The 139671-nt window shown below is 41.6% G+C and overlaps 2 protein-coding genes across 11 annotated transcripts; one reads left to right on the top strand and one right to left on the bottom strand.

The window, feature by feature from the left end:
• Positions 1 to 20659: 20659 nt before the first annotated feature.
• Positions 20660 to 100304, bottom strand: FAM114A1 (family with sequence similarity 114 member A1). 7 transcript variants are annotated; one of them, XM_010365806.2, is made up of 15 exons: positions 100210 to 100278; positions 99500 to 99651; positions 89605 to 89960; positions 77038 to 77125; positions 63329 to 63442; positions 63103 to 63209; positions 60296 to 60430; positions 53573 to 53725; positions 45502 to 45625; positions 37807 to 37898; positions 35352 to 35513; positions 34146 to 34285; positions 30583 to 30655; positions 25388 to 25441; positions 20660 to 22958 (listed from the first exon to the last, which is right to left on the bottom strand). In XM_010365806.2, exons 3-15 carry the CDS (start codon positions 89950 to 89952, stop codon positions 22857 to 22859), a joined length of 1692 nt encoding a protein of 563 aa, XP_010364108.1. In that variant the 5' UTR covers positions 89953 to 89960; positions 99500 to 99651; positions 100210 to 100278; the 3' UTR covers positions 20660 to 22856. The 7 variants fall into 7 exon arrangements, with proteins under 7 accessions (XP_010364108.1, XP_010364107.1, XP_030779010.1 ...); XM_010365805.2 differs by lacking the exon at positions 99500 to 99651 and having other exon boundaries at positions 100210 to 100304; XM_030923150.1 differs by lacking the exon at positions 100210 to 100278 and having other exon boundaries at positions 99500 to 99878.
• Positions 100305 to 110841: 10537 nt separating this feature from the next.
• On the top strand, positions 110842 to 134632 carry TLR6 (toll like receptor 6). Of its 4 annotated transcripts, XM_030921435.1 has the most exons (3): positions 111859 to 111881; positions 114876 to 114920; positions 131064 to 134632. In XM_030921435.1, the coding sequence occupies exon 3, from the start codon at positions 131128 to 131130 to the stop codon at positions 133579 to 133581; it is 2454 nt and encodes an 817-aa protein (XP_030777295.1). In that variant the 5' UTR covers positions 111859 to 111881; positions 114876 to 114920; positions 131064 to 131127; the 3' UTR covers positions 133582 to 134632. The 4 variants fall into 4 exon arrangements, with proteins under 4 accessions (XP_010364110.1, XP_010364111.1, XP_030777295.1 ...); XM_010365808.2 differs by lacking the exons at positions 111859 to 111881; positions 114876 to 114920 and adding an exon at positions 110842 to 110944; XM_010365809.2 differs by lacking the exon at positions 114876 to 114920 and having other exon boundaries at positions 111750 to 111881.
• The last annotated feature ends 5039 nt before the right edge of the window (positions 134633 to 139671 follow it).

Raw genomic sequence — 139671 nt, 5'->3', positions numbered from 1 at the left:
CACACAGAGGAGAATCTGAACAAATGGGCCCTGCTAAGTTTCCCTCCATTTATTCCTATTAGATCTAGTACTCCTTTTGCCTGATCATATTTCTCCAAGTCTCTCTCCATTCTTCATCAAACCTACTACTAAAAACACTCAAGTGTAACTGTTTCCTCTGATCTTCATTTCCTAGAGATAGCCTTTGTGTTATGTAGAATTTATTTAAATAAATCACTATGTTTGTCTCTGGTTAATCTTTTGTTATAGAGGATTCAGCTCCGAATTTAAAAGGGTAGAAGGAAAAGATATTTTTCCCTTCCTACATAAGCAATCTAACAGGCATGAATATTCCAGAGTTTTTTGTTTTTTTTTTTTTTCTGGTATTCGATTATTTTTTTCTATAGATCACAAATTGAGATTCTAATTGTAAAATTTAGAGATTGAAGATTTGGCAAACGGAATTATAGTAGTCTCGCTTTTTCTTGTCTGTGTATTCCTAAATAATAGGTGAGTCAAACTCAGGTCTGGGATTTTTCAGCAGGCGTGTAGGGGTGTTACACCCTATGAGATATGGATATTATGCAACTTCTCAGAAGCAAAATTATTGTTTCCCTACACACTACCTCTTATGTTCTGACAAATGACTTAGAAATCAATGAGAACTTGGCTTGCAAAAAGCATATATTAAGCTTCGAGTCCAGTTAAATTGTGGCAGCTTTCAGGAAGCCAATTTCACCTATTCATTAAAATAATTGACTTTTAACAGATACTGTGAAGCACATAAAGGTGTAGATGGCCTACACTGCCTACAGAGAATTTACACTCCGGCAGAGGAGACAGGATGTGTACGCCTCTGGTGAAAATACTAGACACAATATGGTAAGCTAAGTGTCAATTGCAGGATGCAGGCTTCCTGCTGAGAATTTACAAGCCAATAGGATCATTTCCAGTTGGGAGGAATTAGGGCAGGCTTTTGAGCAGGGTTTTGAAGATGGCTTTTCCCGATTTCTCAGAATCACCAAACCTCTCAAATATACACACGTTCTTAGCCCCCATAACCCTTTTCATACCTATTACTTTGTCATTATTTTTGTGGTTACGAATTAATGTCTGGCTTCCTTTCTAGACTGGAAGCTGCATGAGGACACGGATCATGTCTGGTTCTGCTCACCATAGTATCCCCAGCAGCTGGTAGGGTGTTTGACTCACAGAAGGTCCTTTGTAAATATTTGTTGGGTAAAGAACTAGTCCGGGTGCAGTGGCTCACACCTGTAATCCCAGCACTTTGAGAGGCAAAGGCAGAAGGATCGTTTGAGGCCAGGAGTGTGAGGCTGCAGTGAGCTATGGTTGTACCACTGCACTCCAACCTAGGCAACAGAGTGAGACCCTGTCTCCGAAAAATAAAGACCTATTTATCAAGCCTTCACTCTACATCTGGCATGGGCCTTGTGTACTCTCATTTCTTCCTCACAATGATGCCTTGAAACAGGTGTCATTCTCTCTGAGGAAGCTGAGGCTAAGAGAAGCTCACCAATCCTATTGATTGATATGCTTCAATCTTAGGTTGGTCAGGCTGCAAAGCCTGTGCAGCTTCTACAATCTGCCCTGTGGGGTAGAGACAGGGCAAAGAGAGCAAAATGGATGGGAGGGCGTGCCCGAGAAGTGGCTGTGGCTGAGAGTACTGTCAAAGATCTCTTCAAGGAGCTCAAGGAGGCTGGGTGAACTGGGCCCTGGAAGAAGACATCTCACTGGAGTTGCTATGTGGTCACTGGTCCTGTGTGTCTCCCCTAGCCTGGCAGTTCTGTCCCCCTCTCCATACAACTGGCCCCATTAACAACCAACCTGTGGTCCTTGGTGCCTCGTATGATTGATGGCTTCCCATTGACACCACTAGCTTTTTGTGTACCCTGCTTTCCAGTTGGTTCCAAACTTGACCTTGACCCACCCACACCCCCTCCCTATGACTTGTGGCTTAGTCCTGAGTTCGTGGCTCTCACTGCAGGCTTTCCTCCCCAGCTGTAAGCCACAGTCATCTCCTTGACCTCTGCATCCTGTTGAGCAGCCAGGTCCCTAACCTTCCATTCAAAGAATTCAGGTGTAGATTGAAGAGTGAGACAGGAAACATGGCACCATGCGGGAGTCTTTTAGTCATTAAGCACGCAGTGGAATTGGAGTGGCAGAAAGAAGAAGAGAAAGAAGAGAGGGTATGGATGGAGAATTGGTGGTGTTTGATAAGTGATTTGATGCAGGGGTGATAGGATAGGCAGAGAAAGGAGAGATGAGACACACGTGAAAATCTTCTAGACTCCTGTGTGCAGAAAATAAATATTGCCCAAACTTATAACTACTAGATTTTAGTTTCTAGAAGAATTTTTATTTTCCAGAGGATTTCTGCCAAACTCTGTACTTTCATCCTAGCCTGAAGTTGTACTCTTCCCTCTCCTATACTCAGTCATCCCTGTATGGAACAGTCATTCAGACCACGTTCTCTTCCCTGCCTTTTTAATGATTGTTACATTTGCCCTTTCCTTTCATCCTTATAAATCCTTTTCATCAAAGGCAGATAGACCACCTTGTTCATGAAGTTTCCCCTGCTCACCCCAGATGGCACAATATCTGGTTCTTTTTCTGCATTTTTCTAGGATTTAGTCCTCTTATCATGGTACTTCTCACATCTTGCCTTGTACCACAGCTAGTTGTATTCATTTCTCTTTCCCTACCAGACTGTGAGTGAGAGCGGGAACCATATCATCTCCAGCTTCTGAGTCTCTGATGATAGGTACTCACTTCTCTCCAACCTGCTTCTCCCAAGCAATAATCATCTGGGTTAATGGAGTTAGCCAGATGTTGGCTGTAGATTCGGGTTATCTGTAAGGGGATGGAATTGGAGGCCCACACATCAGGGCCTTCTAGCACAATGATAATGTCCTTTCATAAACTTGGTGGCAGGTGTATGAGAGTTCATTGGGTCATGATTCTATATAGCTTACATAAATTTTAAAATGAACTTTAGTACCTACTTAATATTTAGTAAAATAAAATTTAAAAATAGACAAACATTGTACTGAATTGCATCCATCCTTACTTTCTCCCTCTGTCAGTAGATAACTTCTGTCTGTTTATCTCTCTCTGAACTATCTTCCTTTCCCTTTCTGTCAGACATTGTGGAATAAAGACTTGAACTCAATTTTCTGACACAGTTTATTCTCATAATTTGACTCTGTTTACTTCCTTCTCTGTCTCCTTGTCTATTTTACTTCTTTTTCTGTCTACATATTTCTTCATCTCCGACTATTTTTACTACTCTGATGGTTGGCAATCTTAGGATAATGAGTGGAAAAGAGTTCTTAAATCTTGAAAATTTAAGTAAGGCGTATTACCAGATTAACCTAGAGTCATGAAAACTAAAATATACATTTAAAAAATCTTCTGTGAACTGGAAATTATATACTTTGGTAAAGGTTCTGAGTAGACTTTTTTTTTTTGAAAAGAGGACATAAAAACAGAAAAGTAATGAAAAAATGTTCAACATCACCAATCATTAGGGAAATACAAATCAAAACCATACTGGGGTATCATCTCACTCCAAGTCAAATGGCCATCCTCAAAAAGACAAAAAATAACATAAATGCTGGAGAGGATGCAGAGAAGAGGAAACTCCTGTACATTATTGGTGAGAATGTAAATTAATATAGCCATTACGAAAAATAGTATGAAGGTTTCTTAAAAAACTAAAAATAGAACTACCACATGATCCAGCAATGCTACTACTGGGTATTTATCCAAAGGAAAGGAAATCAATGTATCAAAGAATTACCTGCACCCCAGTGTTTATTACAGCACTATTCAAAGTAGCCCAAATATGAAACCAACCTACAGATCCATCAACGGATGAACGAATAAAGAGAATGTGGTGCGTATATGCATTAGTCCATTTTCACACTGCTAATAAAGACATACCCAAGACTGGGTAGTTTATAAGGAAAAAGAAGTTTAAAGTACTCATAGTTTCACATGGCTGGGGAGGCCTCATAATCATGGCAGAAGGTAAAAGGCATATCTTACATGGCAGCAGGCAAGAGAGAATAAGAGCCAAGCAAAATGGGTTTCCCCATATAAAACCATCAGATCTCATGAGACTTACTTACTACCACGACAACAGTATGGGGGAAATTGCCCTCCTGATTCAATTATCTTCCACTGGGTCCCTCCCCACAATGGAAGCTACAATTCAAGATGAGATTTGGGTGGGGACACAGCCAAACCATATCAATATACACAATGGAATACAATTCAGACACACACACACACACACACAAATAAAATTCTGTCATTCACAGCAACGTGGATGAGCCCAGAGGCCATCGTGTTAAGGGAAATAAGCCGGATATAGAAAGATAAATATCAAATGTTCTCACTCATGCAAAAGTTAGAAAAAATAGTTGAGCTCGTAGAAGTAGAAAGTAGAATTGTGGTTATTAGAAGCTGGGAAGGGTAGAGAGATGGAAGGATAGGGAGAGATTGGTTAATGGTTAAAAAATTCCAGGTAGGAAGTCACTGTATAGTCACTACATGGTGGCAATAGTTAACAAAATGGTATTGAACATTTCAAAATAGGTAGAAAAGAGGATTGTGAAGGTGCCCAATACAAATAAATGATAAATGTTTGAGGTGATGGACATGCTGATTACCCTGATTTGATCATTACATATGTATCAAAATATTACTCTATATCCCACAAATATGTGCAATTATTACATGTCAACTAAAGAAAAGATACTTCATCTGCAAATAGTAGAAGGTCCAAGTGAAAGTAATTTAAATGATGAGAAGATTTATTATGTTATCTAATGGGAAATTCTAATGGAGTGCTTCCAGGGTTGGTTAATTCAAGACTCATATCATCAAGCACTCAAGTTCTCTCTTCTCTTTCCTCTCTGCCATCTTCAGATTGTTGGTGTTTGTGTTGAGGCTTCCCCTCTCATGGTTTCAATGAAAGATTATATTAAATGATGGGGCCATAGCACCAACAATCATCACATCCTTTTTATCTTTTTTTTTTTTTTTTTTTGAGACGGAATCTCGCTCTGTTGTCCAGGCTGGAGTGCAGGGGCGTGATCTCAGCTCACTGCAACCTCTACCTCTTGAGTTCAAGCAATTCTCCTGCCTCAGCCTCTCAAGTAGTTGGGATTACCCACCACCACATCTGGCTAATTTTTGCATTTTTAGTAGAGATTTGGTTTCGCCATGTTGGCCAGGCTGGTCTTGAACTCCTGACCTCGTGATCCACCTGCCTTGGCCTCCCGAAGTGCTAGGATTATAGGCGTGAGCCACCGCACCCAGCCCAATCATCATATCTTTACACCATGATTTTTCTTTTTTAGTTACCTAGGCTGGTCATGGACTCCTGGGCTCAAACATACTCCTGCCTCAGCGTCCTAAGGAGCTGGGATTACAGGCATGAGCCACCACTATAACCTATAGCCACAATGTCCTTTATACAAGTGAAGAAACCTTTACGAGAAGTCTCCTCCACCACCAGCAGATTTATTCTCATGTCAGAGCATCTAGAACAAGGTCACAGAGCCACCCTTAAACCACCCAATGGCAGGGGGTATGGGACCATCATGACTAATTCCAACCAATCAAGATTAACTTGATTCTCAAGTTGGGGAGGAGAATTGACCATCAGAACAAAACCAGGGCTCTGCAAACATGGAAGAAGAGGAAAGTGACTCTTGGGTGCCTCTATGAATGTTCTTTCTCACATCCAAGGGGATGTGCAAAGAGAGAAACATTTATTTTTATTTTTATTTCTTTCTGAGATGGAGTCATGCTCTGTTGCCCAGAGTTGGAGTGCAGTGGTGTGATCTCGACTCACTGCAACCTCTGCCTCCAGAGTTCAAGAGATTCTCCTGCCTAAGCCTCCCAAGTAGCTGGGATTACAGGTGAGCGCCACCACACCCAGCTAATTTTTGTATTTTTGGTAGAGATGGGATTTCACCATGTTGGCCAGGCTGGTCTCAAACTCCCGCCCTTGTGATCCACCTGCCTTGGCCTCCCAAAGTGCTGGGATTACAGATGTGAGCCACCGTGCCCAGCCAAGATAAACATTTAAAACAAAACACAGACTTGTGTTTTTTCCCCCAGAACAATCTCTTGAGGCACGTGAAGGCTGTTCTGCAAGCATGTGTCACTGTCTAACATTTTGAGATGGGTGGTCACATCTGTGTATGGACAGTGTTGTCATGGGGCCATTATCTCCATCCAAAGTTATATCCGTTTTCAGATGGGCTGTGAAAATAGTCCATCAATTTTGACTTAGAAAAGTTCTATTAGTGTGTGGTATCACAAAGACAGACACAACATTTGTAGTAAAGAGCTGCCCAGTAGTCATTGCACTTCTCATAATCATACCCCAATGTCCTCTTAGGGAATCCCTCTCACACATTGAACAATGTCTTGGTGGGACTATTAATCAAGGGTTCTTGCCCACCAGCCGATGAGTGGCATGTGATTTGAGCTAGACTAATTTGACCCCTCTATCTTAGGACTTTGAGTTTTGGATTCAGTGAGGTAAGGGTGGAAGAAATGAAGCTCATTCACTTCAGTAGCATAGTTCAGTTATTCCTGCCTCTAAACCCCAAACACATTGCCTATCCTCAGCAAACTGCCTTGGTTCTAGTACTAGTCTGTTATGCTGTTAATGAAGACATATCCGAGACTGGGCAATTTATAAAGGAAAGAAATTTAATGGACTCACAGTTTTCCCTGGCTGGGGAAGCCTCACAATCATGGCAGAAGGCGAAGGAGGAGCAAAGTCACGTCTTACATGGCGGCAGGCAAGAAAGTGTGAGCAGGGGAACTCTCCTTAATAAAACCATCAGATTTCATGAGACTTATTCACTATCACAAGAACACCAAGGGAAAGACCCGCCCCCATGATTCAATTACCTCCCACTGGGTTCCTCCCATGACATGTAGGAATTATGGGAGCTACAATTCAAGATGAGAGTTGGCTAGGGACACAGCCAAACCACACCAGTTCTGAACCTGGTTCTCCAGGCTTCCCTTTGATTCTGTGGGCTACCAGTGATATACTTGCAAAAATATCGTTTACCTGCTTACGTTTCCAGAGTTAGTTTCTGTTGCCTGCTGGATACATTTAACATCTATTTTATTTTATAAAGTCATAGGATGTCGGAGCTATAAGAAATCTTGTAGATCTAGTTTAACTCTCTCGTTTTACAGCTGAGGAAGCTGATGCCCCCAGCGGTTGAGGGTTTTACCCAAGATCACATCACAGAGGTTGTCAGTGATGGAACTTGGAAAGAAGACAAGGTCTCCTTTCCCCAGGGTAGTGCAGGCTGCTTTTTTTTTTTTCTAAGTCCCTTTTTAGTATAAAGCACAAATTCTCTTCTTTTTTTCTCTCTCTCTCTCTGTGTATCTGCAATATTTAATAGGAGACAGTGACTTTAAAATCCCCCCTTTTCCCCTTAAACTGACAATTTGCTTCGTGTAGTTTAAAGGTTTTTCAGAGATAGATTTCTCAGGGACTTGGTATCTGGCAAAGACAGGCATTAGTTTATGTCCCTATATGGAGCCTTGCTTCTTTCCAGCTATTTGTAAATGTTTATTCTCTTACGTGAAATTCATATTTGGAAAGGAAGTGGTTTGCCCTAGGGAAACATATGGGCTAGAGTTCTGAAAGTGATTATTTACCATTTCTAAGTCTGTCCCTTGTAGCTGTGTGTATTGAGAAAGGATCTTCCTTCAGTCACACTAAAGGATATATAACTGCTCTATTTTTTTAGTTGCTTTAGGGTAGCCATAGTTCATGCAACCACTGTAAACAATAGCCCAAGGTTGGGATAGGAGTTGGAAAGGGAATTTAGAACAGTATTGACTAGGTGCCAGGTACCATATGAAGCACCTAGGATGTATTAATTAATGAATTCATATTCTCCTCACAAGGTTAGGAGCTAAGTACTGTTATTATTACCCCTTTTTATAAGCGAAGAAATTAAGTCAAAGAGAGGTTAAGAAACTTGCTTTTAAGTGGCGAGGTTGAAATTCAAACCCAGGCAGTCTGGTTTTAAAGTCTGTGTTCTTAACCCACTGCTCTGTTGCATCTTAATCACTGAATCATGGAGGCAAAAGTGAATCCTTTTTGTTGAACTCCTGACCTCAAGTGATCCTCCTGCCTCAGCCTCCCAAAGTGCTGAGATTATCCTACCATGCCTGGCTAGGATCTTTTACTTAGGAAAAAAAGATTGTTCAATAAAATACCTTTTCATAAATATTTCTAGTAGAGAGTTCTATATTGCAAATCTCTTGATCCCAACAATGCTTGGAAGGCCTACTTACAAACCGTACTCTACCGCAAGTTCCCTACACAACAAGCATTCTCTCATCTCTACCCATGTAACAAAGTACCTCAAAGAACTCAATTATTTGGTAGTTGTGAGAAGAATTGCACAGAATTAAGCCTTTTGCTTTGGATGCTCATAAAATAGGATCAATAAGCAATGTGTTAATTGATTTTTTAAGAGAAATTCTTTGAAGCCATGTCGAGATCCTCTGTGGTTAAAAAAAAAATTAATTACAATATGAAAACACCCAAGCAATGATAAGAAAAAGGCATGGACTGAGTATCTGGAAAGTCCCCTTTCTCTTTGCTGGGTTCAAAACACATTTTTCTACTTGAAATTTCGTGTCTACAGAGAGACAGGAAATCATCTCTATTCCATTTTTATTTTGGCAAACAATGTAAGGTTTCTTTTTAAGCAATTTAGCATTACAAAGTTCCACTATGTCAAACAAAACAACAGTGCTCAATGATTACATCACAGTGAGATATTTTTCCTGTGTTAGTCTTTATTCAGGGTAGAAAACTCAGTAGAAAAAAAGTATATTTAAAAAATTGTTGGCCAGGCGCAGTGGCTCACATCTGTAATCCCAGTTCTTTGAGAGGCTGAGGCGGGTGATCACCTGAGGTCAGGAGTTCGAGACCCGCCTGGCCAACATGGCGAAACCCTGTCTCTACTAAAAATACAAAAATCAGCCGGGTGTGGTGGCCGGCACCTGTAATCCTAGCTACTCTGGAGGCTGAGGCAGGAGAATCATTTGAATCCAGGAAGCAGAGGTTGCAGTGAACCGAGATTGTGCCACTGTACTCCAGCCTGGGTGACAGAGCAAGACTCCATATCAAAACAAAACAAAACAAAATAAAACAAAACACAACAAAAATTGTCTACTTTATTTCTACTAACTTTATTCTGACAATTAGACTCATACTAGAAGGAAAGTCCTCCAGGATTTACTAATTGTTGCTTCTTTATAGAAGAATTAGATCAATGTAAGCAAAAAAGACCTTTTTCAATGACACGTTTTAGTGCTGGCAATTTCATCAGAGAGAGAAATCACACAGGGTGTATTCTAGAGACTTTGCTGATTGGGATGGGATGGATGGGGGTGCAGGCGCAGTAGGAAGGTGTGTTAGTCTATTATCGTATTCTTATAAAGGTATATCTGAGACTGGGTAATTTATAAAGAAAAGAGATTTAATTAGCTCATGGTTCTGCAGGCTGTTTGGGAAGTACAGTGGCTTCTGCTTCTGAGGAGGCCTCAGGAAACGTACAATCGTGACAGAAGGTAAAGGGGAAGTGGGTGTCTTACACTGCAAAAGCAGGAGAAAGAGATGTGAGGAGGTGCCACACACTTTTAAACAACCAGATCTCGGGAGAACTCACTTGCTATTATGAGAACAACACCAAGGGGAGGGTGCTAAACCATTCATGAGAACTCTGCCCCATGATCCAATCACTTCCCACCAGGCCTCACCTCCAACACTGGGGATTACAATTCAACATGAGATTTGGGTAGGGACACAGGTACAAACCATATCAGGAGGTGAGAGAAGAAGAGAAGAGTAGATGTTGGAAATAAAGCTCAGCGTCGTAAGGAAAATGAGTACTTAGACAAAAGATTTCTTAACAAAGCAAAGTTACTTCTGTGCAGAGGGGTGCTTCTTGTTTGGCTAGTCACTACGAGAGCACACAGAACAAAGGAGAGTGAAAGTTTTTGTTCTTGACGTAAATTTTGCCCTTGTGCTCTTTTTTTATTGGCTGGGGTCAGATTGCACAATCTAAGCTAGACTTGATTGGCTAAACATTTGAACTTTTTCTTAGATAAGGTGGGTATGGGAGAGAAGGGAAAGGGGGAAGAGGTCGTCTGCGGTGAGCTAGAGAGCTAGTTTTCTTCTTAAATAAGGAAAGGAATGTGATTTAATGGCATCCCTAGTATAATTAACAGTAGATTATGTGACTTATCTTGGGACCCAGTTGTATGAGCCCTGAATATGTAGGCCTGTCTTCCCTGGGGACCCAGGTTGGCCCACCTGTACCCCAAACAAGCTAGTTTCTTGCCTGTTTAACCCCAACACAATAGTTGAGCAGCGTGGAGACTTCTCCATCATCTTAGCACCCAGACCTCGTTTATTAACAGTTTTTCCAGTGAAATTTAATGGAAATTTATTACATATTAAAGCCCTGGATGGTCTCCCTTTTGATATTAACATATTGCTGAAGCAAAGGTCTTTTATTTATCCATCCATTTGTTAATATGACATCCAGCATATACCAGGCACAGTCCGATACCAGAGACAGATAACCCAAACAATTACAATGTAGTTTGGACAGGGGTAGGCTGGGTCTTAACTCCTTGAGGGACTAGTTTTATCCATCTCTAAATTACTAGTACCAAGCCGTGTACCTGACATGAAAATTACTCAATAAGTGTTGATTCAATGAACGGAGCACTGTGGCAGCCCAGACAAGGGACACCTGAATCTAGGTAGAAGACGGAAGTGAGGGAAGACTTCCTGGAGGAGGAGACACATCTGATAAGGATAAGTTAAATGATCCTTACAGGATTAGTTAAAAGATAAGTTGACTGGGGTGAAGGGAACACATATAAAGCTACTTCATCAGTGATGTACAGAAAATGAAGCCCCAATTCAAGGTCTACATGTCCTCCAACACACACACACATACACACACACACTCACGTGCACATGACATGTGGGTTCCTGACATTCAGGAGACAGAAGTATACTTTCTTTGCAAATAATAACTACGCCATTCTCTATTCCAAGGACATTTCAGTCATTAACGTGAGAGAGGTGAGCTTTGTTACGTTTGAGAATGTCAGAGTTCTGTAGGAGAAAATTGACAATACTGTGATCTATTGCAATATTTTTATACCATATAATTTGAGGTTGTAACTACTTAACCAATTAAAGATTACGCAGGTAGTCCTTAAATGCTACTGCACAGCTGAAAGAATATTTATTACTTTGGAATACAGGGAAGCCAGATTGCATTCAAAGAAAATCACTATGGGGAGCTATTAATCAGTGCTCTGAAACCAGGCTTCCCTGTTCAACCTGGAGAAAAGCTGCCCCTTAAATCCCTCTCTTGGAGAGTTCCAATGCATAATAACAAACTAAGTCCTGATGGTTAAGGAAAAACAAGTTTATTAATGGCTAAGCAAACACGTTTTCTAGAAAAATCCATTGTGTTTTCTTTCCAGTTTTCCCTAAAAAGCAGTTCTTGAATCACCACTGTAAGAATACTGAGACAGAGGAGGACACGTGGAATTTCTTTTTTTTTTTTTTGAGACGGTTTTTTTTTCTGTTGCCCAGGCTGGAGTGCAGTGGTGTGGCTCACTGCAACCTCCACCAACCAAGTTTGAGCAATTCTCCTGCCTCAGCCTCCAAGTAGCTGGGATTACAGGTGCACGCCACCACACCCGGCTGATTTTTTACAGTTTTGGTAGAGATGGGGTTTCATCATGTGGCCAGGCTGCTCTTGAACTCCTGACCTCATGATCCGCCCACCTCGGCCTCCCAAAATGCTGGGATTATAGGCGTGAGCCACCACGCCTAGCTGACATGTGGAATTTCATTTACTCTTTTGGGGTGGTACCCCAGCCAAATTAAAAAACAATCCAGTCCAGGATAAATTCCATTAAAGCCAGTTTCATTTGTGCTAATGATGCTATGCTGATTTTTTGAATGCGTTGGTCTATGACATCAATACTATTGAATCTTTCAATTCATCTGGGTCCCTCAGGGTCTCTAATCAATGCATAGTAGTAGCTGCATGAGTTAAATTGCCACTCTATCGAGGTGAGAGGGCTCATGGTGCAAGGGATAACTCACAAGGATTTCTGAGGATTCTACACTGGAGTCTTGTGGGAGGTGCCTGAAAAGATAAACAGGGGCCGGGCTGTAAAGGCCGTTGTTTGGGCATCTTCCTGAATGCTGGGGTGAGCCAGTGAAGGTCTGAAACAGAGGAATAACCAGATCTGCAGTTTCTGAGAGACTATGCTGACACTGCTGTCATGGATGGTTCGGAAGGGAACTGAGACCTGTGCTGAGACCAGGCTGGTATCTATCATGCTAGTTTGCAGGAAGGATGAGAAGAAAGTGAAGCAAGACCGAGGCAATGGGATGCAGGAAGATACACAAAGGAGTAGATAATAGCACTTGGAAACTGACTGTGTGTTGAGGGTGAGGAAAAGCAACAATCTACGGCCATAGCTGTGTTTCTGGCAGAGGCCACACTATACATCCAGCTCAGATAGAGAATAAGAGGAGAAGGAAAGAGGGTGAATTCAATTTGGATGTGTTTCGATTAAGTTTAGTGGGATACTTAAATACTGATGAACCAGGGTCTGGTAGGAAGTTGATGATAAAGCTGGAATTCAAGAGTGATGTCTGGGCTCCACGTAGAAATTTGAATGTCATCAGCACATAGTGGGTGGTTGCAGAAGCCCTAGATATAGCCAGTGGATTGCTTTGCTCAAGCTAATATATAATTTTGGATGAAAGAAGTGCAAAGTGAATTTCAAACTGGATCTTTATTTTACTTGGGAAAGTGTACAACAGTTGTACTAAATGTTTGTGGACTGACTGGATGAACATATGGATAGAGAGGTGATTAAATGAATAAAAAGTTTGAGTCCATGAAAATCAATAGATGTTCTCTTTTGCTTTATCTAGTGACTTATTTCCATTTTAGCTCTGGCATGAAAAAAAAGGCAACATTTGGATGCAATACAAAGAGGTCTTTAAAAATCAAGGAGCCTTTTTTTTTTTTTTTTTTTAAATTTTAAAAACAGGATTTCCCTCTGTTCTCCAGGCTGGAGTTCAGTGGTACAATCATAGCTTACTGCAGCCTCGAACTGCTGGGCTCAAGCAATCCTCTCGCCTCAGCCTCCCACAGTGTTGGGGTTATAGACATGAGCCACTGTGCCTAGCTGCTTTTCATTTCTAAAGCCTACTAATTTCAGACCATTTCATATGTATTATTCCTATTTGGTATTGATGTCCTAGTAGTGAACAATCAACTGCTTCCTTTGCAGCAAACCCAGATGGAGATGACCAGCAAGTGACAGACCTGTTCAGCAAACAAACATGTTATTTTGCACATGACTTCCCTTGAATAAATGTGAGCCTCCACTCTCCAATCCTTGCCAGAGACCAAGTGGTTTTAAAATAAAGACAGATGTGTGATACCACGCATTGGCTTGTAACATCCATATCTTATATAAATGGCCACACTGTAGTCCCAGGTTCTGCAGAACAGACCAAGACTCCTTAGTAATCAATCACATCATTATCAAGGCGGTAAACAGGGAAGTGGAAACATGTCTTCCACTGTCATTGATGAAAAATTTTACCTTGACAGGAAAAGATATTTCGGAGCCTTCTTGAATCATTGAGGAACTGCTTAAAATGCACATTTGTGGTCTAAAGTGTCCAAAATACTTTAACACCTCACTACAGGCACCAAATGGTTTGGGCAATAGTAAGTAAATCACAAATCCATTTTGTAGTTTGGGAAGGTCATTAGGACGCAGATTCATTATCTGCTGAGACTTTTTTGTTGCTTTCCATTTATTACTCTCCTTTGAGTGAAATGGAGCTGTGAGAGCACAGCAGAGACCTCAGTTCACTCAACCCTGACACATTACTGGTGTCTACAATTTCACTATAAATTTGGAGAGGGAGAGACAGAAATTGCAAATGCAGGGATTTAGATCCCCTTGTGCTGCATTTGTCAAGATGAGCAGATTGTAAACTGCCTCTTGCAAATATGATATGCATCTGGGCATCAAGCTAATAATTCTGAACCACAGAATCATTCATTTGTGTGATGCTTCCCTCCAGAAGTTTCTGAAATTGCTTCTGTAGTCATTATGTATCCCAGAGCTGTTCAGGTTTAGTCTGAGGATTAGAGAGATGATCTGGCTAAGGAAGTGAGAAGCCTTTTTCAATGAGGTGGAAATGACAAAATTTTCTGTGCACATCATCACAATCTTTACAAATTATGCATTTGAAATACATGGTTTGGGCTTTTCTGAGGAAAGCAAGGAGAGATTTGTAGAGTCATCAACTTTATGTTAGAAACTTACAAGCACGTTGATGACAAATAAATTCAAATCATTTAGACACTCTCATGGACACTTCTGGGTCTTCTAGTGAAAAACAATCTGTGTATTTTTACACTTTCTGCCTCTGGCAGGGCCCTATCCTTTTACCTCCCTGATCAGAAGCAATTTCTTTTGCTTCCTGTTTTGATTTCTAAAAATCTAGTTATGTTAAGTCATCCATTAATACGTTTCATTATACAAACATAAGTATTGCAAATAACATTGCAGTCCCTTTTGATTATTGTGAAATTCTGATGTTTTCCCCCACATATGGAACCCCCTTTCACTTCTGGTTATAAGCAATGTTAACAGTTTCATGTGTATCCTTCCAGATCTTCTAGTGGTGTGTGTGTGTGTACAAACGTGTTATTGTAGACAAATATACTACAGTTTCTTTTTTTTCCACTCAATTACACATCTTGGAGCTGTCACTATGGGATCTATTCCATTCTTCTTATTTGTTTTGACTGTTGCACAATATTCCAGAGTATTGGTGCACCACCGTTAACTTCTTTAGGGCTTCTGAATTTTCACTGCGGTCTACCTAACCCTGAAGAATCTTGAAAGACCCCTCAAACAGCGAATTCTTCAAAGTAAAAAAGAGTACATTGTATTAATTTTATTGGGAAAAATCTTACTCATTTCTAAGCTCCCCAATCATACCCATTTATGCTATACCACCAAATACCATTAAAATGAGCACCATTACTTCATAGTTAACATTTCCTAATATAACTCAACCAGATATTTTCCCATGAATTACCCTATACTACAGCTACTTCCATTCTCTCATTCAGCATTTACAAATTACACACAGAAGACTTTGACCTATTTGGTTAATTCAATAAATAATTATCGAGCACCGACTATTTGCCAAGCATGGCTGTGGGTGCTGGGAATATGGTAACAAATAAAACACAGAAAAATCCCTCCTCTCCTGGAATCTACATCCTTGTGCAAGGCACATAACAGACAAATCAGTGGGATATAAAGGATGTTAGACAGTGGTATGTCCTAAAGAGAAAAACACGAAGGCGGGACAGGTGCTTTATTCAAAAGGTGGTTTTTGAATAAACACCTTCAAGAAGCGAGGGAGGAAGCCGATTGGATGTCTGGAAGAAAAGCCTTCCTAACTAAGATACCCTGTAGGTACAAATGATTCTTTCCTGACAGAGAAAAGACCGGAGTCTTTCTGTCCTGCAGTTCATCATTTGGGTTCTTGTCCTTTATCACTTCCCACCAGTGGAATTTTTTTCCCAAGGAGAGTTGACTAGAACTCTCCTGCAGAAATGTCAAAAGGCGATCATATTTTTCAAGGAGAAATGAATCACTCAACATACAAGGTTTATAACATGAGGGAGACCAGGGCATATAGGGCACCCATTTTCTCCTGGGATCAGGGGTGCTGGCAGGAGAAACGTGGCTGGCTCTCTGACAGACAGATTTGTGGAGTAATCTGTCTCTGCTTGAAGCCACAGGATAGAGAGCGGGGAGGGGGAGCCCAGATATTAGCTGAAAGAGGGGAACTCAGCCCCAGGAAAAAACGAGTAAATTTTCTTCTTTATGACCAGGTATCTGCTTCTCCATGGCTATGTCTTGAATTCTATATACTGCTTGGATATAAATTCCAGCTTTTCTAATTCTTAGTCGGATAATCATAGGCAGATCACTCAATCTCTCTGAGCTTCATTTTCCGTCTGTAAAATGGAAATGATAATAATAGTAGCTATCTCCTAAGGCTGATATGGAGGATTAGATGATTGTAGAGGTAGAGGCTCTATACTGCGTGTCTGAAACACAGCAAATAATCAGTAAGTATGCCACCATCATCACATCACTATCACCACCACCGCGATCATCGGTTCCTGGGCTTAGCAGGAAACAAGCTCAGGGGTAGAAAGGTATTATTCAGTACTTCTTTAAACATCCATCAGTATCTCACAGGGCTTGGTACCGAAGATTCAGCTTCAAGGCTGTCTAGATAAGTGAAAAACTCCACGCTTCGGGAAGGTAGTAGAGGGTTAAGGATTTTCAGGAAGGTGGTAATGTACAAATGGGCTTCCTTGGCACCAGAGAAGGGGAAGCGAGAAGGAAATGGAGATGTTTTTGTGATATCAAAGTCACCTGTGAGACAGGATGCTGTGTTGATGATGACCGGGAAACTGCTTGATGTAAGTGTCTGTGAAATGATGAAGAGGCCTGTGGTGAGAACCACCCAGGGGCCAAATGACCTCGTGTGGCTTCATTCTGTGTCCCTTTAGTCTCAGTTTGTTCTCGGTTGCATGGAAACAACCAAAGCTGACAACCAAACCTTTCAGCTACAAATCTACCTCACAACTCAAATCTACCTCACAGCTCAAATCTACCTCACAACTCAAATCTACCTCACAACTCAAATCTACCTCAGAGCTAATCTAAGCATTCAGGTGTCTCTAAAAATAGCCATGTTACATTTCTGTTTTGTTGGGAGGCTCTAATAGTTTAAAAACACTAGGTAGTCATGCTGAACGGACCTGGGTTTGAATCTTGGCTCTTTTTTTTTTTTTTTTTTTTTTTTTTTTACTAGTTGTGTAATTCTGGATGAGGTGGATAATGTCTCTGGGTCTCAATGTTCTCATTTGTGCAGGGAGATGAAAATAATATCTACCCAATAGGGTGATTATGGAGATGAAGTGGGATAATGCAAATAAAATCCTCAGCACAATGCCCAGCACACAGTAAATGCATGTTAGTGATTATGACTGAATCTTTTGTACTAATTGTTTTCTGGTTAATGGGGAAATAAGACAAAAAGAAGTAGAGGAAGTGAAGGGAAATAAGAGATATGGAAAAGAGGGGCAGGATGTTAAAAGCTGATCCTGGAAGACAGGTACTTGGTGACTGTCAAAAAAAATATCTTAAGAGAGAAAAAGGATAAAGATGGCAGAGACTCAGAGGCAGAAGCTCAGCCTTGTTTTTTGCCCAGGTTTCATCCATCTGGCCTTGGCTTCCACACTTGCTTTTGCTTCCAAGTGGCGGCTTCCAAGCCTCGTGGTGAAACCCCGGGCAGGGAGATAGAACATCTCTGGATCACCCTAAACTTCTGCACTCAGTGAAGGCATTTAAGAAATAAACACATTCTTCTTTTGCAATATAGAATTCCTTTGAGACTAATACAAGAGACAATCCTGTCAAGTGAGTCAGCAGTGACCACAGGCTGATATAATCCAATTGCATTTTGGCTGACAGCTCAGGCGGAGAAAAATTCACTCTGATCCAAAGGTAAATGTAGTTTAAATCCCAACACAAAATTCATAATCAGCTTCTATTCCTGGTCTATGATGACCCCAGACACCAGAAATAGCAGAAATACCATTAATACATTTCCTACTGTTTGGGGTGTAATGATTTAATCATTGCTAAAGGTAAAATGTCCAAAGGGTAGAATAATTCAGATTATTTTCAGGGTCTAAGAAAAAAAAAAAAAAGGCTGGGTGCAATGGCTCACGCCTGTAATCCCAGCACTTTGGGAGGCTGAAGAGAGTGGATCACATGAGCTCAGGAGTTCAAGACCAGTCTGGCCAACATGGTGAAACCCTGTCTCTACTAAACAAATACAAAAATTAGCTGGGTGTGGTGGTGGGCACCTGTAATCCCAGCTACTCGGGAGGCTGAGGCAGAATGGCTTGAACCCGGGAGGTGGAGGTTGCAGCGAGCTGAGATTGCACCACTGCACTCCAGTCTAAGGGACAGAGTGACGGTGCGTCTCAGAAAAAAAGAAAAAAAGAAAAGAAAGAAGAAAGAAGAGAAAGAAAGAGAGAGAGAGAAAGAAAGAAGAAAGAAAGAAAGAAAGAAAGAAAGAAAGAGAGAGAGAGAGAGAGAGAGAGAGAGGGAGGGAGGGAGGGAGGGAGGGAGGGAGGGAAGAAAAAAGAGAGAGAGAATGGTGTCTTTCCTCAGAATTAGATAGCAGTAGATATTCCACTGCAGCATCCAGTACCGATGAACATACAGCAAATGAACATAAACTTGCATAAGTGATGAGATAATCTAGAAAAATGAAACACATGGTTAACTATGTCTTTTTTTTTTTTATGGGAAGAATGGCTGGTCTGAATACACTCCTGTGTTATTACGAATTCTAATCAACTACAAAACCAGAGTGAAATTGAAGCTCTAAAATGGATTTTCAGTATGATCTCTTCTGATGAGCCTTTACAAACACAGTAATGTAAGACACCAAGTTGAAGCCTGGATCTGCATATCAAAATGCAGGGCACGCTTACTTAGGAGGAAGATCAGAGGGCAGTTTTTACATTATAGAAAAACTAGCTTGACCCTGAAAAATAATTGCTTTTATAAAAAATTAAATATCATTTGAAGTCATGTATTATGATCAACCCCATCTGTTCAACACACACACACACACGCACACGCGTGCGCGAACACACACACACACGTTTTTAGGAAAGATGAGAAAGTAAATGTTCATTTCAAATTTTTGCTAAATTGCTTCCCTGAGATATTATATCCTGGACCTCTGGGATGGCTGTGATTGGAATCTGTCTGCCTTTATTTCTAACATGAAAACAGCATGGCCCGCCTGTGCAGAAGGTGACTTTCCAGGTATTTGAGCATCTTGGGGAAGCTGATCTCTACAAACCACTAAGGAACGCTCTTATTTCCCTATTCAGTCCTCTTCCTTGTATTCAGCACTTTCCTTCAGCCTGCCCAAGGCTGGAACATCCTTCATCCCCTCTGAGCCCTCAACTGAGGCCCATAGTTCCTTAGCTGGTACTGCTGAGGCTGTAGCACATCCTCACTCACCCCTGCCAGGGCCTCCGCTCATCACACTGCTTATTTAGCTATGAGTTTGATGTGCAGCCCAGGGTGACACGCGGAGAAAACAGAGCCTTCTCTTCTCGGTGGGATACAATATTTAAGCTAAGGCCTATGCTTTAAGATTTGGGACTCCATTTTGCCCTTTTGATCTGTCTGTATCAATACCTGAAAGCAGTTTTTCTTGAACTCATTTTACTTTGAATTTGAGATCCACTTTCGATGCTTCTTATTAAATAAGGCCCAGGCACAGGCCTACATTCATTATTTAGACTAGAACTTACTTTGCACTTGATGTTAAGAAAAAGCTGGCATGCTTCTTCAGGGTAATTGCATAGAATGAAATGAACCCAATTTACGTAAAGGATTATTGAAGGAATAAAAAACTTCCAAGGTAAGCCTGTTAAATCATTCATTTAGTAACTCACTGACATTTGCACAGATCTGGATCCTGCGCTTTGCCAGGTTTTAAAGCAAAGCAAAGAAGCAATTATTTAAAAGTGATGGCGAAAAACAGTATTGAAAGAAATCCTGGAGGGTGGATCTATTTTAAGTGATTATTCTCTCTTATATAATGTAATTCGCAGACTATGGAACTAGGCCCAGGGAATCATCTCTCAGCCTGTCTTCACCTGGCAACCTTAGACATTCCAGCATTAGAAGGTAAGTGCAATGCCAATGACATCAACTACTTCTTTTTGAATAATTATCTCTTATTCTTTTAAGCATTTATATTTCATTTTATCTTTAAAGTTTTTGCTATGGATGCACTACACAGGTGCCTTTAGGCTTAAAGTCTAAGCCTGGGATTCTAGCTCCTTGAAAAATACTTGTTTCCCTTTTTTTCTCTCTTTTTATTTTTTTAATTGAGACAGCGTCTCCCTCTGCCACCCAGACTGGAGTGCAGTGGTGCATCATGGCTCACTGCAACCTCTGCCACCCGGGCTCAAACGATTCTCGTGCCTCAGCCTCCTGAGTAGATGGGACTACAGGCGCGAGCCACTATATCCGGCTATTTTTTTTTTTTTTTTGTATTTTTGCAGAGACAGGGTCGGCCAGGCTGGTCTCGAGCTCCTGACCTCAGGTAATCCGCACACCTTAGCCTCCCAAAATGCTGGGATTACAGGTGTGAGCCACTGTGCCCCACCACTTGTTTCTCTTTTACATTTTCATTTAATGTCTAAACCCATCTGATGCAAAAAACAAAACGACAACAAAAAACCAGTGTGAAGAAATTGTAAAGCTAAATCATTTCTTCTGCTCTACACATAAAAAATCTAAAATTGACGAAGAGGTAACTGCAACATTTTCATCAGTTAATCATTCTCTAGACTTAATAACAAAAGCATTTCTGGCAATCAGAAAAGGGGAAAAATCTTTAATTGATTTCTCAGGTAATTTTTTTCCAGATTGTACATAAAGTGTTCTTATGTTTTCCATTTGAATGTTTCAGGAGACATACAAATGAAATACAGTACATAGACAAATGAAAGGCTAATAAGAAGTAGGATGATATTAAAATATCCCTACTTTGCCTGTATGGAACAAAGGCAGTCTACTCCATCAGGGGAATCAAAGGATATGTGAACAAGAGGTTTCCCCCTTGCAAAACTATGAGCTTCATTTGCACTGGAGGGAGCTACTAGGCAAGGCTTCACATGACAGTGCCTGTAGGGATGTCCATGGGGCTGTGAAGCAGGTGTATTCTATAGAACACGCAGCTGCAATGAAGGTGTGGAGCTCAGGAGAAGCAGCCACTGACAGTGCACCTCCTGGCTGCATGGTCTTCTGTGCAGCCTCTCATGGATCAATATACCGGTTAGTTAAAACACACATCAGTATTTTCTGTCCTTCAGCAACGATGATGATATTTGCCACCAGCGAGTGTGATCTGTGAAGCGATTTTAAAATGCAGTCCTGGGATTCTACTGTATTGAAACGCCTTTGATTTTCTATCTGAATACTTCCAAGCTTTGTAATTATGCCATCATGTGCTTGTGATCATAAGAAATTAATTTTAAAGTAAATACTCTTCAGTATCCCTGTTCATATATATTTTCACCTCATATATATAGTTCGGGATAAAATAGTGTAAAAAGTATAGGAAAATACAACAAATTAAAGGGTAGGACATTAAAAAAACCCCACGAATTTACCTTGTTCTTCAAAGTTTTTAGGGTTTAAAAATTTATTGGTATTTTAAGCCAGTGGTCCCCAACCTTTTTGGTACCAGGGACCAGTTTCATGGAAGACAATTTTTTCACGGACTGGGGGTAGCAGGATGGGGGTGGGGGATGGTTTCGGCATGAAACTGTTCAACCTCAGATCATCAGGCGTTAGATTCAGATTCATCAGGCATTAGATTCTCACAAGGAGCACACAACCTAGATCGCTCGCATGTGCAGTTCACAATAGGGTTCACACTCCTGTGAGACTCTAATGTCGCTGCTGCTGATCTGACAGGAGGCGGAGCTCAGGTGGTAATGCAAGCTATGGGGAGCAGCTGTAAATACAGATGAAGCTGTGCTCACTCACCCACCACTCACCCCCTGCTGTGTGGCCTGGTTCCTAACAGACCATGGACTGGTACTGGTCTGTGGCCTGGGGGTGGGGACCCCTGTTTTAAGCAGTTTAAGAATTATTCTCTTTCAGAATATCTACTTCTACTGGGATAAGATCATGTTTCTTTACTGTGAGCACACAGTAGGTGCTCAATAAACGCTTGTTGCAAGAATGAATGACTGGCTGGGCACAGTGGCTCAAGCCTGTAATCCCAGCACTTTGGGAGGCTGAGGTGGGGGACCATGAGGTCAGCAGATCGAGACCATCCTGGCCAACATAGTGAAACCCCGTCTCTACCAAAAATACAAACAAAAAATTGGCTGGGTGTGGTGGCGCATGCCTGTAGTCCCAGCTACTCAGGAGGCTGAGGCAGGAGAATCACTTGAACCCAGGAGGAGGAGGCTGCAGTGAGCCGAGATTGTGCCAACGCACTCCAGCCTGGTGATAGAGCGAGACTCCATCTCAAAAAAAAAAAAAAAAAAAAAAAAGAATGACCATATGTTCCTTTTTTTACCATAATACGTAAAATCCATAAGTAGTGTTATTTTTGCCTGCGACATTTATGTAACAAAACAAAGTTCAGTTTTAGAATTGATTTAAAGTAATACTATAAGAACGGAACATTTAAAGGTTGAAATTTAAAGGATTAAAAAAAAAGCCTAAGGTCTGCCCATGAATTTTAAATACAGCATGCTTAACCAGGAAAATGAACATGAATATCTGTAAATAAATTTCAGATGAAAGGAAATTTTCAATATAAGCCGTGTAAGTTTAAATTAACTTAAAGAAAACACAATTGTTTGTAAAAATAATTATACACATTGAGAGAAATGATAACTCTCTCTAAATTTGCATTCTCAACATTGTCTGTGCAAAATTGCTTGTAGTGTCCTCAAATGGGTGTCTGTGGCCAGGTGCACAGAGAACATCCCCTTAAATGGTACATATTGAGGCAAGGCGGCCAGCTGTCTCCTTTAACTAGATGGAGTCTGGCCAGGTCACGGCTGTGCTTTCAAACAACTGGTCTGGATATGTGAGACCTGCAGAACAGGCAGCAGCAGCTGGAAGGCATCCTGTATGTATGTCGTGCTGTTGCAGCCCTGCGAGAGGAGAAAAATGAGATTGAAGGGTTATTTTCATAGTTCAACCTTGACAATTCTTCCAATTGGATAATGTCCCCACTCTTCAACCCACTTCCCAATACTGGATTGTATTTATCTTGCAATGTTGGTGCTTAAAGCAAGTGTAAACACATGCTTTTGGATGGGGCATGTCCAGCTCTCAATTATCTATACTAACAGAGAGAACAATTTACTCGAGATGAGGCAAATCATTTTCATGGATTTTTTTTTTTTTTTTGAGATGGAGTCTTGCTCTGTCACCAGGCTGGAGTGCAGGGCACAATCTTGGTTCACTGCAACTTCCGCCTCCCAGGTTCAAGCGATTTCCCTGCTTCAGCCTCCCGAGTAGCTAGGACTACAGGCGCGTGCCACCACACCCAGCTAATTTGTTTGTATTTTAGTAGAGACAGGGTTTCACCATGTTGGCCAGGATGGCCTTGATCTCCTGAATTCGTGATCCGCCCGCCTCGGCCTCCCAAAGTCCTGGATTAGAGGCGTGAGCCACTTCTATGGACTTTCAAGATCCATCAGTGTGTGTACATTTTTGGCCCATGGTATTTCCTGTCTTATCTATCCCTTTTTCCAGATCAACCCTACTGCCCTGAAATAACACAAAAACACAGTATGAAGGAGGTCAGTTTGTCCTACCCTACAGATCGATAAATAAGAATCATCAACATAAAGCTAACTGGAGATATTATTGGGCAGTTATTCACAGCAAATTTGAACACTGTTATCCTCCTATGCATGGTACTTCCTGCTTGGTTGGCATTGCTGACATTATTATTCCTGTTTTGTGGTGCACTAACACACAGTATTGGATGGAGAGGCCTTTTAAAGGCTAGGGTAACTAAAACATGTGAAAACATCTATTGGGGAAACAGAAAATACATTTGACCTTATATTCCTCATACCTGACATGGTAAGTTAATTTTATGTCTTCTGGGTGGCCAAGGGAGAGATTTTTCTTGTACCATATTCTGCCTCTGACTGCCAAGTTTTCTCTTAGCTGTGTCTGTCCCTCCAAGACCTACCCCTACAGCTTCTATTCCTTCTGGCTGATGCCATCCTACTGTGCAGCTGCATCCTAAACAATAATATTCAGTGCCATCACTTAGTTATTTCTGTACCTTTGTCGTTTTCCTTAACCGTAAGGTGCAAGTCCCCTAAGCAATGCTATAAATATGTAGGTAGCTGATATGGTTTGGCTGTGTCACCACCCAAATCTCATCTTGAATTTCCCACAATTTCCACATGTTGTGGGAGGGACCTGGTGGGAGGTAATTGAATCATGGGGGCAGGTCTTTCCAGTGCTATTCTTGTGATAGTGAGTCTCATGAGATCTGATGGTTTTATAAAGGGGAGTTTCTCTGCACAAGCTCTCTTCTTTTGTCTGCAGCCACGTGAGATGTGCCTTTCACCTACCACCATGACTACGAGGCCTCCCCAGCCACGTGGAATTGTGAATTCGTTAAATTTCTTTCTTTTGTAAATTGCCCAGTCTCGGGTATGTCTTTATCAGCAGTGTGAAAATGGACTAATACAGTAGCCCTCCTGAACTTTTGTAATTTCCAAATTCTGCAATGGACAGCCACCTCAGAGAGCAAAATCCTATGATGTATGCATCGCCCATGTTCAAACTTAGCTTGTTAACACCTTGTGCCTTCAGCTAGGTGCCCTGGGCTGTGACTTATAGTTTAGCCCCTAACAGAAGATTTTCCTCTACCAATCTTCTACCTTTCCTCTACAAGTAGAACACAGTGCCTGTGATTCAAGAATGAGAATTCTTCCTGGACCTCTTTTCTTCTCTCTTAGGCGACCGTTTCTGGCAAAGACACAGCAGTGTTGGTCGGGGCAGCTTTATGTCAACACAGCTGATGCTGCACAGTCCTAGTGAGCGGCAGCTCACAGAGTGAGAAGGCACAGAGGATGGTGCCCTTGTCATCGACAGGGCATAGGCTAAACATTCTCCTGGTCATTGTTGCCAGCTTGGAGATTAGACCCAGCTAAACCAAAGGTTATTCTAAATCGAAGGAAGTGCCCATTTTAATGAAAATCACCGATGAGCAATAACCCCTCAATGCAGCCAATAATCACAGGGTTAAATCTAGTGTCAAATTTGGCAGCAGAAATCTGCTTCTGCTGGAGCAAACAGTGACGGAAATAACGTGCAAGCTTAGCGTTTCTTTTTATAATCAGGAATTCTTGAAAATTAGGTATTGTTGCTTCATCAGAGGGTTTACAGCTGGTTGAGCCACACAAATATACTCAAAACAGACTTGATGATGAGATGCAGAATTGCAATAACATTTGCTGTGGGGGAGAAAGACAAAAGATAAAAAAAAAAGAAGAAGCAGTTCTAACATTTACTTTGATTCAGAAGCACTTTCTCTCCAGAGACCACTTACCTCTAACAATACGCTACTGAGCATGGGGTTGAGGACCTCGGCCTTCTTGTTGCTCTGTGGAATCAGAAGTATGAAATTGACAGATTAGTGCTCGTACTACAGGCTTGCCACGTAAAATGTAATACACTGACTTTGTTGAGGGATCTCCTACAGAGGAAGAGGAGGGGAAGCAGAATATTTCCTACAGACCAGGCTTCATACCTGCTGCTGCACCCTTTTAGTCTCATTTAGTTGCAACAGAAATCCTAGGAGGTAGGCAGGTATCATGATAACCCCAATTTAAAGAGGAGAAAATAGGGATCAGAGAGGCTGAGTAACTTGTTTAAGGTCACACAGCTAGAAATTGAAACCGAGACCTTTTTCACGATGTAAATTCCATAGCAGGTCTGGGATAAGAGTGAAGCGAGGGAGGCTGAGTTGTGTAGGCAGAGGGTTGGATGCTGTCTTTACTTAAAATTTTGATATTTTGATGATCATAATATTTTGGCATTGTTATTTTAAAATATTTCATTAAAATATCTATCTAGATTCCTGAGGTTTTTTTCTGTTTCTTTTTTGGGCCCCCTTCCATTTTGCAGCTAAGTCCCTCACTCACCTAACCTAGTCTAAGCCCTGGTCTACTCTTTTTTTTCTTTCTTCTTTTAAATGCAAACATAGGAACTTGGTTATAGGGCATCTTCTAGAAGAGCAGCAAAATTAAGACATTCTTAAATACAACTTGAAAACAGGTCTGCAGATCTACATTTGAAAAACGCAAATATATGTAAAGCACAGAGTGCAGTGCCTGGTATAAAGCAGGGGCTCAAAAAGTGAAAGGCAGGCCAGGTGCGGTGGCTCAAGCCTGCAATCCCAGCACTTTGAGAGGCCAAGGTGGGTGGATCACCTGAGGTCAGGAGTTTGAGACCAGCCTGGCCAACATAGTGAAACCTTGTCTCTACTAAAAAAAAAAAAAAAATTAGCTGAGCGTGGTGGTGGGTGCCTGTAATCCCAGCTACTTGGGAGGCTGAGGCAGGAGAATTGCTTGAACCCAGGAGGTGGAGGTTCCAGTGAGCCGAGATCACACCACTGCACTCCACCTTGGGTGACAGAGCGAGACTCCATCTAAAAAGAAAAAATGAAAGTGAGAGGCAGAGTTGATATCATTATCTTTGCTTACGCTATTGGTCTATCAATCAATAGTCTTCTCTATCTAAGAGTTCAATCTACTCTTAGACCATTTACCATTAAAGGGATTGGAGAGAGAGAGAGGGCAATGTTAATAAGTTAGCTTCTCTTACAGTACCTGGAAGAGTTCAGAGTAAACAAAAACACATACATTAAATATATCTTCCCAGAGCAGCCCACTTTCATTGACGTTACTCTACTGACGGTGAAGTAATGTCTTCCTGGGGAAATCATAATGGAGTCTTGGGAGAAACCTCTTTAAAAACCTAGTCATTTTAGTAAGTAACCAGAAAATCCATTATGGTATTTGCTTTCATGTTTATTTGATTATCAATAAACCTCTAAAATGTAATCAAATGAGGGCAATAAGATGACAATGGTTTTCAGAATCAATGAGGTATGCAAGCAATTTAAATAGAGTCTAGAGAGCAATATACACTCATTAACTTCAAATTATGAATAATGACGGCTTTAGAGAACAGAAACACTGACTTGATGTAAATGATTCATCACAGCACAAGATTGGAGGTACTGTTGTGGTGAGATGGCCTTTCTAAATTCTATTTTAGATTCAGGTTTTTCTTCCCCATAATGATAAACTGTGTAGTCCCAATTTTGTTCATGCAAACACTTGTACATGTGTGTGTATATATAAATATATGTAAGTTCAAGTGCACAGCCATCTGCTACAGCCTTGCTACATAAACTATGGACCATGGATCAGGAACATTGTCATCACCTGACTGCTTACTAGAAATACAGAATCTCAGCCTCGTCCCAGACCTACTGAATAACAATCTTCATTTTAACAACATCTCCAGGTGATTCATGTGCACCTTAAGGTTTGAGAAGCACTGTGCTGGGATACAATATGTGAAAAGGAATGAAAAGCAATATCGTGAATACTACCCACTGGTGTAGATAAATTAATGTTTAACACATATCATGCAAAATAGAATACACACAAACATGCACACGGACATTCACACTCTCAAGCCTAAACAAACACGGAGAACCAAAGAGTTGGTATCTGTTTGATGTATCTGGTGGATAACCAACTGGGAATTAGGAGATCTACTGAGATGCTTGGGAGAATCAATTCACCCCTCCGGGCCTCAGTTTCCTGACTTAGTAAACTGTGAAAAGGGGGACAAGAGGTACAATAGAGCCTTAGGAACTGGAGTCACCAAAGCTATTCCATCTTGATTAAGACCTCACACCTCTCTGCAAGCCTAGTGTTTATATCAAAGTCCATGGACATGAGGTAACTTGGACCACACCGAGGGTGCAAATGCATTTTATCCAGCCTATCATATCAATGAGCTTCCACCTCCCTTGTCATTCTGCTTGTATACAAGGCTGAAACCCTGAAATTAGACCAACATAACAGGAGAAGCAGGTCAGATTTCTTGACAGCAGAATGAATAGGCAGTGCGTAGCTCACCCCTTCTTCACAGAGCCACTGACAGAAGTGTGGGGGACAGGTGTCTTTTTGGGTGACAGCCAGGTCCATGGTCATCTCTCATTTCTTTTGAGAAATGCTCTTGGCCTGAGGAGGAGGAGGGGGCATGCCCCAGAAGCCAGGTGGGTCTGCACAATGAGACACTGATCCCGGTTGCTGCTGAGTGAAGCCACGGTGGACCTGTGACCCATGCTGATGAGCTATTCAAACCTTTTTACCCAGGAACCAGGATTTTGAATGGAAAGACACAGGGTTAGGAACGGCTGCTGTCACTGAGTCACATTCATAGCAGCACTTTAGAGAGAGTATGTGTAGGCCAGGCACAATGGCTCACACCTGTAATCCCAGCACCTTGGGAGGCCGAGGCAGGTGGATCACTTGAGGTCAGGAGTTTGAGACCAGCCTGGCCAACATGGTGAAACCCCGTCTCTACTAAAAATACAAAAATTAACTGAGAGTGGTGGCCCACGCCTGTAATCCCAGCTACTCAGGAGGTTGAGGCATGAGAATCGCTTGTACTTGGGACGCAGAGGCTGCAGTGAGCTGAGATTGCGCCACTGCACTCCAGCCTGGATGATAGAGCGAGACACAGTTTCAAAAAACAAAAAAAGAGTATGCATGAGCTCTGGTGCTGGGTCCCCACAGCGGTTCATTTCCCCCACTGCCTTTCACAAAGCCTCCTTTCTGTCTAAATTTTTTGGAACATGTTTCTGTTGCTTCCTGGTGCGGTTTGAATTGGATCCCCTGCAAAAAGACATATTGAAGTCCTAACCCCCAGCACCTCAGACTGTGACCTTATTTGGATACAGGGTTGTTGCTGGTGTGATAAGTTAGAATGAGGTCATACTGGTCATGCTCTAACCCAATAGGCCTGGTGTCCTTATAAGCAGAGGGAAATGTGGACACAGACACGCATGGAGGGAAGGTGATGTGGAGACACAGGGAGAAAGCAGCCATCTCAAGACACACACAGAGAGACTGGAGTTTTGCAACCACAAGTCAAGGAACACCTGGGGCTACCAGAAGCTGGAATAAGCAAGGAAGAATCCTAGAGGCGTTGGAGAGATCAAGACCCCAAAACCACCTTGCTTTCAGACGTCTAGCCTTCAGAACTATGAGAAAATAACCCAGTTGATGGTACTTTGTCATAGCAGCCCTAGGAAACTAATATACTTGAAACCAAAAAAAAAAAAAACCTAATTAGAATAGGAAGTAAAACTGCTGTTTCTCATGGAGAACATCATTAGACTTTGCATTCACGGTTTTAAAGGGAAAAAACAGGAAGGTGAAAGGGAATATTTTCCACTTTTCACTGGGCTCACTAAGGTGAAGCTATACAACATGCCTGATTGCCAAAGAAAACAACCAGAGGCCACACCACCAAGTGAATGCTGAGCCTTTCAGACTTGTTACCCTGAGAATAGAAACACTTGAGCCAATCAGTAACATTTTTTTTCTTTTGGTCAAAGTCAAGTGCTACAATGAAGCAAAGAAAACTCTTATCTTGGCTGGATGTGGTGGCTCATGCCTGTAATCCCGCACTTTGGGAGGCCGAGGCAGGTGGATCACTAGGTCAGGAGTTTAAGACCAGCCTGGCCAACATGGTGAAACCCCATCTCTACTAAAAATACAAAAATTAGCTGGGTGTGGTGGCGTGTGCCTGTAATCCCAGCTACTCAGGAGGCTGAGGCAGGAGAATCGCTTTAGCCCAGGAGGTGGAGGCTGCAGTGAGCCAAGATTGTGCCACTGCACTCCAGCCTGGGTGACAGGACGAGACTCAGTCTCAAAAAAAAAAAAAAAGAAAAAGAGAAAAAGAAAACTCTTATCTTGCATGGTTTATAAAGTAGGCTCTGAGGCCAACAGTGAATGAGAATATTCAAAATTAATCATTTTAACAGAGATTCTGAATTACATATATCACAGATATTAAGTAATAAAAGGAACCTTTCATCTGAAACTTTAAAAAAAAACAAACAGGCTGGGCATGGTGGCTCACGCCTATAATCCCAGCATTTTGCGGGGCCGAGGCAGGTGGATCACGAGGTCAGGAGATCGAGACTATCCTGGCTAACACGGTGAAACCCCGTCTCTACTAAAATTACAAAAGAATTAGCTGGGCACCTGTAGTCCCAGCTACTTGGGAGGCTGGGTAGGAGAGTGGTGTGAGCACGGGAGGCGGAACTTGCAGCGAGGGGAGATCATGCCACTGCCTAGGCAACAGTGAAACTCTGTCTCCAAACACACACACACACATACACACACACACACACACACACCAAAACAAACAAACAAACAAAGAAAATGAGGTTCATAGAGGTTTGAAAACTCACTCACCCAACATCTTGTATGTCTGAAATGGCAGATTCAAGGCTGGAACCCAGTCAGGAGAGTCCTAAACTGCCTGTCCTTAGAGAAGCTGCTCTTGGCCTGACTTTAGCTTACATCATGGCACAGCTTCAGTTTTATGGAGCTACTAAAGAAGGCGCTGCAACTCCACATTTCCTCACAGCCCCTCACAGACATACTTCCCTTAAAAAAGGTGAAAAAAAAATCAAGACTGTAATCTTACCCCAACAGTGGTTAAAGAATTGGTAAACTTCTTTGATAAGGAGGCCACTTCATTGCACATTGCAGTAGTTAATCTGAAAGAAGAAAAAAAATGAGGCTTGGATGTTTTCAATAAGGTAAAATAATTGAACTGTCATGACCATTTCTGATACTAATTCATTATGACATTTAAAAGAATGCCACACACGCTTCAAGATGTTCTACAGAAATGTGCAGTCAGACGGTTTTCCTTAATCATCTTCCAAGATTCCCAATCACAGTTTAATCTAATCCTGGTTTTCTTTCCATGCTTAATTAAAGAATAATCATCCAACTCACTTGACCTCTTTTTGAATGAAAACCATGTGCAGGAAAATACCAGCCTTGAGCTCCACATGTGTAGAGGTACACACGCTTGCCAGATGGCTGGTTTCCAGCTTTTTGGTCATTTCAAAATAATCAGGAACATTCACTGCGGCACTATGTTAAACACTTTTGTGTGCCTGATCATATTTAATCCTCAGGGTAACCTTATGGCTTATATTATTATTTCCATTTTATATAGATGGAAAATCGGACATTTAAGAAATAGGTGGTTAGACACAGTGGCTCACGCCTGTAATCTCAGCACTTTGGGAGGCCGAGGTGGGTGGATCACCGGAGGTCAGGAGTTCAAGACCAGTCTGACCAACATGGTGAAACCCTGTCTGTACTAAAAATACAAAAAAATTAGCTGGGCGTGGTGGCAGGTGCCTGTAATCTCAGCTACTCGGGAGGCTGAGGCAGGAGAATCACTTGAAGCCAGGAGGTGGAGGTTGCAGTGAGCCAAGATCGCGCCATTGCACTCCAGACTGGCCAACAAGAGCAAAACTCCTAGAAAGAAAAGAAAGAAAGAAAGAAAGAAAGAAAGAAAGAAAGAAAGAAAGAAAGAAAGAAAGAAAGAAAGAAAGAAAGAAAGAAAGAAAGAAAGAAGGAAGGAAGGAAGGAAGGAAGGAAGGAAGGAAGGAAGGAAGGAAGGAAGGAAGGAAGGAAGGAGAGAAAGAAAGAAAGAAAGTAAGTAAGTTAGGTAACCTGCTTAGGACATGCAGGAGAGGAGGGATTCAAACTCAGGTGACTCTGTATACTTTGATTATGTTTTGATTATATGCTTCAGAATAAAGATCCTATAGAATATGTTTTTAATACTGATACCAAAATTCTGAGTTTATGCTAGGCATTCCACTTCTAGAACTTTATCCCAAGAAAATAATGCAAGATACACACAAAGATTTAATGAAAACAACATTTATCCTAACACTATGGATGACAACAAAAATGGACAACAATCTAATTACCTAATAATGTAGGTAGGGTCTGATAGTTTTCTATCAGTTAGTGCATACAGCTTTCTTAAATAGTGATTAAAATGCTATGGGACGAACAATAACCCCAAGTTAAGAATCTTACATGTTCAAAGATCTAGTAAAGTCAGTAGAGGTAAGTTTTGCTTTGATAAAAGAGGCCTTATCTAATATATACAGATTTTTATGAGCTGTATCCATCCATCCATCCACCCACCCACTCATCTATCCAAAACTTGTCTGCAGAAAGGGTCAAGTGTAAAGCCAGGAGATATCCCAGAGCCATTCAGTCTATGTTCTTGGGCAGGTGGGTGGGGAGGCACTTATTGTACAGACAAGCCAGAGACTGGGTGCAGCTTGGTAAGGTCAGGACAATCAGGGTTGGGAATCAGAAAGGAGTGAAGAGTAAGGTCATTTTCCATACCGAGGGGCTTCTGAACTTTGGCCCTCTTCTTTCCAATTAGTACTGCAAAGATAAACCAGTACCTACAGATTGTCCTCAGCATTTTCAACTTCTCTGACTTTGTTCTTTCCTCTTCCTTCTAAATGTTTAGGCAAGCGCATATTCTTTCTAGGAATATTAAGGTGGGGATTATGTGGTTCTCATAAGAACTTTGATTTTTAGATTCTTAGATATGGAAATCTAGACTAGATGACAGATCTTTACAAGTGAGGAAAAATGCCGCCAGTACAAAGACACTAATGCTGACTTTTTGGAAGATCTTTCCACTATAAACTTACTCCCCAACCTACAATGCCAAAGCAGTAATAAGCAAAGACTAGTTAGCTAGCAAACTGAGTGTGCTGAGACCTGTGTGTGTCCATCCCTGAATATTTTCAGGGGCTCTATTTTGGCTCCTGTGTCTGTCTAATAACATGAGGGTACTTAGGCCTATGTTAATTTTCCATATCACAGTACACAGTCATGTGCATAAAAGGTAAAGGCTTATTTTTCAGCTCCATACCAACTATTTTCATGTATATTCACTAGATTGCATATTCATATATGCTATGTATATATATTTGTATTTGACTTAATAAACTAATGACAGTAGCTATTACTTATTGAAGAACATGATACAGGACAACACATATGTGCACACATACCACCCAAAAGTGAACTGGTTAATATTAGCAACCGTCATCACCAGAGTTCGGAACATGGAGAGCTGGTATAAGTCCCCAGGATCAGTGGAGTGTATTTGCCTATTTTTGTGACTCTAGTTAGAAGTTACATTAAAGTGTCCTTTCTCTATTCATATATGTATGTTGGAAATGTAATTACCCTCAAAAGGTTTTACTTCTAAGACTCTGATCTATTAAATAAGCAATTTCATGCCTCTGAATGATTTAGTGTGTTTTCCCTTAAATCTCTTCATAAATAATTCCTAGGATGGCTAGTTAAGTCTTCTTCTTCTTGCTAACGTAATGCATTTGTTAAATAAATCCTTATTTCCAGCTGGGCTTGGTGGCTCATGCCTGTAATCCCAGCACTTGGGGAAGCCGCGGCGGGCAGATCATGAGGTCAAGAGATGGAGACCATCCTGGCCAACATGGTGAAAACCCATCTCTACTAAAAATACAAAAATGAGCTGGGTGTGGTGGTGTGCACCCGGAATCCCAGCTACTCAGGAGGCTGAGGCAGAAAAATCGCTTGAACCTGGGAGGCTGAGGTTGCAGAGAGTTGAGATCACGGCACTGCACTCCAACCTGGTGACAGAGCGAGACTCTGTCTCAAAAAAAAAAAAAAAAAAAAGAGAAATCCTTATTTCTTAAGATGACCATAGAACAATGGAATTGGTTGACTTGAAATTTGAATATTTGGTCAGGTATGGTTGCTCATGCCTGTAATCATAGAACTTTAGGAGGCTGAGCCAGGAGGATTGCTTGAGCTCAGGAGTTCGAGACCAGCCTGGGCAACATGGCCAGGCTTTGTCTCTGTAATTAATTAAAAAATTAGCTGGATGTGGTGGCACGCACCTGTGGTCCCAATTCCTGGGAAGGCTGAGGCGGGAGGGTGGCGTGAGCCCAGGAGTTTGGGGCTGCAGTGAATCATGATCATGCCATTGCACTCCAGCCTGGGTGACAGAGCAAGATCCCATCTCAGCAAAACAAAAAACAAAAACAAACAAAAAGAAATCTGAATCTTTTAGTGGCTTAGAGGGTGTGGGTGTGTATATGTGTATCTGAACGGTACCTATATATAGAACTGGGAAAATAAGAATTTAAAGTAACATTTATTTACTTTATTAGAACTTTTGCCTGGTCCTGAGCTGGTTTTTCCTCTTCTTGTCCATGAAGAATTAATTCTGCTACTTTATGAAGCTGCTCAATACAGCGTGCTGTTACCTCTGCCAGACTTTCAATGGACAACATGTATACTTCCTGAAATGAATAAACACAAGGAAGAAATTTTTTACTGAGCAGACGCTTTTTTTAAAAAAATGCTGTGACAGTAGAAGTGATATAATTCTTTCAAAAATACCACAAATATAACATGAAATTGTTAACCTGAAGACTAGGAGCATATCTAAGACTTTAAGTGCAATGCTGCCAGAAGATAGAAGTGCCATCAGGTCCCCAGGGATGTGGCAAGTCTGTTCACAGCTGCATTCCCAGGGCTTACAGCAATGCTGGGTGCAAAACAGGCAGGTGCTAAAGACGGTGTGTGGAAGGCTGGCTGAATGAACAGAGCTCAATGGATATTTTTCCTTACAGTGATCTAATCACTGCAACCTCCACCTCCCGGGTTTAAGTGATTCGGATAACTCACTCTCCCAAGTAGCTGAGAGTAGAGGCACATGCCACCATGCCCTGCTAATTATTATTATTATTTTGTATTTTTAGTACAGATGGGGTTTCACCATGTTGTCCAGGCTGGTCTTGAACTCCTGACTGCAGGTGATCCACCTGCCTTGGCCTCCCAAAGTGCTGGGATTACAGGCTTGAGTGACCGCGCCCAGCCAAAAAGTTACTTTCTTTAAAATTAAAACTCGATGTAAGATGAAGTTACTACAAACTCCTTTATTGAACATAGGCAGGATATAAATTATGCACACATAAATTTATTAAATTACAGAATAAAACTATGGCAATGAATTTTTTTAAAGGCTTCAATGACCTCATTAGTTATGGGGCATAAAGACATTTTATAGTAACACATTTGCATATAAGATGAAATTCTACTCTAAAGATAAATCAACTATGTTCCTAAAGATTTTTGTCCCTTTAAATTATAATTGTAAAGCTATGGAGAAAAGTGACAAAATCTGTGTTAAACCATGAATTATCTTGGCATAGAGAAATTTCAGTGTTTATTGCATTCCTACTTATATTTCTATAATATGGAACAAATGAAAAAGAAATGGCCTCTCCTCAATTAAAATTAAGCTGCTAATAAAATGAACACACTCTTATTACCTTGTAGGTGGACACCCTAGAATAAATTTACCTCTATGGTCTTAGTTCTCTTTTCCTCCTTTTTGTCTTCTTGAAGGTCTTGAGGTTTCTCTTCCTTTCCTTCCTTCTTTGTTTCCTCCTCGGACTCTTTTGCCACATCTACTGACACCACGGTCTGATCCTCTTCCACCCAGTCATGAGCCTTCTTCATGGCCTGCAACGGTCCCCAACCAAACAATCCTTTTATGGTGCAAATATGAAACCTAAGTCATTCCAACCCCAAGACAAGAATCAAGTGTCTCTAAGCCTTCAGGAATAGATCTCCCTACGTTTGGAGGATGACGGGGCAATTTCTCAGCCCCCTAAAAAGATAACCTTGTTGTTGCTTTCTGGCAAATATAAAGTAGAAAAAAGGGACAGAACAGAAAGTATGGAAAGAACAATGCAGGCCTGAGGACTCTTTAGAAAGCATTTAAAAATGATATTCAGATAAGAATAAAAATGGCAGTCACATTGAAAAATCTATAGTATGTTTTTCACTTTTCATGACCATCTATAAAAGAATAATGGTACTTTACAAAATATATGTTAGAAAGGCTCTGCGTTTCTTGATTCATGACAGGTCTTCCACCCTCAAGGGGGAGAAGAGAAGGGCTGCTGGAAAGGTCTGGTGCTACTCTGTGTCTAATTTCACACGAGTGCAGTTTATGCACTCTGTGCCCTACAAAATCATGGTTCAATTAAACAATCAGAAACCTCCTCCCCTACCTGTTATTCCCTGAATTTAGAATGAAAGGGCAGACTCACTCCAATTTTATCATTATAGTTTAAGCTGTTTGCTTAAGTAAAAGTTGTTTTGGGGCTTAAACTTACTTCCCACCTTAAATCTTACACGCCAAAGTTAAAAATATCAGAGTGTTGAATGGTAAGTTAACAGCAAGAAGATCTGGGGAGAGAAAACCCAACAAAACTGTCCTTAGTGTGTCCCCTAATAGAGACAAAGACTTAAACCTAAGCAAATAAGCCAGTGGAATCTCAGAGCCACCACATGCCCCCTCTGAGTAGTGGCAGGTGCTGCACGGAGATGAATGAGGCAATTTCCCACTGTGTTCAAGTCGCTGACCTGCCAGAATCAGTGACCCCATCAGAGATAAAGAAATTACTCATCTCACCTCCTCATTCTGCCCTTTTCCTCACCCACCCGGATAAGTGAGTACCTATGTAAACCACTGCTTGCTAAAAAGAAGAAAGAAAGAGAGAGAGAGAATGGAAAAACATCACGCAGTTTTAAGTAATTAATGATCATGGCCTCTAAAGAAACTTCACAGCAAGACCTTGTACTAACTTGCAAAACACACCGTGGTATTATTAGAGGAACCCAGATTGTTAAAGCTGGAATGGTCTTAGACATGACGAAGCCCCTGTTTTCCAGGTGGAGGAACTATGGGGTTCACCTGGCTGATTTGCCTCTCTCTACTGAATTCTGGCATGTTTCTTTACAGGGGTCGGGGGTGAAATTTGAAAAAGCCTCTTGGTGATTCTGCACCCTTTCCCTCTCCCCTAATCTGATGATAACTACCGCTCTGGCATAACATTCTATTTTGCCATGAAAAGGTAAGTGACTTCTTCAAGGTCACAAGGTAGTTACTAGTAAAATTACAACTAAAATGCAGATCTCATGACACAGTCTAGCATGTTCTCCATCACCACATTCCATTATGTTGCCTCCTCAAATCTTTTCATTTTTCCCCTTTTCTTTTTTTTTTTTTTGAGACGGAGTCTCACTCTGTCCCCCGGGCTGGAGTGCAGTGGCCGGATCTCAGCTCACTGCAAGCTCCGCCTCCCGGGTCTACGCCATTCTCCTGCCTCAGCCTCCTGAGTAGCTGGGACTACAGGTGCCCGCCACCTCGCCCGGCTAGTTTTTTGTATTTTTCAGTAGAGACAGGGTTTCACCATGTTAGCCAGGATGGTTTTGATCTCCTGACCTCGTGATCGCCCGTCTCGGCCTCCCAAAGTGCTGGGATTACAGGCCGTTTTCCCCTTTTCTTAAATTTGAGATGGAGTCTCACTCTGTCACCTAGGCTGGAGTGCTGTGGCACAATCTCAGCTCACCGCAACCTCGGCCTCCTGGGTTCACGCGATTCTCTTGCCTCAGTCTCCCAAGTAGCTGGGATTACAGGCGTGTGCCACCACACCCGGCTAATTTTTGTATTTTAGTAGAGATGGGGTTTCACCACGTTGACCAGGCTGGTCTCAAACTCCTGACCTCAGGTGATCCACCCACCTCGGCCTCCCAAAGTGCTGGGATTACAGGCATGAGCCACCGCGCCCAGCCCCTCCTCAAATCTTAGTTACAGACCTCAAACTCCTCTCCCGGCACTACGCCTTATAAGATTTGGGGGTTTTCCATTTCAGATGCATCTCTGGAACTTTACAACAGAGACTCTTCCCTGCAGCTTTTTTTTTTTTTTTTTTAAACGAGAAACTATAAATCAGACAGTGCTGACCTTATTGAGTTTGTCAGGTGTGGCCGCCACATGTAATTCAAAGAGAAGTTCTGTAAGCGTGCGAGCAAATTCTTCTCCCTTTTCTTCTGAGCCTAGAAATAGAACACGACAGAAGCAGCGTGATTTATTTTTCATCCTTCAGGATGTGGCAGCTCCCCCAATGTTACAATCTGCAGTTGGGGTAGACTAAGTGGAGGCTGTAGCAGCCTGCCCGCCAGCCACCGGGCAAAGATGAATGTCTTCCATTCAAGAGCACGGCAGTGAGGCAGCAGATGCATCCAGGTGCAGGGCCGCTGAAGTCTTGTTGCTTGGCAGCTACTGCAGGGACACCCCCAGGCCAACCCAAAGGCAAGAAGAGGGCAAGGAGGGACCTCCCCTGTCTTGTTCACAGCTACAGGTGGTCAGCAGCTATTTGCTGAAAGAAGGACTGGATGAACAAAGGCATGACCTTTCTCAGGCCTAAGGGACCTGGGACAACATCATATTTATGACTTTGATATTGTTATGCTTAGCACTGCGACCCTAATGATACCCAGGTGCCCTGTTATGTTCACAGAGCCACAGTGCTCAACAAGCTGAATTGGTCTCCATCTCTCCAGAGATATTTCCCAAGGTTCCCTAGGATACCTGGCTGGTCCTACAATATTTCTTAACGATCTGTCTTCCTTTCACCCTGGAAGCTACTGAGGGACAGAGACAGTATTTCTTCCGCTCACTCTTGAATCCAGAGCATCTAACACAATACCTCACATATAACAGGTGCTAAAATGAGTATTTACAGAATAATTTATTAATACATTGCCTAATATATAATATGATATATTACTATATATAACAGATAGTATACATATTAAAATATCATATATCATAAAATAAAAAAATTAAGATCATTGTGGGCAATAAAGAGATTGTTAAAGGTTACAATTTTACTTTTCTCTTTTGAAGTATCTGCAAGGCCAAGCCATTTTTAACATTTCTGAAAGGTGCCAAAGAATTGATTCCACATGGGTTTATTGCCAGTTTGGGGGAGAGTAGAAGTATCATTTATCTCACCTGACTACATGCTCGCAGCACTCTCTAAGAAGAAAATACTGTGGCGTATACCAGCGGGGAAAGGCAGAGCCTTGAGCGGGGACTAAGCCGTGTGAGAAACACTGCATCCAGCCCTCGTCTGGAGATGCTATTTTCCGTTTTATGAACAAAATGGTGAATCTGCAGCCCATGAAGGTAGCCTGGCGTAGCTTGTGGGTATTTATTCAAAACATTTGGCTTAGATTCGTTTATTATTACCTATAACTCATATATTCTCATGAGGGAAACAGATAATCAGATAGGGGAACTCATGTAACTCACACATATAACTCATATATTCTCATGAGGGAAACAGATAATCAGGGGAACTCATGTAACTCACACATATAACTCATATATTCTCGTGAGGGAAACAGATAATCAGATAGGGGAACTCATGTAACTCACACATATAACTCATATATTCTCATGAGGGAAACAGATAATCAGATAGGGGAACTCATGTGACTCACACATATAACTCATATATTCTCGTGAGGAAACAGATAATCAGATAGGGGAACTCATGTAACTCACACATATAACTCATATATTCTCATGAGGGAAACAGATAATCAGATAGGGGAACTCATGTAACTCACACATATAACTCATATATTCTCGTGAGGGAAACAGATAATCAGATAGGGGAACTCATGTAACTCACACATATAACTCATATATTCTCATGAGGGAAACAGATAATCAGATAGGGGAACTCATGTAACTCACACATATAACTCATATATTCTCGTGAGGGAAACAGATAATCAGATAGGGGAACTCATGTAACTCACACATATAACTCATATATTCTCATGAGGGAAACAGATAATCAGATAGGGGAACTCATGTAACTCACACATATAACTCATATATTCTCGTGAGGGAAACAGATAATCAGATAGGGGAACTCATGTAACTCACACATATAACTCATATATTCTCATGAGGGAAACAGATAATCAGATAGGGGAACTCATGTAACTCACACATATAACTCATATATTCTCGTGAGGGAAACAGATAATCAGATAGGGGAACTCATGTAACTCACACATATAACTCATATATTCTCATGAGGGAAACAGATAATCAGATAGGGGAACTCATGTAACTCACACATATAACTCATATATTCTCGTGAGGGAAACAGATAATCAGATAGGGGAACTCATGTAACTCACACATATAACTCATATATTCTCATGAGGGAAACAGATAATCAGATAGGGGAACTCATGTAACTCACACATATAACTCATATATTCTCGTGAGGGAAACAGATAATCAGATAGGGGAACTCATGTAACTCACACATATAACTCATATATTCTCATGAGGGAAACAGATAATCAGATAGGGGAACTCATGTGACTCACACATATAACTCATATATTCTCGTGAGGAAACAGATAATCAGATAGGGGAACTCATGTAACTCACACATATAACTCATATATTCTCGTGAGGGAACAGATAATCAAAACAGACAAGCAGACCAGGCGCGGTGGCTCACACCTGTAATCCCAGCACTTTGGGAGGCCGAGGTGGGTGAAACATGAGGTCAGGAGTTTGAGACCAGCCAGGCCAAGATGGTGAAACCCCATCTCTACTCAAAATACAAAAATTAGCCGGGCGCAGTGGCGGGTGCCTCTAATCCCAGCTACTCAGGAGGCTGAAGCAGGAGAACCGCCGGGAGGTGGAGGTTGCAGTGAGCTGAGATCGCGCCACTGCACTCTAGCCGGGTGAAAGGGCAAGACTCCATCTCAAAAAACAAAACAAAAGAAAAACCAGATAAGTAAAGCATTGATGTCAAGGGGTAAGTTTGATGGAGAAGTATAAACAGGGCCAGCTGGGGTTTAGGAGTTTTAAATAGGGGTGCTGTGGTCTGAATGTCCCTGTCCCCTCCAAATTCATATTTTGAAACCTAATACCAACACGATGATAATAGGAGGTGAGGCTTCAGAGGTGTGACTAGACCATGAAATGAGGAGCCCCCATGAAAGGGATTAGTGCCCTAACAAAAGAGGCCCCAGGGAGCTAGCTGATCCCTTCCACCATGTAAGGACAAGCTAGAAGTCACCATCTGTGAACCAGAGATCAGGAGCCCTCATTAGACACAGAATCTGCCAGCCATTTGAGCTTCGACTTTAGTCTCCAAAACTGTGAGAAATAGATTTCTGTTGTTTAGAAGCCACACAGTCTATGGTATTTTGATATAGCAGCCTGGAGGAACTAAGACAGGAGGGAAGCTAACGAAGAAGGTGACATTTGAGTAATGTGCTAGAGGAGGAGAGCAATGAGCCAGCCACAGTCAGGGGGAAGAGTCTTCCAGCAGCAGTGCAGCAAGAGTAGAGTCCAGGAGGGTGTGTGCTTGGTTCGTCCATGGGAGCGGCAAGGGTGTCAGCGTGGCTGCAGGGGAGTGAGGGGGGTGCGTGCAGGCAGGAGGGAGAGACGGCTGTCTTTGCTCATGATGAAGCCACAACAAGCAAACCATTTTAATCCAAAGAAGTAAGTGCGCTTAAGGGGGCTTTTGCAGCATATAATCCAGTTTTCAGAGGGGTGTGAAGCAGGGTTCCTGGAGGAGGTGATGCCTGAACAGAGCCTTCAAGAATGAGAATGCATTAATCACACAAAGGGAGAGTTGGAGGGCTAGACAGTCTCAGAGACAGAGAGACAGAGACAGAGATAGAGATAGAGAGGGCCAGGCACAGTGGCTCACACCTGTAATCCCAGCACGTTAGGAGGCCGATGTGGTTGGATCACTTGAGGTCAGGAGATGGAGACCAGCCGGGCTAACATGATGAAACCCCATCTCTACTAAAAGTACAAAAATTTGCCAGGCGTGTTGGCATGTGTCTGTAATCCCAGCTACTTGGGAGGTTGAGGCAGGATAATCACTTGAACCCAGGAGGGCGGAGGTTGCAGTGAGCTGAGATTGCACCACTGTACTCTAGCCTGGGCAACAGAATGAGACTCTATCTTGAAAAAAAAAAGGAGGGGGAGAGAGAGACAGAGTTAGAGAGCTAGACTGATTCCATCAGAAGCTGAGATTCTCTCTGCTGGGCAGAGGTCTTGGTCTAGTCTTCCCCAGGGAGGGACAGTGAGAGGGGCTGGACACACCTGGGCAGCATTGACAAGGTCCCCTTCCCAAACTGCCTGCCCCTCACCCTGTATGAGGCAGTGTTGCAGAGCACAGAGAGTCCTGGGCTGGGATTTGGAAGGCATAGGTCCTACCCAGCTCCTGCATCTGCTGGTTCTGTGGCCTGGGGCCAGTCACAGAGCTTCCTCAGCTTCCACTGCCTCCTCTGAAAACTGAGGACAATAAAACCCACCCATCTCCTCTTTACAGATGTTATAAGGACCAAATACTACAACAAACATGAAAGTGTTTCGTAAACACGAAGTTTTATGTAAACAAATAATTATGTGCTACACTGATACAAGCATAGCGAGATTAAAAGTATTTGGGAGGAATCAACACTAAATTAAGATATAAGCACTTTGTTGAGCTCCAGCTTTTAAAGGTGTATTAATTCTGTAAAACATACACCAACAACTTTTAGAAGCAATTTTAGAAAAAAAAAAAACATAGAGAAAAATGGAGGTTGATAAAAACAGATGATAATAAATGTTGCAACAAACACTACCTATTACTACAATTCTCAGTCTGTAGACATGACCGAGAAGATCTTCACCAGAGCAATAAAAATAGAAAATGGCCTTTTAAAATCTCTTCTCAGCCATGATAAATCAAATTAAGGGATCTATGGCAGTGTGATAAAATTACACTCTGCTGGAAAAACAAACATGCAAATCATTAGCTAACACTATTACATGCAGAGGAGACCGATATTAAATTCATCTAAAAATGATAGTTTATTACATTTTCTGAGAGTACCAAATAAATTATTTAGTTGTTAGGAGGCTTTTAGGAATGTAAAGCTTACAAGGAAAAAAATGAATGAAAATGCTCGGTTTTCTTTCAGAATTTTGCTCCTAGATTTCCTGCTGGATTGCTCCTGGATTTCCCCCACTGCAAAGATTCCTTTCTATAGCTTTTGCATAATCCCAGAACCTTTCTGGAGTTGTGACACTTGATAATTGGATTGATTTAATGCCAACGTCTCTATTCTTTCCTCCCAGTTCTTCATTAAGTTTCTGAATGACATTTTATTAGATTAAGTTAATTAACATTAATAGTGTTTTGATAATCTGGAGATGCCCTCTTGGGAAAATTGATATATTATGGGAGATAACAGGGTTTTGTCAATTAAGGCGAGGCAAATCTCCCATTGCTAAAGCATGCTGTTTAGCACTTCAGGTTTTTGTGTGTGTATGTGTGCATGTGTGGTATTTAAAGAAACTGAATTTATTGAAGGTCTACACTAGACTAGAACACATCACTTATAGCAACATTTTCTATTTAAGTTGAAATTAGGTTTCCCCTCCAAGAAATAGCACCAGTTGGGGATGTAATACTTCTTTAATTACACTGGCAACAATGTCTCCTTGATGTTAGGGGGAATCTGGGATTCTCTTTTTGTCCTTTCTAAATGACACCCTTAATAGGGCCAAGGTCTACCTCAGACATCATGCCTTTTGAAGAGAAATAGCTTGATTCTTTTTGGTGATTGCTAGAATGGGGCATCTGTTAGTTCACCCTGGGTCCACAAGGGGAGCTACATGACCTTTGACAGCTAGTGTTTTAGTTTCTTCATTAGAAAAACAAAGACAAGGCTGTCATCCTTTGTGACTCTGGGAGGAACATACTAATGCTCAAAAACATGATTCCCAACTGTCTCTGATACGGCCTCTTTCTATGCTTCAGTATAATTGATTCTTTTATTTTGAAGCAATGAGCATAAATCTCATTAAGCTGAAGGCATGTAAGGTCAGTGTGTGGGGCTAAACAGGGAAAGGGTGTCTAAATGACAGTTTCTGAATGCTTAGAATAATTTTGCCCTGGACATCAAGGCTCAAGCATTTGAGCTCTTGTGTCAGAGCTTTGATTAAAGGAATCAAAACATGTCTGGGCACAAAACACTGCCAGCGATTTGAGAATGCACATTCTCATTACTTTGCATGCCGGCTAATAACAGCAAGCATAATACATGAAAGTTATACTTTATTGCACCTTTACTTTTTCCTGGCATTGCGTTAGCACTTTAAGTAACAAGCACAGCTAATATTTTTGAGCAGTTCTGTGTGCCAGGCACTCTAATATATGTTTTTACATATATTATCTAATATGACCCTTACAACAGCTCTTGAACCTTATATCTATACACACACACACACACACACACATATATACACACACATATCATTGTCTCCATTTTACAAGTGAAGATACTGCATTTCAGAAAGGTTATATAAATTGTTTAAGGCCATACAGCAAGAAAGTGGTGAAAATGTTTCAAATGGGACCCTTCCAAAGGTCCTAGGAGAAGCCAGACCTGTCTCTGAGGTTGTCTGACCTTTCAGCATAACCTACACAAAACAGCTGTGGGGTGGTGGTTATTACGTCGTAAGAAATCACTCTTCATGTACACAGCAAATGTTTTACTCTCTTCTGCTCCCAAATAGACAAACCTAAAGGAATCATTAACCATGCCCAACCCTGAGAATAAGTTTTCCCCTCTTAAGGAAGCCTTGCTTCTCATAAAATAAGTTCTAATCTCCTTGGGGTCAAGTTATTATCTGGGTGGAAGATTACTGGGAAGTGTGATTGCCAACCTGACGTAGCATGCTCTGGTGCACTGTCAGAAAACGGTACAGCCTTTGTCAGAACTGAACTTTTTAGGTAGAGGATAGGACACCTGCAGATATACCCAAACTCTTACACCTATAAATTAAAAGGATTAAGAAAAATATACAAAAAAATTCAGGGAAAGATGTGCCCACCATTAACATTAATCACACTTAATAGCTTTCACATGCAGATAAAAATTATAAGTGGTAGCATACGCTGGGCGCGGTGGCTCATGCCTGTAATCCCAGCACTTTGGGAGGCCGAGGCGGGTGGATCATGAGGTTGAGAGATCGAGACCATCCTGACCAACATAGTGAACCCCCGCCTCTACTAAAAATACAAAAATTAGCTGGGCATGGTGGCGGGCACCTGTAGTCCCAGCTACTCGGAAGGCTGAGGCAGAAGAATCACTTGAACCTGAGAGGTGGAGGTTGCAGTGAGCTGAGATGGCACCACTGCACTCCAGCCTGGGTGACAGAGCGAGACTCCATCTAAACAACAACAACAACAACAACAACAACAACAACAACAATAAAAAGTGGCAGCATAAACTCTAGTCATCAGAGCTCTGTTTAGCACATTGCAGTCTTCCTTCATCTGACCATGTGCATTTACATTTATTGTACGCCTGTGAAGTGCCAGGGATCGTGCCGAACACCAGAGAAACAACAAGGAGTTCCTGCCCAGTGAAAGAGAGTCATATAAATCAGTGTGACCCACTCCTGTAACAAGAGCAGATGCACACTGTATTTTGGAAGCATGGAGGAGGAGCACTTGAATTAAATATTTCAAAGGGCTGTGTTCATTAACAGCAGTTTCATAAGGATTATACCAAACAGTTTGTCTTGCTATTTATTTTCCTTTACCTTGTTCTTCTTGACTTTCTTCATTCTCTAATTCTTTAGCTGCAAAGATGTCTTTAATGGAAATTAGGTCATTTTTTAAGAGTTCCAGCTTCTTTCCATCAAGTGATGCTAAAAATGACTGAACCTGAAAAAAGAAATAGGTCAGCACAACTGTCATCTTTTCTTCTCATTAATGTTTATATACAGCAGTCCCCAGTTTTCCCAGGACCAAAGTGCTTCATGGTGTGGGAGGTATCGCTGGGTTGAACGTTGGCTTGATGCATATTAACTGTGCAACATTGGGCAAGTTAGATAAACCCTCTGGGTCTCAGTTTTCTCAGTTTTAAAGGGAGATTCCTTGTGGAGTAAATGAGATAAAAAATGTGAAATACATTGCACAACTGCACACAGTAGGTGCTATGTAAATGGTGGTGGCAGCTCTTCTATCACAGTGGTTAAAAACGCAGTTCGACATCAACCCTGCAGTCAAATATCAGCTCCTCACTTACCACGACCTTCGGTCACTTACTTAACCTTTTAATGCCTCAGCTTCCTTATCTGTAAAATGGAAACTAATTCCACCTACCTTATAAGGTTGTTCTGAGGGTTAAATGAAGTAATCTACTTAAAATACTTAGAGTGATGCTCAATACTTATAAATACACATGTATACGGCCGGGCGCGGTGGCTCATGCCTGTAATCCCAGCACTTTGGGAGGCCAAGGCAGGCAGATCACGAGGTCAGGACATCAAGACCATCCTGGCCGACATGGTGAAACCCCGTCTCTACTAAAAATACAAAAATTAGCTGGGCCTGGTGGCATGTGCCTGTAATCCCAGCTACTCAAGAGGCTGAGGCAGGAGAATCCCTTGAACCAGGGAGTCAGAGTTTGCAGTGAACCGAGATCGCGCCACTGCACTCCAGCCTGCAAGAGCGACACTCCGTCTCAAAAAATAAATGAATGAATGAATGAATAAATAGATAAATAAATAAACACGCATCCACATGTAAACTTAAATAAATAAGCATTCTATAGATGCACATATATGCTTGCTAGATGTAGGTTATCACACTGGGGTTACAAAAATGCACAAGACACATTTTTCTTCTCCAACATCTTGCAGTCTAAAGGAGTGAGGCCATGTCAATTAAGAATGACCATGACAGGCATGAGAGGAGGGTACAGTGGAGGGAGGCACTAGGAAGGGCACTGTCCTTCCCCCTTGGGGAACTGAGAGGGTACACACAGGGAGGACTTCACAGAGGAGGTGATGCTGGGACTGACGTCATCCCTGCTCCCTGTCTTTAGAGCCTCTCTTTTGAAACTGTCCTCCGTGCACAGTTAAACATTATTTGTACAGGCCAGGCGTGGTGGCTCACCCCTGCAATCCCAGCACTTTCGGAGGCTGAGGAGGGAGGATCACTTGAGCCCAGGAGTTTGAGGGCTCAAGTGATCAACATAGTGAGACCCCATCTCTATAAAAAATTTTAAGGCTGGGCGCGGTGGCTGACACCTGTAATCCCAGCACTTCGGGAGGCTGAGGCAGGCAGATCAGGTCAGGAGATCGAGACCATCCTGGCTAATACAGTGAAACCCCGTCTCTACTAAAAATACAAAAAATTAGCTGGGCGTGGTGGCGGGTGCCTGTAGTCCCAGCTACTCGGGAGGCTGAGGCAGGAGAATGGCGTAAACCCGGGAGGCGGAGCTTGCAGTGAGCTGAGATCCGGCCACTGCACTCCAGTCTGGGTGACAGAGCGAGACCCCGTCTCAAAAAAAAAAAAAAAAAAAAAAAAAAAAGTAAGAAAATTAGCCAGGCATGCTGGTGCACACCTGTGGTCTCAGTTGCTCAAGAGGCTGAGGTAAGAGGATTGCTTGAGCCCAGGAGTTTGAGGCTGCAGTGAACTACGATTGTGCCACTGCACTCCAGCAAGATCCTGTCTCAAAAAAAATAATAAATAATTATTTGTACAGATGGCCACTCATTCTCTGAAGATGATTTGAATTTCCAAAATGGTAAAAGAGTGCAGGGAAGGTACCTTATAAAGTATTAAATATAAGTATAAAGTAGTAAAGTTTTATTTTTTTCATTCTGCAGGTCAAACTCTTGCTCTGGAGAGAGAGACAGCAGTGGAGCCGCAGTCCTCTTTGGAATAGGTTTTAATATTCACTATGTCAATAGATGAGCACATCAGGACAAGTGAGAGAGGTAGAGAGGGCATCTGGAATACCAGGACACCATTTTCCTAAAAGTTGCTAAAGCACATTGCCAGGGCATAATGTAGCCAGCGCTGAGGCTCTGGGAGGAAGCTCTGCAGGAAGTCATCGACACAAAACCCATTAGCGTGGAGTTCAGCAGGTGGAAGTAAACATGCCCAGCCTGATGGCTGCACGCCACTCCGTTCTGCCCTGACCTTCTCAGACTCTTCATTTCAGCTCACACACTCATGTGTAGGGGTCAGGGTCCCAGATGTGCATCAGCGTATTCTTAGGCTTCGGATCTACTTTCTAAACAGCAGTTTTCTAACATTAATTATTGAATAAATGTATTTGAACACCATGCTTAGTGAAAATGTATGCAGACCTGTGGAACATCTGCATTTGTCCATGTCTTCTGGCGGATGGCAATCATCTGGAAGGAGAAACATTGGGGTTTTCCGTTTGGGGCACCCCTGGGAAGGGTTCTCTTTAGCGAAGCACTCTTTCGTCAGCATCTTTCCGCTATAGCATCTCTCCTGCTTTCTCCCAGCTCACTGCATTGTGCCAAGACCATGTGCATTGAGTCTTTAGTTCACTCCAATAATAAATAGGACATAATCACACACTCCTCCATAAATATTTGTGGAATGCTGACTATATGCTTGGCACCGTGTTGAGTGTTGTTCAGGACACAGGGTAGAGAGGCTGTCTTATAAATCTTTTCCTTGAAAGGAGGTGTGTGCTGCTATTGTAAAGATTTTTGTTTACTATTTCTAACTATGGAGTATAATGGTGATGAAAATGATTAGTTTTCCTGGTTTTTGTTTTTTGTTTTTTGTTGTTTTTGAGACGGGTCTCATTCAGCCGCCCAGGCTGGAGTGCAGTGGTACAATCTTGGCTCACTGGAACCTTCGCCTCCCGGGTTTAAGCGATTCTCCTGCCTCAGTCTCCTGAGTAGCTGGGATTACAGGTACACGCCACCACACCCGGCTAATCTTTGCATTTTTTGTAGAGATGGGGTTTCGCCGTGCTGGCCAGTCTGGTCTCAAACTCCTGACCTCAAGTGATCCACCTACCTTGGCCTCCCAAAGTGCTGGGATTACAGGCGTGAGCCATTGCACCCAGCCGAAAATGATTAGTTTTTCTTTAACCTTTATCAAACACCACGTCGCCATGCCTGTTGCCATCCTAGAATCAATCTAGCAAAATAGTAATGATAATAATTCCTTATATTTCCATGGTGGGGTCTGAGTTTCAGTCAATGGACTGTCAGCAGAGATGATGTGCATCATTTCTCAAGGCTTTTAAAACATGGGAGCATCCTCTCTACACTCTGTCCTTACGCTGGTGCGACTCAGAAGACAGTAAGGCCTCAGAGGGCAGGGGAATCCCACACTGCCTTTAGGCTTCAACACAGGGGAGTCCCCAGGCCCAAGAAATGGTCCCATCAGAGCCCACATCTCCATTCTAGAACACTCTCCAGGTCACCAAAGGTTCCCTCTCACAGCCTGCATGGAACTCTTCCCTAGGCTGTGCTCCTGACAGTGGGACAGCGCCACTGGTTGTGTATCCTTCGGCCCAAGGGATGGCTAAAAGGTGGCTGCTTACGCTTGAACTAGGGCATGCTCCCACAGCTACATAATGTTTCCTGGGGTGAGAGACAGAGCTGCAGATAGGAGGCAGGTAGGCTGAAGGGGAGTGTAGAAATTTGAGGAGTCTGGGAATTCAAATGGGAACTAAGCCTTCCAGGTCATTATGCCAGTGTTTGTCAAGGTAGGAAGACATAATACATTTTCTTTAACAGTTTGTTTCTGAAGTTCTTTAACTTTTTAATTTTTATTATTTTGGAGATGGAGTCTTACTCTGTCGCCTAGGCTGCAGTGCAGTGGTGCCATCTTGGCTCACTACAACCTCCGCCTCCCAGGTTCAAGCGATTCTCCTGCCTCAGCCTCCCGAGTAGCTGAGACTACAGGGATGTGCCATCACACCCCACTAATTTTTGTATTTTTAGTAGAGATGGGGTTTCACCATGTTGGGCTGGCTGGTCTCAAACTCTCGGACCTCAGGTGATCCACCTGCCTCAGCCTCCCAAAGTGCTGGGATTACAGCCGTGAGCTGCTGTGCCCAGCCAGCTCACCCAGTTTTACATCTACCTTAGACCACAGGCAGCGCCACCATGCTTGGCTCTAATTTTTGTATTTTTAATTGAGACAGGGTTTTGCCATGTTGGTCAGGCTGGTCTCGAACTCCTGGCCTCAAGTGATCCATCCGCCTCAGCCTCCCAAAGTGCTGGGATTACAGGTGTGAGCCACCGTGCCTGGCCCAAAAGTTATTTAACTTTTAAATATGTGGTATGTGTAGGGTTGCCAGATAAAATACAAGATGCCTAGCTAAGCTTGAATTTCAGATAAACAGTGAATATTTTCTTCATATAATTGTGTGTCCCAAATATTACATGGGACGTATTTGTACTGAAAAAGTATTCATTGCTCATCTAAAGTTAAAATTTAACTAGTCATCCTGTATTTTTATTCGCTATGTCTGTCAACCTCAGTCTAAGGCCCCATTTGTTTTCTTGCTGGAAGCCTGTGCACCTTGAAACAGGTCTAGTGGAGCCACAAGATGGACACAGCCTGTTCCTGAAACCCTAAAGGCAGGAATGCTGCCTGCTGACCAGGCACTCCTATCTTGGACTATTACAGGAGTGAAGAATAACTCTTACTGTTTTTGACCCATACATTTATAGGACTGTTTATTTATTTATTATTATAATTATTTTGAGACAGGGTTTCGCTCTTGTTGCCCAGGCTGGAGTGCAATGGTGCAATCTCGGCTCACCACAACCTCTGCCTCCCGGGTTCAAGTGATTCTCTTGCCTCAGCCTCCTGAGTAGCTGGGATTACAGGCATGCGTCACCATGTCCAGCTAATTTTGTTTTTTTTTTTCAGTAGAGACGGAGTTTCATCATGTTGGCCAGGCTGGTCTCGAACTCCCAACTTTAGGTGATCTGCCCACCTCGGCTTCCCAAAGTGCTGGGATTACAGGCGTGAGCCACTGGGCCTGGCCTGTAGGACTGTTTATTACAGTACCCAGTAACTATCATTACTAAGTCAAGACAAAAATTTATTTTCCTTACTATGAATATCACAAAAATCTCCAGGCTAGGGAAAGAAAGCAGAGCTTGTGGAGGCAATGGGCAAACTGTGCCCCTCCAAAGGTCAAAACTTCTTCCTAGAAACTGGGTCCTTTGGGGCTCTTTTTCCAGGGGCCTAGGGCTGTTTCACAGCTGAGAGCTGTGATGGAAGTCACCACAATGGAATCATTCTCCACCACCATGATATCTTGTAATGTGTTTTTTTACAGCAGGGCCACGCTCCCCTGTGATATTTTTAATAATAACAACAAATGTCTATGACATAAGAATGCATATAAAAATCAACTGTCATCAACATGTGTACATTATTGAGTGCCTACTTCCTTTCCGTGGATTATCTCATTTAATTCTGTTAATAATTCTGTGAGGTAGGTTTTATTATGCCCATTTCATAGATAAGGAAATTGAGGTAAGAGGGGTCCAAAATCATACAGCTTCTGCGTGGTGTGTAATTAAATAACGTCTGACTCCAGACCTTGCTTTTTTTTTTTTTTTTTTTTTTTTTTTTTTTTTTGAGACAGAGTCTTGCTCTGTCACCCAGGCTGGAGTGCAATGGCACGATCTCAGCTTACTGTAACCTCTGCCTCCCAGGTTCAGGCGATTCTCCTGCCTTAGCCTCCTGAGTAGCTGGTATTACAGGCACCCACCACCATGCCCAGCTTTTTTTTTTTTTTTGTATTTTTAGTAGAGATGGCATTTCACCATATTGGCCAGGCTGGTCTTGAACTGACGTCAGGTGATCTGCCCACCTCGGCCTCCCAAAGTGCTGGGATTAAGGCATGAGTCACTGCGCCTGGCTAAGAACTGCATTTTCTAGAGCACATCTTATTGAGCTATTGGATTCTGAATTTATGGGAGCAATTTTATGACTCTATAAATTGTAAAGTGCTGATAACAATGCAAAGTCATTCTTGTCAATAGTCATGTGAATGAATTCTGTGCAGTGGGAGGACAACCTCCCTGATGTGGAAAAGCAGGTTTGTGTCTATTGGCACATTCATATATTTTTAAATTATTATACTTAAGTTTTGGGATACATGTGCAGAACGTGCAGGTTTGTTACATAGGTATACATGTGCCGTGGTGGTGTGCTGCACCCATCAACCCATCATCTACATTAGGTATTTCTCCTAATGCTATCCCTCCCCTAGCCCTCCAACCCCCAACAGGCCCCGGTGTGTGATGTTCCCCTCTCTGTGTCCATGTGTTCTCATTGTTCAACTTCACTTATGAATGAGAACATGTGGTGTTTGGTTTTCTGTTCCTGTGTTAGTTTGCTGAGAATGATGGTTTCCAGCTTCATCCATGTCCCTGTAAAGGACATGAACTCATTCTTTTTTATAGCTGCATAGTATTCCATGGTGTATAGCCACATACATACTACTCCGTACACATTTGTGCTTCTTTGGCTTTTCCTTTGAATCATTTATAACATCTGGCTTGTTCCCTGAATTAATTAATGAGCGAAATAAGTTCTTTAACATGGGTCATTTTGTATCTGTATGAGAGTCCCAATTTTGCTTTTTTTTGAAAATTATTCTTGAACAGTTTTAACCACAAAACTTTCCCTGAAGGCTCACGGATAACAAAGAAGGAAGTGAACAGAGTAATGTGTAGCTCCATTATCTGGGGCAGGGGACAGTGTCTCCGTCCTATTTGGTTCTTGGTTGCCTGTTATGTGGCAGATGTTGTCTTTCTCTGATTAGACAGGCATCAAGGATGGCTCAAAGTCCAAACATAAGAGGATAAGGTCTAGGGAGAGTCAAAAACTACTTCTCCATTCTAAGGCTCACTGCCAAATTGAGCTTCTTGTCTGGGGACCTGCCTTTCCTCAGTGAATGTCACCATGGCCCCTCCCTTTCCAGAGGCCCGGAGGGTACTGCCTGGTGGCCTCCACTAGAAAACCACTCCGGAGCACAGTCAGCTTGACATCCACAGCACAGCCATATATATACAGTTAAATAAGTTAACAGTTTTATGGTGTTTAGAATGGTGGCTATATAAGTGCCATGTAAGTGCTTGCTAAATAAACACACACACACATACACACACACACACACACACACACCCCACTATAGATACTCTAAGGGAAAAAAAAATCACCAAACCCTGCTGATTTTTGCTATTCATCTTTTGTTTTCCTGGGACCAAGTGGGGAGCATGAATGTGCAGGGTTATTGGGTAGGCTGGGTTTCCCAGGTGTCTGTATGGGAGTATTTCCTAACAGAACCTTAACCTTTAGTGGGATAATCCTGCCCTTTGTGGCCCAGGAGTCCTAACAAGATGGCTGAATAAATAACTACATAACCCATAAGAAAAATATATTAAAACCCTGCATTCTAAAAGGAACTCAAGTGCTTTGTTTTCACTGGGTAGGAATGAAGATGTGGGCTGGCAGGGCATCTCTGACCTGGGTACTTCGTTACCAAAGGGAGGCAGAGGGCCAGAAGCCGGACAACCACATTTCTGAGCAGCCTTTTGCACCATGAGATGGGTGGATAGTGGTGGCTCTTACTGTGCCAGCCTTCTTGGAGCTGGGGTGGGGTAATAGCTTGGCATAGGACAGAGAAGAGATGGTATGGAGCTCAAGGGTCACCACATTGTACAGTATTTGCGACCTTAGCACAATAATAATGAGGCTCTAAAAATGAGATCTTTTAAAGGCAGATTTTCCAGTTTCTTTCATGTTTAAGCAACACGTGACTAAGCATGCCATTTCAAATGAGTAGTGCAGAAGTACCTTGCTTTCGCTTTCATTGGACAGAATTTCCAGGGCTTCCAGGTGTGACAAGCCTTGATACTCATCAAACAGCATCCCGTAGTGTGCAGTTCTCTCCATTGTGAGCTGCTGTGCCAGTCTCTGCTTCTCCTTCTCCTTAGCTTCCCTTAACATCTGCAGAAATACACAATGTTTGTACTCTGGATGTATATTTAAAAGCATCATTTCCTGTGTAAGACATGGGGGAGGTGGGGAGGACTGACTTTGTATTGGAGAGGGGGAGATTCTGGTCACTTTAGAATTTCTAAAAAATGATTTTTTTTTTTTTTTTTTTTTTTTTTTTTTGTGACAGAGTCTCGCTCTGTCACCCAGGCTGGAGTGCAGTGGCCGGATCTCAGCTCACTGCAAGCCCCGCCTCCCGGGTCCACGCCATTCTCCTGCCTCAGCCTCCCGAGTAGCTGGGACTACAGGTGCCGCCACCTCACCCGGCTAGTTTTTTGTATTTTTTTTTAGTAGAGACGAGGTTTCACCATGTTCGCCAGGATGGTCTCAATCTCCTGATCTCGTGATCCGCCCGTCTTGGCCTCCCAAAGTGCTGGGATTACAGGCTTGAGCCACCGCGCCCGGCAAAAATGATTTTTTTTGATTGATGCTATTGATAAATTTTACATCATATCCTACTTCACATTTTACACGTTCATTATGTGAAAGGCAAAACAAAGCAAAAATTCAATGTCTGGGAATAAACTGGTAAGAAACACACCAAAAGCTTTAACAGCGCTTTCCATTAAGGTGTTTCCCACATGTGTGATTAACTTTCTTATTTTCTTATTCTTATTTTATTTTATTTAGCTTGAGATGGAGTCTCACTCTGTTGCTCAGGCTGGAGTACAGTGGCACAATCTCGGCTCACTGCAACCTCTGCCTCACGGGTTCAAGTGATTCTCCTGCCTCAGCCTCCTGAGGAGCTGGGACTAAAGACCCTTGCCACTATGCCCAGCTGATTTTTGTATTTTTTGGTAGAGACAGGGTTTCACCATGTTGGCCAGACTGGTCTCAAACTCCTGACCTCAAGTGATCCTCCTCCCTCAGCCTCTCAACGTGCTGGGATTACAGGTGTGAGCCACCACATCCAGCCAATTTTCTTATTTTCTAAAGTCCCCAAATTTTCTATAATGAGCGAGTTTTATGTATGCTTGAAAAGCTGAATCTCTTATGACAGGATTAACTTTAAGTCCTGCACCTACACAGATGTCAAAGCAGAAATAAGCTGGTCTGATTTTTTCTAAGTTACAATTATTTATTTATGTATGTATTTATTTATTTATTGAGATGGAGTTTAGCTCTTGTTGCCCAGGCTGGAGTGCAATGGCACGATCTCAGCTCATTGCAACCTCCGCCTCCTGGGTGCAAGTGATTCTCCTGCCTCAGCCTCCTGAGTAGCTGGGATTATAGGTGCCCACGACCACACCCAGCTAATTTTTTTGTATTTTTAGTAGAGATGGGGTTTCACCATGTTGGCCAGGCTGGTCTCGAACTCCTGACCTTCAGGTGATCCGCCCGGCTCAGCCTCACAAAGTGCCGGGATTACAGGTGTGAGCCACCACACCTAGCCGAGTTTTAAAATTTTTAAAATTTTTTGTGTGTGGTTATTAAATTTCCTCAATTTAAAAATTAATAAATATAAACTCATAATGTATTTGTCATCATATACTTACTGTAATTAAGAATATTAACTTAGGGCCAGGCGCAGTGGCTTACACCTGTAATTCCGGTGCTTTGGGAGGCCTAGGTGGGCAGATCACTTCAGGTCAGGAGTTCGAGACCAGCCTGGGCAACATGGTGAAACCACATATCTACCAAAAATACAAAAATTAGCCGGGCATGGTGGTGCATGCCTGTAATTCCAGCTACTCAGGAGGCTGAGGCAGGAGAGACAGAGGTTGAACCCGGAGGCGCAGTGAGCCGAGATTGCACCACTGCACTCCAGGCTGGGCAACAGAGTGAGACTTGATCTCAAAACAAAAACAACAAAAAAGAATATTAGCTTGTAGATTCTTAAGGCTGGTTTCCAGAAATATGACTGTGAACCAAGTTTCCTTTCCCCATTAATAACTTTTCTCCAGTTATTTTTTGTTGGTTAAACAAAAAGACAACAAATAAACACAAGCCCATCAGTCACTCTCAATTTTCTGCACTTGCATTCTTTGATTCTAAGCATCTTTTATGTGATTCCTCATTAAGTTTACTGAGGCATTACGTTTATGGGGTTCTTTAATTTCTGTGGAGAGCTCTGTAAAGACACTGGCCACCACCAGAAGGTCACAGGGGAAGAGAACTAAAGAATAGACTTTGGTTTTTATTGTGTGCCAGTGAAACAATCAGCCTCATTTCCTTTCGGGTTCTTGAGGTTGTCTGCCAAGAACCCACAGGGCTGCAAAGAGAATTCTCTCTCCTGTCTGTCTTTAAGACTAAATTAGCACAGACTCTGAATTTTAAAGTTTTTCAATCAACCCAATGAAACCATCACTGGAAAATTTTAACACTGGCAATAAAAACTAACTATCCCCACTGATCTCAGGGGTTGGTGGTGGTAAAATAAAATAACAAAGTGACACTGAAATCACTTCCTTTCTCTACACCAGCTTCCACCTGTGAATCTGGGCTTTGGGAGAGAAGAAAGATGAGATGAAATTGAAGAGAAACAGAAAGGGTCACTCTGGAATGATGTGGACTCACTCAAAACTGGGAAGTAGGCCAGGCGCGGTGGCTCATGCCTGTAATCCCAGCACTTTGGGAGGCTGAGGTGGGCCGATCACTAGGTCAGGAGTTCGAGACCAGCCTGGTCAATATGATGAAACCCTGCCTCTACTAAAAATTCAAAATATTAGCCGGGCGTGGTGGTGGGCACCTGTAATCCCAGCTATTCAGGAGGGAGGCAAGAGAATCATTTGAACCTGGGAGAGAGAGGTTGCCGTGAACCGAGATTGCGCCATTGCACTCCAGCCTGGGTGACAGAGTGAGACTCCATCTCAAACAAACAAACAAACAAACTGGGAGGTGAAATTAAAGCTGCCTAAGGGATAACCAGCTTGACAAGGGATGCTGGTTCTATTTTCCCACTGGAAAAGAAAGGGAAGTTGGTTTCAATAGCAGGGAATGATCCTGGCGTGGAAGAATTTCTGACACAGAGAAGCTATGGAGACTTACATGTGTGGAATCCAAGGACCCCCTGTCCCCATGTTATTTAAAGAGTATTCCCTGCGCTTGGCTGGGCGCGGTGGCTCATGCCTGTAATCCCAGCACTTTGGGAGGCTGAACTGGGCGGATCATCTGAGGTCAGGAGTTCGGGACCAGCCTGGCCAACATGGTGAAACCCCGTCTCTACCAAAAATACAAAAATTAGCCGGGTATGGTGGTGCACACCTGTAATCCCAGCTACTCAGGAGGCTGAGGCAGGAGAATTGCTTGAACCCAGGAGGCGGAGGTTGCAGTGAGCTGAGATTACGCTCCATCCTGGGTGACAGAGTGAGGCTCTGTCTCGAAAAAAAAAAAAAAAAAAGAAAGAAAGAAAGAAAAAGAAAGAGTATTCCCTGTGCCACTGTGATAAAAATACGGGAGAAATGTAGTTAGTGCATGCATGCACGCTTCTAGTTTCTATAGTTATATATTTCTTTAGTGTGTAAAGGAAAAATATAACAGACTCCCCTGTGTCAGCTGATGTGAGCTTCATCTTTCCAGTTGTCCAAAAGACCTTGGAGCCATCCCTGACAATTCCTTCTATCTCACAGCTCACATTCATTCCAACAAGCGATCTGGATCTATCTTCAAATTATACCCAGAATCAGCCATTTCTTACTACCTACAAGGCCTCCATGCTGCATGGGGCCACGGTTATCTCTTGTTTAGAAAGTGCAATTGCCTGCAGCGGAGGGTGTGACAGTGCAACCTGCAGACCTCCCTCCTACTCCTGGGAGCATAAATGCCGGACTTTGAAATCCAGCCTTCAGCCTCCCACAGCTCCTCCCTGCCAATCACTGGTGCAGCAAGGCACTAAGGCAGACCTGTTCCTGGAAGATGAGGTCTCCTTTGTCAGCAGCCTTTGGCTGAAGGTCTTTCCCCTGGCTTCGCCCAGCCTTTCCCAGGTCATACTGTAGTCTAGGACACTTCCACTCATTTTTCTCTCCCTCTTTCCTTCACTGGGATGGGACCGGCATCTTGGTCTAATGGTTCTCCCAGCCTTCCTGGGCTCCCTCCCCATTTTCTCTCACACACACTTCCCCTAATGAAATCCTTGCACATTTAAGCCCATGTAAGCCCATCTTGGTGTCTGTTTCTGGGAGGGCACAGACTAATGCTCATTCTAACCAGTCTCCCTGCCCTTGGTCCTCCCAGCCAATTTTCTACCCAGGAACTAGAGGGGTCCTATTAAAGCACAAATCAGATTCTGTCACTTCTTTTCTCAAAATGCTACAATGGTTTCCCCATTTCACTAAGTCAAACCCAAGGTCCTTATGAATGTCTGCCACTTCCCATCACCACTCTGGTGTCCTCTTCAACAACTCTCACCCGGAGCTCACTCCTCTCCATCACGGGCATCCTGCTGTTCTGTGTTCATACCAGACACTCCTGCTTCAGGGCCTTTGCATGAGTTCTCCCTTGGCCTGGAATGAGCTTTACTCAGGTTCCTGCATGGCCAACACTCTCATCTCCTTCCAGGATTTGCTCACATGTCATCATCTGCCCAAGGCCCCCTCACTATCCTACTTAGCACTCAGCCTGCCCCTCACACCCATATTCCTGATTCCTGATCACCTCTTCCTGTTCTACTTTGTCTTTTTCCCATGGCACTTGTCACTTTCTGAAATACCAGATATTGCCTTCCACATCCCCTCTCCATGAGGCTGGAAGTAAGGTATTTCAAGATGATGGGGTCAGAAAATGTGGGCTCAGCAGTGTGCTACCCATGAGAGCCCCCTGGGACGAGTCTCCTGTGTGAGCAGAATGTTCATGCTGCACTTTGTGAGAGCGAAAGGTAAACCTTTTTGTTCTAAGTCATACTGATACTTAGGGGTGGTTGTTCTTTTATGACATCTAGTGCTAATCACCTAACTAATACTAACCTATTTTCCTCCTCCTCCTCCTCCTCCTCCTCCTCCTCCTTCTTCTCCTTCTCCTCCTTCTCCTTCTCCTTCTCCTCCTCCTCCTTCTTCTTCTTCCTTCCTCTTCCTCTTCTTTTTTTTGAGATGCAGTCCCACTCTGTTGCCCAGGCTGGAGTGCAGTGGCACAATCTCAGCTCACCGCAACTGCCACCTCCCTGGTTCAAGCAATTCCCCTGCCTCAGCCTCCCGAGTAGCTGGGATTACAGGTGCTTGCCCCCATATCTGGCTAATTTTTTTTTTTTTTTTTGTATTTTTAGTAAAGACAGAGTTTCATCATCTTGGCCAGACTGGTCTTGAACTCCTAACCTCAGGTGATCTGCCTGCCTCGGCCTCCCAAAGTGCTGGGATTATGGGTGTGAGCCATCGTGCCCAGTCATCTATTTTATTTTTCAAGGAGCAGGAGGGTGATGGTCTAGATGATCCTGCAAAGTCCCTCCCTGGACTACAACATTGGAGTGCTCATACTTGGGTTATTCCAGAGAGGCAAGAAGAAATAGCCTCAAACAAAAGCTTCTAGGGGTTGCCATGAACATATTCTCAGTGATAGCTGTTCATGAAGGCAACCTTCATGGGTTCCTAGTATAAGTCCTGCCTGTGACATTTACAAAATCCACTGCTGCATCAGCTGCCTCTGATTTCAGGAAAGCACAGAGACCTGGTGTATCAGTCTCTCATGGAGGAGGTGGACTGGGGCATGCCTGGACTGTGCGGTAAGTTAGGCATGTTTCAGATGGAAGAGTGAGTCATTATTTGGAAAATAAGACAAATATTATTTCCAATTTTCTTAACTATTGTAAGTAAGCAAAGATAGATTGAATTCTTTGTATTATGTTTTGCAAGAAGGGCTGGAAAACTTTAGTGCTGCAAGTGTGAGAGAAGACCATCCTTGCACATATCAAGAGAAATAGAATATAAAATTCCAATGAGATATTTTTCCACCTACTATACCGACACATAATAACGACAATGATGACAACTAACGTTTCTGAGTGCTTACTAAGAGCTGGGTTCTATTCTAACTCAGCTTAGCCTCAGAGCAAAGCTATTGGTAGGTATGTAAATTATCCCCGGTGTACAGATGAGCAAGCTGAGGCACAGAGGGGCTAAGTAACTTGCCCAAGGTCACACAGCTACTAAGTGGTAGAGATGGGATGCACACCATAACATAAATGGATCATCTTCAAGAGATAATATTAAGTGAATTAAGCAAGGAATAAGAGTGTGTTTAGTATGCTACCATTGGGTTGAAAAAGTATGTGTGTATTTATGTACATGTCTATCCATGTGCATACACATATACTTATACATCTGTATATTTATATATAGCTGCATCTATAGATCTATATCCATATCTACATGCTGTCTCTGATAGAATCCTTAAGAAACTGTTAAAAGTGGTTGCCTCCTCTGAGGAATTAAATGACTGAGGAAACGGAGGTAGTAGAAGCTCAATTTTCTCTCTCTGCTCTTTCGTGCCATTTGATTTGAATCGCATGCTTTAAATTAGCTATTCGAAAAGATAAATAAAAATGTATTTACTTTATTGACTGAAAGAAAAAATTGCAAAAGTATATAATCCAACCTGAGACAAGGAAACAGTTCTCTCCATGAGCGTCTTGGTCCGCTTAAAGCCCGGGTCACTTTCTGCAAGGACATTCATGGTTTTCTTGCCGATGAATTCCAACGCATCAAGGCCTCCAGTTAAGACGCTTTTACCCTGCAGATGAGATAACTGCATGAGATTAGATTTTTAGGTTTTGCTGTTTCGCAGTGGTCAGCAACTCCTAGGTAACTGGCACTATCTTCAAATATTAAAATCAATATAAAGTCACAATTTTTTCTCATCAGGAAAAAATTATCATCCATTTAACCCTATTTTCTTTTCCTTGGAAAAACATATGTTATATAATTTGTAGGACATACAATGTTATTAAAAATGATGCTTAGAAAAAAACAAAACATATGTTTTGGCTCTCTGTGTATGAATAGATATTTATCTAAGACATAAAATTAACAGGTGACCCAATTGCTGTTTTCTGTTTAAAAAAATTTTTAACCCAAGTAACAGAGTTGCTTGGAGCAGCCTATTAAAATGTCAAGTAGTCCTGCTAATTTAGGGACTTCTTTAATCTAGGGCCCTGGAGGGTAAGACCTTCAGGCTGTTTCAGACGGTTCTTGCATACTCTCAGAAACTAGCAATAACTGCCTATAATTAGTATATCCATGAAATAAGACGTGTTGATTTCCTTGTACTTCTGGCTTTAGAAACTGGTGTATTATATAGTTACCCTTCTGCAAATCCCTTTGTCAGTCATTGTTGCCTTTTTTAAAAGATTGAAAGAACCCAGACTTACTCACATAAACTATTCAAGTGAACAGAACTGTGTACATTTCTTTGCAACTCTTTCATACATATACTCCAACTGTATAATTGCAATTATAATATGCATACATCTGCCTTTTTTCCCACCATACATAAAAATGATATAAATTTTATTTTATTATATTATTACTGATATGCAATTTCCAATCTTCATAATTATCATTTAAATAGAAATACTGAATTTCATAGAATTAATATACTTTATTTTCATCTTGGGCATTTAGACTGCTTTAGATTTGGGAGCCAACCAGTAATCTTGCTATAAATCAGATTTTTCAGTGCGCACACTTCAGGGGTATGATGGGACAGCAGCAATTCATTTCTGTGTAATTTGACTTAGTGCCTGCTAACATCCTGCGAAAAATTATCTTATTGAGAATAAAATGGTGGAAGAAAGGACATAGGGATTTGTGTTAAGGATAGACCTGGAGGGGTAGTGTCTGGAACTTGGGAAAGAGGGGTCAAGAAGGTTGGAGAGAACCCAGAAAGGAATGTGAGGCTGCTGAAGACAAACTCAAGAGTGCTCTCTTGGTAGCTCAGATAGGCCGTGAATTCATTTCTTATACCAGAGATATTGACAGAGCTCCAATCATTTCCCATCCTACAAACCCCCCACAGGGGTGGTTGACTTTTATTGCTATTTGACTCCTAAGACAGATTTGCTGCTCCTCCTCCACCCCACCCCAGTCTAGAGGTCCTCAAACAGCAAAGAGAACACCGGTCATTTTCTATATTTCTGGCATGTCCTGACCCCAAGGTCTGGGTGAGATACTCTCATGTTTGACTGCAGCCCTCACCTCTTCCCTAATTACATTGTGTTTATCTGTCCAGTCACCTCAGTCCTTCAGGATATTGTGCCCTCTTGTTTGTCAGCATATATCCAAGATCCAGCACAGATCCTGGAACATAGTGAGGGCTAATCATGTTTCTGTTGTTGTTTTTCTTTTAATGAATGAATGAATGAATAAATGGGACATGAGCCATATTTTTAGAAAAACTAGTTAGTTTACACAGCAAGAAATAAACCTTCACATGTGTAATCCCAGCACTTTGGGAGGCCAAGGCGGGAGGATCACCTGAAGTCTAGAGTTCAAGACAAGCCTGGCCAACATGGTGAAACCCCGTCTCTACTAAAAACACAAAAATTAGCTGGGTGTGGTGGTGGGCACCTGTAATCCCAGCTACTTGGGAGGCTGAGGTGGGAGAATCGCTTGAACCAGGGATACGGAGGTTGCAGTGAGCCGAGAATGCACCACTGCACTCCAGCCTGGGTGACAGAGTGAGACCCCACCTCAAAAAAAAAAAAAAAAGAAAGAAAAGAAAGAAATCTTTCTCCCTGACCCTGAGGACCAGCTAGCTACCTTATCTCAGTTGAGATGCCTCCCTTTTTTCAATATTCACCAATGTCTTGTTGCTAATATTGAGCTTCTTTTAAGAGGTAGGCAGGGATCGGGGTGGGGGTACACTTAGGGTGATATAAGAAAGAGGAAGGGTGGGAATGAAGAGGTAGGGAAGAGGGAAGAACGCTGGTCTCCGGAAACACTTCAGAAACACATTTGGGCTGTTTTTCCTGTCTTGTAAATGGTACTTTTTATTTAAACAGTTTAATGCTTTTTCAAATTTAGGGGTAAGATAAGAAGAGCATTTAGGAAAAACAGTTGTCCCAGCTCTGACAAAGAGTTCTCTCTCCCTCAACCAGAGGCTGTCCTTGCTGCAGCTGGAAAGGACTCTGTTAAATCAGACTGAAAAATGTTCCTTCCAAACAGCTCCTTTCTTTTAAACATAAAATATATTTCATTTTGCCCTTATTATTTTGAATCCAAGGTTATGTCTGCTTTGTAGCAGAAAACATAAAAAAAAAAAAAAAAAAAAAAAAAAAAACCATAATCCAAAGTTCTGAGCAAGGCCATCGTTTCTCTGATGTATCTAGGTCACTGGTAAATGGAAATATCAAAAGAAGGCCCTGGGAAATACAGGGGAAAGACAGGAAGCAGCCAGCGACTCACAGTGTTTTGAACCACATTGGTGATGGCAGACAGCATACCCCGAGAGGCCGATGAAGGGGAGGTGGGTGGGCTTTCTGCAGGGCCCTGATCTGTGGCTGCATCTGTTACTAAAGAGAAGAAAGAAATCCTTTAAGAGTTCATGTTGCTGATCTGAACTTGGAAACCCTCTGATTATGCACACCGTGTAATAAAGTCCAAGAACACCCAAAGGAGACGCATCACTCACTTGCAGGGACTCCGTTTTCAGTGTCTGGTTGGGCCCCTTCAGAAGATCCAGAATTTACACCATGAATCCGTAGAGTGGCCCCTGCTTTTTCCTTGACTGCCGTCAATCCATGACCTGTTGGAAATAAAAATATGGTTCATGGATACATTAGAAATCCATGGTCTGCAAGTCTGCCACCTAATCTTACAAAGCTGTTTTAAGTTGTAGAAATACAGTGTTTTGTTTGTTTGTTTTAAGACAGAGTCTCGCTCTGTCACCCAGACTGGAGTGCAGTGGTGCAATCTCGGCTCACTGCAACCTCTGCCTCCTGGGTTCAAGTGGTTCTCCCGCCTCAGCCTCCCGAGCAGCTGGGATTACAGATGTGCGCCACCACACCCGGCTAATTTTTGTGCCTTTAGTGAAGACCGGGTTTCACTAAATGTTGGCCGGGCTTGTCTTAAACTCCTGACTTCAGGTGGCGACCCACCTCGGCCTCCCAAAGTGCTGGGATTACAGGCGTGAGCCATCGCACCTGGTATGTAAAAGTACATCCTGATTGAAAGAAAGAAGAATCCCTGCTCCCTGAGATGTGGGTTCCAATATGAGCTCAGTTTCACCCCTGCCTTGTTGAATGACCTTGGAGAAGTTACCTAGCCTCATTGCGTTATTGTGACGTACAAATGAGATACACGTAGGTAAAGTGCTCCCAGATGCTTCACTGTTTGCTTTTGCTTCTCACACCACCCAGTCATCAACCTGGAATTCTAAGCTCAAGACACTGTCTTTGTATAGTGTACCTGTCTCATCCTCTTTACTCTTTTGTAGTTCCTTATGGAAGATACTCTTCGTTCATTTTTTTGATTCCTTGCAGGCTTAGCACATGGCAGATGATCAATTAATATTGGTTGGATTGAAATCAACTGAGTCTCAGAGTGTTTCTTTAAAGCATTAGGCCTTCCTTTAGGCATGGAGAGTGAAGGTTCTGGAGCCGACATCCCAAAATCAAAAGGCAGGTCAGCGGAGAAACCAGGAAGGCCACCCAACAGCCCTGACGGCTGTCTTAAACAATAATGCCCTGACAGTTGTCTTAAACAATAATGATACAGATCAGCTTTAACGGTAGTCAGGCAGGCGAAGGGCACAGGTTTTACTCCATCTGAGCAAGGACAATACCCACATTCCCTAGAGCCTGGCACAATGGTTATTCAATAACTATTTGGTAAATACAGAGCTGACCTTCCTACCCATGTGGAAAAACCCCAACCTTCGACCTGATAGGGACATAGTCTTGTCTACATTTTATTCTGGAGAGATTTTCCTCCCTTTGAGGCCTTCACGATGAGTTATAGCTTTTCTGAATTGTCAAATCACTGAAGGAATGAATAGCCTACGGATGGTCCGAAGTGGCTGTCTGACTTCTTGAAGGAGAAACAGCACAGGCTGCCATCATCCTGAGCACTCACGAAGAAAATGAAAGATTTCTCTCGGGACCTGGGTAACCTCCGGTTGCTAAAACACAAGGCAGTAACATGAGGAAAAACTTCCCAAGTCCCAACAGAATTTAAGAGCTAACTAGAACCACCTAGTCTCAGAAGGCACTCTTAAAATAACCAGTTGTCCATTTCCTGAATAAGAAAGGGGAAGACATGGATGACTCCCAAACCTAAAGAGTAGCATTTTAGCAGTTGTAACCTTATTTATCCTAGTGATCTTAGCATAAACAAGGCACTGATATTTGACAAATATAGAAGGGATTATGTCCAATGGAAATACACTACCTAGAAAATCCTGAAAGTTAAACATTATTTACAACTGTAATTACATATAGAAATATGTGTTTCTATTCATGTGCAGATTAGACACAGTTCAAATTAATTACTGAGTTACTTGAAAAAATAAAGGTGTACTGTGACTGCTAATGCTTGAATTAATTATCTCTAGCTTCCAATGAATTTCAAGCATTGTTTCTTTTTTTTTTTGTAAAGCTGAACTTTACATTTCTAGTAGAAATATATCTAGTAGAAACTTGTTGAAGTTTCAATAACACATTTAAGTTAGAGGATAGAATATCTAACTCTTTTACATATTGCGTCCAACTTCCCTGCCATTAAAAATATATATAATATGCATTTTCCAAAAGGAAATAATGTGCCTCCAAATCTGTGATTCTCATCTAGATTTCTGAGAGCCAAAATCAAGGAAAAAAATGAGGTCAAGGAGGCTGGGAGGCACCATCTTCTCCATCTTCTTTGCTTAAGCCATGCAAGAAAGATGATCACACATCCTTCCCTGAGACCGTTTCAGGAGATAATGAATCTCATATTCAGTATCTCTTCTTTCACCTTCTCCATCCCTTGCAGGTTAGGATAATGTCTGGTTCTTTTTGCAGGAAGAACGGCTTCTCGCCATCTCAGAACATAAATGATTACAGATATGTATATATGAGCTGCCTCTAGAAAAATCACTTTGTTTCTGGAAGGAAATACAATTTTATGTGCATATAAACGGGATCTATCTGTTTAACAATGAAAATAGGCTGCTATTCCAACTACATTTTCTTATTAACAATTCTTTTTCTGAATTTTTTGTTAGGGAAAGTACCTTTTTACTGCATTCTGCTAGAAATATAAAGTTCAGCTTTACAAAAAAAAAAAAAAGAAAAAAGTAAAGTTCAGCTTTATATTTATGTATGAGCTATAATTTTTCATAGCTAAGGTTTAGACACTGTGCCACGCCTTACTCTAGAGAGTAACCTCAAAAACTTTACTTAGTGTGACATCTAGTGTCCAGAACAAGAAAACAGTAATATGAAGTCCCTGTTGCCTTTTGATTGGGAGTGATTCATCTCCAGAGGTACTGACTGGGACCTACCAATAAGAGAAAAACAATAAATATGAATAATACCATAAGGTACAGTATACATGGATTAATTTCTTCACGTGTCATCCCAAACCCCAAGTATCCTCAAAATCTGAAACCCCTCTAAATTCCATGGTTCTAAAGATGGAATATCCTCTACTCTTTGGCTCACTGCAATAGAAGGTGAGTGCTGCAAAGAAGATGAGAACGTCGTACAAATGCTGTGATAATGTATCATTTTAAAATAAATGCCGAATGATTGGCTGGTATTTAATTTACTACCTATACTCGAATGGAAAACACCTTAAACTTAGGAGTCAGGAGCCTTGTGGAGGATTTCTGCTCCCATCATTTATTAGCTGTGTAATACTGGTGAGCTGCTTAACCTCGCTGAATGTCTGCTGCTATGCATTCTCTGAAAGGAGGATTACCTCTCAGAGTTTTGCGAGATTATTAAGAAGAAACATGTGAAACCTCTGCTACAGACAACATTTATTGAGCACTTACTATGTCCTAACACTGTACTAAATACTTTTAGTACAGTACATTATCTCATTTAACCTTCTCAACGACCTTATGAGGTCCCTTAGGATATTAGTGTACTCATTTCACAACTGAGAAAACTGAGACCTGGTGAGGTGAAATCACTTTCCCAAGGTCCTAAAACCAATCAGTGACAAAGGCGAGATTCCAACTCAGTCCTTCTGACTCTAGAACCCACATGTGTAATCACTATGTTATGTCAAGAAAGTTTTGTTGCCATTTATAGTTGAATAAATGTCATTTTAATCCCGTTTCTATAACTCTTTGGAAATCAGATCCTTAGTTTGGAGCTTCCTACTTTTTAAAACATTGTTTTATTCTAAAATGCACTTGACTTACCTTACCATGACCAAAGAACAAGGTGAAGGTCACCTCCGCGGTGAAACCTGACTCTAACCCTCTCCCTGTCAACTGTGTCTAGTGATGGCATAGCTTAGTGTTTTTAGGATCATCCCTGTGCTGTGCAGGCTGCATTCTCAAGACACTGTGTAGGGCTATCTTATAGATCCACTTTGATTTTTTTCTTCCCCAAAAGCACTGTGATCTTATGAAGCCCTCTTCTTGTGAATTCCACCAAGATCAAAAAGTCATCGAAGGGAAGTCTCTCCTCTTTCTGGAAAGATGAAATAATTTGCTGGTTATCTGAAATAATCAAGATGAAATAATTTGCAAAAAGAATATGCTGGGCAGGGCAAGGTGGCTCGCGCCTGTAATCCCAGCACTTTGGGAGGCCAAGGTAGGCGAATCACCTGAGATCAGGAGTTCAAGCCATCCTGGCCAACATGATGAAACCCCATCTCTACTAAAGATACAAAAATTAGCCGGAGTGGTGGTGGGCGCCTGTAATCCCAGCTACTTGGGAGACTGAGGCAGGAGAATCGCTTGAACCCAGGAGGCAGAGATGTAGTGAGCTGAGTTTGCGCCATTGCACTCCAGCCTGGGCGACAAAGCCAGACTCTGACTCCAGCTCAAAAAAAAGAGTATGCTGGGAAGTTCTCTCTGACCAAGTGGTAACTCAGGGAAGCAGCAGCAGTTCTCTGCAGCACCTTGGATGACTGGGTAGCTCAATGGGTACTTCCTATTGGTCCTATATGCTGAAGGATCACAACAAGGGCACACGCTAAATCATTAGGAAGGTTTCTCCCTTTTAGCTTGTTTTATTTTTTAATACAATATTTCCTTCTTTTTCTTTTTTTAACTTTCTTTTTTTCTTCTTTTTCAAAAAATGAATATATTAAAAAGAAACTTTAAAAAATCCCATAATATCACATCTCTGATATATCTGGTTGAATTTTACTCCAATTTTTTTTGTGGTAAAATGCACATGACATACATTTTACCATCTTAACTTTTCCGACCTGAATAGTTCAGAGGTACCAAATACATTCACAATATTGTGCAACCATCACCACTATCCATCTCCAGAACTCTCTCTCTTGTGTAAAACTGAAACTCTATATCCATTAAACAATAACTCCCCACACCCCTCTTTTACCAGCCCCTGGAAACCATCATTCTACATTCCACTAGTCAGAACGTTCTCAAATCTCTATGATTTTGACTATTTCTAAATGCCTCACAGAAGTGGAATCACACAGTACTTGTCTTTTTGTGACTGGCTCATTTCACTTAGCATAATGTCCTCAAGGTTCATCCATGTTGTAACATATGTCAGAATTTCCTTCGTTTTAAAATCTGAGTAATATTCCCTTGTATGCAGAGACCACATTTGGCTTTTCCATTCATCTGTCCACAGACACTTGGGTTGCTTCTGTGCTTTAGCTATTGTGAATAACGCTGCTATGATCATGGGTGTACAAATACCTCCTTGGGACCCTGCCTTTAATTCTTTTGGAAATATAATCAGAAGTGGAATTGGTGGATCATATGGTAATTCTGTTTTTCGTTTTTTGAGGAACTGTCATACTGTCTTCCACAGCAGCTGTACTATTTTATAACCCCAGCGAGAGCACACAAGGGTTCCAGTTTCTCCACATCCTCACCAACACTTATTTTGTTTTCTTAAAAAATAATAGTCATTCTTATACTGAAATATTAGTGGTAAAAATTTTTTCAAAAAGTCATTCTAATGGGTGTGAGGTAGTATCTCATCGTAGTTTTGATTAGCATTTCCCTAATGATTACTGGTGTTGAACATGCTTTCATGTGCAGATTTAAAAAATAAAAATGTTCATAATATTAGCAAGTCCAAAGAGTATAGACACATAGATAACAGAAGGTGGACCAGCCTCTTGCTGCTTAGATTCCAGTAACTAATAAGCAATAGAGTGTACGAGCTTATAAGGGCCTGTGGAAATAATTAAGTCCTGCAAAAGCTGTTGGCTTTAAAAGAAAAAAACAGAATTACAAATTAGATAGTAATTAATATTTACTTAAATGTATTCAAAATGTAATACTGGATCAGTTGGTCAATTATCATTCAAATAAATTCAACTCCTACATAGTTGATATATATATATGTGTGTGTGTGTATGTGTGTGTGTGTGTAGTAAATTTAATGAGAAATGTGGGTACATACTAATGCATTTGCTCTGATATAGGAGTGACTTCTAAAAGAAGCAATGCTTGGAGCTTTTGAAAGACTTAAGGTAGCCCTTTCTCTCCCCTCAACCCCTTCCTTCTAAAGATAACAATTCTAATTATTTCTTGTGATTCTTTTCAAGAATGTAAAAGCATATTTACCTATATATAAATCTTCTGGACCTGGCTTTTCCATTTGGCAGTTCACAGTTGAAGTCTCAGCACATAGAGATAGTGCTGGGTGCTGTGTGCTGACTGGAATCACAGTGCTCATTCTCCTCGATTCTGGGAGTGTTGTCTGTTGACAGTGCTCAACTAAGTAAATACCTCCCTTTGAATTGCCTTTGACCAAAGGGAGTTGGTTCCACCAAGACTATACTACAGTGACTGGTCAATGAGGGAGCTGTTGATATAAAGGCCCGGGCCGGCGGATTAAGGGAAGATATCTCCTAAGACTCATCCCAAACCCTAAGCTCCCTATGGGATAGGCTAAGACCTCTGCTGTAACGACATTGCAGTTCAACTTCTCCCTTGGCTCAGTTTTGCTTTCCAATCCTTTGCTGTCTTGCAAAGCTTGTTCCAGAAAGTACTTCACAGTAAAACTCCAGCACACAATTTCTGCCTCATCCCTCTGCTGGGCATCCAACCTAGAACAGTGATCTACCTTGGTCTTTTTAATGGCTGCATAGTATCCCGCTGAATGGAGGTAGATATATCTGTATCTGTCTATATATATATATACATACGTATATATATATACACACACACACACACACTGACTGTGTTTCAGAGTCTTCTATCAATGAATTCAAGATATTATAAAAAGTTGTGAAGAGTAATTGTTCAGAAAAGCACAAGTTGATACTACCATGCTCAACCAAAGCGAACTATAGTGCAGCAAAAAGGGAGCCAATCAATCTTCCTTTGTAATAGTCTTTCCTCTCCATATGATGGTTGATGTCCACTTTGTAATCAGATGCTTACTTCCCTTTAGGCTCAAAATAGAAAAGAAGTGTTACTGAACTGATGATATTTGCCCAGAAGTCCAACAGACACTCATTAACCCCTGTGTTTTATTCATAGAATCTAAAGGATGGTGGACAAACTCTAAGCATTCATCCTATTCTCTTTGTCTCAATTATCCTTGAGAAATTTCATATCATCAGCAATGTCACCTTCAAAAATGAATTCATGCCCTATCGACAGTGATTTACACAGTGATGATTTCTCATTCTAGTACCATTTTGACAAGTTTGCCATTCTCTGTAATAAACACTGTCATTTCTGACAGGGCTGGTAGAAGAGTTTCATTAACATGTGCAGAAGGGAAAAACTATGTACCTTGGGAGAGGATGAGGAAGGGGAACAATGATAATTTTGGAAAAAGTAAATATACAGATCAGGTACATTCCGTACACACCAACCCCCAACCTCAGGTACTCTTGCATAAGATGCTTAAACTCATAAAACTGTCAAAACTAGAATTTCAAATAAACATTTAAGCCTTTGGTGGTATCTAGAAATAAATGACTCATCCTACTATAGAGCTCTTCCTTTTGTATACTTACATATGTTTTAGTGTTGTTGACTTTCATTTTGACTAATGGTCTATTACTCTTAGCCTAGTAATACATTTTAGGAACAAGTCAGGTCTATAAGATGCTGTGGGATTTGGAACTACTATCAAAACCCTCTTTTCTTTTTTTTTGAGACAGAATCTTGCTCTGTCGCCCAGGCTGGAGTGCAGTGGTGCAATATTGGCTCACTGCAACCTCTGTCTCCCAGGCTCAAGTGATTCTTCTGTTGCAGCTTCCAAGTAGCTGGTACTACAGGGGCGTGTCACCACACCCAGCTAATTTTTGTATTTTTTTAGTAGAGACGGAGTTTTGCCACGCTGGCCAGGCTGGTCTCGAACTCTTGACCTCAAGTGATTCACCCGCCTCAGCCTCCAAAAAAACCCTCTTTTCTAAAATGTTTTCCACTCTTATTTCTGCCTGGAAATGATAATCATGCTTATTTCATTTTACGAACTTATCCAAAGGCATGGGTGACAGGTGACCAAATCTTCTAAGAATGTGATAACAGTGTGGCTGTAGTTGAGCCTAATGCAAGAGTTAAGGCCTCTCCAAAAATAATTATTGGCTGAAAAATGTTTGACTTTGTATATGCATTGGGAAGGTCACTTTTTCTCATTTCTCTTAACCTCAGAGTCAAAGTAATGAGGCAAAAGATAAAATATAAAAACAAACGTACAAATAATTTCAATTAATTTTTTATATTTTTTCACTTAGCACAGTGGGCACAAATATCTTTCTCCTTCTATGCACAGACACAGAATACGGTATCATCATATTCTGGAAGTTGGACGAGACCTTAGAATTTCTCAAGTTTTTCCACCCACACTTTTCCATGCAAAGAACCTGAGTCTTAGGTTAAGGGCATGGTGTAGCTAGTTAGTAACAGTGCCTTGTGATCACAAGTTAGTAGCACTCAGGACTGGGTCCCAGGTCTTATGACTCATGGTACGGTGCTCATTCCAAGAGAGTACCACTTTTCAATTGTTTCTATTCTCCTATTACTCTCCTACCAACTCTCAACAGTTCTAACTATTCTAACTGCAGTTTTTCAACAACTGTAAGCAGTAACTCCATTTCTACTGCTCAATTAACAGCTCTGTGTTTTGTGAAGAACTATATGTTTTGCACCCCTGTCTGCAGCTGGAATTACCCTGGGGGTATACAAAAGGTTTCTGAGTGGAAATCAATTGCAATTGAGCATGTGGTTATTTCTTTACTTTCCACAGGCAATTTATAAATCTTCAAAGCTTGTCTACTACTGTGAGTGATCTGTTTTCCAATAAGTTTCTTGCCTGATGATAATAAACTGCAAATGCTGTAAAGCCGTGGGGTTGACATTATGCCTGTACATAGAGGAAGTTGTGCCTCGCTTGCCTCTCTCAATCGCAAGATAGCGGCTCAACATAGACCACAGATCAGGAAGGCACCCATAACCTTAAATTCTCTGTTCACAGAGATCTTTGAACTCCATTCCAACCTGTTTCAGGCTCTGAGCCTGGCACCATGTGTGGGCTGCTTATGATCCCTGTTACCTTTCAGGAGTCAAACTCCCAACCACCAGTGCTTGTTTCCAGCCTGGGAACCCATGACTTCAGCCTTCTGTTAGGCTACATGTTTCAGTTCTGTACAGGTCTACAAAGACGCTTATCCAGTTTTGAAATACATATTGCTCTTGTTTTAGCTACTATTGCTACATAAAGTCATAGCATGTCCTGATCAGAAACCTCCAAAATATGCAGTCAGAGCAATTTAGGCAGGGTTTTCAGTCATATTTCTATTGCATTCATTTTGAGGGGGAGGTGGGTAGTGATGATCAGTGGTGATAGACAATTTTAGTACCTGCTTTTCTAAAGATAGCTCTAAAATTTCTCCAAAGGGACTTTTAGAATGAGCATCAATATTTCAAAATTTTAATGACCTTCCTCATGTACCCTTTGCCATTTTGTATGCAAACGAGAAAAATGCCAAGATTCTCTAGCTTTTCAAAATTCCAGCACATAGCCAGAGCCATAAAAAATACTAAGGTTCTGGAATTGGTGGTGTAACTGATAAAGATCTCAAACAGAGACGAGAAGAAAATTAAGGTAGGCAGGATGCACCAAATGACAAGCTTTTGGTCATCGATGGGCCACATCTATGACAGTGGTCTCATAAGATTATAACACTGTATTTTTCCTGTGCCTTTTCTATGTTTAGATGAGTGGAATACACAAATACTTATTAATTATTGTGTTACAATTGCCTACAATATTCAGTACAGTAATAAGCTGTCCTGTGTTTGCAGCCTTGGAGCAATAGGCTCTACTACATAGCCTAGCTGTGTAAGTTTGTGTATACTCTGTGAGGTTTGCACAATGATTAAATAATCTAATGACCCATTTCTCAGAAGGCATTCCCATTGTTAAGTGAAGCATGACCATATTGAGAGATGGCCCCAAGAGTCTTGTCCCCAGATATATACACCCTATGTGATCCCTTCCCTTTGGAGTGTGAGCCGGAGTGTAAACAGGATGGGATTTCACTCCTGTGATTAGGTTACTCTATCTGGCAAAGATGAGGAGAATTTTCAGATGTAATTAAGGTCCTTGATTAGTTGAATTTCAGTGACTCACAAGAGAGATCATCCTCAGTGCGCCTGCACTAATCAGGAACGTCTTTAAAACAAAGGGGCCCTTCCTGAAGGTGGCGATTTGAAGCATCAGAGAGGTTTTCCTGCTGACTTTGAAAGAGGACCTGAGGGCAGCCCCTAAGAGCTGAAAGTGACCCCTGGTCAATAACCAGCAGGAAACAGAGACCTCTGTCCTACAACTTCAAAAACTGAATTGTGCCAACAACATGAATGACCCTGAAAGATGGTATCTTCAAAGCAGAGGTGCCAGTTGAGCAGCTGGCAGAGCCAGTGGCCTCATCCTCGACTCCGGGTCCCCTTCTAGCAGCACCACCCTATCCTCCAGAGACTTTACAGTTATGGGTACCTTCCTGATCTGTGGTCTAGGTTGAGCCACTCTCTTGGGATTGAGAGAGGTAAGCAAGGCACAACTTCCATTATATACAAGTATAGTGTCAACCTCAGGGCCATGCTGCCTCAGGCAAACGTGAGACTTAGATGAGAATACAGCTGGCTGCCACCCTGATTTCAGCCTGGTGAGACACCAAGCAGCTGTCTCATACCTGAACTCTTGGCCCACAGAAACTGTAAAATAATGAATGCATGTTGTTTTCAGCCTCTAACTTTGTGGTAATTCCTTACACAGCGACAGAAACTAATACAAGAGGGTATACTGAACTTCATTCTGATATTGCATGAGGAATGTGCAAATGTCATACATTCTCAGAGAAACCACGTGTTTACCACCCTAGAGGAAAAGTGGCAAGTTTTTCCATCCATGGACTGACAGCTCGCCCATTGAATCTACTATCCAGCATCTTCTTAGGTGTCCTACTTACTGTAAACTGATCTTTGCACATGTACAGTTTTGGTTCCAGTGGACTGTGCTCCAAGGTTTCTAGGTTTTGTTACTTCGTTCAAATATTACCAGTAGATGGTGCTGACATTACTACTTAAAAAGCGAGATATGATTTCTCATGGCACAGGGATCATGTGCCATGAAAAATATGACTGGCACAATGATCATGATGGCCTATAGGAAATTACCTCTCTAGGCTCTTCTGGATCAATTACTACTCAGAGTCAGATGAGAACCACCAGAATTTATAAATTGTTGTGAGGGTAACAAGATGCAGTATTGATCATCTGCATGGTGGCTCAAATACAGAGAAACTTTAAGAGCAACCCCAGACATAAGCACAGGCCGCAGATTAAGACAATGACGTCAGATCAAGTCAAAAGGGACCTGCCATGAAAAAATCACATCTCGCTTTTTTTTTTTTTTTTTGAGACAGACTCTCGTTCTGTTGCCCAGGCTGGAGTGCAGGGGTACAATCTCTGCTCACTGCAACCTCCACCTCCTGGGTTCAAGCAATTCTCCTGCCTCAGCCTCCCATGCAGCTGGGACTACAGGCGCCCACCACCACGCCCAGCTAATTTTTGTATTTTTAGTAGAGACGGGTTTTTACCATGTTGGCCAGGCTGGTCTCGGACTCCTGACCTCAAGTGATTCATTCACCTGGGCCTCCCAAAGTAGGATTACAGGCGTGAGCCACCGGGCCTGGCCACATTCCACTTTTTAAGCAGTAAAGTCAGCACCATCTACTGGTTATATGTGACCCAGGTAACAAAACCCAGAGGCCTTGGAGCACAGTCCACTAGAACCAAAGCTGCATGTGTGCAAAGGTCAGATTACAGCAAGACACCGAAGAAGGTGTTGGATAGTAAATTCAGTGGGCGAGCTGTCAGTCCATGGACAGGAAATCTTGGGAGGGTCCAACAAAGCCCAAAGTCAAATGAGGTGCAGACACTGAATGAGAAACAACAGTAAATGGTCTGACCAACGAGGGCTAGAGCAGTTACAGGGAGCTGCACCTTTAAGTGTGCACAAAGAGCACCTGTAGCTGCTACCACAGGGCAGATGATTTCTGTATTTTCTGTGGCAGGAACTTATATTTAAAAGTTAAAGAAAGAGTAAATCCTCCATCTATTATGGAACCCTCGAAGCACCAAATACATTATAAACCAGAGTGGTTTGGATGCTGTTAAAACTGGAAACATCCAGGACACATAACTATTTTATGATATAAACCATGAGAAGAGCTGTATAATTTTAGTGACCATATTGTTTACTTTTTCATGACTTATTCCAATTAAAACAGTCTTTTAGAAACCCCTTTTTAGTTTTTGGCTTAGAAAGCATGCCACTTCTAACTAAGTGCCACCAGTGGCAAGATCCTTTTGATAGCCACTAAAAGTTCAAACGTTTTTCCAAGGACAGAGGATGCCTGCAGGTGCTTGTCCTCACCCTTGTGAAGAGACACTGTCCTGTTCAGAAAACAAAACAGGTGCCTCTACTTGAATTTAGTTAATTTTGTCATCTGCATATGTGGTACTCAAGGCATATCCATCCCCTTCAATAAGCAATAGAGAAAATCTGCTCTCCAGGCTCTTACCAGAGAGGTCAACATTTATTTGGCCACTGCTACTTCTTCCCAGAGCCTTCCTGAGCAAACTGATATTTGACAGAGATGGAATTAGAGGAATGCAATCTATCCGTTCTTTCAGGCAGCCTAAGCTCTATAAAGTTAGATATCTGGCCCTTAACACTGTGATTATGGTCCACTGAGGTGGGGCAAAAGGCCTGAAGACCTTCCTGGTTTTAGGAGTAACAGTGAAGTGGACCAATTCATGGCCCATCGCAAGATCCTCATGGCCATGGACTGCACCTTAGAATACCTGAAGTGCATGATGTGAAAACTGTTACCTGTGGCTTCCCCTGTCTTCTTCTTACCTTCCACCTTCGAGATGAAATGCCTTTGCTAAATCATCTTAGATATATTGATGTTATACCTTCAGTTTTCATGAAGACAGAATATAAGAAATGGTAACATGAAGAATATCCTGACAAATTTGCACTCAGGAAGACACTATACTATCCATCATATTTTCTCTTTGTATAAGAACAAATACAGGAAATGTATTTAAAAATGTTAAACCAGAAAAATAGATTTATTTAAATTAAAATTTTGTTTTCAAAGAGAAATAAATAATGTACTGGCAGCCAAGAAGCTCAGAGTTGAGGTCAATACTCAATTACAAAAACTCTATTAGCTGTGGGATATATAAAATATATATCCTCCCTACCAGCACATTGTTTTCTACTTATATTTTAATATCCTGCCAATGAAATACCTTTTATCAAGATATCTCAAATCTTTTTTGGGAGTAGATGAGTTGTGCATTACAAAAAATTCAAGTGGAATGATAAACACAAAGCTTTAAGAATATATTATACTAAAAGCCATACTACTTGGTTTTTAAATTGCAACCCAGACATTCCTGACTTTGGTCAAGGTCTTAGTCTCTCTCTGATTAGCCTTCTTATCTGTAAAGTGCAGCAAACGACAGTTCCTCCATACAGGGTTATTTTGAGGAATAAATGTATTGGAGGAATAAATGAAGCACTTAGAATAGTAAGCACTAAACATGGTTTCCTCATGGGGTAATGTTAAACTTTATTAGTATACGGTACGATCAAAACGTCCTATCCTATTAGGCTTCGGGACTTTGTCTATTCCAATGCAACATACAATGCTTACCTACGGTGGCAGATGCAGATGACAGCAGAGATTTGCCCCAGGATCCCCAGCCTGCCCATCCTCCTCCACTTGGAGGGGAATCCACAGCCTGGAGAAAAACAGATTAGCCGCAGGTCAGCAATTCAGTATATCCCTGAATGGAAAAACACCTATTGGTTTGAAACAAAGAGGAGGTTTGGAAAAGAATCACCAACAACCGTATCTCATTGGTGTATAGTTTATAAGGGTCATAAAAGAATATCCCGACCCACACTGCAATGTGTACTTTGGAACCAAATTGATTAGTGCTGATCTTGGCTTCTGAAGGCTTGGTTTGAAGCAAGAAGGGAGTTTGATGTTAACTGAGCCTCGATTCTCTCGTATTATCTAGAAGACAAGGAAAAGGCTATATGGGAAAAAGATACACATGAGGGCACAAGAGTGATCTGAAAAAGTTCAAAATGACCTGGACCCTTTAGTTCTTACAGGGCTTTAAAAAATGTGCTCTTCAAGGCAGAGTTAACTTTTAAACCTCTGGTGCAGCAGGCAGGTGCTTTGGCGTGGATGATGGGCAAAGTGTCTAAAAAGCATCAACATGCCTGGAGACGGATGGGCAGCAGTGACAGGAAGTCTTGCAAGGTAGAAACCTTTGATTCAAGGTGCCCTGCTTCACTCACAGTGACTCCTATAACACAGGGATAAGACTGTTCCTAACCTCAGTGGATTCCAATTCGTTTGCCTAGGTTTTTGGAATTGGAACTGAGAGACTGTGGTTCAGTGTGAACTGTGTGCATGAACAGAAGTTGAAAACTCAGGTTATGTGGGTGACCATATTATACCCACCACACAGACTAAGAATTAAGAGAAGGCAGAGTGAGCAGAATGGAGATTGGCTTAGAGCTGCTGTTTGGATTCCTGACAGCTTCTTAGTCCCTGATTTCTGTCCCTCCGAAGGCCCTGCTGCTTTCTGATCTTTGGGTTCTATGAGATTCTCTCACATTCTTGTTCACTCTTTTTTTGTTTTTTTAATGTTTTGTTCACTGATATACTTCCAGAGCCTAGAAGAGTGCTTGGAATATAATGAGTGCTTAATAAATATTTGCTGAATTAATGGCTGAAATGCATCCACTTTCTCAGTGAGGTGTGCATGTTTCTGTTCTTGCAACCAATGAGTCCTGACTCAGGTAGTGGAACCACAGCTTTCTCTTTCTATCTGGGAACACACTCTAGAAAACAAGGCAAGAATAAATATTCTATGAGTTACCTGTATGGAGAATCATAGCTCTTTTGTACTCAAAAGGAAAGAAGGAAGGAAAGAAAGAAGGAAGGAAGGAAAGGAGGGAGAAAGGGAGGGAGGGAGGGAGGCAGGAAGGAAGGGCAGAAAGAAAGTAAGGAGGCAGTGGAAAATTCCTACGGCGTTTGTAGATTCCATAACTTTTGACTCACAGCTGGTCCATTAGTCATCCCTAACTCCCGACTCCCTTGCTGGTTTTTGTTTTGTTTTGTTTGGTTTTGTTTTGTTTTGTTTTTTTGAGACAGAGTCTTGCTCTGTCACCAGGCTGGAGTACAGTGGCGCGATCTCAGCTCACTGCAATCTCCGCCTCCTGGGTTCAAGCGATTCCCTGATTCCCCTGCGTCAGCCTCCCCAGTAGCTGGGACTACAGTCGCGCACCACCACGCCTGGCTGATTTTTTGTATTTTTAGTAGAGACGAGGTTTCACCATGTTGGCCAGGATGGTCTTGATCTCTTGACCTCATGATCCGCCCACCTTGGCCTCCCAAAGTGCTGGGATTATAGGCGTGAGCCACTATGCCCAGCCTCCCTTTCTGTTTTCTACTCTTGCAGATAAGGATGGCCATATGAAACAGTTTTCAACTAACGAGATATATAAATGGTATAGTTTTTGCTTTCATGATACATTATAGTTACAGCAAGTGCCCACTCTTTCCCCTTCTCTTTTTTCCTGCCCTGAATGTGGACATGAAGCTTGAAATTGAAGCAGTCATTTTTGCTGTCACAAGGGAAAGGCCAAGGAGTCACAGTCACTGGTCCTGGCTCCGCTGAGCTACTAAACCAACATAAGTAGCTGTCTATCCCCATTCTTTCTATTAAGTGAGAGAAAAAAAAATCACTATTTTGTGAACTACTATATGTTGGATTTTAGTTACTTCGACTCAACAGCATTCCTAACTGATTCAAACATCACCCATCTGTGTAGAGTACTGGTTGAGCCTAAGTTATGGAAGTTAAATTGCTTGGGTTTGACTCCAGGCTCTGCTGTTTTGGACAACAAATTACTCAAGTTATTTTAAGCCTTCATTTCCTCATTATAAAACGCAAAGAATAGTAGCATAAGTGCCATAAGTATAAGAACCAATAACTTCATTGGTGGTTGTGAAGATTAAAAGAAATAATTCATATAATGTTGTGAGCTTAGTGCCTGGCATATAAGAAGTACTCTTCTTAGTGCCTGGCATATAGAAATAATGATAAGAAGAAACTACACTTTTAAGACCTAGAAGCAAAAAGCTTTGAAAGCTAGCTGTCATTTTTTTCTCTCTGTCTGGAAACAATGAGAAGCTTGTTAACATGAACGGAAATATTCATGACTCATCACTGCCTCCTTTCATTTTTGGTGTCTACATTGATTTACTTCACTTCAGCAATGGAATCCAGTGGCAATTTTACACCATTATGAAGACAGATGGAAGTCAGTGATTAATATCATTCTTTCACAGGACAAATCACTACCTATGATTAGGAAGAGTTAATACAATTAGCGGTGACAGCTTCTGACTCAAATTTATAATATTTATTATGCTCTGACAGCTGGTAATTGACTAGCAAATGGAAATAAATGTTAAATGAGTCTAGAACTTTTTGCTGTATAATAAGTGACTACTTCAATTGCTTTATTAATAAAGTTCTTTGACATTGAGCTGTGACTTCTTGATCAGCTATAAAGAATATTTGTTATCAAACGGCAAATACTTGAATGACTAAATACACATATTTAATATAAAAACATATGGACTAAATTAAGCATGAATTATAAATATATCTCATCATGAATATGGTCTCCACTTCAAATGGACTTAATGTCACACAATTAGGAGACGCTACAACAGGCAGCATGGAGCTGCTCAGGTTGCTTATTACCAATAGAGGGATATTAAAACTTTTTTCTCACCCTCCCCCCATAACTTCCACCTCCTTCAATAGGCAACTTCACATCCTAATACACAGAGGAAAGAAAATCATCAGATGAGAACTCTCTCACCTTCCTGCCTGCTCCCCATAACTCTTATAACAGCAAATTAGATTTGGCTTGATCAAGAGGGATATTCGAAACTCAATTGGAGATCATTTAAACATCTAAACCTTTGTGTGGTCCTAAGAAAGAATGTAGGATTCTATCAAGTTCACAGTTCTTTTTTCTTTTTAGGAGACAGAGTCTCGCTGTTGCCCAACCTGGAGTGTGTAGTATGATAACAGCTCACTGCATCCTCCAACTCCTGGGCTCAAGTGATCTTCCTGCCTCAGCCTCCAAGTAACTGAGATTACAGGCATGCACCACCACACTTAACTAATTTTTAAAAATTATTTTTTGTAGAGACAGGATCTCACTACGTTGCCCAGGCTGGTCTTGAACTCATGGCCTCCAGTGATCCTTCTCTCTTGGCCTCCCAAAGTGCTAGGATTACAGGTGACTGCACCTGGCCCAAGTTCAATGTTCTTTAAATAGGAAAGACATTTTCCTATCTAGTATCCCATTTAAAAGTCTTTATCATTAAATAGAAAATGGATTTATTTTAGGCTATTGAGTTTAAAGCTATTAGATAGAAAAAAATTAAATCCCAGAACTCCATCAAATTCAAAGGCCTTTAACATTTAGATGGAAAACATATGTACCTATCTTAAAGATGAAGGAGCAGTGTGGTTGTTCTATTTCCTTGAGCAGATCGAGAATCAGGTGCTGTGTATAACTTGCATCCAGGGATGTGGGCAATGAAACGTATGGGTTCGTAACTCATAGGGTGATCTATGCTTTTTAATTTTTGTAACTCATGACCTAGCTACTCTAAAAAGGGGGTCAGTATGACAGCTGGGAGGATGAAAATTGCTCTGTAGCCTGAAACTCTGTCAAAATATCTGATTGAAAATGGCCTCAGTTATTTCCAGCCAATTTTCTTCCTTGATAAGTATGCATCATTCAACTTTGGGAAGATTTAAAAATTAAATATAGAAAAGTTGAAAGCATTGAAGATATGCTATTCATATTTTTGTGCATATTTGGTCTTTTCTGTACTACTAATGTTGAAGGAATCTGACCTATTAAAGTGACAGTTTTTGAAAATCAATCAAAAATGAATAATTGAATTATTATTCTTCTGATTTTAAGTTGAAATCATGCCAAGTTTCTGCACATTATTGAGAGGTCTTTAAGTCAACTCTATAAATGTATTTTAGTAGCTTTATAACAATTATTAAGTACTTAGCAAGGTTTTGTATAAGTAGATAACTCAGGTACTCAAAAAGGAAGTAGAATATATTATAAATGCAGTTTAAAATATTTAAACGCATTTAAGTTGGTAAAAAGGACCAAACCAAATATTAACCAAAAGTATCTTAAAAGTGACTGTTCGATTTTGCTAGACTTCTAAACAGTGAGATTTGTGAGATTCATATGAAGCCTAAGGATTGGGTTTTTGAGTTTGTCATCTTCATAGGTGGAACACTAGTTGTTTAAACCCAATTAAACTTTTGAGTAGTTCTTATTATGCACAAAATATACACTGGCCTACACCAAAACCCCATGTAAACACAAATCTAAGTGCACTACCCTGCGATTCACAATTACCTCCTCCCTTTCATTATTATGGAAACGCACCTTCCTCTTAGGTACCATAGCACCTCCACCTAAACGTCTCCTGGCCTGGGTAGGTTGGTTTTACTCTCTCTTGGCTCTTCTGGCTTTTCAGCCTTTTTCTATACAAACGGCTTCCCTGTACAGGCTACATTTTTTTTTTTTTTTTTTTTTTTGAGACGGAGTCTTGCTTTGTCTCCCAGGCTGGAGTGCAGTGGCGTGATCTTGGTTCACTGCAGCCTCCGCCTCCTGGGCTCAAGCGATTCTCCTGCCTCAGCCTCCTGAGTAGCTGGGATTACAGGTGCCCACCACCATGCACGGCTAATTTTTGTATTTTTAGTGGAGGCGGGGTTTCACCTTGTTGGCCAGGCTGGTCTGGAACTCCCGACCTCAGGTGATCTGCCTGTCTTGGCCCCCCAAAGTGCTGGGATTACAGGTGTGAGCCACTGCGCCTGGCCCAGGCTACATTTCTATGCATGCTTTCCATATAGGTTACATTTAATCATGCACACAATTCCTCTATCTTGAAGTCAACAAATGAAAATCACAACACGAACAAAATGTTTCTTTCAAACTTATCTGGTGTCTGCTCCACATCTTTCTTCTTTGTCTCTTAAGAAAAGGTGCTTATAGTGGCCAGGCACTGTGGCTCCCGCCTGTAATCCCGGCACTTTGGTAGGCCAAGGCGAGTGGATCACCTGAGGTTGGGAGTTCGAGACCAGCCTGGCCAACAAGGTGAAACCCCCGTCTCTGCTAAAAATACAAAAATTAGCCGGGTGTGGTGGTGCATGCTGTAATCACAGCTACTCGGGAGGCTGAGGCAGGAGAATCGCTTGAACCCGGGAGGTGGAGGTTGTAGTGAGCCGAGATTGTGCCATTGCACTCCAGCCTGGGAGGCAGAGTGAGACTCTGTCTCAAAAAAAAAAAAAAAAAAAAAAGGTGCTTATCTTCTGTATTCACCTCCCTTGTCCCTCCTCCCTCCACAGCAAGACTCCTGTGTCACTACTTCAGGAAATCGTTCTCATCGAGGTCAAGTGGCTTCCTGTTGTCAAAGCCGTGGACTCATTTTAGTCTTTTTGTTACTCACTTGACCTCTCGGTAGCATCCAAAGCTCACCCACTTTTCCATCTGCCTTAGAGTGTTCTATTCTGATGGCCTATCTTCTGACTCTCACTTCTTTTCTTTTTTACCATCTTTTAGTATTATGATTTCAGTTATTTACATTAGAATGCTTCTACATGCATATTGTGACATTATGGGTGCTTCTTAGATTAACCTACAATCCAAGTGCTGTCAGCATGCCAATAAAATATGCAGAGTCCAGTGGTTAGCCAGCATTCTAATCAGGAAAGCCATACTTTGAGGCAGCTATTTATAGAGATTCTATTATCTGTATCTCTAGTAACATCTGATGCTTTGCCAATTACCACACTGAATTGCAAAAATGGGTTTTAACTGGTAAACATGGTGGACTATTTACTAGCATTCTCAATATCTGAAAGGGGTTCTAGATGGTAAAAATAAAGGTATTCAAGGAGCTGGCTTCGGTGGCTCACTCCTATAATCTCAGCACTTTGGGAGGCTAAGGCAGGAGGATCACTTGAAGCCAGGAGTTCAAGACCAGCCTGGGCAACATGGCAAGACCTGGTCTCTGCAGAAAAATTTAAAAATTTACCAGGTGTGATGGCGTGCATATGTAGTCCTATCTACTTGGTAGGTTGAGGCAAGAGGATCACTTGAATGCAAGAGTTCAAGACTGCAGTGAGCTATGATCTTGCTACTTTACTCCAGCCTGGGCAACAGAGAGAGAGAGACTTTCTTCTTTTTTTTTTTTTTTTAAGGGCGGGGCCAGGCTTTGTGGCTCATGTCTGTAATCCCAGCACCTTGGGAGGCCGTGGTGGGTAGATCATCTGAGGTCAGGAGTTCAAGACCAGCCTGGTTAACATGGTGAAACCCCATCTCTACTTAAAATACAAAAATTAGCTTGGCATCGTGGCAGATGCCAGTAGTCCCAGCTACTCTGGAGGCTGAGGCAGGAGAATCGCTTGAATCTGGGAGGCAGAGGTTGCAGTGAGCTGAGATCAGGCCACTGCACTCCAGCCTGGGCGATAGAGGGAGATCCTATCTCAAATAAATAAATAAATGTAAATAAAAATTTTAAAAAGTATTCAAGATTTGTAAATAAGTATATTTTCTGCTCCTTCTAGTTTTATATGAATAGGGTGTTACAAAGGATTTTGCCCGGTGTAAATGGTCTTCCATCCATCTTTCAACTCTGAGGAATTCTGGTGACTTGATGCCAGCTATCAGGCAAGAAACCTTAGCTCTGAAATCCAGGCAGTTGCCTTGAGTAAACCTTTCATTCAAGATGCTGATCAAAGCACCTAAACAATGGGATGTTCTCAAGCCTACATGAGAAAGAGTTCTCATACACCATTTTCAACTCGCTTGTTAATCACCATTTCATTTAAAAATGTCAGTGTGGTACAATGTGATCTGAGACTTGATTTCACTTATAGAATATGGTAGTGGTGAGACTGTACTACAACTTCTTTGCTAGCTACCATAAGCTATTTAAAAAAAACAAAACAAAACCCTAAGAGCTGTGCCGAACCAAATTGGCTTAGAGACAGAAACCTTCCAGGGCTGAGGGCTTGGCCTCCGTTGTTATTTATATATCAACACCTGGTCCATCTTACCCACTTCCATTACTGAAATAACCACATAGGTGCTGATAGCCTCTGAATCACCTGTCTCTCCAGACCATTTTAACCAACTGTCCACAAAAAATCTTCACTTGGATGTCCTATGGCATAATTTAATACTGAACTCAGGCTGCTGCGGTGGTTCATGCCTATAATCCCAACACTTTGGGAGGCTGAGGTGAGAGAAGATTTTGAGCCTAGGAGTTTCAGACTTGCCTCCGCAACACAGGGAGACCCCGTCTCTATGAAAAACCAAAGACCAACTGAACTCACCATCTTCTGGATTCATTCTTCCACATACCCCAACTAGCTCTTTCTGTGTCCTAGTGTTAGTGATTCCCAAACTCTAGTCCACAGACTGACTGCAAGAGTGTCACCTGGGGGAATTCATTAAAAATAGAGTCTCAGCTTCCACTATGATCTTGTGCCTAAGAATCTCTCAGGGTAGAAACCAGGAATCTGAACTTTTAACAGGCTCCCCACATGATTCCAATACACCAACAGATCTGGGAAGCACTCCTCTCTATGGCAGAATGGCACCTTCATCCACCTGGTTGTCCAAGCCAAAACTGGGTGTCACCGCTTAGGGAACACAGAATAGGGAACGTAGGCAGTAGGGAACACTGTCCTTTTACAGCAGGCCTAAAAGGGGAAATACTCAAACAGAACTGGAGAAAACTCTACTCATCTGGTTTAGGAGGCTAAATGCTGTCATGTCTCAGCCTGTGTCCCCTACTCCTTGTCTCTCTTGACCGCAACTTTAGGCATTTAAACATTCTGCTTTTCCTTTTTTAGGGAGAGAACTATCCATGGTGGTCCACACGCCCATGTTTTCCCGTGAGAGTACTCATAGCGTTAACACTGGGATTCTTCACCTTCTGCATAATTGGCCCTATGCGTTGGTGTTGAGCAGTAGGGATGACATTTTAAAACTTCTGGGTAACCTTTCTTGGTGTTCAGAATTTAGAGAAATTTGATCTAGATTGGGTCTTTTAAGGATTGACTAGCTAGTATATAATAAGGTCCCACAAAAGCTCTGGGACAAATGTCACTCCCAACCAGTACTCAAGACAAACATCTTTGAATTGAGGCTGAAGACTTCTCTGACTCTTTAAGATGAATTTAAATGCTCCATCTAAAGGTTCCCTTGTGCCTGTCCTATCTAGTACTAGAGGACACGTAATCATTGCTTTCATACAATACTGCCTTCTCAACTAGACTGTCAGCATCCTGAAGATAGTTACACCACTCAGGTTTCTGGGCATAATGCATTGCCATCATGATGCTGCTAGAGGCCTTAGAGAATCTGGTCCAACCTCCAATGTTGAGGACAATTTCTCATGGAGGTTGTAGAGTGGGTTCCTATAGGAGAAGGCTAAATTCAGTGGCTTCTGAGTCTGTATGTCAAAAAGGACAAGAAAGAGAAGAAGCCCTAAAGATAGAGATAGTTTATCTGAGTGCATAAATGGTGTGGTCCTTCAAAGCAGAGGTGCCAGCCAGAAAGATGGCCTCATCCTTGACTCTGGCCACTTGCTAGTCGCAATACCCTACCTGCCAAGTTATGGTGGCCATGCTGCCTGAGGCAAATGTGAGCCTAACGATGTGGATTTTAAGGGGACCCAGACTCAGGTACTTACAAATATATATGCGCGTGCGCGCGCGCGCGCACACACACACACACACACACACATTTATGCACATTATCACAAAATCTAATGTGTCCTGGAAGTGTGTCCTCAAAGTCTATTCTGCCAGTTTTCTTTTTTTAGTAAAGTAAGCATTCTCTCACAGAAACTTTTTTTTCTTTTTTTGAGACGGAGTTTTGCTCTTGTTGCCCAGGCTAGAGTGCAATGGTGCAATCTCAACTCGCCACAACCTCTGCCTCCCGGGTTCAAGTGATTCTCCTGCCTCAGCCTCCCGAGTAGCTGGAATTACAGGCATGCTACCACGCCCAGCTGATTTTGTATTTTTAGCAGAGATGGGGTTTCTCCGTGTTGGTCAGGCTGGTCTCGAACTCCTGACCTCAGGTGATCTGGCCACCTCGGCCTCCCAAAGTGCTGGGATTACAGGTGTGAGCCACCGTGCCCGGCCAGATACTTTTTTAAAGGGGTGATGAGAATTTATCAGGTGTAGACGAACATGGGGTCAAATAGGCTTTTGTACTTGGCTTTTTTCCTGCAGAACCTGCCATTCCTCAGGGGCGGCCTGTGTTCAATCCAAACAACCACCTTGTAATGAACTTTAGATTCAAGAATTTGTTTTGCGTAATTCACTCTGCTCTGGAGCAACAGGGAAAGAATTGTCTTCATCGATGCAAAATGATTCCTTATGAGTATGCAACGAGAGGCAAATAAAATAGAAAAAAATGAACAATAATCAAAGACTAGGTATGAAATTGACTTCTAATAAAAGGATAAACTACTAAGAGAGATAGTAGAATCCCCTTTCCTGGTAGGCATGTGCCACCACACCCGGCTAATTTTTGTGTTTTTAGTAGAGATGGGGTTTCACCGTGTTGGCCAGGCTGGTCTCAAACTCCCGACCTCAAGTGATCCACCTGCCTTGTCCTCCCAAAGTGCTAGGATTACAGAAGTGAGCCACCGCGCCCGGCCTTACTGTGCTATCTTCATGAACAATCCTGTTATAATTATTATGTCTGAAATTGGAATGTATAATCTATCAACAGCATATGGATTTTGAATTAGTAGAGCTTGTATAGTATAAGTCATCTTAGGTAAGAATGCTGTGGCTAAGTTATATTTTTCTTACTGTACCAAGGTATTTGTTAACAGTAGCACTTAGGACGAAAATTGGGAACCATAGCCCCCTACACGAGAAAGACAGTGTGGAGGCAAAGCAGGCTCTGGAGTCAGATCCTCACTCTGCCATTTCCTATTTGGGCTGATTCTTGACATAATCTAGTGGTCCATCTCATCACCAATGCCATGCAAACTGCCAAGCCTGCAGCTTATTAATGTCCCACTTTTACTTCCTGTGTGTTTTGTGGCTGTTATTGCTATTGTTGTTCTAAGATTAACGGATGAAAAAGTGTCCTAGTAGCCAAAAGAATGAAAGAGCCTGTCTCCAAATACTTTTGAAGTGTTATTGTAGCACTACAGCATTTTAGAGCTGGAATGATACTGAAGATCACCTACTCAAAGAATCATAAAAAGGACCTTGAAAATTCTTTAGCCTGAAGTAATTATTCTCAATCCTGGCCAAACATTAGAACCACTTGGGGTACTTTAAAAAATTGCTGATGTCCAAGCCCCATTCCTGAATCAGAATCCTTGGGGTTGGGACCCTAGCATCAATATTTTCTATTCTATTCTATTCCATTATACTTTATTTTATTTTATTTATTTATTTGAGACGGAGTCTCACTCTTGTTGCCCAGGCTAGAGTGCAATGGTGCGATCTCAGCTCACTGCAGCCTTGACCACTTGGGTTCCAGTGATCTTCCTGCCTCTTCCTGAGTAGCAAGGACTACAGGTACATGCCACCATGACAGCTAATTTTTCGTATTTTTCACAGAGACAGGGTTCACCATGTTGCCCAGGCTTCAATATATTTTAAATCTCCCCCAGTGGTTGGTAACATTCAGCTAAAGTTGAGAACTTCTGATCTAGGGGCTCTTAATTATTTAGGGCATCTATAGATGGCTTCAAAGGGTCAGTGACCTCCTGAAACTCATAAACAAAATTTTGTGTATGTTTACCCTATCTGATCCAAACTCCCAGCTGGTCCTCAAATTGCTTCCATAACATCTCTACAAAATGACTGTTTGGCTTTTGTTCAAACATTTCCAGTGAAGGGAAATAAATACCTTGCCCCTGAGAAAGCCCATTGCAGACAGTTCTGAGGGTCAAACCCCTTGAGGAAAGTGGGTGTGAGGGAAGCCCAATCTTGAATACAAGAGTCATAAAACATCAGTCAGAAGGATGCGTCAAGGTCTTCATGTGAGAATCTTCACTTCATAGAGGAAGAACCTGAAGCGCAGAGACATTAGGGTGTCTGGCCCAAGCTCATGGAGTTAATGATAGATGGGAGGGTGAAAGCCCAGGGCCCCTGATTCCCTGTTTAGTTCCTGTCCCTCACGTCATGCGCAAGAGTCACCTCAAGGGGGTGATCTGTGGTGGCACTCTTCAGGATGAACAGGGCTGGACCTGGCTGAGGGAAGACCCCAATTCCACCCTCCTGCACCCGCCTTCTAGAAGGCAGTCTATCCCAGACAGGATGAGGAGAGCGGCCTGTCTCCTCCTTTCATGCGGGGCGTCTCCCACCCCTGCACGGCCCCACATGGCTGGAGGTGAAGACTCCAGGAAAACCTTGCTGGGATAGTCTTCTTGGTGGCCCAGGTGCCAACAGAGAGATCTGGTTTATCTCCTACCCTGAGAGACAGGTGCAGGCACTGAAAGGGGAGGGGTGATGAGTGCATTCTGCCTCTGTTCCCCTGGAAGGTGTTGTGTGATGATAAAACAGTGATCTGAAGGCTGAAGATCTCCACCATGGATTTGTAAGTACACATCAGATTTTAAGTGATCTTAAAGAAACATTGACTTGTTTAGGGTGGAATCAGGCTTGTTAATTATCTAGAGACATGACGTCTGATATTACAATATCTTCCATTTACAACCAAGTAGCCCAGGACAAGCTACCATCTCTAAGCCCGGCTGCTACAGGTATAAGCTGGAGTTAGTGATACCCAGGTTTGAACTGCTGGTGGAGTGAATTACATAACAGATAAAGTGCCTAGCAGAGTGCCTGGCACACAGCTTGTGTGTGATAACTGGTGGCTGTTACTGTTAATAATATATTTATCAAAATGCAAATATTATGACAAATTATTTTCATATATGTTTAATCTCACTACACAGCACATTTCTGATGACAGAGGGGATGTCACAGTACATTTTGAACTCCCAATGCCCACCTGCAGAGCTTGCTGCTAGCTCTGCACATGGTACATATAAGCAAGAACTTAGGCCAAAGTGAACTGAATGACCCATTCTTACCGGATAATTCTGTTCTTGCAGGGGTATTTCGGATCTGGCTTCTGCCTCAAGGCTGACGGAATCAATACACTCAGCAAGTGTATCCTCAGTCACTTCTCCATTGAGAGGGGGCTCCATGGTGTTGGGATCTTGAGGCTGCACAGGGGGCCCAATGGTGGCAGCCCCTGCACCCTGCACAGCTGCATTTTCATGCCCCTCCCCTCTGGGGTCAGCTGGTGTTGGCTCATGTGAAATTGCAGCTGAATCACAATTTACTTCTGCATCTCCAGGTAAAGAATCACTATTAGGCATCTCAGTAACTTCTGCTTTGTCTCCAGTGGCTAAGGTGTCGCCAGCATCATCAGACATTTTAATATCTGTCAACACAATACAAACACCTCATGCTTTCATCGGATTGTTAAGCTTCAATTCAAAGCCCTGGATAAATAAATCTGGTAGGGGTAAACTTTTTTTTTTTGAGATGGAGTTTCGCTCTTGCTGTCCAGGCTGGAGTGCAATGGCACGATCTCGGCTCACTGCAAGCTCCGCCTCCCGGGTTCAAGCGATTCTCCTGCCTCAGCCTCCCAAGTAGCTGGGATTACAGGCATGTGCCACCATACCTGGCTTATTTTGTGTTTTTAGTAGAAACGGGGTTTCTCCATGTTGGTCAGGCTGGTCTCAAACTCCCGACCTCAGGTGATCCACCTGCCTCAGCTTCCCAAATTGCTAGGATTACAGGCGTGAGCCACTGCACCTGACTGGGGCAAACTTTTTTTTAACCAATACTCTATGTAACCTTGTGGGAGACCGAATAATGCAGGGGTCCCCAACCCTGCATTGTTCCCCGTATCAGTCCATGGCCTGTTAGGAACCGAGCTGAACAGCAGGGGTGAGTAGCGGGTGAGTGAGCACAGCTTCCTCTGTATTTACAGCTGCTCCCCATCGTGCTCACATTACCACCTGAACTCCTCCTCCTGTCAGATCAGTGGTGGCATTAGATTCTCATAGGAGCATGAACCCTATTGTGAACTGCACGTTTGAGGGATCTAGGCTGTGCACTCTTATGAGAATCTAATGCCTGATGATCTGTCTCCCATCACCCCCAGACGTGAGCATCTAGTTGCAGGGAAACAAGCTCAGGGCTCCCACTGGTTCCACCTTTTGGCGAGTTGTATAATTATTTCATTATATATTACAATGTAATAATAACAGAAATAAAGTGCACAATAAATGTAAAGTGCTTGAATCATCCGGAAACCATCTCCCCCACACCTTTTCCGCTGATCTGTGGGAAAATTGTCTTCCACAAAACTAGTTCCTGGTGCCAAAAAGGTTGGGGACTGTGGGAATAATGAATGGCCCCCAAGATAACCATATCCCAATTCCCGGAACGTGTGTTACCTTACATAACAAAAGGGATCCTGCAGATGTGAGTAAGTTAAGGATCTCGAGATGAGGGGATTATTTTAGATTATCTGAGTTGGCCTTAAATGTAATTGCAAGTGTCCTTATCATCCAGAGGCAGAGGGAGACTTGACTACAAAGAGGAAAAGGTGATGTGTTGACAGAAGCAGAAGCTGGAGTGACACACTTCGAAGATGAAGGAAGGGGCCCCAAAGCCAAGGAATATGGGTGGCCACCAGAAGCTAAAAAGGAAAAGGAAACCATCCTCCCCTCAGAGACTCTAGAAGGAACCAGGCTGCCAGCAACTTGACTTTAGCCCATGGACACTGATTTCAGACTTCTGACCTCCAGAACTCCAAGAGAATAAGTCTGTGTTGGCAAATGCCACAAAGTTAGTTGTAATTTGTCACAGCAGCAATAGGAAGCTAACAGAAACCTACAGTGCTATCTTTAAACTCTCCTGGAGCTCTTACTTGGTATGAAGGACTATGCCAATGGGAACTAAGAGTATTACCTGTATCTTTAAAATTATTGAATCTGGCTTTATTAATTATATTTGTAGCAATAATGAGAATAAGCATAAGAAGGCAAGGCGTAATGGCTCACACCTGTAATCCCAGCACTTTGGTAGGCTGAGGTGGGTGGATCACATGAGGCCAGGAGTTCAAGACCAGCCAAGGCCAACATGGTGAAATCCTGTCTCTACTAAAAATACAAACATTAGCTGGGCATGGTGGCACGCACCTGTAGTCCCCGCTACTTAGGAGGCTGAGGCACAATAATTGCTTGAACCTAGTGGGTGGAGGCTGCAGTGAGCCGAGATCGTGTCACTGCACTCCAGCCTGGGTGACAGAGTGAGACTCTGTCTCCAAAAAAAAAAAAAAAAAAGGAATGAGTCTAGAAAATACCTGAGCACTTATCAAAAAACTACTTGCCATTTAGTTTTGCAACGTCTTTGTCAGAAATTCACAGTGAGAAAGAGACCTGTATACACACAGTATGCCTTGCTGGGGACCAGCTGATGAAGGTCTAGACGATGGTTTAGTCAAGGATAAACTGGAAGGGTAAGAAGTGAGGTAGAAACCATATAAGGAATGTAGTCATTAAAGCAGAAAACTCTTTTGAAGCTTACAAATTATTGATATCAGGTAGAGCAGCACTATTCAATGGAAGTTTCAGTGGTAATAAAAATGTTCTGTCTCAACAAACTAAGCATTGAAGGGACATATTTCAAAGTAATAAGAGACTTTTATGACAAACCAACAGCTAACATCATACTGAAGGGGCAAAAGCTGGAAGCATTCCCCTTAGGAACCAGAACAAGATGAGGATACCCACTCTCACCACTTCTATTCAACACAACGGTGGAAGTCCTAGACAGAGCAATCAGGCAAGAGAAAGAAATAAAATAGGAAGAGAGGAAGACAAACTATCTTTGCAGGTGATATGATTCTACACCTAGAAAATCCCATAGTCTCTGCCCAAAAGCTCCTAGATCTGATAAACAGCTTCAGCAAAGTTTCAAGATACAAAATCAATGTACAAAACTCAGTAGCATTTCTATACACCAATAACGTCCAAGCTGAGGGCCAAATCAAGAATGCAATTCCATTCAAAATAGCCACAAATAGAATAAAATGCATAGGAATACAGCTCACCAGGGAGATGAAAGAGCTCCACAACGATAATTACAAAACACTGCTCAAAGAAATCAGAGATGACACAAATGAAAAAACTTTCCATGCTCGTGGATAGGAAGAATCATTATTGTTAAAATCCAAAGCAATGTACAGATTCAATGCTATTCTTATCAAACTACCAATGATGCTTTTCACATAATTAGAAAAAAATATTCTAAAATTCATGTGGAACTAAAAAATAGCCCAAATAGCTAAAGCATGCCTAAGCAAAAAGGACAAAGCTGGAGGCATCACACCACCCAACTTCAAACTACACTACAAGGTTATAGTAACCAAAACACCATGGTACTGGCACAAAAACAAAACACATAAGCCAATAGAACAGAATAGAGAACTCTGAAATAAAGCCACACACCTAACCCATCTGATCTTTGACACAGCCAACAATAACAAACAATGAGGAAAGGACTCCCTATTCAATAAATGGTGCTGGGATAACAGGCCAGTCGTATGCAGAAGATTGAAACTGGACCCCTTCCTTACACCATATACAAAAATCAACTCAAGATGGACTAAAGACTTCAATGTAAAACCAAAACCTACAAAAACTCTGAAAGAAAACCTAGGAACCTAGGAAATACTATAGCCTAGATATCGGCCCTGGCAAAGATTTCATGACAAAGACTCCAAAAGCAATTGCAACAAGACCAAAAATTGACAAGGGGGAGGTAATTAAACAAAAGAGCTTCTACACAGCAAAAGAAACTATCAACAGAGTAAATGGACAACCTACATAATGGCAGAAACATATTTGCAACTATGCATGTGACAAAGGTCTAATATCCAGAATCTGTAAGGAACTTAAATCAACAAGCAAAAAACAAAACAAAACAAAATAAAAACCATTAAAAAATGGGCAAATGACATAAACAGGTACTTCTCAAAAGAAAACACATAGGTGGCCAACAAGCATATGAAAAAATGCGTAACACCACTAATCATTAGAGAAATGCAAATAAAAACCATAATGAGATACCGTCTCACACACAGATTTTCCCAATAACTCAGGGCTGTCATTGACCACACTTTCACCCTCTCAAGAATATATGTTATCAACAGCTATCATTTATTGAGTGCTTACTGTATCCATGCTTTTAAAATGTATTATCTCCTGTGAGTTGAATGTTATCAGCTCCATTTTACAGACAAGGACACTGAAGCTCAGAAGTCACACTTTTAGTAAATTGTACATTTGAAATTTGAGCCCATGTCTGACTTTGAGACTGAACCACATCAGAGCCCTATCAGCAATGCCATCTGCCTCTTTTCTTAATTCAGTCAGTGGCCAAATCCTAGAGGCTCTTTATTGAGAATGCATCTGCATTCTTTTACTCCTATTGTCACGGCAAGGTCCTCATTATGGTTCATGATGACTATTTGAGTATTGGGTTCCCCTGTTCACTGCAGCTCTTCCCCTTACTTTCCGTCGTTCACCTCACGGCTCTAATTACATGGCTCTCCTGCTCACACATCCTCAGGAGCTCCCCCTTCCTCTCCCTCCTGAAATGAGGCCACATGCTTCAGCTGGTATCCAGGGACCTCTGTGCTCTGATCCCACCAGGCTTACCTCCCACGTTTTTCTACAAAACCTTAAATGAGACAGTGTAAATACCTGTGCAATGCCTGGCACATCCACAAGAGACCCTCAGGGGGCTGTTGGTTCCATATGTTGTTCTTTTGCACACTGAAGTCCCAGTTAAAATAACCGCCTTCTCCATTCTTTGTTCCTCCAGGTTGAACATTTTCCTTCTGAACCCTTCTGAGGGTATTTTGTGTTTGTCTTACTTTAGACAATTAAAGTCCTCTTTGGCTAGAGTTGTTTCAGTTTTTCCTATGAGTTGTAAATTCTATAAAGACAAAGACCTTCCTTGTTTTGTATTCATATTCTACATAGTACTTGGCATAGCTTCCCGTGCATAGTAGGGAGCTCAACAAATATGCCTGTTGAGTTATATTAATATTTGTGTAAAGACACTCAGGAGCTTTCTTACAGCAGATGGTTCCAAATGACTTGACATTTCCGTATTGTCTTTCTTTTTTTCCTTCACCTCCCAGTTAATTGAGTTACAATGTATTTGTATAAGCAAAAATATCTGCCAGACCTTGAATTCAGTGATAACATTCCTGTAAACAAGTCTACATGTAAGAATGGCAAAGAATGCAAACTTCCCTCGAGCTGGTATACAAAGTTTAGGATATTCAAGGTTGCCCGTGGGCTGTCAAGGAGCCAGGTTCAAGCCTAGCTGAAATAGCCAACAATGATAGAAACCCACTGTATAGAGAAGGGGTAGTATCGTGGGTGGTTTATGGGAGGTGAGTAGAATTGATGGGAGCTGCTACAAAGGCTGTTGTCATTTGGAAGTTTATAAAATCTTTGTGAAAACCTCTCTCTGAATCAGGGCTAGCCTAGGACAAGGTGTTGGCAAACCACAGTCTGCTGGCCAAATTTTGTCCTCTGTCTGTTTTTGTAAACAGTTTTATTGGACCAGACATACACCCTTTGTTTACATATGGGGCCGTGGTGGTTTCTCTGGCACTACAATAGCAGAGTTGAGTCGTTGCAACATGGGCCATATGGCCTGCAAAGTCAAAAAGCCTAAAATATGTACTATCTGGCCTGTTTCCGAAAATGTTTGCTTACCCATGGCCTAGGACTTTGCTTGATTGCCATGGCCTAAAGATTTCCCTGTCTTAATTTATTATCCTCACATGAGTCCTAGTGACACAAGAATGAGGAGAGTGGGTTCATGAATAAATGATACCTTGCCATCACTTTTATTCTCATTTTTTCAATCAGTAGATGGTAGACATTGTCTGATCTTTTTATTTGTTTGTAAGGTAATTTGAAAATCCTTATTATTAATCTGGATTATTAAGAAGTCCCAAACTATTTCACTTTTCTATAAGCAGGAACATCAGAATAAATCTGGCTGGGATAAACACTTATGGGTAAATAAAAACCATTATGAATACCTGAATGTACAAGCCTTGTCCTCAAGTGTTGCTATCTTGTTCATGAAGTGTCCTAAAATAGTTTAGCATATACTACGTGACACGTGCATGTTAACTTAGTTTTAATTTATGCCCTAAGGGTGGATGGATGACATCTGAAGTGCCTTATTCAGGAATATACTATCCAGGGGTCTTTAGTAAGCCCTTAAAAATCTGTAATGAGGTGTCCACCTTTTTTGAGAGGGTTCAACTACCGTCTTCTCTGATGGGCACCCCAGGGTATGCTAATTAGCATAAAGGATATGAGAAATAATTTTTCACCGGTGACACGAAAGATGCCTCAGATATGTGAATCGGCAAGAAAGAGCGTATAGGTGCCTTCTCTGCTTCTACAGCCAAGATATGAGATTGCACTGAATCCAGCAGCTGACTTATCCTTTGGAGTAGGGTTCTTTGGAGCTAGGGCCTCTAGCTGAATGCAGGACTTCAAAGCCTGAAGGTGACTAGAAGCTTAGCTGAGTCCTGCCTCTAGAACACAGGCCTAAAAGGACAGTGAGCTAGGACTTCCTTGAGCTTATAAGAACAGACTGGTTAACTAAGCCTGTTTGCTAATACATGTGTGGGTTTATGGCAGAATTCCATCAGTGAACTTGGATTCCTGGTAATTTAGTTCTTGGTAGGGAAGTTGCAGAGGAGGAAATCTATAGCCCTTACCTATCTCTGATGGCCAAATTGCCTTAGGTGAGTTTATCCCAAATGTAGAAAAAGTGCTGCAATAAAACTCTTCTCTGTGGCTGCTCTCCATTCAACCAACACAAACCATCCTTTCAGAAATACCCCAGAAACTCAGCTGTAAGATGTAAACAGGCATTGTTAAAAAATATTTATGGATTCTTTAAAATATTTATAGATTATTGTTTAAAATATTTATGGATAATTTATAAATTTTAGAAATTCTAGATCTTTACATCTGTTAACTTTAAAAATGGTCATCGGTCAGGCACAGTGGCTCACATCCCAGCACTTTGGGAGGCCAAGGCAAGCGGATCACTTGAGGCCAGAGCTCCAGACCAGCCTGGCCAGCAGAATGAAATTCTGTCTCTATTAAAAATACAAAAAAGTTAGCTGGGCATGGTGCCATGTGCCTATAATCCCAGCTACTCTGCAGGCTGAGGCATAAGAATTGCTTGAACCTGGGGGGCAGAAGCTGCAGTGAGCCAAGATCATGCCACTGTACTCCAGCCTGGGTGACACAGTAAGACCCTGACTCAAAAAAGAAAAAAAAAAAAAAAAAAAAAAAAAAGCCCTGATTCAATTTCTAATTGTAAAAAAAAAAAAAAAAGGGTCATGCAAGATCAGCCCTATTTCAATTTCTAATTGTGTGTATCTCTAATCTATATTTATCTCTCCTTGTTACAGGTCTAATTTTCCCCAAATCAAAACAAAAACAAATTTATTTTTTGTTCGGTTGTTCTGGTAGACCTTTATCGACTGTGGATGCTATCATGTTGGGGGAAATGTAATCATTTTTCAGACTGTACCCTTTTGTATGAAACCACTAGAAACTGCGTGTTTGAAACACACAACTGTTTCTGAGCAGGGGCTGCTGGAGTCCACCAGGATTACAGTCGTGACAAGCACTGTGTTTCCTGGGACACTTTCCATCTCCATCTGGGTGTTCCATAAGCCAGACTTAGAAACCTTTCCTGATTTATGGTTAGGAAGATTGATCACTGTAGCCATGTCTCGTGGCCTGGAGGCTAAGGAGACTCAACCCACAGCAACAAGGAGGCTGCTTCAGGAAACTCTAAGGAGAGGAAGGGTGGCATATAAAGAAGCCTTTGTGGGCTGGGAATAAGTTAGTTTTTCATGAGTAAATTCATTCATCACTGAAAATGCTCCCAGTACTATGCGAGGTATTGAAGCAGCAACATCCCAGCTCCAAAAATAAGTATAAAAAAAGTATGGTCACTATCCTTCAGAAATGAATCATCTGTTTGAGGAGCTAACACAAAACAGTTAAAAAGTGATGCAAAACAGCACAGTAAATCAAGGACAGATGTGCCTGAACTAGACTGACCCTGTGCAAAGGAGAACCTTGAAAGTGTCTTTGATGTGGGTAATTCAAGCCTGGTGGGATGAGAGCATGTGCAAATGTCCAAGCATCAGGGATGGACTCTAGCGATTCAGGACAGGTGTCTGGGAGGCCAGGACACGAGGCTGCGTGGAGAATAATGAGAGGTGGGAGCAATGGTATTCAGAGGTGGAAAGAGTTGTGCCCTGCAGGCGTCAAGAGATGTGGCCTGTGGTCCCAGCATCCCTTTGTGGGCACACAACTTGCTCATCCTCACTGCGCTTACACCTGCTCCTCTGTAAAGCTAGGATGGACAAACTGATTTGGATGGTTTTTTTCCAAACCCCACCTGCAGGACTGGGGCAAGTCTGTGATGATAGAGAAAAATTAGGACAAGATCGCAAGTTTTTCATAAATCTGAATTTATTGAATGTAAAAGCCTGCCTTCATCTTGCAAGCTCAGCCTTTGTGCTTTTTCTTGGTATTAAAATGCCTTTCATTTTATGCAATAGTGGTGACAGTAGATGGATTTTTTAAAAAATGGCCTCAGTTGGCAGCATAAAAATTTGGTTAGCATGATATCCTGTGTGAGGTCATCTTCCCCAGTTTAAAAAAAAAAAAGTGTTGGTCAGCGAAGGACCAGGAATAAAATCTCTGTATGAGAGGCTCTTAATCAGGTTGTAACAGTTTGTGTGAGTTTGTATAAGGCTTGACAAGTCTATGTACCCAGGCTTCAGCCTATTCTCTGTGTGACTGCCAGGCATTGTTGGACCTACTTCCTCCCCTGTTTAAAAACCATTAGGTGTAAATATCTTCGCACTTCCCATCATAATCCAGCTCCAATCTCTCTCCACCTCTTGCAACTCTCAGTGCCCTCCACTCCTGCCTCACCAGTCTTTTCTCCATTCCCCATAACTCTTCACATCTCCCTGCCTTTGCTTACGTTGGTTCCTCTGCCCCGGTGCTGCCCTTCCTCCAGCTGCCTGGCAAATTCCTATTCCTCTGGATACCCAATGTCTAATGTTCTCTTTCATTGCGAATTTTTCCTTAATCTGCCCCACTCCTTCCAGTGAAATAACTGCTCCCTCTTCTACGTTTTTGGCACTTTGCACAGATTTCTGCTGCATGTATTTATGGAGTATTTACTTCTGCCATTCTGTCCTCCAAGACTATGACCAACAGCACCTAGGTTCATTTCTGTCCCTCAGATATTTACTGGATTGAAATATATTGTGTTTGATATTAATAAAAGAGAAACCAAGTTTGAGATAAGCCTGGTCAAATAAAGAAAGACAAGTTTACTTTTATGGTCTGAATTGCTCAGATTCAAGAAGGCCCCCTCCCACCCTCAAATTCCTTCTGCATTGGCTCACTTGTGCCTCAAATCCATCCCTAAAGTCTCATTCCTTCACTTAAAGGTTACAATGTAAGAAGTTTATCAGATTATTTCCCAAGCTCAGGCTTGATGGAAGAAAGGAGGGAGGGGACACAGGCATATGAGTGAGGTAGAGAAGGAGCCACTGGGCTGCAGAGAGGGCAAAAAGAGGCTCTGAGGATACAGCCTGTCTCATTCTCAGTTGTCACAGGTTGGCTGAGGTCACAGGGAGTTCAGAGGACACTGATTTAAAAAGCCACCTGCCTGTGTCCTTCAAGATGTTTAGGACGGGAACGAATGGGATCAGTAGGGCAAAGCTAATGCTCTCACAGCCCATAGAGCGATGTCTTCCTACTTAGGAAAAGGCAGTGACGATCAGGCGCCTGGTCTGAGGTGCCTGGAAATACTCACCGGATGGCAGGGGCGAGGGCTAGCCGACTGGGTGGAGGGGGCCTGGGGAGCTGGGGTAGGGAGTGAGACTCATCCCGGGGGCTGCGAATGGAGGCGGTGCCTGCTTGGAGTGTTGGCTGGACTGGAAGAGCAAGCAGGGCGTGGGTCGGCTGCTGGAGGAGGGGTAAGGCGAGGGAGCGGGGAGGTCAAGGCCTGAGCTCCCTGTGCCAAGGCCGAGGGCAGGCGCACCATGGGAAGAGGCCTCTGTCTTACAGGGACCTGCTCCCTCCGTGCCCGGGCTGGGGGACCCTGCAGCCCGCCTCTGACTTGGCCCCGAGCCACTGGGGCACTTTTCCAGACTTCCTTGGTGCCAGGACTGGATAGTTTGGGAGATCCTGGCAGGCTCCGCGGAGGTTCACGCCGGCCGAGGGAGCAGACCCTGAGTGTGGGCGTGTGGGTGTGTGCATGAGCGTGGACCCGGAGCGACACACACTCACACACACACACTCACACGCCCGCACCCACGCAGGGCCCTCGACCGCGCCACCCTGGACCCTCACCCCAGAGCCAGGTCCTCCCTGACCGCGGCTTCTCACTAACGCAGAGGGCAGGATTCGTGGGTCCCAGACAAGGTGCCACGGTATGGTGTTCCCACTACCCCAGGGCGGCCGCCCGCGCGCTCGCCCGCCCCCCGGGGAAGGGCATGGGGACAGGTTGCCCGGGGCTCTTACCGCTCAGGCGGCCGAGTACGCGCAGGAGTGCCCGGCGGGTCCCGCCCCGCCACGTCTGCAGGGCCGGCGGGGAGCGGGCAGGGGGCGGGCGGCTGGAGAGGGGGCCCCGCCCCGCCTGCGCCCCGCCCCACGGGAGCGCCGCTGGGACGCCCGGCCACCCCCACGCTGCGAGGGGCAGGGCCCGCGCTGGGCGAGCCTCCTGGAAATTTGGTTTGTCCCACCCCTGTGCCAGCGCGGAGAGCCAGAGCGCGCCCCCTGTCCAACCGAGGGCGGGTGGGTCTCGGGGTTCCCTTTCCTTTCCTTAAAAGCGCTTGGAAAACCGCCGCTGTGTCACTGGGAAGAGGTCGCCCAAGTTCAGCTAAAGTTTGAGCTTCTGATTCTGCGTTAAGCAGCACTCCCTTGCCCTGTCGGTGGGAGTGTGATAGATTTAAAACAAACAAACAAACCCCAAAGAAACAGCGAAAACCCACTTTCCAGAAGGCCAGTTTGGAGCTGTGGGTCAAAGTTCCGATGTATTAGCTTTGGCCTAGGAATTCCACATTTGCTAATTTGTCCTAAGTAGGCAGTCAAATGGGCAAACATGTATATACAAGGATGTTTGTTGTAGTTGCTTCTGCGGGGGGAAGCTGGAGACAATCTAAATGTCCCCCAGTAAGACTGGTGAAGTAAGCTACAGTAGCTTCAGACATGGAATATGTTGTAGCCCTTAAATATGAGAATTCGTTGACATGGAAGGAAGGCCATATATTAAGGCCTTCCTCAAATATGGCTTAATATGAACTCAGATGCAGAGGAAGTGCAGTGTTTACAGTATTAACTAGTTTTGTAAACAATTTTGTGTTTTATATAAAAGTCGGGGGAAATACAATTAAAAAACAGTGATTCTTTGTGAGCGATGTGTTTAAGGCAGATTTTCTCTTCTTTCTCCCACTCCATACCCTCTTGTTTTTAAAAAATTATGAATTCAAAGTTAAAGAAAATATAGCCTCACCCTCTCCCCTTCAATATCACTACCATTTTTTATAGTGTGTGGATCCTACCATAGCTTTTCTAAGCGTATATAAATACAAGTGTGCATAAACAGCTTTTGTTTGCTTTTTTATAAAAATGGTGAGATGTTGACATATTTTGTAAATTTTCCCCTATTACATATTATACATATTGTAATCATCTTTCTTGGTCAATACATATCAACCAAAACCACTCTTCTAAGACTTGTCTTACGTATTGCTATATGTTTGTAATTATATTTCATTCAATCATTCTCTTTTTGACAGACAATTAAGTTGTTACTTATATTCCAGTTTCTTCCATATATATTAATTAATTAATTAATTAATTAATTTTTTTGAGACAGAATCTTGCTCTGTCGTTCAGGCGGGAATGCAGTGGCATGATCTCAGTTCACTGCAGCCTCTGCCTCCCGGGTTCAAGCAATTCTCCTGCCTCAGCCTCCCCAGTAGCTGGGATTACAGGTGTGTGCCACCACACCCGGCTAATTTTTGTATTTTTTAGTAGAAACGGGGTTTTACCATGTTGGCCAGGCTGGTCTCGAACTCCTAATCTCAGGTGATCCACCCACCTCAGCCTCCCAAAGTGCTGGGATTACAGGCATGAGCCACCGTGCCCAATTATATTTTTTCTTTAAATTTTCATTAAATATTTTCATATTAATAATTTTTTAAGCTACTGAATATTTATTTTGTTATGTTTTTTAGGGTGACAGAGTCTTGATTTGTGGCCTAGGCTGCAGTTCAGAGGCACCATCTCCATCTCCTGGGTTCAAGCGATTCTTCTGCCTCCCGAGTAGCTGGGATTACAGGCACCCGCCACCATGCCTGGCTAATGTTCATGTTTTCAGTAGAGACGGGGTTTTGCCATGTTGGCAAGGCTGGTCTTGAGCTCCTGACCTCAAGTGATCTGCCCACCTCGGCCTCCCAAAGTGTTGAGATTACAGGCGTGAGCCACCACGCCCAGCCTGTTATTTTTAAATTCACAGAAAAACTAGAAAGTTGTCTTAATGTGAGAATGGGTGGAAACTGCTTTAATTGAGATCAATAGCCTTTTTGAATTGAGCAAGACTTTGAACGTTGACTAACACTTGGCTTCTGTAACTCAGTTTTTCCACCTCTAAAATCAATAGCATTGCTCTACACCATCCCTTCCAGTTCTGGCTTTGTGAGTGTTATCAAATTACGTTCCACTTGCAACAGGTGTGTTTTGGTGTAGCATATACACAAACGTCTGTGACTGGCACTTCTGCTCCTGCCCAGAGACAGCAAGCACCTTTGCTAACTTGCCTTCCCCGCCCTGCTGAGCTGTAATAGCCCAATCAGATGTTCTCCTTTTAGAGGGCTGAGTTCGTCTTCTCCTTTGACCCAAACCACACCTATCCAATGAAGAAAATAAACCAAACTATCCTGGCAACAAGTTTGTTTTTTGTTTTACCAACTGCAAATTTCGCCCTTTTACTCATGTAGCTGCTTCCAGGACTACCAGATTTTATTTCAGATATTTTATTTGTATTGTAAAACATTTTAAGTTCATTTAAAATTTTTCTGGACATATAGAAAAGAAAATAATAATATGATAGAGTGCAAAAAATGTAGGGAATACTATAACATCTAGATTTAACAAATTTTTTGCAGCATTTTAGAATTTTCTTTGCAAAGAAAAAAATGCTAGATATGTTTGAAACCCTATCCATTCCATCTCTGCAGGTAGCCATATACCCCTCCCACCCATATTTCTTTCTTTTTTAGGGATAAGTTCTTACTCTGTCACCCAGGCTGGAGTGCAGTGGTGTGATCCCGGCTCAGTGTGGCCTCAAACTCCTGGACTCCAGCAATACTTCTGCCTCAGCCTCACGATGAGCTAAGGACCACAGGATGCCACTGCACCCTGCTAATTTATAAATTTATAATTTATAAATTTTTTGCAGTGTCGTAGTCTTGCTGTATTGCCCCCGCTGGTTTCAAACTCCTGACTTCAAGCAATCCTCCTGCCTCAAACCCAAAGGGCTAAGACTACACGTGTGAGCCACCATGCACAGACCCCCTTCAACTCATGTTTCTAAACATTTGCTGCATACGTCCTCACCCATAAATGCATATATAATTGCTTTTCAGTGTTTTAGAATATTAAGGACATCCTGTACACTTGTTAACTTGCATTACATTTTTGAGAATCACTCATATTCACACATGTAGCTCTAGCATATTTATTTCAAAGTCTTAACAGTGTGTCCAAAATCGGTTCCTTCTGGTGGGTTCTTAGTCTCACTGACTTCAAGAATGAAGCTGCGGACCCTTGCGATGAGTGTTACAGGTCTTAAAGATTGTGTGTCCAGAGTTTGTTCCTTCCAATGTTCAGATGTGTCCAGAGTTTCCTCCTTCCGGTGGGCTCATGGTCTCTCTGACTTCAAGAGTGATGCTGCATACCTCCCAAGTGAGTGTTACACCTCTTAAAAGTGGTGCCTCAGGAGTTGTTTGCTCCTCTCAGTGGGGTTCCCGGTCTCAAACTCCAGGAATGCAGCCGCAGACCCTTGTGATGTCACAGCTCATAAAGGTAGTAGGGACTCAGCCAGCAGCAGCAAAATTTATTGTGAACAGCAAAAGAACCAATGTTTCCATACCCTGGAAGGGCACCCTAGTGGATCGTGGCTGTTGGCGGGTGGCCTGCTTTTATTTCCTTGTTTAGCCCCACCCACATCCTGCTGATTGGTCCATTTTACAGAGAGCTGATTGGTCCATTTTACAGAGAACCAATTGGTCCATTTTACAGAGTGCTAATTGGTCCGTTTTTACAGAGTGCTGATTGGTGCATTTACAAACCTTTAGCTAGACACAGAGCACTGATTGGTGCATTTACAATCCCTTAGGTAGACAGAAAAGTTCTCCAAGTCCCCACCTGACCCAGAAGCCCAGCTAGCTTCACGTGTCAATAGGAGGGTATGAATATGCCACAATTTATTTCCCGATTGATCTACTTTAATGTGTTTCATATGTCACTCAATTACATACAATGCTACTATTGCCATTTTTGAATGTATTTTCTAGTATCCTAGGCAAGAAATGGAAGAGCTGGTTCCCCTTTACCAGACATTGCTGAATTGCCCTTCATTATGGGTCAACCATTTATTCAACACAACTTTTCTGAAAGCATGCACTGTGTACCAAATACTGCTGTAGGTGCTCGGAATACATAAGAAGCAAAGCAAACTCCTGGTATTCAAGAACTTAGACTCCATAGAAAGGGAGATAGATCCTAACTAGAGGGTCTATATGAGGTGGTGGAGTAAAGCAGGCTATAGAATCTACAGAGTTTAGGGAATGATGGGTAGGACCAACTGTGGTCAAGGAAGTCTTTACAGATAAAGTGACATTGCAATGTAGACTTTAAGGAAGTAAGGAAAGGAACAGTGGCCATATCTGTAGACAGTCTCAGGCAGAGGGGATTACATGAGCAGTTTGGGAGCATGGAGGATGCATTCACAGAAAGGTAAGGTGACCAGTGTGGCTGGAGCAGAGGGAGGATGGGGGAGAGTAGAAGAAAATGAGGCCATAGAGGTAGTGGAGCCTGAGAGATGGGCAGAGGGATTTTGGTTTATACTTTGAGTGAGAAGGGGGCATCCTTATGGCTTTGAGTATGATTCTGGTATCTGACTCTAGTCATATTGGGATCGGGTGAAGGTGGGAGGGGAGAGAAGGATGGAGGCTGGGATACCAGTTAGGAGGCCATTGCAGTTATCCAGGTGAGAGATGATGATGCCTTTGACCACCATGGGAGTAGTGGGGGACATGAGAGGTGTTTGCTTATGGACATATTTCAGAGAAAAATCCAACAAAATTTGCCTATGGATTGAATGTAGAGTTTGAGCAAAGGAGAAAGTAATCATTAATCACTCTAAGGATTTTAGTCTGCACTACTGGAAGAGTAGAAATATCATTTATTGATATGAGGAAGGATGCAAGAGGGAGCAGGTTGGGAGTTAGAGGCAGTAAAGATTCAGGCATTTGGCTTGCAACAATAATGGTTTATCAAGCATTTTTCAGGCTATTGAATGTGAAAGTCTGAAGTTCAGGGAAGTCTAGGCTGGAGATAGTAAGCGAGGAGATACCAGCAAACAGATGGTTTTGAAGGACCAGGATAAGAGTGCATGGAGTTAGAGAAGTGGTCCAAGACTATCTTGGGTATTCCATGCCAGAGATATAAAGAGGACCCAGAAGGAGACTGGGAAGGAATGCCAGTGAGCTAGCAGGAAATTCAGGGAATGGAGACTGGGGAGTGGGAGTATGGGGTCTAAGAAGTCAGGCAAGAAAACATTTCAGGATCTTTCAACTGTGTTAAATGCTGCTAATAGTTCAATTAAGCCAAAAATTGAGAATTGACCATAGATTTGGCAATGTGGTGATCATTGGTGACCTTGAAAAGAGCTATTTCTCCTGACTGGTGGGGAAGGAAACCTGATTGAAGTAGAATTGAGAGAATGAGAGGAGAACAATTACAGACAGTCAGTAAACAGCTCTTGCAAGGAGTTCTGGTATATAGAGGAGCAAGGAGGGGAAGGTTGTGGATTCAAAGGGAGAGTTTTTGTTTTGTTTTGTTTTGTTTTCTTAGATGGGAGAAATTATTGCTGTAAAAGGTGATTGGGGGCCGGGTGCGGTGGCTCATGCCTGTAATCCTAGCACTTTGGGAGACTGAGAACAGCAGATCACGAGGTCAGGAGATCGAGACCATCCTGGTTAACAAGGTGAAACCCTGTCTCTACTAAAAATACAAAAAATTAACCAGGCATGGTGGCACGTGCCTGTAGTCACAGCTACTTGGGAGGCTGAGGCAGGAGAATCGCTTGAACCTGGGAGGCGGAGGTTGCAGTGAGCCGAGATTGCACCACTGCCTGAACTCCAGCCTGGGCGACAGAGCGAAATTCCGTCTCAAAAAAAAAAAAAAAAAAAAAAAAAGTGATTGGGGCCAGGCGTGGTGGCACAAGTCTGTAATCCTAGCACTTTGGGAGGCTAAGGCGCACAGATCACTTGAGGCCAGGAGTTCAAAACCAGCCTGGCCAACGTGGCAAAATCCCGTCTGTATTAAAATTACAAAAATTAGCTGGGAGTGGTGGCATACACCTGTAATCCAGGCTACTCAGAAGGCTGAGGCATGAGAATCCCTTGAACCTGGGAGGTGAAGGTTGCAGTGAGCCAAAGATCGTGCCACTGCACTCCAGCCTGGGTGATGGGAGTGAAACCTTACCTAAAAGAAAAGAAAAAAAAGATGATTGGAATAATATATCAGAGCAGAAAAATGTTGATGCAATAGAGAGAAGATCATTGCAAGAGTTACTTCCTTGAGTAGATGAGCAGGAAGGGGACCCAGTGCTCAGTGGGAAGGGGATCTTGGCACAGAGTTCATTCCGAAGGACAGGGAGAGTTCATGTAGAACTCGTGCAGGGGAGGCTTGTAGAATTTCAGGGGAAGATGTGGAAATGCTCCTCTGCTAACATCTATTTTCATTGTGAAAATGAAGCATCATTGCATGAGAACGTTGGTTTTCAACAAGAATGTTTTAGCAACTATTTAGTAGGCTATTGAATGTGAGAGTCTGGAGTTCAGGGAAGTCTGGGCCGGAGCTGGTAATTGAGGATACATCAGTAAGCAGATGGTTTTGAAGCCATGGACCCGGATGAGAATGCATGGATTTAGAAGAGAAGTGGTCCAAAACTGAGCCTTGGGTATTCCATACCAGAGAGATAACGAGGACCTAGACACAAGAAGGAGATTTTGGAAGTGTAAGAGACAAGAGGAGGTGTGAAAGAGGAGAGTAGGAGAGTGAAGGGGCTAGGGAAGGGTAGTAAGGAGGGTAGGAGGATTGCTGCTCTCTCTTGAGGCTGGGACCTAGTCATAAATTTCAAGTAAGCCAGTCAGTATGAGTGGGTATATTCTCCAACTGTATTCAGCCACTCAAGCTCAGTGTAGTCCAATGGAGAGCTGGATTTAAACTGGGTTGAGGAAAGAGGAGTAGGTAGCTACAGAAGAATAATGAAGAGGATGGAGCATGATCTTTCAATCCAGTGCAGTGGGGCTGGGGAATCATTGGCATCAGAGGAAGAGTTGGAGGTGACAGATGGAAAGTGGGATTCAGGCAGCTGAGATTATGGAGGGGGTGCAGCCACTGCTAATGATGATATCTAGGATATCATAAGGGAATGCATGACTGAAGTAGGGTGCAGGACAAGATTATTAGAAGAGAGAATTTCCAAGAACTCAGAGGCCAGGTGAATGGAAGAGTCTCTATGTAGCTATGGAAATCACTAAAATTATGAAAAGGATGGTATCGGACTGAAACAGTGAGTGAGTAGTGCTAGAATACTTGATGAAGCGATGGGGCTCAGTAGATGACTGCAACGAGAAGGGGTGGGTTTGAAGGAAGAAAAGTAATCTGGAAGTAGCAGTGAGGGCCTGCACCACCTCCCAAGCCCTGGGATGTGAAGGGTGCGCCCGAGAAAATATAGACCACTAGAGGGCGTTGTGCTCAGGCCAGCCTGTAGGTCTCAGTCCCCTGATCTTCATGCGGTTAGAATGAAACCGACTCACCTAAAGAGCTTTCAAAATGAAACGTATGCCTGGCTCCTCCCAGACCACTTACATCAGAATCTCTGGACATGTACGTGTGCTCCTGTTTCTTCATGTTCTGGCCACCATTTGGTATTACGAGATGTTTTAAATTTTGTCCACTTAGGGGTGTGCAGTAGTGTCTCCTGGTTGTCTTAATTTGTATTTTCCCATGTTCTAATGAGGATGCATACCTTTCCATGTGTTTGAGCTACTTCTGTTTCCTTTCCTGTTATCCATCTGCTGATCTCCTTTGCTCATTTCCGCCCATTGGGGTCGTTAGTCATTTTAAAATTGATTTGTAGGAAATCTTTATATATTTTGTATATTAACCCTTTTGTGATTACACATGTTGCAGATGCCTTCTCCCAGTCTGTGGCTTGTCTTTTTTTTTTTTTTTTTTTAATTCAGCAGAGAAGTTTAGGTTTATTACCAATACTTACTATATAAATTATCAATTTTCTTTGTGTGTGTGTGGGGACGGAGTCTCATTCTGTTGCCCAGGCTGGAGTGCAGTGGCGTGATCTCAGCTTGCTGCAACCTCCCCCTCCTGGGTTCAAGTGATTCTCATGCCTCAGGCTCCTGAGTAGCTGGAACTACAGGCGCCAGCCACCACATCCAGCTAATTTTTGTATTTTTAGTAGAGACAGGGTTTCACCGTGTTGACCAGGCTGGTTTTGAACTCTTGACCTCAGGTGATCTGCCTGCCTCGGTCTGCCAAAGTGCTGAGATTACAGGTGTGAGCCACTGCACCCAGCCAAAATTATCAATCTTATCTCTGTCATATGTGTATCTTATGATATTGATAACTGTCACATAACTTACTTTAAAGCTGTTGGTAGACACTAATATTTATTTATTAATTATCTGGAGAAAGGCAAAGAACATTTTTTAAAAAGTAAAAATCATCAAAATAATGTTTTGCCTGTGTCTGTATTGGGACAGTATATTTGGTGGCCTTAGATTATATTTATAATACTTATCCCAGTGTGACACTATTTTTTTAAAAATTAAGATATATATACATATATATAGTGAAGAATCCAAACAGGACAAAAAGCATAAAATGGTGAAGAGGCCAGGTGGGGTGGCTCAAGCCTGTAATTTCAGCACTTTAGGAGGCTGAGGTGGGTGGATTGTTTGAGTCCAGGAATTCCAGACCAGCCTGAGCAACATGGCAAAACCCTGTCTCTGCAAAAAAATATAAAAATTAGCCGTGCATGGTGGTGGATGCCTGTGGTCTCAGATCCTTGGGAGACTGAGGTGGGAAGATTACCTGAGCAGAGAAAGTCAAGGCTGCAATGAGCTGTGATCATACCACTCTATTCCACCCTAGGCAACAGAGCAAGACCCTGTCTCAAAAAAAAAAAAAAAAAAAAAAAAAAAAAAAAAAAAAAAAAAAAAAGGCCAATAATCTATTTCTCTTAGTTCTTCTGCTCAAAGGTGAACATTTCTTATGTATCCTTTGAGAGAAAAAGATTCATATGCCTCTATCAACATATGTATGTAGACCCTTGTATTAAGTTTCTTGTGGCTACCATGACAAATCACCACAGACTGTGTGGCTTAAAACAACAAAAATTTATTCTCTCAGCGTTCTGGAGGCCAGAAGTTCAAAATCAAGGTGTTCATAGGGTGATGCTCTCTCTGGCCTCTGGCAGCTCCAGGCATCCCTTGCCTTGCGACTGCAACACCGCAGTCTCTGCCTCTGTTTGCAAATGCTCCGCTTCTCTGTGTCTCTCTTCTCTGTGTGTCTTATGAAGACACAGGGTGTCTTATAAGGCAGTGTGCATGGTGTGATGCTGAAGTGCATAGGCACTGGGGCCAAACTGCTTGGGTTCGAACCCCAGTCCCACCACTGACCAGCAGTGCAAGCTGGAACCATTACCCAGCTGCTCCTGCCCGGGTGCTAAGTGGAGATGATGTAACAGTACTTATCTCACAGCACCTTAATACGTTCATACTTGGAAAGTAGTCACAGCAATGCCTGGCAAGAAGATAACCTGTGTAAATGTATAATAGGCTAGATTTTGTATAATTGATGTCATACTCTTCTTACAGTTCTGCACCTTGATTTTCTTTCTTTCTTTTTTTTTCTTTTGAGCCAGAGTCTCACTCTTTTGCCCAGGCTGGAGTGCAGTGAGGCAATCTTGGCTCACTGCAACCTGCGCCTTCTGGGTTCCAGTGATTCTTCTGCCTCATCTTCCTGAGTAGCTGGGAGTACAGGTACCTGCCACTACACCCAGCTAATTTTTGTGATTTTAGTAGAGATGGGATTTCGCCATGTTGGCCAAGCCAGTCTCGAACTCCTGGCCTCTGGCAATCTACTCACCTCAGCCTCCCAAAGTGCTGAGATTACAGGCATGAGCCACTGTGCCCAGCCTGCACCTTGATTTTCTTCGCTTCATAGTATATCCTGAAATCTTTACCCCTCAGCGTACAAAAAACCGTATGATTTACACCAGACTCCTTACTATTATGACTTCTCTTCTATGTCAGTCACTATTCCAGCCACTTTAAATTCAGCATCTTTCCTAAAAGTACTCCCATTTTGTGGATGAATAAATGGAGGTTAAGGAACTTGTCCCAAGCCTCACAGTAAGTGGCCAAGTGGGGAGTTCGGCCCAGTACTGTCTGTTTCTTTGTTTGCTTAACTGTCATTGCTGTCTTCGCTATTACTTGATTTTTGTGTTTTTGTCATCCCCTTGCAGACGTTTCTGAGTTATGACAGCCTCGACAAGAATAGTCTCCTTGTTCCTGAACGTTGGTGTTGTGATGCAGTCTCCTAATGAGACATGTCAATGTGCCCAGATCTGCAGTGATGGTTGTGTGTTTTCTTAAGACGTTAGTCCACGGTTACTTGAAATTCCCTCAAAGCCACAGCCAGCCCTTTCCTTTGGCTTGTTTCACAAATCTGGTTTCCCAGGGTCACAGATACCTGCTGCTTTCTGGCTGTCTCCTTTTGTCAGTGGAGCAGAGATCCATCCACTTCCTACTGAGCCTCCCCAGAGACTTCCTGTTATGTTTGATGAGTAAGGATGAATCGTAAGAAGTCAGCCTTTCTCTTCCTCCTGAAAGCAGAAGTGATTCTTACCGAGATGTCCAACTTTGTCATTAGCCGAATTGTAAGGTCTTACCTTGTTGTCTTTTTTTTTTTTTTAAATAAAGATGAGATCGTGCCAGACAGTGAGATAAATTATGGAATGATTGTTTTACTCATGCCTTCTGTTCTTTACAGAACTCAGTTAAGTGAGAAGTCTGGGGAAAAGGGTTTACAGTCCACCGGAAGTCTCTGCTTAACCAGAGACTTCTGGTAATCAGCCTCTGTTGATGTCATTCTGAAATTCTTCTAAATGGTCTTTAGAAAATTGCTTTTTAAATGAGTCCTGTAGGATTTCAGTGTTATTTATTATTCCTAAATTAAAATCTAAACCATTTAATAACACCAAATGTTGATCAGAATGTGGGTATGAGTCCTTCTAGATATGGCTAAATATGTCATCATAAATGTGTATCAACCAGTAAATGGTCCTTAGAAGTTGATTTTTAAAAGCCCCAAATTGTGGAACTATACTTATTTTATTTTATAATATCTCATCCAGCTAAAATAATGCTCAAAATCACTTGGTAAGGGAAACTGCAATTGTTCTTGAAATGTTAAATATGGTGATAATAGAAAACTGGCTGTTTAAAATAACTTTCCACTCGGGTGACAAATGTAATATCCAGGCTGCAAACTCTTACAGAGAAATATTACCTTAGAAAAATATTTTTCTTCACATTGAAATGTTTGTAAGTTGCTTCCTCACACGAATTAGAAAATTTGATCACTGGTTTAGTCTGTAGCCCAGAAAAGGCTGCTAACTCACATACCTTCTGACCTTTCAAAGGGAAATATATACATAGGAGTAATTCCAGTGTGCGCCAATAGATGGCACCAACCTGTTTCTAAGGTATTGCTTTACTCAATTTTAAACTAAGAGCTTGTGTTTGTCAAGCATTTGCAATTGTATTTCTGTTCATTTGCAAGTTATTTTCTCTTCTTCTGAAAAAGAGAACCTGGTAAGTAAAAAGACTTATGTGACTTTTTCACATTATGGCACAAGTAAGCAAGTTTGCTAACCATTCATTATATAGGAAATAGGTCGTTTCCTTAAAATTTTTGCAAAATGATTTGAAGTGATTTTTTCGTAAATGTTGCAGATGTCCTTTGAATTTCACAAGCAGGATAAAGAGCAGTGTCTTTACAGCTGTCTTAAAAAGATGGAAAACAACTAGCGCTTGCGGTGATAAGGAAAAAAATAATGTTATTTCTTTCTTCTGCTTTGACCTAGTGAATTTTCTCTTTTCATCTTTCTCTAGTTTATTGTTTTCAGTAACATTTAACAGTAATTTATATATACCACTGATATGGCACCTATGTATTATATGCTTTTACAGCAGAAGTGTGTTTGATCTCCCTTGTCGTTTGGTACTGTAATAGTTTGCTAGTCTGTGTCTGTCCCTGATTCATAAGCTTTTTGAAAGCAGGAATTATGTCAGTCCGATTCATATTTATATCCCTGGTGCCTAGTGCGTAGCATGGCACTGGCAGAAAAATAGACTCTGAATAAACATTTATTAAATGGAGGAAGTGACCGGGACCAAGCCCTTCACAACCTTGAATCTGGCACAGTCTAGCAATTGCCTTCCTCCAAGTCCCTCCACCTTCAGTTTGACAAATGAAACAATGTTTTTCTTGCCTATTTGTTGACTTGATTATGTGATCTTTCCTCCTCTTATCTCACTTAATTTTTTTTTTTTCTGGTGTCTTCTTCCTTGTAGTTTTAATTTTCACAGGTCTTGTCTACCCTTTTTTTCTGAAATATAGCTTATTTCATCTATTTCCTCACCCTTCTTATTTGATGCATTTAAAAAATCAAGAGCATTTACCTGTTTATTTATTTTTACTTTCTTTAAAAAAAACTGTGAACTCTCTAATCTTCCACTCTCATCTTCCCATTTTTCCCTCCTTTTTTCCCAATAAATATAAAAGTTACTATCTTGTTCGTTTAGTGTATACCCTAGGAACTGCCTCAGGGTATGAATGCCTCTGGAGGAGTATTGCGTTTTTGTGGCAGGATACTATAGGGACAGCTGACCAGCTTTCCCATCCGGTGGCTGATTTTCAGTCTCGTGAACCCAGACACCATGGGTCTGGTTGCCAGGGACCTGTAGGGTGGGTCCTCATCTACGAATGTCAGTTGTCTACTATTATCTGAAAGTTCTCCATCTTTATATTTTAATATTGCAAATAAAACAAGCATGTTTCTTTAAATATAAAACATTTTTACACAACTATAAAGACAACTCTTAAATTGTCTTATGATAACTTTTTTGGTTTATAAAGTGTGTTCAAAATGAGACATTTTAGGGATATCTGAAAGTATAAGAAAGAAAATTAAATTCATCTATAATTCAGAGATTCAGAGAACCATTATTATTAGTATTTGGTATATTTCATCACATTTTTTGTCCTCTAGCTTTTATGTATATGTCAGGTTTTAATCATATTTTCCAAAATTAGAGTCCTACTACACACATTTTTTTTTATTTTTTTATTTTTTGAGACAGAGTCTCACTCTGTCACCCAGGCTGGAGTGCGGTGGCGCGATCTCAGCTCACTGCAAGCTCTGCCTCCCGGGTTTACGCCATTCTCCTGCCTCAGCCTCCCGAGTAGCTGGGACTACAGGCGCCTGCCACCACGTCCAGCTAATTGTTTTTTGTATTTTTTAGTAGAGACGGGATTTCACCGTGTTAGCCAGGATGATCTCAATCTCCTGACCTCGTGTCCACCCGCCTCAGTCTCCCAAAGTGCTGGGATTATAAGCGTGAGCCACCATGCCTGGCCATAATTTTCTATTACTGTATTCATTTAACATTATCATTTTTTCAAAGTACAGTATTTGAGGCTGCATGTTATTTAATTATATATAACTGATTTAACCATTTTCTACATTAGACATTTTGATTTTTTCAGTATTTCATTATGTCATGAGTATCCTTATAGTCATATCTTTTGTGTGTTATTTTTGACTATTTCTTTAGAAAATTCCTTGTAGTGGAATTGCTAAAATAAAGGGAGGTATATTTTTAAGAAATTTATATAAATTACCAAATTGCCCTTTAGAAAGGTTGTACTAATTTTTCATTCCTGCCTAAGTGGTGAATGAGGGTTCTTATTTTAGTTCCCACCTACCAACCCAGATATTGTATTTTTAAATTTTCCCTATTTGATAGGTGAAAAAAACATCTTGCCTTTTAAAAAATCTTTTAAGAAACAAGAATCCTTCTTTGACCCCCTTTATCTTTTTATGCTTAAATGTCTTATAGTAAAAATAACAGGCATTCTGGTAACCTATTTCTAAATGCTTTATTGTCTATCTCTAAAAAAATTACATTTTCCTAAAATAGCCAAATAACATTATAAAAAATTAAAATTTATTTCTTAATAGCATCTAATAGCTGGTCCATCATAGAACCTACCCCTCCTCTTGTTACTGAATATGTTTTGTAGCAAGTCTGTCTTAACTGAGATCTAATTCAAGATCATGAGTTTCATCTAGATGTTATGTGCTTTTTTGATTTAATATGCAGTTTTATTTTTTGTGAGATTGGACGTTATTCATATTATTGGCAATTGATTTTTGGCAAATTATTCAGTAAATAGTACAGTAAACTTATTTTTGAATGTTAAAAGTTTGAAAATATAGATAAAATTAAGAGGAAAATAAAATTCCATTATAATCTTACTGTGCAAAGATAATCACTGTTCGTATCTTGATATGTATCTTATTAATTTTTTACTTGCATAGGTACATATTTACTTTGGTACTTTTTAAATAAACTGCTTTTTGTTACATATAGTGAAAATATTTTCATGCAATTTGATTTTTATTATTTGTAAAGGGTACATAGTACTATTTAATTATACAGAGATACTAAAATTCATTTGACAACCTGCTATTTTTGGATAATTGAGGGATTTTTTTTCAAAATATAATTTATTTTTGCCAGGAGGAGTGGCTTGTACCTGTAACTCCAGCTCTGTGGGAGGCTGAGGTGAGAGGATGGCATAAGCCCAGGATCTTAAGCTATGATTGTGCCACTGCACTCCAGCCTGGGCAGTGGCACAAAACCCTATCTCTTAAAAAGAAAGTATTTAAGAAAATAGTAATGATAATAATTTATTTTGTGCCGGGCACTTTATTGTATTCTTTTATTGGTGCTAACATTTTTTTCAATGACTTCTCTTTGGTTTTCCACATTGACAGTCTTATAATCTAAAAATAATAATGATTTTCTTTCTTCATTTCAGTATTTCTTCCTGTCATTTTTTTCCTTTATTACAGGGTTAAAACTTCCAGAAAGAACAATGTGTGCACTCTTGATGTTGACTTTAACAGGAAGGCCTTGGGGTGGGATATTGATTAAAGTTAGATATTTGAGGTATTCTTTATCAAGTTTTCAAAGTATCTTTTAAATGTCTAAAGTTGTATTTTTAATCAAAGATGAGAACTGAATTTTATCAAGTGAATTTTTCACCTTTATAGAGATGCTCACCTATTTTTGTTGTTTGACCTACTCATGTGAATTATTGTTACAGACTTGTTAATGATAGACCATTTCTACAATCCCAGAAACATCCTAATTACTCATTGTGTTATTTCTTCAGGACACAGCTAGATTGATTGGGGTTTCTTCATTCTGAGCTCTATCCCTTCCCCACAAATGACTGAAATTTATCCCTTTCATGTGTATTTTCTCATAATTACTCTTAATTTTATAATATATATACTTACAAATATTTTTCTAACAACATCAGGAGTTAATTGGAATCTATAGCTTCCTTTCAATCAGACAAGTATCTTACATGGTTTTAGTGCACTCTCTCCCTTCCTACCCCACCTTCAGCCAACTCCCTTCTTATCATTGGCAGTTTTTAGCTTGAGATTTTCATGAAGATTTTTGTCATCAATGCTTTTTGGTACTTAGCACTCAATTTTACTACTTTTCTTTGCTAAATAATCCTTCTTGTATTTTATTATTTTGGAGTCAATTTCTTTTTAAACTCTCCATCCTCTGTGAATTCAGATATGGATCTGTCTTCCATGTCTTTTAGCATTTTAGTATGTTTTCTATCTCTTTAGCCTCCTGTGCTGAGGTTTGGAAAAATTCTCCTTGGTCTTCTCTATCATTAATTTTCTCATTAGAGGTGCTATTTGCAACTCAACTCATCCAATGAGTTTTTCGTTTCAATAGTTGTCTTTGGTTTCCATGGTTCTTACTCTGTTTTTGAAAGAATCTTGCCTCTTTCTGAGGATATCTATTATAAATGCCTATTCTGCTCTTTTATTTCTGTTTTGTTGGATATTAACTTCTTTCATATCTTGAGTTTGGCTCCTTTCTATTATGGTGTTTGCTTTCTGCAGTATCATGCTTCTTGATTGTGCAACTGTATTTAGGGCTTCTTGCGAAAGTGCTTGTTGATCTATTTTCATAGCCTGCTTGTTGGGATGCTGGATCAAACCAGTCTCTACTAATTTTCTCTCTCTCTCTCTCTCTCTCTCTCTCCCTCCTGAGACGTCTCGCTCTGTGGCCCAGCCTGGAGTACAGTGGCACAATCTCAGCTCACTGCAACCTCCACCTCCCGGGTTCAAGTGATTTTCCTGCCTCAGCCTCCTGAGTAGCTGGGACTACAGGCATCCACCACCACGCCGGGCTAATTTTTGTATTTTTGGTGGAGACAGGGTTTCACCATGTTGGCCGGGCTGGTCTTGAACTCCTGACCTAAGGTGATCCATCCACCTCGGCCTTCCAAAGTGCTGGGATTACAGAGGTGAGCCACCATGCCCAGCCCCCGTCTCTAGTAATTTTCCACTGTTGCTGTAACAAATTACCACAAACTTTGTGTCTTAAAACAATATGCATTTATTATCTTACCGTTCTGTAGGATAGGAGTATGACACAGGTCTTTTTGGGCTAAAATCAAGGGACTGGCAAGGCTGCATTCTTTCTGGAGGTTCTAGGAGAGAATCCAGGTACTTGCCTTTTCAAACTTCTAGAGGCTGCTGACATTTCTTGACTCATGGTCCCCTTCCTTTATCTTCAGGGCCAGCAAGGTTGGGCTAAGTTCTTCTCATATCACATCACCCTGGCATCCTCTCTGCCTTCCTCTTCCACTTTTAAGGATGCTGGTGATTACACTGGGGCCACCCAAATAATTCAGGATAATCTTCCTATTTTAAGATCAGCTGATTAGCAACTATAATTTCATCCGCAACATTAATTTTCCTTTGCCATGTGATATACCATATTCACCCATCTGAGGATTAGAAGTAGACATCTTTGGGAGGCCAATATTCTATCATAGGTGAGTCCCTTTCCGGATTTCAGAGACTTCTTGGTTTCAGTCCCCTAAGGGTCCCCTTGCCTTTTAGTGTTTTATGGATCTATCTATTGATCCATTGATATAGATAAAACTTTAATAGATAGATATAGATATAACTTAATATTTTAAAAAATATTTGGTCATTTCAGGAATTAAAAGGCAAGAAGAGGAAGCTGGAACATACACAGACCACCTTTTTGACTATCTTAATTTGTAATGTTTGTATTTGAAAATGTCATTTTGTCACCCAGGCTGGAGTGCAGTGGCACAATCTTGGTTCACTGCAACCTCCACCTCCTGGGTTCAAGCGATTCTCCTGTCTCAGCCTCCCAAGTAACTGGGACTACAGGTGTGCACCACCACACCTGGCTAATTTTTGTTTGTTTGTTTGTTTAGTAGAGACAGGTTTCACCTTGTTGGCAAGGCTAGTCTCGAACTCCTCACCTCAGGAGATCCACCCACCTCAGCCTCCCAAAGTGCTGGGATTACAGGTCTGAGCCACCACGCCAGGCCTCTTAGAACATTTTAAAATGTGATTTTTAAAGTTTATTTTATAGTCAGAAATATGACTTTTATAATTTATGTTTTGGGATACTTAAGATATATGTATTTGACCTAAAAAACCATTGATTTTAGTAAATGCTCCATGAACTCTAGAGACTTAGACATATGATATTCTCTTTTTGTAGGGTACAATTTATGTCTCTATTAAATCCTTTATTAATTATCTCATTCAAATTTCCATATATGTTTATTTTTTGCTACTTGATCTAACAGTGACCCAGAGAAATACGCTAAATACTTTTGCTCACAATGTCTCCTTGTGTTTTGTAACATTTTTTACTTTCTAAATTTTGATGCAATATTACTTGCTGCATAAGTGTTCTTATCTGTTACATCTTCATTGTGAGCTATTTGTTTTGACCATATAACCAGTATAAAGTAGTAGCTGCTTCTATCATTGCCCAGGTCTCTAGTACTTTGACCAATATATACTTTGTATATATTGTGTATACAAACTGCAATTCCTGATGAACATCGCTGCCAGTATTCTAGTTGCTGTCCATATCTGTAAGTATTGTTGTCTGAGTTACACATCTAAGAATGCAGTGTGCTCCCTAAAATGGTTCCCTGCCCCATGTCCAGCTCTTACCTGGTAGTGTCCATCACTAAGTGTAAAGTCTGGAGAGAATGGAGTGTGGCAGTCCATAGAAGGAAAACTCAGCATGCTGATCCACTTATATCAGTACCATTGGGGTAAAAGGGACACTGCCTAATTACTCATTAAGTACTAGTTGGAATTCATCCTCAGTGTTTGAATCAGACAGAGAGAGGACAAATTTCTTCCTGCCTTTCTTCAGGGAGTCTATTTTCCTGAGACAAAGCTTGAGTGTGGCAGGTTTGCCCTAACACAGCTCCAGTTACATTTTTGTGAGTGAAGATGCTCCTGGATCCTGCCATTACATTTCTGTGCTTCCTTGTTTTCAGTGGCAAAGTGGATTTTCAAATGTATGTGTATCTCTGTGGGTGTTCTGATGTGCGGTTGGGAGAAATTATATGGATCAGTGAAGAGCTTTTAACCATATGCCATTCTGTAACAAAAGTTCCCCAACTCAGTTTTCACTCTTCCAAAGAATGGTTGGTTGAAACTCTACTCATCTCTTGCCTGTTTTACTATTTCCAATATATCCTCTGATGATGAAAAGTGGATCCTTTGTAAATAAAGGATTCATCTCTTGCATGTTTTATTATTTCCAATATATCCCCTGATGGTGAAAAGTGGATCCTTTGTAAATAAAGGCCTCATCTCTTGCCTGTTTTACTATTTCCAGTATATCCCCTGATGGTGAAAAGTGGATCCTTTGTAAATAAAGAACTCATCTCTTGAGTGCTTTGCTAGTTCCAGTATATCCCCTGGTGGTGAAAAATGGGTCCTTTGTAAATAAAACTGAGCAGTGAGTGGTGCTCGTTTTGGTAATCTGCTCTCAATTATTTCTGCAACACAGAGCCCTACTTTAAAAATGTTGATGACTGCTTTTGTCCCCCAGAAGCTCACAGGCACTTTCCTATGTAGAACAGGGCCTGAAAAGGTTCTGAGCCAGTCTGGCAGTTCCAATCCTTTGTTTCAATCATGAACATGGGGTGTGTGGGCTCATGCACCTGCCTCCATGCCTCAGCCAGGTAATCTTTTCTTGTTCGCTCAGCATCATTGTCACAAACATCAACGTCTATAATCTGTTGTAACGCAATGAGGCTTTCCAGGCCCTGAGAAAGTAGTTATCTCTTCCATACAGCAGCTTTAGCCTAACAAACTTTTTCATTTTGTCAGTGTGTTACCTGTTGGAACTTGGTGTTTTCAGATTATCATGTGCTGAATACTGTCTCTCTAAATTTGTGGCTTGCAGTCTAATCTAGGTTGGAAAAATACCCACTATAATAGGAATTATGTCAACAATGAGATTCTATAACTAAAACACTCCTGGGATTAAAAAGAGCACAGTATATGTGCCATTGCTATGGCCTGAATGTTTGTGTCTCTCCGAAATTCATATGCTGAAGCCTAATTACCAACGTAATGGTATTAGGTGTGTGGGCCTCTGGAAGGTGATTAGTTCATGAGGACAGGCGGCCAGGATGCCCCTGTGGGAGCTGGGTGGCCATGGAGACTTGTCTGGCCTTGTGTGCTGGCACACAGAGGTATGCTGGCTTTTGCCCTCCATGGGGGCTCACAGATGCTTTTCTGTGCAGATCAGAGCCTAAGGGGAATAGACTCCTAAGCATATATATGAGTTTCTGAGACTGGCTCCTTGCTTTCCCTTTTAAATAATTCTAGTCCTACCCCTTTTTCCCAGTCACAAACATGGGATCTGTGGGCTTGTGTGCCTGCTACCAGCCCCCAGCAAGGCACAAATGCTCAGTTTGGCCTGGGTTAATTGCATTTTCTCACTGGCTCCATGAATGGTGATATTATTTCTGCCAGGCCACTTATAGCTAGTTTTGGTCAGGTCCAATTCATGAAGGTAGAGGAAATAGGTAGTTCCCCTTAAGATATAAATGTAGCCTCATTCCAGTCCTCATCTGCCCTCCCAAAAGGATTGATCCCTCTTGTCCTCCACAGGGCTTTGACCATCACGTTGCAGGCAGATCCACCTCCCAGCCAGCCCTCAATGTCCTGCCAACCACCTTCCTCCCCTTCCTTTTCTTTTGATGTCACCTTGGCCAAATTGGGTTGGGGATCAGAAAGTTGGGTTTGGGTCAGAATCCTGAAAGACACAATCCCAAGTGCCATAATCCTGAATGCTGAAATCCTGGAATATCAAAATCCTGAAAATATAATTCTGAAAAAAAATTTAAACATTCTTTAAAAGACATTCATTTACATTTTTGAAAGGAGATTTATTTGAGAAACATATGAAAACATTACAGTATTTTATAAGTCACTTTACACAATAAAATAGATAATAGTGACATACATATTTTTGCAAGCATGAACACTGAGATATGCTAAGGGCAGTTGCATGCATAAACACTCATGAACAGATGAACCGTGCTCACAAATTAATGGCTTATTTAACTGCTGCTGCCATCCACACTGTCAAACCATGATGGGCAACCTAAGTCCTTTGATGTGATTGATCAAAAACTGTGACGGGTCACCACCACATATACAGTTGCCCAGAGAGCTGAGAGCTTGAGAAATTTTATCTTTCATGAATGCAGATGGACAAAAAGGACTTCTCTTCATTTTTTGAAAAAGTCTCCGTTTTTTATTTTTTTTCTCTCTCTCTGTCCTTTTAATCTCTGCTCACTGCAACCACCTCTGCCACCTGGGCCCAAGCCATCTTCTACTTCTTTCACCTAACAAAATGGATTTAAGGATCATCCTCCCTCCCTCCCTTCCTCCCTTCCTTCCTTCCTTCCTTCCCTCCTTCCTTCCTTCCTTCCTTTCTTCCTTCCTTTCTCTGTTTCTTTCTCTCTTTTTCTTTCTTCCTCTCTCTTTAACTTTCTTTCTCTCTCTCCTTCTCTCTCTCCCTCTCTCTCTCCTTTCTTTCCTTCCTTCCCTCCTCTTTCTTTCTTCCTTCCCTCTCCTTCCTTCCTCCCTTCCTTCCTCCCTCCTTTCCTTCTCTTTTTCTCTTTCTTCTTTCCTTCCCCACAAAATAATTATACATATTTATGGGGTAGCTATAATATTTTGACACATGCATACAGTGTGTCAAATCAGGGTATTTAGGATATCCACCATCTCAAACATTTATAATTTTGTATGTGAGTGGGGGAACATTTCAGATCTTCTCTTCTAGCCGTTTTGAAATATACAATAAATTATTGTTAGCTATAGTCACCCTACTGTGTTACTGAACACTAGAACTTGTTCTTTTTATCTAACTGTATGTTTTTATTCTTTAACCAACCTCTCTTCATTCCCCAACTCACCTCTTAGTCTCTGGTAACTATTGTTCTACTCTCTACCTTGCTGAGATGAGTATTTTAGCTCCCACAGATGAATGAGAACACATAATATTTGTCTTTCTGTGCCTGGCTTATGTTGCTAACATAATGACCTCCAGGTCCATCCATATTGCTGTAGATGACAGGATTTAATTATTTTTAGTGACTGAATGCTATTCCATTGTGCATATATATCACATTTTCTTTATCCATTCATCTGTTGATGGACACTTAGGTTGATTCCATATTTTGGCTATTGTGGATAGTGCTGCAATCGGCATGGAGGTGCAGGTATCCCTTTGATACACTGATTTCTGTTCTTTTAGATAAACATCCAGAAGTGGGGTTGCTGGATTGTATGTTAGTTCTAGTTCTATTCTTAGGTTTTTGAGACACCTCCATACTGTTCTCCATAATGGCTGTACTAATTTACATTCCCACCAACAGTGTATAAGAGTTCCCTTTTCTCTGCACTCTCACCAGCATTTGCTATTTATCATCTTTTTGATGATAGCCATTTAAACTAGAATGAGATGATATCTCATTGCGGTTTTGATTTGCACTTTCCTGATGATTCATGGTAAGCATTTTTTTCGTATACCGGTTGGCCATTTGTGTATCTTCTTTTGAGAAATGTCGATTCAAATCCTTTGCCTTCTTTTTCATAGGATTATTATTATTATTGCTGTTGAGTTGTTTGAGTTCTTTGTATATTGTGGTTATTAGTCTTTATTGGATGAATAGTTTGCAAATATTTTTGCCCATTTAACCCTGTTATCTCTTCACCCTGTTGATTGTTTCCTGTGCTGTGTAGAAGTTTTTAGTTTAATATAGTCCCATTTGTCTATTTATGTTTTCATTGCCTGTACTTTTGAAATCTTAGCCATAAAATCTTTACCTAGACCAATGTCCTGAAACATTTGTTCTGCTTTCTCTTAGTAGTTTTATACTTTCAAGTCTTACTTTTAAGTCTTTAATCCATTTTGAATTGATTTTTGTATATGGTGAGAGATAGGGGTCTAGTTTCATTCTTTGGTGAGAGATAGGGGTCTAGTTTCATTCTTATACATATGACTGAATATGAAGAGTGGCCTTTCCCCAGTGTATGTTGTTGGCACTTTTGTTGAAAATTGATTGACTGTAAATATGTGGATTAATTTCTGGGTTCTATATTCTGTTCTGTTGGTCTATGTATCTGTTTTTGTACCAATACCATGCTACTTTTGCTTTGTAGTATCTTTTGAAGTCAAGTAGTATGATCCCCTCAGTTTTGTCCTTTTTCTTCAGTATTGATTTGGCTATTTGGGGTGTTTTCTCGTTCCATATGAATTTTGATATTTTTTATATTTCTGTAAATAATATCATTGGTATTTTGATAGGGATTGCACTGGATCTGTAGATTGCTTTGAGTAGTGTGGTCATTTTAACAATATTAATTCTTCCAATCTATGAACATGGGATGTCTTTCCATTTTTTGTGTTCTCAATTTCTGTCATCAGTATTTTGTAGTCTTTTTGTAGGGGCCTTTTGCCCTCTTGATTAAGTTTATTCCTAGGTATTGTAATTGTAACTATGCAAATAGGATTACTTTCTTGATTTCTTTTCTGTTTTTTTTTTTTTTTTTTTTTTTTTTGAGACCGAGTCTCACTCTGTCACCCAATGTGGAGTGCAGTGGCACAATCTCAGCTCACTGCAACATCTGCCTCCCGGGTTCAAGTGATTCTCATGCCTCAGCCTCCTGAGTAGCTGGGATTCCAGGTGTCCGCCAACACGCCTGGGTAATTTTTTGTATTTTTAGTAGAGATAAGGTTTCACCATGCTGGCCAGGCTGGTCTTGAACTCCTGACCTCAGGTGATCTGCCCGCCTCAGCCTCCCAAAGTTCTGGGATTACAGATGTGAGTCATGACACAAAACTCTTGTCTGGTTTTGGTATCAGGAAAATGCTGGCTTTGTAGAATGAGTTAGGAGGAATACCTTCATCTTCAATTTTTTTGAATAGTTTGAGAAAACTTTGTATTAATTATTTGTTAAAAGTTTTGCATAATTCAGCAGTAAAGCCATCCAGTCCTGAGATTTTCTTTGTTGGGAAATGTTTTATTACTGATTCAAACTTACTACTTATTATTGGTCTGTTCATTTTTTTGTGTGTCTTCTAGGCTCAAACTTGGTAGATTGTATGTATACAGAAATTTACACATTTCCTGTAGAGTTTCCAATTCGTTAACATATGGGTGTTCATAATAGTCTCTAACAATCTTTTGTATTTCTGTGGTATCAGCTGTAATGTCTCCTTTTTCATTTCTGATTTTATTTATTTTGGTCTTCTTTCTTTTCTTGTCTTGGTTAGTCTAAGGTTTATTGGACATTGGTTTATTAAGGTTAGCTAAAGGTTTATTGATTTTATCTTTTAAAAAAATAATTTTTTTGTTTTATTGATCTTTTCTATTTTTAAATATCTCTTTTGTTTAGTTCTCTGAGCTTTAGTATTTATTTCCTTCTACTAATATTAGGAAGTGTTTGTTCTTGCTTTTCTATTTGTTCTTGCTTCCTTGAGGTTCATTGTTAGGTTGTTTATTTCAAATCCTTCTACTTTTTTTAATGGAGGCATTTATTGCTATGAATTTCCATCTTAGCACTGTTTTTGCTGTATCTCCCAGGTTTTGGTGTGCTGTGTTTGCATTTTAATTTTTTTCAAGAAATTTTTTTACCTCCTATTTAATTTCTTCATTCACCCAATGGTTGTTCAGGAGCATGCTGCTTAATTTCCATGTATTTATACAGTTTCCAAAGTTCATCTTGTTATTGATTTGTAGTTTTATTCCATTGTGATCTGAGAAAATACTTGATATGATTTGATTTTTAAAACTTTGTTGAAACTTGTTTTGTGTCCTAAGATATGGTCTATTCTGGACAATGTTCCATGCACTGATGAGAAGAATGTGTACTCTACAGCTATCAGATGAAATGTTCTGTAAGTATCAGTTAGGTCCATTTGGTCTAAAGTGCAGTTTAAATCCAATATTTCTTTGCTGATATTCTGTCTAAATGATGTGTTCAGTGCTGAGAGTGGGATGTTGAGGTTCCCAACTATTATTGTATTGGAGTCTATCTCTCTCTTTTGATCTAATAATATTTGCTTTATATATCTGGGTGTTCCTGTGTGGGACACGTATATACTTAGAATTGTTATATCCTTTTGCTGAATTGATCCCTTTAACATTATATAATGGCTTTTTTGTCTTTTTTAATAGTTTTATACTTAAAGTCTGTTTTATCTGATAAGTATAGCTATTCTTGCTTGCTTTTGGTTTCCATTGGCAGAGAATATCTTTTTCCTTTCCTTCAATTTCAGTCTATGTGTGTCTTTGAAGGTGAAGTGAGTGTCTTGTAGGCAGCATATAGTTGAATAAGTAAAAAAATCTATTCAGCTAGTTTATATCTTTTAAGTGAGGAAGTTAATCTTTTTACATTCAAGGTTATCACTGATAGGTAAGGACTTATTTCTGTCATTTGGCTCATTGTTTTCCGGTTGTTTTGTATTTCTTTTGTTCCTTTCTTCCTCTCATTGTTTATCATTGAACTTTGGTGGTTTTCTATAGTAGTAACTTCAACTCTTTTCTCTCTTTCGTTTATGTATTTGCTCTACTAGTGAGTTTTATACTTTCGTATGTTTTCATAGTGGTAGATATAATCTTTTCACTTCCAGATGTTCTACTCTCTTAGGCTTTTCTTGTAGGCCTTGTCTAGTGGTGATGAATTCCCTTAGTTGTCCCTTGTCTGGGAAAGAATATTTCTCCTTCATTATGGAAGGATAGCTTTGATGGGTATAGTCTTCTTGGCTGACAGTTTCTTCTTTCAGCACTTTGAATATATTGTCCCATTCTCTCCTGGCCTATAGTTTCTGCTGAAAAATCTGTTAGTCTGATGGGGAGTCTCTTATATATGACTTGACTTTTTTATTCCTTGCTGTTTTTAGGATTCTCTTTTTGTCTTCAACTTTTAAGAGTTTGACTGTGATCTTCCTCAGAGAGAACATTTTTGAATTAAATCTATTTGGGAATTTTTGAGCTTCTTGTATCTGGATGTCTATACCTCTTGCAAGACCTGGGAAGTTTTTAGCTATTATTTCATTAATTAGGCTTTCTATCCCTTTGCTCATCTCTTCTCCTTCTGGAACTCCAAAAATGTGAATTTTGTTTGCTTAATGGTGTCCCATAGGCTTTCCTTATTCTTTTTTATTCCTTTTTTCTTTCTTTCTTTCTTTCTTTTTTTTTTGCCTCACTGGGTTGTTTCAAAAGATCTTTCAGTTCAAAAATTCTTTCTTTTGCTCAATCTAGTCTATTGTTTCTTGATATATATATATATATATATATATATATATATATATATATATGTATTTTTTTTTTTTTTTTTTTGAGATGGAGTTTTGCTCTTGTCACCCAGGCTGGAGCATAATGGCACAATCTCAGCTCACTGCAATCTCCGTCTCCCAGGTTCAAGTGATTCTTGTGCCTCAGCCCCACAAGTAGCTGGGATTATAGGTGCCCGCCACCACGCCCAGCTAATTTTTTTTTTTTTTTTTTTAGTAGAGATAGGGTTTCACCATTTTGGCCAGGCTTGTCTCGAACTCCTGAACTCAGGTGATCCACCCACCTCGGCCTCCCAAAGTCCTGGGGTTACAGATGTGAGCCACTGCACCTGGCCTAGTCTATTGTTTGCACAAGCTCTTGATTATATTTTTTATTTCATTTATTGACTTCTGTAGTTCCAAAATTTCTATTTGGTTCTACTTTTAATATCTATTTCTTTGTTGAATTTCTGACTCAGATCACAAATTGTTTTTCTGATTTCTTTGTATTATTTATCTATGCTCTCTTGTAACTCACTGAGTTTCTTTAGTATCATTATTTTGAATTATTTTTCAGGCATTTTGTAGATTTTCTTTTTGTTGGGATCTGTTATTAGACAATGATTGTGTCCTTTGGAGGTTTCATGTTTCCTTGCACTTTTGTATCTCTTGTGTCCTTATGTTGATATCTATGCATCTAATGTAATAGCTGCTGCTTCCAATTTTATGGATTGACTTTCACAGGGAAAGACTTTTGCCTCTAGGTGTTTTTATAGTGTTAGTTGAGTATAGGGTGCTTTGGCTTTGATTCTGAGTGGGCACAGCAGTGTAGTTTCTGTATGATTTCTTCAGCTGTCATCAGTGTCGCTGGCATTTGGGTTCCTCAGTGGCTTAGGTTGCAGTCGTTAGCAGACGCCATGGCAAAGCTTTGCTGGGAATGGGGAAACCAGGCAGGCCTGTTCTCAGGCACCAGTGGTGGCAGCAGTTGCCTAGGCTTGCTGGTTCTCAGGCCCCAGTGTGATGTATGTGGGCCTGGTGGTGAGGGGTCCTTGAGCCTACAGGAGATTTAGTTGGATGCGTGCAGTGGCAGTAATGGACCAAGTGGGAGGGCAGGTTCTTGGGCCCCTGTACAATTTGCATAGCATCAACTATGGCAGTAGCAAAAGTGGGCCAACCCTCTGGCCCCCAAGTGGTATGCACAGGCAGCAGCAGTGGCAGCAGCAAGCTGGGCAAGCCAGTCCCCAGGAACCCATGTGGCATTCGTGGATGAATGTTGGCCATGGCAGTGGCAGGCAGGCACTAGTAGCAGAGGGCGTGGTGAACCTGTCCTCAGGCCGCTTGGAGGCATGTGTAGATGTGTGGTAGTCCTGCTGCTAGAGAAGGTGGGGTTGCTGTAAGCGGTGGTGGCCCTGAGCAGGTAGCTCTTAGGCTCTGGGGAATGCACACGTTGACTCCCTTTGTCCCAGGGAGAGCCACTAGGTGCACTGTGCTTCCTGTTTCCTGGGATGTAGGGCATTGCATGGGCTAGAGTGCTGAGGACCTAGCTGCACTGCTGATCTTAGCTGGCATTACAATGCTGTAGCCCTCTAGGTGGATGTAGGAGAATATCAGTGGGGCTTCAGGGGTTTGGAGAATCAGGGTTGTTGGGCCCCAGAACAGGATGTGTGTGGTGAGGGCTGGACTCTTAAAAGAGCCTTATGCTGAAGCTGTTTGGGTCTCAGGGTATGGGGTATGTGGAACCCAATGTGAAGTCTCATTGTGGAACAATGCCACTGCATAGGTTCCAGAGAGCCTCAGGGCATGTGAGGGCCAAGGAGCTAGCTCATGGCTAGGATTACAGGAGTCCATAGTGGAAATGTGGACCTCTGAAGATCTCTCAGTTATCCTTTCCCTGGAATGGGAAGTTCCTCCTGGTTCTGAGCTAGTCCCAGCTGGGCTGGCTGCTTCACTTCTCTCTTCTCCCATGCCTCAGAGGTGCACTGTCACTTCTCTGCTGAATTCCAGTGTTCTCTCTTAGATGCTCATTCAATGTGTGATTATCTGCTCACTGTTTTGGTCCTTCTTTGCAGAGGGGGTGAGTGCTAGGTGCCTCTATTCAACCATTTTAATGCTTCTCCAGCTCATTTTTTTAATTGTTGAATAGTATTTTATTGTGTGAATGTACCAGTTTGTTAATCTTTTTACCTATTGAGGGATATCTTGTTGCTTCCAATGTTTGGCAGTTATGAATAATGCTTCTATAAACATCCACATGGAGTCTTTTATGTGGACATAAATTTTAGGTTCTCTTGGTTAAATACCCAGGAATGTAATTTGCTGGATCATATAAGACTATGTTTAGTTTTATAAGAAACTGCCCTCCATAGTGGCTGCACCATTTTGCATTCCCATCAACAGTGAAAGAGAGTTCTTGTTGCTCCACATCCTTACCAACATTTGATGTTGTTTTTGGATTTTACCCATTCTCATAAGTGTAGTGTAATTTCATTGCTGTATTCATCTGCAAAACCATGATGAAATATGATGTCGGATAGCTATTTATATGTGTATTTGCTCTTTATATATCTTCTTTGGTGAGGTGTCTGTTTAGATTTTTGTGCCCATTTAAAAACTAGGTTGCTTGTTTTCTTATTGTGGAGCTTAAGAGTTCTTTGCATATTTTGGATACAAGTCCCTATCATATATGAGTTCTGCAAATATCCTCTCTCAATCTATGGTTTGTCTTTTTCACTCTCTTGTAGTGTCTTTTGCAAAGCAAAAATTTTAATTTTAATGAGGTCCAACTTAACAGTGTTTTCTTTCTTGGATTATGTTTTTGATGTAGTATCTAAAAAATCATCAACAAATCCAAAGTCACCTAGATTATTTTCTCCTGTGTTATCTTCTGGAAGTTTTATAGTTTTGCATTATACATTTAGGTCTATGGTTAATTTTGAGCTAATTTTTGTGAAAACTGTAAGGTCTGTGTCTAAAGGTCTAGTCAGAACATAATGCTGAAGAGAGTATGTAAGGAGGATGAGGTCTTTGAGGCGGAGTAGGACGGGGAGGAGGAGGGCGATGAGGGGAGGCTGAGATGAGGACAGCTATCTTTTCTTTCTATTGCTTCTCCTTCTCCTGATCCTTAGCTCCTTATCCTTCTCCTATCTTCTCTTCTTCTGCTTTTTTCTCTCTCTTCGCTTCCTCCTCCTCCTCCTCCTTCTTCTCCTCTTCCTACTTACTTTACTCTTCCTCTTCCTCCTTCTTCTTCTTCTTCTTTCTTCCTTCTTCTTCTTTGGCATGTGGAGGTCTAATTGTTCCAGCACCATTTGTTGAAAAGACTATCCATTCTCCACTGATTTGCCTTTGCTCCTTTGTCAAACAGCAGTTGATTATTTTTGTGTGGGGCTATTTCTAAGCTCTGTATTCTGGCCATTTGATCTATTTGTCTATTCTTTCACCAAAACCACAGTGCCTTGATTGCTGTAGCTTTGTAGCAAGCCTCAGTGTTAGGTGGTATCAGTTATCTGACTTTGTTCTTTTAATTTCTTTTCCTGTGAATAAACAATACTTTCTTGTTTCTTTGCATGGCTATTTTTTTTTAAACAAATAAATTAGAGATTCCTTTAAGGCCAAGTTGCACAATCAAAAAGACAACAATCTCTTTCCATTTGCTTTTTGCAAGGCTTGTGTTATTTCAGGGCAAAACCCAGAGCAAGTCCACTGGCAAATCTGGGGGCCAGTGATTATTTTTTGATTTTTATTTTTTAAAATCAGACATTTAAAACACTGTAATGAGGTAACTCTAAAAATCAAATTCTGTCCCCCTTTCCCAGAGCAATTTTTTTTTTTTTTTTTTTTTTTTTTTTTTTTTACCAGGGTCTCATTCTGTCACCCAGGCTGGAGTGCAGGCTTATTGGAGCCTCGACTTCCCCAGGCCCAAACAGTCCTCCCACCTCAGCCTCCCAAGTAGCTGGGACTATAGGCATGTGCCACCATGCCCAGCTAATTCTTGTATTTTTTGTAGAGATGGAGTTTCACCATGTTGCGCAGGCTGGCTTTGAACTCCTGGACTCAAGCGATCCCCCTGCTTTGCCCTCCCCAAGTTCTGGGATTACAGGCTTGAGCCACTGTGGCTGGCCTCCCTTTCCCAGAGTGTGTTGCTGCTTTTTGTGGCTTCTAGTTGCTTTTTTATTGACTTTTCTAAATATTTTTTATAAAGACTATTCTTTATCATGTGTGGCTATTACATTTTCTGTCCAATTAGCTTAGTGGTCAGCCAGTGACGTGAGATTTCTTTAAACATCTGCAACTAAAACAAAAACAAAGCAAAATACCAGGAGCAAAAACAAAAACTCCCCTGATCTTTGCAGATTGGCTGTGTTGGATCACTTTCTCAATGCTTAGCCAGCTTATTCACAGCTCTGCCTTAGCCTTCACTTTCTGCATGCATGGAAGCTGAAGATGAGCCAGAGGTGAAGTTTAGGATTTTCTCAGGTCTCCTCTGAACATGTGTCCAGCCTTGGGCACGTGAGTGGACTTCTAGACTACTTGGTAAATACAGAGATTTCCAAAGCCTTTTTTTCTCCCACGTATCTTTTTCTGTATATCTTTGCGTATTTCCCAGGCTTTTTGATGTGTCTGCTGCTTGCCCCCTCTGTTAGCCCTTGCTCAGGTGGCTGCAGCTAGTATATTTGCCTTTTTAAGTGTTTACAGTAACCACCACCCAGATGGCTGTTCCAGCCCTGAGAAAGTTCTAAGGTGTACAAAACAAAGGCAAGCCCCTGAGTGTGAATCCCTTAGGCAGCAACCAGACAGGTCAAAACACACAACCACAATTCTTTGATAACAAGACCTATATTGCCTCTTCTGGTGTGAGCAAGCACTATAACTGGTTATAAAAAGTATCATATTAAATTATGGGAACAGAAACGACTCTACTAGTGAATGAAGAAATCGTTTAGATTTTATGGTTAGTAAGTGGAGGTTTGAGAGTAACCACCTGATCTTTATTAATCTTAGTGTATATTACATTTCTAGAATTTGGACTCATATCAAGATGCTCTGAAGAACAACAACTCTTTAGGATAGCCACTGCAACATCATGACCAAAGACAAAGAACCTATTGTTAAAAGCTTCCATTTTGTTTGCCTTATGATCATAATAGTTGGAACCAGAATCCAGTTCTCCGACGGAAGTGAATTTGCAGTAGACAAGTCAAAAACAGGTCTTACTCGTGTTCCAAAAGACCTACCGCCAAAAACCAAAGTCTTAGATATGTCTCACAACTCCATAGCTGAGCTTCAGGTCTCTGACATGAGCTTTCTGTCAGAGCTGAAAGTTTTGAGACTTTCCCATAACAAAATCCAGCTACTTGATTTAAGCGTTTTCAAGTTCAACCAGGACTTGGAATATTTGGATTTATCTCATAATCAGTTGCAAAAGATATCCTGCCATCCTATTATGAGTTTCAGGCATTTAGATCTCTCATTCAATGACTTCAAGGCCCTGCCTATCTGTAAGCAATTTGGCAACTTGTCACAACTGAATTTCTTGGGGTTGAGTGCTATGAAGTTACAAAAATTAGATTTGCTGCCAATTGCTCACTTGCATCTAAGTTACATCCTTCTGGATTTAAGAAATTATTATATAAAAGAAAATGAGACAGAAAGTCTACAAATTCTGAATACAAAAACACTTCACCTTGTTTTTCACCCCTCTAGTTTATTCTCTATCCAAGTGAACATATCAGTTAATACTTTAGGGTGCCTACAACTGACTAATATTAAATTGAATGATGACAACTGTCAAGTTTTCATTAAATTTTTATTAGAACTCACCAGAGGTCCAACCTTACTGAATTTTACCCTCAGTCACATAGAAACAACTTGGAAATGCCTGGTGAGAGTCTTTCAATTTCTTTGGCCCAAACCTGTGGAATATCTCAATATTTACAATTTAACAATAATTAAAAGCATTCGTGAAGAAGATTTTACTTATTCTAAAACGACATTGAAAGCATTGAAAATAGAACATATCACGAACCAAGTTTTTATCTTTTCACAGACAGCATTGTACACCGTGTTTTCTGAGATGAACATTATGATGTTAACCATTTCAGATACACCTTTTATACACATGCTGTGTCCTCATGCACCAAGCACATTCAAGTTTTTGAACTTTACCCAGAATGTTTTCACAGATAGTATTTTTGAAAAATGTTCCACGTTAGTTAAGTTGGAGACACTTATCTTACAAAAGAATGGATTAAAAGACATTTTCAAAGTAAGTCTCATGACTAAGGATATGCCATCTTTGGAAATACTGGATGTTAGTTGGAATTCTTTGGAATCTGGTAGACATAAGGAAAACTGCACTTGGGTTGAGAGTATAGTGGTGTTAAATTTGTCTTCAAATATACTTACTGACTCTGTTTTCAGATGTTTACCTCCCAGGATCAAGGTACTTGATCTTCACAACAATAAAATAAAGAGCATTCCTAAACAAGTCATAAAACTGGAAGCTTTGCAAGAACTCAATATTGCTTTCAATTCTTTAACCGACCTTCCTGGATGTGGCAGCTTTAGGAGCCTTTCTGTGTTGATCATTGATCACAATTCAGTTTCCCACCCATCAGCTGATTTCTTCCAGAGCTGCCAGAAGATGAGGTCAATAAAAGCAGGGAACAATCCATTCCAGTGTACCTGTGAGCTAAGAGAATTTGTCAGAAATATAGAGCAAGTATCAAGTGAAGTGGTAGAGGGCTGGCCTGATTCTTATAAGTGTGACTACCCAGAAAGTAATAGAGGAACCACACTAAAGGACTTTCACATGTCTGAATTATCCTGCAACATAACTCTGCTGATCATCACCATCGGTGCCACCATGCTGGTGTTGGCTGTGGCTGTGACCTTCCTCTGCATCTACTTGGATCTGCCCTGGTATCTCAGGATGGTGTGCCAGTGGACCCAGACCCGACGCAGGGCCAGGAACGTACCCTTAGAAGAACTCCAAAGAAATCTCCAGTTTCATGCATTTATTTCATATAGTGAACATGATTCTGCCTGGGTGAAAAATGAATTGGTACCTTACCTAGAGAAAGAAGGTATGCAGATTTGCCTTCATGAGAGAAACTTTGTTCCTGGCAAGAGCATTGTGGAAAATATCATCAACTGCATTGAGAAGAGTTACAAGTCCATCTTTGTTTTGTCTCCCAACTTTGTCCAGAGTGAGTGGTGCCATTATGAGCTCTACTTTGCCCACCACAGTCTGTTTCATGAAGGATCTAATAACCTAATCCTCATCTTACTGGAACCCATTCCACAGAACAGCATTCCCAACAAATACCACAAGCTGAGGGCTCTGATGACGCAGAGGACTTATTTGCAATGGCCCAAGGAGAAAAGCAAACGTGGGCTCTTTTGGGCTAACATTAGAGCCACTTTTAATGTGAAATTAACACTAGTCACTGAAAACGATGTGAAATCTTTAAAAAAATTAGAAAACTCAAGAAACCATATTTACTTGGATGATGGTGAACAGTACAGTTCTAAGTAACCTCCATTATCCTCATGCCTTCAGGAAAGACTTAACAAAAACAACGTTTCATCTGGGGAGTTGGGCTAGGTGGTGAGGTGGTACTCAACTTGCCAGTTAGAGACAGCCCGGTCTCTTCCGGTTTAGTCATTATGTCTCAAATTGGAACAGTCTCTTTTGAGTAAATTCTCAGTTTTTCAGCTCCTCTCCACTCTGCTTTCCCAAATGGATTCTGTGTGAGCAAGAGTTTATATGGCTTCATGGCAGTAAGGAAACAGTCAACTTCAGTGTCATATGCACTGGTCCTCAGAGTGCCCTGTGAATCCTATTGGTTTCTTGGTCAGCATCATCATTCTCTTCAAGTTTGGGCTTGGGGAAAAAATTAGATCAGCTACGGCATATAAAAAAGTCTTTTGTTTCACATATGTGTAATAACTTATTTATTTTTTTATCCTGCTACACAAATATGTAATTAACCAATGAGAACTCATGATGTAATAGTGTATGTATGTAAAGGGAAATATGGACTTCGTCATAAGCTGTTGAGGTGAAAGACGTGGATTTACCTGCTTTCCAAGAAAACTCAGGGCCAAATTTATTTGTAACTGGGTATTGAATGGGACTTTTCTGGTTGTCTTAGAATTCTGGCTAAAGCCTCAAAGCTAACAAGACAGTAACTGCACCCACATGATACTAGACACAGCCAGCCTGGAAGAGCAGAAGGAGACCAATGACTCCCAGTCTGTATTATCCATCTCTAGGAGACTAGAGTCAAAAGCATGATTAAAGAGTCATTAAGCGGAGGTTCTAGACCATAGGGAGGTTGCTTTGAATTTCTTGCAGACAAGTGTGAGGGACTCTAAGCACAGTAGAAGGTAGCCTGGCATCCCACTCCAAGACTGAAAGCTTGCAGAGTAACAGGAGCACACGGGTTCAGTGCAGCAAATGTGGTGTGGCTTGAGAACTCTTGGAAGAGCTTGATGAGTGTTTGCTGGAGTTTGGGATGAGGGTGGGCACTGGGAACACAGAGACTGGTAAATAGTGCTTAGCAAATACAAGTGCTTGATAAATATTTGTTGAATGAATAGATGAGTTCTTCCCACCTGGGGAATTCAGAAGGTGAAAGGTTGGCTTGAGCAACCCAAAATGGCAGGATGAGGGAAGAGAAGTAGTGATAGCAACCTGTCCTTCCATTATTGGCATGGTAAAAGGATATGAATTTCTTCACACGGCTTTGACTATGGAAGAGTAGCTGGGCTTGTGTTGTCATGATGGGATATCAGTCAATAGGGTAGCCTGTTGTGCAAAGAGACGATAGCAGTAAGAGGACATGGGGTTAGGCAGAAGAGGGGTTTGGGGTGGAGGTTGCTGCAAGAGGTCAGCCAGATAATGTGCCTCTGCATCATGGAACTGTGCAATGTGGGGTACACTGAAGACCCTCCAATAACTCACAGACATACCCTGTGAAAAAACCAGCATTTGGACTCTGCCATAGTAGCTGGCAGGAGCATGTTGGCCTGTTTGCCTTATTCAATAGTTAACTACAGGAAGATCTGCTCCTCTTTGTGTAATGCCCTCTTCCCTTGCAATGGCATGGGGTCATCTAGAATATAGAGAAGACAGAGACAATAGAGGAAGAGTAAACTGACTGTATTCCTTCTTCATTTCACTGCAAGGAAGGCTAAGCAGAATTTTGAATGAGGTGTGAGATTGCTGTTAAATTGGACTGGCCTGGACATTTTAATTCCTTATATAGAGGTGCAAGGACTAAAATAAGATTTGTCACTAAAATTTATGGTATCTGCCCAAGATTCAGGAGTGATGATTGAAGGAGATCCAACAGAACTTTGTTGTAAGGCAGTGGTTAGCGAAAAATGAAGCCCTTGCTTTCTGGACTTAGCTCATTCAATAAACTGGTTTCAGCCAGGCACGGTAGCTCACATCTATAATCCCAGTACTGTGGGAGGATGAGGCAGGTGGATCACTTGAGGTCAGGAGTTCGAGCCCAGCCTGGCCAATGTGGTGAAACCCCGTCTGTACTAAAAATACAAAAATTAACCGGGTGTGGTGGTGCACACCTGTAGTCTCAGCTACTCGGGAGGCTGAGGCAGGAGAATCACTTGAACCTGGGAGACAGAGGCTGTAGTGAGCTGAGCAACAGAGTGAGACTCCATCTCAAAAAAATTAAAAGAAAGAAACTGTTTTCATAATAGCTGTAACAAAATAAGCCTTAATGACATTTTATTAGCATCATCATCTGTCTGCATTAGCCCTTCCTTTCTCTTCAGGAAAACAACATTTATTTTCCTCCCTAGGCTCTATCCCAAACGGCACATTCTTCCACAACCCCTGTTGAACAGATTTGTTGAACTGTTGCCTAAAAACAATAAAAACAATAAACAACCACAACAACAACAACAACAACAACAAAAATTGCCACAGATTCTAAATAATCAAGTATTTTTAAATGGTATCAATGTTTCCCACAAAATATTGTTGACATTGAAAATACAGAATTTTAGCATTAATTTTTTTTTTAAACATACACCCCCTCAGCGGAGGGGCGTCCCTTCATCCTAGTGGAAAGTAGGGTCCTCACAGTTTTTCTCCGTCACATTCCTCCCGTTTCTTTTCTTCACAGTACACATAACTGTCTAAAATTATCCTGTTTGCTTAGTTGTTTACTCGTTTTCTCTTTCTCTCCTCTAAAGTATAAGCTCCAGGAGAACGGGAGCCTTCTCCATCTGTTCCCTGCCCCTCCCCAGTGCCGAGGGGACCCTGCGCACCCCATTGTAGATGCGCAGTAAAAACTCGTGGGATGAGCAAATGAAACGGCCCCATGCAGGAAATGTCCATGAAGTCCTGGATGTTATCCAAAAATCCCAGGCGGGCGGGGACAGGGGTGGCGGGGCTACAGTTCCACGCTGAGCTGCCCGCTGGCCGCTAGTCCCCGCCGCAGTGCCTGGGCTGCCCGAGTGCCTGACGTTGGCCATGGACACCTTCGCGGTGTCCTCCCCATCCGCCACTGGAAGACGCTGGGGCGACGCGGCTCCAGGTTTAGCAGGACACTGAGAGAAGGGAACGACTGCCTTTCCGAGGCTGGGTGAGCCCTTCCCTGTTCCTCACCTGCCCGCCCCACAGCGGCCCTGCAGCTCGCCCCACCGGACCCATTGCCCGGTAGGACGCGCGCTTTTGTTTTGAGGGTCATGCATCTTCCCTGCCATCGTTTTTGGGAGGTTGAAAAATTGATCCAGAAATACCTAAAACAAAATACAAAACAAAACAAAAAACAAAAGCAAAAAGGAGACAAAACAAAACAAAAATCCATACATATAAAGTATCTCCTCCATCTATGTTTGCGCTGTTCCTTCTCATTCCCCCATCCAATGCCACAATTTGGTAAGTTTGCCTCAGTACATTTTCAGTTCTTAACACTGGGATAAGAATAAACAGTAGATCCCGTAGTAAGATGACCTGTTAAAAGGAATGGGGCGTGTCAAAGACGGGCTTGGATGAGGAAAGGTGTCAGTCCGTTTGGGCTGCGCTACTACCTGTGTTCTGAGATGTGTGTTGTTAGGTAATTTTGCCTTTGGTTGAACATCATAGAGTGCACTCACACAGACATAGATGGCATAGCTTACTACCCACCTAGGCTTATTGTTTAGCCTGTTGCTTCTAGGTGATTGTAACACAGTGCTAAGTATTTGTGTATCCAAACATATCTAAACATAGGAAGGGTACGGTAAAAATATGGTAAAAAAGATAAAAATTGGTACATCTGTAAAGGGCACTGATGTGGGTTGGCTGTGTCCCCACTCAAATCTCATTTTGAATCTCCACGTGTTGGGGAGGGACCCAGTGGGAGGTGATTGAATCATGGGGGTGGATCTTTTCCTGTGCTCTTCTCCTGATAGCCAGTGGGTCTCATGAGATCTGATGGTTCTTTAAGGGGGAGTTTTCCTGCACAAGTTCTCTCTCTTCCCTGCTGCCATGTAAGATGTGACTTGCTCCTCCTTGCCTTCTGCCATGGTTGTGAGGCTCCCTCAGCTCCATGGAACTGTAAGTCCAATAAATCTCTTTCTTTTGTAAATTGCCCAGTCTCAGATACGTCTTTATCAGCAGTGTGAAAATGAACGAATACAGGCACTTATCATGAATAGAGCTTGCAGGACTGGAAGCTGCTTTGGGTGAGTCAGTGAGGGAGCGGTGAGTGCATGTGAAGGCCAAGGACATTACCATATCCCACTGTGGACTTTATAAACACTGTACATATAGGCCACACAAAATTTATTAAAATTTTTTTCTTTCTTTAGTAAGAAGTTAACCTTAGCTTATTGTAATGTTTTTACTTTATCAACTTTTTGTTTTAAATTTTTTTTGGCTCTTTAGTAATAACACTTAGCTTAAAACACAAACACATTCTACAGCTATATAAAAATATTTTACTTCTTTATATCTTTATTTTCTGTTTTTTCTGTTTTAAATTTTTTTTATTTTTATTTTTCACTTTTTAAACTTTTCTGTTAAAAACTGAGACACACACACACACACAGACACACATTAGCCCAGGTCTACATAGGGTCAATATCAATATCATTGTCTTCTACCTCTACCTCTTGCTCCTTTGGAAGGTCTTCAGGGGCAATAACATGCATGGAGCCATCGTCTCTGATAACAACAATGCCTTCTTTTGGAAAATCTCCTGAAGGACCTGCTTGAGGTTTTTTTATAGTCAACTTTTAAAAAACAAGTAGGAGTACACTCTCAAATAATGATTAAAATTATAGTCTACTAGATACAGAAACCAGTAACATAGTTGCTTATTATCATTATCAAGTATTATGAGCTGTATGTAATTGTATGTGCTATGCTTTTATATGACTGTCAGTGTAGTATGTTTGTTTACAGCAACATCACCACAAACATGTGAGTAATACATTGCACTACAATGTTACTAGGGCATAGGAATTTTTTATCTTCATTATTATCTTATAGGGCCATGGCTGCTGAGTGAAATATTGTTATGCAGTGCATGACTGTACCACAAATTGAGTAGCTTATAAACAATGGAAATATATGACTTATAGTTCTGGAGCTGTAAAGTCCAAGGTCAAGCTGCTGACAGATTTGGTGCCTGGCGAGGGCCCACTTCCTGGTTCATAGACGGCTTGTCTTTTCACTGTATCCTCACATGCGGGAGGGCACTCATCCCATTCATGAAGGCTCCACATTCATGACCTAATTGTCTCCCAACATCCCCAACTCTTAATACAGCTGTTCCTCCATATCCACAGGGGATTGGTTCCAGGAGCCCTGTAGATCCCAAAGTCTGTGAATGCTCAAGTCCATATATAAAATGGCATACTTTCAGCCTGGGCATCATAGTGAGACTCCACCTCCTCAAAAAAAAAATACAAAAATTAGATGGGCGTGGTGGCACATGCCTGCAGTCCCAACTACTCAGGAGGCTGAGGTGGGAGGATTGTTGAGCCCAGGAATTCCAGGCTGCAATGAGCTATGATCATGCCATTGCACTGTAGCCTGGGCAACAGAGCAAGACACTGACTCTGAAAAAAAAGTGTACTATTTACATAAAACCTATGTACATCCCTCCATATGCTTAAATCATTTCTAGATTTCTTACAATACGTAATACAATGTATATAAATGTTATGTAGTTGTTATACTATATGGTTTTTTATTTTTATTATTTTGTATTATTGTATTATTATTTATTTATTCATTTATTGAATATTTTCAATCCATGGTTGTTTGAATCTATGGATGTGGAACCCATGGATATGAAGGGCTGACTACATTATCCCTTTGGGGGCTAGGATTTCACCATATGAATTTTTGGGGAACACAAACATCCAGACCATAGCAAAAGGGAAGAGAAACCTAGGTTAGTGACCAGGGAGGACTACTAGGATGAGCCTTGATGAAAGGTCTTTCATCAGGGAGGTCCTGGGCATGTGGCTGGAAAGGGTCCTGGGCATGTGGCTGGGAAGACCCTTCAAAGGGGAGGGCACAGTGGGTGCAAAGTTGGAAATGAAAGAACACCATAAGCAAAGAAAGCATCAAATTGGCAGTGTTGTTGGATGTGTTAGT

Source organism: Rhinopithecus roxellana, chromosome 2, assembly GCF_007565055.1.
Source record: "Rhinopithecus roxellana isolate Shanxi Qingling chromosome 2, ASM756505v1, whole genome shotgun sequence".
Lineage (NCBI taxonomy): Eukaryota > Metazoa > Chordata > Mammalia > Primates > Cercopithecidae > Rhinopithecus > Rhinopithecus roxellana.
The sequence above is the reverse complement of the archived record's forward strand: the minus strand, read 5'-3'. Positions and strand labels throughout refer to the sequence as shown.

What these genes read in the sequence shown, in the direction of transcription:
- FAM114A1 (XM_010365805.2), bottom strand. Translation starts at nt 89,952, where the DNA reads ATGTCTGATGATGCTGGCGACACCTTAGCCACTGGAGACAAAGCAGAA. An exon ending in GAACTGTTTCCTTGTCTCAG is followed by an intron (nt 53,726 to 60,295) that starts GTTGGATTATAT and finishes GTATTTCTGCAG; the next exon opens with ATGTTAAGGGAAGCTAAGGA. An exon ending in CAGGCAAAAGTTCTAATAAA is followed by an intron (nt 30,656 to 34,145) that starts GTAAATAAATGT and finishes TTCTTCTTTCAG; the next exon opens with ATTAACTACTGCAATGTGCA.
- TLR6 (XM_010365808.2), top strand. Translation starts at nt 131,128, where the DNA reads ATGACCAAAGACAAAGAACCTATTGTTAAAAGCTTCCATTTTGTTTGC.